We start from the raw sequence: 112,915 nt of genomic DNA on the forward strand, positions 1-112,915 counted from the left end.
CACCTCCAAGGGGCGCTGGTGAAGGTGTTCCGGAAGACCGGCGTCGTTCTCCTCCATCACACACACATACATATATATGTATATATCCAATGGGCTTTTAACCACAGCGGGACATTATTGGTTGGGACATCGATGCCCCCGGTGCTTACGTGGCACTATGTAGAAGGCTTCGATGTCCCTCATCATAGAGGATGGTCTAACATAAATAATAAAAATAGGTGTGTTCATTTAATTGAATTTTAAATATCTGAATTTTAATTTTTTGAACCTAGTTTTGAATTCAAAATTTATGCTCAATTCAAAATCTGATTTAATCCGAATATATCAACAAAATAAATCTATAATATACATAAACGAAGACATAAAAATCCTACGTGTCGCGATTTAGTCGCTTCCCCTTTTTTTGGAGTCACCAGATTTGCTTGATTTTTAAATAGAGGTTTCTCATGTATTTGACCCGAATTCATGAGTATGAGTCTTACCAAACCCAGATATTCCTTAAAAGGGTTATAACATCTCATTAAATTAAAAATTATTCTCACCAAATTGTTGATGTAAAAATCCTATAAAATAGGATATAATAAAAATTAATATCTTATTTATTGTAAAAAAGATATATATATTATTTAAATTAAAAAACTAATTTGATAGTAAAAAAATAAACGGGTCTTGGGTCTCATCAAACCATAAGTTTATTATTAACTTTCATAAATATTATTTATAATTAAAAAACCAGTTTTATAGTTAAAAAAATAAACGGGTCTTGGGTTTCATCAAAACCATATAGCTTTTAAACCGGGTTATAATATCTCATTTATTTGTGAAACAATTTATTATCAAATCATCAGTATATTATTAACTTTCATACAATAAAAAAATATAAATTCAAAAATAAATAAATATTAGAACAAACAATATAAAACAACCCCCGTAATACGGGGAATAAAAACTAATAAAAATATAATTGGACTATGGGCTTGGATTTGATATTAAATTAGTGTCCAATGACTAAATCATTAGAAGCCTGTTTCAGGATTTTGAATGAAATTTAAAATCATAAATTGGTATTTGATTCAAAATTCGATTTGAATCGAATAGGAATTTTCGGAAACCAATTTCGAACCTTCATTTATGAATTTCATTTTATAGGAATACTCTAAGGGGTGTTCGGTTCATGGAATCTTTCTAAAGGAATTGAATTTGGATTTGAAAATGGAGGGGAATCTTGGAAAAATACATGTATTTTGTTGGTAACCTTATTGATTGAGTTAAAATCCCCTACCCTTAGTTAAGACAAACAAACTGTGGCAGATCTAGACTTGAAATATAGGGATAGTGCTAAAAAAATTGTTTTTCTTTTTCATATTTCATACAATGTTAACAAAATAAATATAAAAAACACGACAACAAATGAATTTAAACTAACCAGGTTAACGGACCAACAGTGGCGGATCTAGGTTAGGCTGTAAATTTCTCCTCTTCGGTTTTTGAAAGCTTGAAATCGAGCCATTACATCTTCTTCATTTACTTTATCAAACGTTTCTCTTTCGACCACACAAATTAAATCATTGTTCAAATGCTTATCATCCATTCGATTGTGCAACTTTGTCTTAATAAGCTTCATTTTAGAAAAACATCTTTCAACGGTTACAGTTGCAACCGGTAAAACTAACGCTAGCTTCAATATTCGATAAACCAAAGGAAAAGTTGTATGCTTTCCGGTTTCCACCATTATACGAGCAAGATCACCCATTACACCCAGTTTTGCAAATTTATTATCTTCCTTTAAAGTGTAATTAAAGGTCGTAAGATCACCCGAAATACACCCTTTTTTCTTCATTAGTAAAATCAATCGGATAGATCTATGAAAAAACCACTATCTTCGATATGTCAAACTTAGAAAACGAATCACAATGATTTAACCCGACATGTTTTCTAACAAACTAGTTGAGACCTCATTAAATCTATATCCAAGTTCTTGAATTTGCATATCCACAACCGTATTAAAAACTTCAACCTCAAAATTATGTCGATTAGTAATGACATTCTTTTGGTTTATTTGATTATCATAACTTTTCGTCTTATCTAACTTCTTAATTTTGATTTTTTCACAAAAAGATGTCATTTTTGTCAACATCTTGTCAAATTCGTTTTATCTTAGATTATTCAATGGTAAACTAGTACACAATGGTGGTGTGTTGTGACATGTAGATTGTGTTCACAATATCTAAATATCAAGATCGGTCTTTTTTTTATTGTTAGATAAATTTGGGTTGGGTTTTTGGGTTTGGGCTTTATAATTTAAGTGGACTTTTGTTGGGCTTAAGTATTAAATTGGTTGGACTTAAAATACATACGGGTAACGTTATTTTTTCCAGGGGTAACGAAACACGAAACCGACCAAAATTTTTGTTTTTTACACTGCCGGTGAAATGTTGAGGGGTAACGGAGGCTACCCCTCCTCATAAGGTATATCACGAGTTAAGTCGGGTTGGTTCGAGTAGATTAATTAAAGAGTTACTTTGTTCAGGTAGTTGCATATTTCAGGTCGAAACACGTTTCCATCCGACATGATTTTTGGGCCGGGACGGGTTTCGGGACGGGCCGAAACCCGAACTCGTGTTGAGCTAAAAGCCTGAAACCCATTCTAATACGACCTGAAACACGTTATGATCCGATCGTGTTCCGAATCAAATTAAAAATTCAAACACTATTTTGAACTTTCTTTTTGAAAGTGTAATGATTCTTAAATTCCAATGAACATGATATTTAATTGGAATTAGTTTCAAATTCCAATTTCTTTCATATCCAATATCAAGAGATTTAAATTCCAATTCCTTCAAATTCCTACGAATTAAACACCCTACGCTCTAAATTTGCTCACTTCAATGCACGTTCAATAAAAACTGATAATGTAATAACAATAACAGATGCGATATAACGTAAGAGTCAAATACAAGTAGCGCCGGCCACAATAACGAGAAGACGTTCCATAACTCAAGCTCACACTTTTACAAATTGTCTTTGTAAAAACTTATATCTTCCTGGCCATAAAATCCTTTACTCATGTATTAAACATAATGTTTTTACACATTTGTAAGCATAGAGTTTATTAAAGTATGTTATAAACTAATTAAAATTATAGACCTTCATTACTCGAAAATTCAAAATGCTTCATTTATTTCATGAGAAACGGTACAAACCTTAAAAGTTCTCTTATCAATTGTTGCTTTGATATCACAACTCTTTCAATATTATTATCAGAATTAAAAGCAAAAAATATCGGTGTTGTTCGTATTGTTCGATCTAGTTAATTCCAACATTATCACTAATCGCAAATTATACCTCTAAGTACCAATAATCGGATATATTGGTATATCATGGATGCAGCGGAATACTCGCTTTTACTTATTCAAATATTTGACTTGCAACACATGTTTTCCACATGACTTTCAAATATACCATCCACATTGGATGCCAACTAATCAATTTCCATTTATACATATTCCACATAATTAACTAATTTAATTACCATTCATTTAATTTAATAAATTTTAATCTTAAATGATATAATAGTTAATGCATTTATTAATATTTGTTAATTAGCTCAATTAAACAAATTATGACTTTCTAAAAATTATATTATTAACAAAAATAAATTTATTATTCATGTCTTCTTTGTTTTTATGTTAATTTAAACGGGCGGATCAGACTCATATTTAGTTCAAGTAAATCGTATTTCTTAGTAAAATTAGTTCGGCTCGAAACAGGTTATGAACGGAAAGTGTTTGGGTCGGAACGGATTGTTTTAATAGAATATCAAACTGGTTCGGTCAAAAAATGCGTGTCAAAAAGGGTTATAATTCAAATAAATTCGGATCGAATCATGTTGTTTTAAATCACAATATTTTCCAACATAAAAATAAAATTCATTATTCATGTATTATTTGTTTTATATTAATTTAAATAGGCGGCTCGGTTCATGTTTGGTTCATAACAAGTTTAGAACAATGTGTTTTTTGAGTAAAATAAGTTCAGGCCAAAACAAGTTGTTTTAAAAGAATATCAAATTAGTTCGGGTCAAAATGAAAGGGTAAAAAAGAGTTATGATCAGAATAGTTTTGAGTCGAAACGGGTTATTTTAAATGATAATATTTTCTAACTTAAAAGTCGAATTCATTTTTCATATTGGTTCAAAACAAGTTTGTTGAAACAACCGGTACTTTCAAATCCGTTGGAAACTTTCTCCATTGAATTATTTTCTTTATGAACAATTAATTTATGTTTTAATTCTTCGTCACTATTATATTTAGTGTAAAATATAATTTCATTTATGAGAATTGTTAGACCTTACTACATTGTTTGGTATTATGGATTGTCTTTAAAAGATTATTATTGTTTCATATGCTATTACATATATATACTTTATGTTTGATTTCACATATAACTTGTATCGAATATATAAACAAATTTTATTGACATTATATTATTTTTCAGTCTGTGTAATACACAGGTAACTAATCTAGTTAAGTACTAATAAAATTAATCATCGAATTTCATTCCAAATAAGTTATCAATTCATAAGGTATTGATTTAATGAATTAACTACATGACTAACATAAAACGGATTAACAGTTGTGAAATCATATTGCTGTTACAACATAGGCTTCAGTTGGGAAATAAAATACTTACTAAATTACGTTATATCATATTATTATTATTTACGCTGGAAGTTTTATTCATCTCTTTATGTTTAATGGAGAAGTAATCATGCATTTACTCTCCTACACAATTTAACTATGGGTGTTGCTAAACATATCCCCCTTACTCCATTTTTACTAAATATACTCTCCCCTGAACTTATTACATAAATTACAATTAGCTCTTGACATCATTTATATACATATTAGTCCCTACAACATTACTTTCATTTAATAACCTTCACTACATATATCAAATTAAAAACTATCAAGTATTACTATTAATTTATTTTTTTAATATTAATATTTTTAATATTAATATTATAAATATTTATAATATCTTTTTTTAATTTTAATAGTATATATATTTATAATATCCTTATTTTACCACTTTATATTTTACAAAATAAACCAAAAACCCTAAACCCGAAACCCTAAACCCGAAACCGAACCCTAAACCCGAAACCGAACCTAAACCCTAAACCGAACCCTAAACCCTAAAACCGAAACCCTAAACCCGAAACCGAACCCTAAACCCGAAACCGAACCCTAAACGGTAAACCCGAACCCCAAAAACCAAAACCCAAAACCCTAAACTCGAAATCATAAAAAGAAAACACAACTTGTAAAAAAAATAATATTAAATCCTTACTTTTGTGCTAATTTGGTAATTATATGATTTCAAGGGTTAATATGAAAGTTGGTTTTTTCAAGAGGAGGGGGGTTATGACAAGCAACCTGGGGGGTACATTTAGCCTAACCCTTTAACTAAATATTTAATTATCAATTTTCTTATAACTGAAATTTAATTCGTTAAACCCCATTAATTAACCATTTGCATTAATATTCTCATAGTATATATATTTGTTTAACTATCAACATTTTAGAATAAGCTTTACAACACCTTTTCTTGAATTGATTATTTCTAACTTGGTTATTTTTTAAATAGATAGAAAATAAGCTGCAATTAAGTAAGAAACACGCACCAAATACACAACAATATACAACGATGAAGTTTGGTTCATGTAGTGACATCTTTACGATCATTTTTGTTCTTCTTTTGTTTTCCTTACTATTTTCTCCAGTTTTCTCCTCGAAGAACTTTCGAGAAGAAAACGGAACTTCCATAGAAGGCAACAAGTTGAAGAATATGAAGTCTATTAATGCTCGTCTTAGAAAGATCAACAAGCCTTTTGTTAAATCAATTAAGGTAGCTCTTATACTCCATTTGGTGTTTTGATGGTTTATTCTTGTTCTTATTACTATTTCTATTTGTACTATATACAATAATTTCTTTTTTTTTGGTAGAGTCCAGATGGTGATATAATAGATTGCATGTTATTTCATCTTCAACCATCTTTTGATATTCCCGAATTAAGAGGAAAATTGCCATTGGTATGTTTACGTTATATATACACATGAATAGTGGTTTTGAGGGGTTTTAGCTTTATACAATATTTTAATTTCTTTACTTGTTTGAAAATAAAATTATATAAAACAGACTCCACCAGAGTTACCGAAAGGGCATGATGATGCAGGAAATAGCCAAGAACTCAAGCAATTGTGGAATTCGAATGGTGAATCATGCCCAAATGGAACCATTCCGATTAGAAGAACAACTGCTAGTGACATTATTTCGAATTCTAAATTTGGAAAGAAATATAGTAGAAAAGACATCCCATCTTCACCAGTCCATGAGGTATACACTTTTTATTTATGCTATCATTATACTAAAGCAATTATTGTGTTGAAGATTACTAAAAGGATTATATAACCAACCTGAACATTACACATGTATTTATTTGTGTTGTAAATGTGTTTTAATCAAGTGTAAATGGGTTATAACTTATACATGCCATACAAGGGTTGAGACATGTCGAAAAGAGGTTGGTGGATGTAGCTTATAAATTATATATATACAACTCAACTTGAATACGACTCGTTTATTAATGGACAACTCAGAATTTTTAATATTTTAGAATGCTCGATGAAACTTACGACCATATCTTATGTTGCAGCATGCATTTGGGTATGTAAATAATGGAAAATTTTATGGAGCGAAGGCGCTTTTAAATATATGGAAACCCATTGTTATTGGAGATGATTTTAGCCTTTCACAAATATGGGTTTTAGGTGATGTTCCAAATCGTCCTGTCAACTCTGTTGAGGCTGGTTGGCAGGTAATTTACTAGTTTGAGTCTCGTATATTATACGGGTAGTTCATGAAAATTTAATATTTAACAGAACACGCATGAATACGCCGTAACTAATAATGGGAGTGTTATTGTTTGTATTTTAATATCTTCTTTGTTTTGACAGGCTTACCCAAGTCATAACCGTGATAGTCTTCCAAGATTATTTACTTACTGGACTGTAAGTTATATGTTTTTTAATTATCACTTTCTATTCATATTTAGTTGTCATATGGTTTTGGTTGTTTCAAAAAATTAAACATTTTGTTTTTGAACAAATTATTTGGTATTCTGTTATTACTTATGTTAAAATAGATAAAAAAAATTATTTATTTGTATTTATTGAACAAAACAATTCATTTATTTGTCACATATATTGCTACTTATGGCTTAATCTACAGCCTAATGGGTACTGGTCCGGTTGCTACAACTTGGATTGTCCAGGATTTGTCCACACCAGTACAAGGATATCTCTAGGAGCTGCTATAGATCCAGTATCAACATATAACGGTCAACAATACGATGTTGCTTTTATGATATGGAAGGTAAATTTTTAATAAAACAAATACATAATATTGTAACCAGATTATGTTAATGACAAAAACATATAGTTGTAGTTTATGTTTTAATGTTGAGCTTTGCAGGACCCAAAAAGCTCAAACTGGTGGTTGAAGGTGGGAAATGAAGTAATTGGATATTGGCCGGCAAGTTTATTCACAGATCTTCGAGGTCATGCAACGACGATTGAATATGGTGGAGAAGTGTTTTCGACGAACTTGGGTGGGCATACATCAACTCAAATGGGTAGTGGCCACTTCCCTAATGAAGGGTACAAAAAAGCAGCGTATGCTAGGAACTTGGAAGTGATTAACTACTATAACCAGTTAGTTGATGCTTCTAATTTGAAAACATCAGCCGAGAAACCCAATTGTTATGATGTTCAAAGTGGGTTCAATAATGTATGGCGTAATTATATATTTTTTGGAGGATCTGGACATAGTCCAAATTGCCCTTAAGAAAATATATGTAGATCTTGAGCATCCATCATTTCTTTCTTACAATTAAATAAAATACATTTCTCCTCTAATTTATTGGTTAGTTGCTTAGCTTCTTTTTTATTGTTTGATCAAAGTTTTTGTTAATTAGACTTGTATTAAAATTAACAGATCCGAAATGGTATAATTCAAGTTTCCGAAATGGTATTAAATTTATTATATTATTAAACTTAATAATATAATAACTTATATTAAAATTAATATATCAAAGTTTCACTCATTTTCATCAAGTTTTACACAGAAATGGTATGACAGATAAGTTTAGATCTTAATAATACCAATAGAAATGGTATTCTAGATCCGGAATTGGGAAATAAGATGAAAACGAGTGAAACCGAACAAACTGAATCAAAAAACATAACTTCGATGATTAACCTATGATAATACAATAATGATCCTGCATTCTATTATATTACAACTAGAGAAAACGGTTCAAACAACGCGTGCCTGATGAGCGTGGAATACTTGTACTATAGTTAATTTTATCATGTTTTATCAAGGGTTTAAACTTATAGAAAATGATTTTTACGTTAGACTAAGTCACTAAACACACACAATAAGGCAGGTGGCCCTGTCAGGCAGTAGTATAGCTTATGTAACAACCGAGTATCGAACATAAAGGACAAGACTTCCTTTACTCAATTTTTAGTTACTAAATAGTCACTTCAATTTTCTTTTTAAGATGAGGTACATTTGAGTGAAATAGAAAAGTAAATAGCTAATTAAATGTAAATGACAGAAAAGTACATAATAGTAATTGTTGTAGATAGAGAATATATGATCGACACGGTATCGCTTTAGGAATCAAATTAGCTTGGTACAAGTTAATGTTAAGTTATTAGTTTGTTGGTGTCTGAGTGAGCCCTTTGTTTCCCGTGTCCTTGTCTAGTAGTCCGGTACACCAAAGTCCAAGTTACAAAATTAAAGATTTGTTATAATGTTAAGGTCACCACATGCCCCTATGCTATCTCCGAATCATGGACAAGCTTAGATCTACGACCCCGAACATGTAGAAGTTGTATCATTGATATGAGGAGGTGGCCTTCCTGGGTCGGGCGTGACCCACTCGTTGGGGCATTTTCTTTTCTTGTTAAGGTGATTGATCTTTATTAAATGTGTGGAAATATAGTAACGGAAATGGTATAAAGTCGTACCCATATGTAGCGCTCGAAAAGAAATTGGTTTTTGACTATTCAATTTAATTTAAAGGTAGTAGAATGAGTTATCTTACACAAATTAGATGCTAACATTTAGAGCTAAAAAGTGGCTATTTTAGGCATTCTGCGTTCTGAATACATTCTGTTTTCGAAGTTTCAACATGCATTTTTTATTTTACAAAGGAAATGAATGAAGGCAACTTGGTAGGGAGCATCATGTTAGAATCAACAACAAATATGACCATTTTGAGTTTGTCTAAGGGCTAATTTTTAATTTTATTAGACATATGTTTTTATTAAACACGATTCTAACCTAGGGACTAATACCCCAATCATCCTATTAAAAATGTCATGGTTTAAAAATCACAAACTTTAAAGTAGATTGAATGTTTACTTTTGTGCTTACCAAATGATAATATCAACGTTTTGAAACCTGGCCCGGCCCGGCCGGTCAGACCGGTCCGACCGGGACCCGGGACTGAGACTGGTCCGGGTCGTAGTATACAACCCGTTTTCTAATGGACCGGCCGGGTCTCGCGGGCGCCGGTTGGACCGGACCCGGTGACCCGACGGTTGGCCTGGCAGGTTTGTTATTTTTCTTTTTTTTCTTTGTTTAATCAGAATATAATCACCATATCACTCCGTAACCCACCGTGCCGCCGCCGCTCCAAATCACCAAACACACAAACTTCGATCTCGTCTTGTCCCAAATCACAGAAGGTAAAAAATGAAGAAAAAGAAGAAGAAGAAGAAGCAGAAGAAGAAGAAGAAGAAGAAGAGGAGGAGGAGGAGGAGGAGGGAGGAGGCGGATGAAGATGGGAGATAAATGAGGTAACATGGTCTGGATTTAGGTTAAAAACAAAGAAGTTTATTTTTTTTTCCTTTTCACCTTTTCTTTAATACAAATTATATTATTCATCTTTAATATTATAGTTTTAGCAAAATAGCCCTAGACTTTTACATACTAGTGCATTAGAAATCGTATATAGCTAACTACTTTTATAAGATATATAAGTATATATTATTTATATTAATTATGACGTCATCCGGGTCAAACACCAGTCCGCCCTCCCGGGTCGGTCCGACCTTTGACCCGGTAAGGCGTCCGGGTCGATGTCCGAGCTGAGTCTGAAAACATTGGATAATATTGCCCTTCAAAATTGGGTCAATTAATATTGTTTATTAATATTAGTTGTGTGTGTTAAGGGTAAACTTGAAAATTAACTAATAAATTTTGAAAGTAAACATTTGTAATGCGACGTCGACAAACAAAAAAAAATCTGAACACTTACAATGAGACGGTAGGAAGAGAAAAATAAACAAATAAATAATTAAAAAGTGGACGGAGGATAAGCCACGACAAGAGAGTTCATCATACTCATTTCAAGTACACACGTGGCAAATTATTCAACCACAACACTCCCCGGCCCACCATCCTTTTTCCCTTTTAAATGCAACGATCACAACACCACTTCACTATCCAAGTTTTGTTTTTTACATGCAATCTTTACAAACTTCGTTACAATATAGGTTTTAATCATGGGAAGAGCTCCATGCTGTGAGAAAATCGGGTTGCGAAGAGGCCGGTGGACCGCAGAAGAAGACGCGATACTGTCTAACTACATTCTTGTCCATGGTGAAGGTTCTTGGAGATCATTGCCAAAAAATGCAGGTAATATTTGAATTAGTATTTTTTTTCTATGGCTTTTATATAAGTTTTGACATTAGTTGACTAGTTGATGTGTTGAACATATATAGGGTTGCTAAGGTGCGGGAAAAGTTGCAGGTTGAGATGGAATAAACTACTTAAGATCTGATTTAAAGAGAGGAAATATATCTGGTGAGGAAGAAGATCTCATTATTAAGTTGCATGCCACCCTTGGTAACAGGTTTTTCTCATTTTCTTGAAAATTTATTTTACATAATTATATGCAAATGTTTACATCGTGTTATAGTCTTATAGATATATGAGATATAAGGTATAGGTCTTTTACAGACATAGATGGTTTTTAGTAGAGTTTGAATCAAATATAGATAAAAATAACGTGCTAATTGTGATAATCAAGTATAGTAATTATATATACAAGTAGAGTAATTATGTAATTACTATGTAATTACATAAGAACTCTACTTGTATATATAGTACTCTACTTTATTTTCATAATTAACACGTTAATTTTCTCCTATAAAAGTATTTAGTTACAGATATAGGTGGTTTATAAAAGTATTTAGGAGTAGCTTAGTTGACGTTAAAAGTATAAAGTTTTTTTGTCTTTTAGTATTAACGTGGTTAAATTTGGTGTTAATGTCTTTTTCTTTTTGTTGTAGGTGGTCTTTGATAGCCGGACATCTGGCCGGAAGAACAGACAACGAAATAAAAAACTACTGGAACTCTCATTTGAGTCGCAAAATCGACCCTTCCTCCCCAAAAGTTCCCACCAAACGCCGCATGAAGAGCAAGAAACCTCGTAGAAAAACCTCTACAATACCATTGCCTGCTGAGAAACAAAATAGCATGATTAATGTTCCCTCGATTGGTGGAGACGGAGGAGGTGGAGAAAGCATGCATGATTCTTCTACTTCCGGTGGGGAGATTAAAGATATCGATGAAAGTCTGCTAATGGATCCAATTACTGGGGTGTTGCCTTTAACTAATAATGATCAGGAAGATGTGATCATTAATAATATTCATATCAATTCTTCATGCTCATCAACCAATGATAGTAGCCAAGTAAACCAGGTTGACTGGGGCTGGGAATGGGATTTTGAAGGTGATGATAGCATGGAAGTGTTAGGGGGTGAGGAAGAAGATGATTTCATGTCATGGCCATGGGAGAGTGAAGAAGAAGAACAAGTAGGGGTGGATGTACAGAAGCAAGATGCAATGATTGCATGGCTTCTCTCTTAGTTTTTTTTTTTTTTTTTTTTTTTTTTTTGTTATTCAGATTTGTGAGGTTAAATTTGTTCACTATACATTCATTGTCCCATTGATTATCATAAATTTGAGTTACAAGTAATATATTATTTGGTTGTTTGATAATGAATATTGTATCAGGTTACATTATTATGTAATTATTTGGTTATATTATTCCAAACCTGTTTTCATTTATATATGAAACACGTTTTTATTATCGGGGTATATTAGGCATCTAATATGACAGTACTTATAATAGCCGGAATGACTATCGAGTTATAATATACATTTAGTGTTGAAAATAGTGAAAGTGGAGTTTTTAGTTGGTGAAAATATGATCTTATTATACTGGCTAGCTGTGAACATAAATAATTATATGTAATTATTATTTTCTTGGTTTGTGTTATCCTTGATGAGAACTTTGCTTTGCAATGAAGCAAAAGCATATCCAATACGAAGCTAAAATAAATTATTAAAATCAATTTTCAAAGTTGTGTTTGAAATGAAAAAGATGCATGTGAAAATACTCAAATAGGCAAGAATAACAGGAGCTAGAAAGGTAGAAACTTAAAGTGGTACTACATAAATTTCATACCACTTTAAATAAAAGGATTCAACTATAATAAAGACACAGGTAAGTGGTATTTGAGTATGAAAACTTCCTTTCATGCATATTGTATAAAATGAATAAGGGGAGTCAAAAGAATAGTGAGCCAAGGAAATATTTTGCTTACTCTACTTCGATTGTTCAATCTTAGGAAACAATCGTGTTTTTAAAGTGAAGACACGCAATATGATATAAACAACTATTGTTGATATCAATTCTTGTCATTGCAATTGTCAAACACACATTAATCATTTACTTTACTTCCTATCATCATCCGCTGCTGCCGATCTAGAGTTCTGATAGAAATGTGCAGAGCTAGTTGCGGTTAGGTTAAAGAAGAGGGCATGCATTAGATATTGGTTGTATCATGCATTAGAGCTAGTTGTGTTTTATATTAATTAATAAAAGAGAATGGCAAAGGAAATTAATTTATTAGTTATTAATGGTTTCGTTATTTTAGTCATTCGGAAGCAGCCTCTCTATCCCTATGGGGTAGAGGTAACGCTGTCTACATCTTACCCTCCTCAGACTCTACCATAGCTTTGCTATTGGTGGGATATACTGAGTACGATGATGATGATGATGTGTTTAAAAGGAAGTAAGAAAGATGAACAGGGTCTTTTTTAGAACCACCGACTTTGCTAATGTTTTATATTAATTAATAAAAAAGAATGGCAAAGGAAATTAGTTTATTAGTTATTAATGGTTTCGTTATTTTAGTCATACACAAATATAGAACTCCAAAAGATCAGTCTAGGACTACTTGTCTCGTTTCATTTCCTTTTGCTGTTAAAGGACAAAATATGTACCTTTTTATGACACTTTCATCATTTTCCACAGGATTCATATAAAGACATAAAATTCTAAAACAAGACAAACAGTTGCCTTTTAAAAAACAGACTATAGTATACAATTCTAAAGCGTCACTGAGGGCATTATTGTATCAAGACTCAAGAGTGTAAATATTTGTTGTTTTAGAACATTAATATGTTTTTAATCATTATGTTTGGGCAATTATTTTCTTTTCCTATATAGGGTTTTTAATGGTTGTTAATTTAGCGAGGGAGCTCAGTCGAGCCAGCTTAAAGCTTCAACTTAAGCTTGAGCTAGAAAACTCTTACCTTGTATTAGCTCTTTGTAAAAAGCATGAGTCCATTCATTTATTTTTCTAACTTTAAAAAGTTATACATGTCTTATGCATGCATATTTAACAAAATTTTTTTTTTTACTTCTATATATGATTAGGTAAAAAAAGGGTACTGCTAACGTACCCCACCCCCATCCATTTTTACTAAACATACCCTCTCCTTTAGGTTTTAAATTAATACAATTTAGACATTTTTGTTGTTTTTTTGTCATTTTGCTATCTTTTATAATCATTATTATTTTTATAAAAGTGTTTTTATTCTATTTTTATTTAACAACTTTTTTTTCTACTTATCTTTTTATGTATATTTAAAAACCTTTAATAAAAACATATTTTTTCTTACTTAGAAAAACGTTTTTATTTTCTTATCTAATTAACATTGTTTTTCTTTTTAAAAACTGTTTTTTTTTCTACACTTGTTTTAATCTTTTTGAAGAGCGTTCTTTTTAAATTAAGAGAGTTTATATTCTTTTATTAAAAATCGTATTAGTTTTTATAAATAAAAAGGTTAAATAACATACAACTTAATAAACAAATTTGGCTCTTTTCTCAAGTAACATTAACTCATATATCTAAACCTAACAAAAAAAATCAAATTGTTTTGAATACATTTATAAAAAAAATAAAAAAACTAGCTAGAGAAAACATACAAAACTTTTTAATACATGTAAAAAAAATAGACAAACTTTTAATAAGATCTTAATGAAATAAAATAATAAAATCAATAACAAAAATATAAAAAAATTGTAAAACAAAAATAAAAACTTAACAGTTTTTTATTTGATATTTTGAAAGAATTATAAAATAAAATAAGAGGGACTAGAATGTCAATTATAGATGTTAAGGGTAAATGAAAGTTCAAGGGGGATGTATGATTAGCAAGGTTGGGGGGTACGTTTAGCCTGACACAGAGAGGTTTTTTCCTGAAAAAATTGGGCTTATTTTTAGACATTTAACTTGAGTGAGTGAGTGAACTCTTATCTGGGGTTGAGATCGTATATCCACGAGTTGATTTCAAGCAAGTTTTATCAAACTATTTTCTTACATGTTTCTAGCAACGGGTTGTTTTAACAACCCAATAATCTATCGATGTATGAAAATCACATCCTGCAAGTACTTTTCTACTCTTCAGATACACTTTTTAGTTTATAATTATCAAGGAAGTGCATAAATAATATGTGTAACTATCAAAATGTAGAGAAAAAAGTTATAAAACCTTAATCATATTGTACGTTGGCCGGTCGAACATGCCAATGTGTGTGCTACTGCTTTTAACCACCCTATCTACCAACTTATCTAGTTATCTTCTCAGACCAATTGATTCCAAGACCCATACCCCATAATTGGACGTTATATATGAAGAAAACAAAAGTTTGATGAGTTGTGTACTTGTGTTGAAAACAAAGGTCGTTATGATCTTCGTGGAAGCTAAGGCTAAGCTAGTGGGGGTGAGCTGCGGGTAGAATGCTTAGGTACCCCGGGTAGTCCTTTCCTAATTTCCTTTTTGCGGGTGATGAATTCGGGTACTACCACCCGAGAGAGATTAGTAGAATGTAGCATTTTTTTATCGCCGGGCATTTAAAATTCTTTAGGGTATTGAAAGGAGTGGTAGTCTAGGGTAGTTCATGGTACAACATAGGTGACAATACATGATTACTCGGATCTTAGATTAGTTTAGAATTTTGTAAGGAGCACCCCCACCACCCTTAGAATGTTATTTTTAATTGTTATATTGTAATTGGCCTTCTGGTCGAGTGGCACATGGTGATGGCTATTGAGATTTTATGATCTCTGGTTTGAAACTTGACTTAAGAGAGTTTTCACATAATGATAGGTTTCTTTCTTAATGGTGTTATGTGGTGAGTCAGACTCAAGAGAGTTTTCACACAATAATGAGTTTCTTCCTTGATAGTGTTCTTTAACGAGTTAAACCAGAAATGTCAAAATCAACACAGACGGTTCACATCTGTCTCAAGAAGACTTACTCAGCTATTGAAGGTAATTTCAAACGATGATAAAAAAAAAAGCAGATTGTCAAATGGAATTGTATGTGTGTATATTTATGTTCATTTCATAGCCGACCAACACAATCTTTACTTCTTTAGTCATTACTCATTGTAGGCTAGGGCCAATCCACTTGCCCTTGCATTATCATTTATCACATTAAATGATCCTAATGAGGCAAATATATTCAACAATCTGTCTTTTCTAAAACATGAAAAGACAACGCACATTTAAAAACTTTATAAAAGTGTTAACATCTCAAACTAATGCTAGCTTTATATCTCGTGTATAATCGAGGTTCACTGGTTTTATCATGTTTTGTACTTTATGTCTCGTGTATGATCGAGGTTCACTGATTTTATCATGGTATTGAACTTATCAGGGAAGCGACTTAAATCCCGATCAGTATGGTTACCCACACATTAAATACTGTGTCATGATGAACCCTAGCATTTAGCATGCACAACAGCACAGGACCACTTGGGATTGAATTTATGACTTTAGAATATATACATCGTATGGAATGAAATTAAACAGAGAATGCAAAAGGGCAAGTTGTGCAATTGTGATGTGAACATTACAATTACAAGCGTATATTGTGGATTGAAATGTGATTGTCAAAGATCTGTGCTGGTGTACAAAATAAATGGACCATTCCTAATAAAGGCACCTGAAGGTTTATATATTCTTGTGATCTTTTACTAGCTGGATGCTGATGGCGCGGTATTAAGACACATGTTGGTTTATTTAGGTTATTTCTTATGGTTTAACTAGCAAGCCAAGTTAAAACGTCACATCACTATTATGTACAACGAGTTTTAACCAACTCATCCTTTAACAAGAGTGTTGTGGTTAAGCACACCTATCGCCCCCCACGAAAAAATATCTTGGGTCTGCCACTGAATTGGACATTAAAAAAAAGTGATTGGTTGTTAGTACGGATGGACCCCACCTTTTGAGTGCATTTGGGTAAGGCACGTTGCATACCTTATACGAAACAAATTCTAATGACTATTTAACGAAGTACAAATTTAAAATAAATTAATTGTACGCATCACTTGTTGACAAGAGGGGCTCAGTCTCTTAGAAGACCGCAGTGGGTAAGCCGCTAAGGACTTCGTTCTGTTGGTTACCAGTTATTAAAAATCAAAATATTTTTGAACAAATGTGTATTATACACCTCATAAATTTTATTAATGTTTATTATGGTTATGCTAATATGCTTTAGTTTTAAAGGTCAGATTATTCTACAAAGGGGAACAAAAATGAGAAGGATGAGAATGATTTCTAGCAACACAAAAAAATACCTTAAAAAATTTAAAATAAAAAAATTATAACTCAAAATTTAATAAAAAACGAAAAAAGTAAAAACAAAAATATGTTTCCACTATCTTTCTTGTTCTCATAAAAAAAACACAATGGTAAGTGAATAAAGTTGCTGTGTCTTTTTGTTTATCATTATGTTTTGTATTTATTTTCGTCACTGATTATATCTTTTTCCTTAACATTGTGTCTTTTTTCTTTATATTGTGTTATATTACTCAACATTGTGCTATATTTTGTTTGGCATTGTGTTATATTTTGCGTTCTATTATGTCTTTTTTTAGTTATAATTGTGTCTTTTGTTCATTTTTTGTCATTGGGTCTTTGATATCGACATTGTGTCTTTTGGTTAATTTTTTTAAAAATTTTTTTAACGAGAATGATGGCGGAAACATTTGAGTTTTTTAATTTTTTGTCGTTTTTTATTTATATTTTGAGTTATGGTTTTCTATTATTATTTTTTTAATTTATTTTTAAGAGATTTTTTGTGTGGTCACAAATACTTCTCACACTTCTCATTTTTGTCTCCCTTTGTAATTTAACTTTACCCTTAGTTTTAAATGAAACCATTTATCCTAAAATAACTTGGTAACACTAAAAATTACCAACAAATTTTAATGAATGTACGAAGTTGATTTTACACGGTTGATTTAAAGTTTCAAATCATAATCCAAACCCTTAAATATTAAATATCACATAAATAGACAAACATCAACAAACGAACTTGGAATGTTTTTTATTATCACCGAAGCTCATTTTTTATGGGGGATTTGATGTGTGAGGAATTGAAGTGTATCGTTTGTGAAAGAAATTAAAATTATGTTAATAGTGATTTGAAAAAAAAAAATCTTATTATAAGTCTTATTTTTGTGATTCATGAAAGTATGATATGATAGTAGTTTGATTCTAACTAATTCAAGTTCAAGATGGATTTAACCATTACGTAAACTATAGCGTGTATATAAATGTATTTACACCTCTTTTTTTATTATTTGAAAGCCTAATATCACATTTCCATTTTACGATTATTATTAAATAAATAATTTATTAAAACGTTAAGGGTATGTTTGGCAAAACTAGCTGGTAGCTGTAGCTGGAAGCTGCTAGCTGGTGGCTAGAAGCTGATGCCTGGAAACTGTAGCTGGAAGCTGGTAGCTGTAGCTTTTTAGATATATTTAGATGTTTGGCAGGGTAGCTGGAGCTTTTAATAAAATGTATAAAATTACTAAAATGGGCATAACTATAAACAAAAATAGTAAATGTATTTATTTTGGAATGTTATTTCAGTAAATTAATATACTAAAAGCTTGTAGCTCTTTCTAAACGCTACTAGTAGAAGCTTTAAGCTTTAAGCTTTTTCTCCTGACCTAAAAACTTCCAGCTCCTTGAACCAAACAAGGTTTTTAATTGAGTATGAGCTTTTTCTTAAAAGCTTGAAGCTTGTAGCTCCTAAAAGCTTCTAAAAGCTTCATGCCAAACATACTCTAAAGCTCCGCAAGCTCTTACTTTTGGGCTGCGGTCCACAAAGTTGTGGACGAAGCATTAAGCAGCTACGGGCTGGGCCTGGGGCTGTATTGTCTTGGGCAACCCTTAATTTCGGTAGCCTGTTAAGTTGTACACTACAATACCCATATAGTATAAAAGATATCATTGTAAGGTAAATATTTCATTTAAAATATGACTACTTGAAATTTCCCTTTTGAATTCAAACTTTGAGAAACTATGTTTTGATCTGTGCACTCAACTCCTCAGCCGTCACATTTTTCTTTATCATGTACTCATGGTAGTGTGATGGTTAAGCAAATAGTAAGATCATACAAGAGCATTCTGGTAGATAATTTTTTATTTCTATCCTTCAAATTATATTAAAAATCATTATATAATTACACATTCCTTCTTCTTTTCAATTAAATAATGTATTTTTTATACTTTATTCATTATATTTTTCCTTCACTAATAACTTTCAAAAAAACATTAAAAAAATATAGAAAGTTATGAATGCTCTAAATAGTTGTTTCTCTTATAATATAATAACCAACTTTTAAAAGTGTTGGAGGTTACTTAACTTTTATTTGATGTTTTAATTACATGTATTTTACCAAAACCTTTTTTTAGATTAATAAAAGAAATAACATAAATCAAATGAGAGCGTCGATTTATGTTACGGTTACAACTTCTATTCGTCCAAACCCTAGCATCGTTGAGCCCTACCATCCCTTCTCTTCATCCCTTTGCGATATGCGAGTCAAGAATACATCGATTGATGTCGAATCAAGAATCGTATTAACTAGTGTATATATACCACATTAGAGTGACCATTGTCGGAACTGAGACTTTTTGAGAGGTGGATTTAGCGTTTGAGGCTAACAGAGTGATGAAATGAGAAATAGGGGCTAGATGTCGACGAGAACAAGCGGCATGTGGCCAGCGTAATCGTCGCCGAGTGATCAGCTCCTCCATGTGATGGTAATGGTAGGTGTATATCGTCGTATGAGTCGGATGAGTAGTCATTGGTTCTATGGCACCTATTAGGGTTTTGTTTCAACGATTATTTTTTTATTTAGTATTTAGGTTTTAATTAGGGATTTTTTATTGTCATCCATTTTTAAGTTAATATTTAATGAAAAAAACTTGTATAAAAAGCCATGTATGATAACCTGTCCTTCATGGCAAATATCTAGAAATAGAATTGAAAGAAACTTCAATGACATGACTAGAACAAAACATTATATTATGAATTATCTAATTAAATAATTTTAAAACATGATTATTATTTTACAAAGTTATACGAAAACACACACTATAAAAATGATTTTTCCTAAAATCGTTTATCCTCTCTAGTTAAATTAAATCTTATATGTATGTTAACTACTACACTATATAATATTGCATCATATTACTTATATTAAATGTTTTTTAACATATCACATCAAATTAAATCATATTAAATCATATTGTCATATCACTTTACATTAATTTGATTTATTATAACAAACCATTAATTCTGTTTAATGTATGTATGAATTATTACCCATTATATTTTATATATAAAGTACAATAACATAAACAACACACATGAAACACCTAAAATTAGAGATGAACTCATAAACCAACATTTCTAATTTGACACAAACTCTTAAAAGTTTTAGTTAATATAAAGCACAAAAAAGAAGTAACATGTTTAACAACACACATGGGTGATGGGACACCTAATTTGTTTTTGTGTATGTGGATATGCTTGAACTATCCTACCACCAAAAAAATGTGACTATATCTTTACTAACCTTAAAGATAAATAATAAAATACTAATGGGGAAGGAACCATGAATAATTTTTTTAATATCATATTCTTTAATAATAAAAAAACAAATGTTCTTTTAGAAAGTAGTCCTATTATATGTTTGATTCCATTTGTGGGTTAAAACTTAAAAATATAAAATCCACTCTCATTTCTTCACCAGGGTTTATATGTTCAGTTCCATGCCTTCTTCTTCTTATTATTAACGACTACACTCAAACTTCTTCTCTAAAACAAACAAACAGAAATGAAGTACGTGTTGGTCACCGGAGGCGTGGTTAGTGGCCTCGGCAAAGGCGTAACCGCCAGTAGCATTGGCGTTGTTCTTAAGGCATGCGGCCTTCGTGTCACTTCAATTAAAATCGGTTCGTATCGTATCATATCATTTAAATTAAATTATTATTAAATCATTTGTTGATTTATGTTTTAAGTTTGATCAGTTTTTGAAATGATAACCGTTTATGACAAGTTAATAACCGTTTTGAACCACAACAGTAGTGTGAGGTTTGATGATTATGCCATGGTGATTGATCTCTGTTGTTTACTTTAACTTTAGATTCTCTAAAAGCGGTAGGCGCCGATTAATCGCCAGTCCCCATCCCACTGTTTAATTTTGGGCTAACTGTGTCCGGCCCAAATCAGAATTAATCGGCTTTTTCTGACGAGGTTCTGGCCAAAATCAGCGAGATTCCGGCCAATTTACGGCGAAAATGTGTTTGTGTATGTGTAAAACTGAAACATACTTATAAAATGTGTGCGTGTATATAACAAACTGAAAATTATACATTAAAGTACGATTCGATTAATCCTGATTAATTGCTAGTCCCCACCCCACTGTCCGACTAGGGACTAGCGATCTTTACAACGCTGTCTATATGTGAACCTAATTTTTAGATTGCATAACAATTTTTGTTATTTCAAATAAGGGGCTTTGCATGGATCTAATATTGTATTCGTTCTATTTGGTGTTTGCAGATCCATATTTGAACACGGATGCTGGTACCATGTCTCCGTTTGAACACGGAGAGGTTTTTGTTCTTGATGATGGTGGAGAGGTATAATAGTGTAAATTATTTCACCGGTTTTAAAAACTTTATGTATGTAATTTGTGTATATGATATTAATAGGTCGATCTGGATCTCGGTAACTATGAACGGTTCTTAGATGTGAGACTTACTAGGGATAACAACATAACAACTGGAAAGATCTATCAGGTGCCAAAATTGATGTTTCATGACTGGTGTAATTATATGTTTAATTTGTTTATTAACGGGACTTGTTTTCATCTTATCAGTCGGTTCTTGAGAAGGAGCGAAAAGGGGATTACCTTGGAAAGACGGTCCAGGTGGTCCCGCATATAACAGATGCGATTAAGGATTGGATCGAGTCGGTTTCTGCTATCCCGGTTGATGGCAAAGAGGGGCCTGCAGATGTTTGTGTGATAGAATTAGGAGGAACAGTTGGTAATACTTGTTTTTAAACGTAACTTAATTTATGAAATCTTCTTAAAGTTTATAAGTTGTTTATAATGTTTTTAATCATTGTTAGGTGACATTGAGTCTATGCCGTTTATAGAGGCTTTGCGACAGTTATTTTTCTCAAAAGGACCAGATAATTTCTGCCTGATTCATGTTAGCCTTGTACCTGTACTTGGTGTTGTTGGGGAACAGGTAATACATGACGGTTTCTGAGTTCGATTTAGATTAATTTATATGTATGGAAAAGTTAAAATGTTATGTTATTATGATTAGACATTAGTTAAGACTTAACACATGTGTTCAATTGATGCTTGTTTCTTTTTTGTTTCAGAAAACAAAACCTACACAACATAGTGTTCGAGAACTGCGAGCGTTAGGCCTAACACCTCACTTTTTAGCTTGTCGGTCTGCTCAGGTTGACTGTTTTGACTCACTTTGACCAACATGTTTACCTATCACGCGTGTTTCATATAACCATATTTAATACAACTTATAACTTACATAAAAACCTCTCATTTTGCCTTGCAGCCATTATTGGAAAATACAAAGCAGAAACTCTCACAATTCTGCCATGTGCCTGTAAGTTGATGTTTTCACCGTTTTGTAATATTTTTATCAAACTATCGACTAATCGATTATATTTGTTTTCTTATGTTGTTTCATGATTTGTTTTGTAAACAGGGTGCTAACATTCTCAATATACATGATGTTCCAAACATATGGCACGTGCCTCTTTTACTTCGTGTATGTAAACTTAATAACACCTTTTTATATTTCTTTGATATCTTTTGCATCATTTATAAATTTTTAATAACTTTGTTGTAGAACCAAAATGCTCACGAGGCTATCCTAAAACAGCTAGCACTAGTTAGGTGAGCTTTCTATATGTACTTATTTTCACTGCATGTTAAAAGTGAAAATATTATGATTCTGATAGTATTGTGTTTTTCAGTGTAGCCAAACCTCCAAATTTACAAGAGTGGCCTACCAGGGCTGAAACTTTTGACAGTCTTACCAATTCTGTTAGTTTTTATAATTTTAATTTGTCCCAGTCATTCTCTTCTTTTAATGTTTATTTTAGTGTCTGATATAATATTATTCTTTACAGGTCAAGATTGCAATGGTGGGAAAATATGTTGGTCTAACTGACTCTTATTTGTCTGTTATTAAGGTATGACTGGTGTATTTTAACTCCATGTGTATTTGTTTTGATTTATTATATAATCACATGGTTTGAGTACATCATATCACTATCAGGCTTGTGAAAGACCCGAACAAACACGAATTGAAGATTTTCGAGTTCGTTCTTTAAGAATGTTCGTTTATGTTTGTTCGTTAATAGGATAAACAAATAGTTCATGAACATAGATAAACAAACATAATTGAGCTAACAACAATTAAAAGTAAACATGAAAATTAATCTGTTTGGCTAGAAAAATAATAACTAAACTAAATTGTAACCGGAAATATTATAATTTGATAAAATAGACTGAGTTGTAAATGTAATAGGCCTAAATTTATAAATGAATATATAAGCGAACGAACTTAAACAAATGTAAACTACCAAAGATAAACAAATAAATATGAACAAACATAAAAGAATGTTCACATACATAAATGAACAACGTGACATGTGTTCATGTTCGTTTGTTTAACCAAATGACAAAAAAACATTGCTCATATTCATTTGTTTATTAAATAAACAAACATAAACGATCTTCCCGCTGAACATTTCACTGAACATGCGGTTCGTTTACAGTCCTAATCAGTAATCACTATTAACAATCATTCCAGTCTCAAAGGTGTGACCTTTGCATTGTTCATGAAAAATGCAACCCTTTCCTTAAAAGTAAGATTTACAAATTTACCGGTTTACCCTTCAACTGTGGACTTCATATTGCAGGCTCTTCTTCATGCCTGCATTGCATGCTCATTAAAACCATCAATTGAATGGATTGCAGCTTCTGATCTTGAAGATGAAAGTGCCAAATCGGTATGACACCCACTATTATTTATCCAATTATAATTCAAATATTTACTTTTTAACTATTTTTTAATTTTGCAGACACCAGCAGCTCATTCAAAGGCCTGGGAGACACTAAGGGTATATTTTCATATATCTGCGTGACTGTTTAAAATAATGTCCCAATATGAGTTGTTATTATTAATTGTGAAACTAAATATTAATACTTCCAGAATTCAGCATGCGTTTTGGTTCCTGGTGGATTTGGTGACCGTGGTGTGAATGGGATGATATTTGCTGCTAAATATGCCCGAGAAAATAAAGTGCCATATCTTGGAATTTGTTTAGGCATGCAGATATCTGTTATTGAGATCTCTAGATCGGTATGTCACTTTATTAATAGTCGATAATTATCAATTTTAATAATATTGTTTATTCCTGATATAAACAAATTTGTTCAGATCTTGGGCTGGAAAGGGGCAAACAGTACTGAATTTGATGAGCACGCACCAAATCCTGTTGTGATATTCATGCCAGAGGTATTTATATATTCTGCTTCATGTATTTATTTTAAAACAACCTTTAGTTTTGAAACTATGTACTTAATTTTTTCTTTTACATTTATATTCAGGGTTCAAGAACACACATGGGGAACACAATGAGACTCGGTTCTAGAAGAACTTTACTGCAGACTGCTGACTGTATCACTGCAAAACTGTATGAAATTTAAAACTCAACTATTTAATTGCATGAAGTCATATAACATCTTGTAATCACATAATTTATCATGTTTGTTTTCTTGGCAGGTATCACAATCCAGAGTATGTGGATGAGCGACATCGTCATCGATACGAGGTTTATAAAGGAATCTGGTTAACAAAATAAAGTTAAAATAAAATAAGACGTTTGATAAGTTTTCGATTGTGATGTAGGTGAATCCTGAGGTTGTCGGAGATTTGGAGAAGACCGGTTTAAGATTTGTGGGGAAGGATGAAAGTGGTCAACGAATGGAGGTTTGTTTATAATTAACCCTTGACCTTTACCTATATAAAATTATAGTTAACAATTATTACTATTATTGGAATGCAGATTTTAGAGCTTCAAAACCATCCATTTTATGTGGGAGCGCAGTTTCATCCTGAATATAAATCGGGTCCTGGAAGGCCTTCGGCACTATTTTTAGGTATCTGCAGTCGGTTATGAAGTTTGTTTTACAATTACATTTTGTGTGAAACTGAAAGTAACTGTATCTGTGTACAGGTCTTATATTAGCAGCAACGGGGCAGTTGGAAGCGTATGTTAAGTCGCATCAGAATGGATCTGTTTAGTTACCTCCAAGACCTCGTGTTTTAGTTGATGATTAGTGAACAAGGTTATGAAAATTAGGGAGTCTTTTAACTTTAGGTGCAGTAAGTGGAACCTGAATAGATGCTTTATGTGGAATTTGAATGTTAGTGTTGGAAAATGCATGGTACTTTGTGTTTTTGTTTTGATATAATTTCTATATTGTTATTACAACACACCTATAACCGAGTCATTTGTTAGCTTGTTTAAAAACAATGTTTTGACATACGATTAGAATGAAACACACGTCGTCAAAGCAAGAGAGGATGGAAATCCGAGGCTGAATGAAGTGGTAACCGGGCCTGACTCGATTCCCATCGATATGGCGTCCCAAGTTACAACCTCGTTAGTTGCCGGAACTTCATTGGATGTTCGTATGAGTTCCAATTCTATGGCTACCTGTTTCATTTTCGGCCTTTTTCTCCCATCCAAGTTCAAGCATCGAATCCCAAGCTCTGCAAAACGCTTGATTTGATCTTCCCCAGCCTCTATCTTTACCCGATGATCAATGATCTCCAACAACCGATTCTCCTCCATTGCCGACAAAAAATATGTTGCCAAACTACATTTTTCACCATCGTCAACTGATGTAATTGGTTTTCGTCCGGTTAATAGCTCTACAAGAACCACTCCAAAGCTGTAAACATCACTCTTGTCAGTCAACTGGCCTGACTGAAAGTATTCCGGATCTAAATATCCGAATGTGCCTTGTACTTTTGTGGTGAGATGAGTTTGATCATCACTAATTGTTCTTGAAGTCCCAAAATCTGCAATTTTGGCTCTATATTTTTCATCCAAGAGTATATTTTTAGACTTAATATCTCGATGATATACCGGCATTCCAGCAGAAGAATGAAGGTACGAAAGTGCCCCACTGATTTCTTTAGCGATTCGTAGACGGATTTCCCATGTTAGAGGGAAATAATCACTTTGATCATCATGAATATAATCATAAAGAGTTCCATTGGGGATGAACTCATAAACCAATAAAGGTACCTCTGTCTCCAAGCAACAACCATGTAACTTAACCACATTTTATGGTTAATTTGTGATAAAATAACAACCTCGTTGATAAAATGTTCGGTTTCTTTATGATATTTGATTTTTGACTTCTTGATGGCCACGATCTTTCCATCGGTCAACATTCCTTTGTACACGGTTCCTTGCCCCCCTTGACCCAAGATTCGGTTCTCATTGAAGTAATCGGTAGCTTTCTCGAGTTCTTTTGAGGTGAAGAGTTTAGTTTTCTCGATGTTACTGTTTTCACCTGATGATATCTGTTGTTTCAACAGTAAACTGCCGTTTCTTTTGAAGTAAACATCCTTGAGAATATCTTTCTTCCTCCTCTTCATCACTTTATACACCCACCATGCAACAAATAGTAACAGCAAAACTCCCAAACCACTAAAACATCCTACATTTTTACCACAGAAGATCAGTCTGCATTATATACATAAAGAAGCGAAACGCATATGTGTGTGTGGGTTTTATGGGCGAGGGTACGTATTTGCATCTATTTACGAACACAAGTTTTTGGCGGCCATAACAACACCATGTAAATTGGGATAACAACACCTTACTTTCCCTACCCAAAATATCATTCTAGACTCGCATTGACAAATAAACATTACCGTGTAAATCTATTAGCCGTATACCAACACCCAGTGACAGATCTAGAAGAAAAATTCAGGGGTATCCAAAAAGAACTTTTTGGACCTAAGGGTATCATAATATTTGCTCATGTTTATCCGATACGTGAGCCATAGAATAAAAAATGTTGCACAAATTTTGCAATGCCCTATGAAAGTTGAGGGGTATCCCAGGCACCCCCGTAATACCCCTAGTTCCGCCCCTGCCAACATTGTTTTAGAAAGACAATTTATTTGTAATGTATATGGTCATACCTATTAGTATTGTCTTAATTTTATTGTTTTCTTGAATTTTCAAGCATGAATTTCCTCAGAGTAAGTACCCATTTGGGCACGAACATTAGTAACTTCCCGGCGTGTTTGTACAGTAAAATTCACAATCGTTTGTTGAAGAGCTGGCACATTCATTGACGTCTGAAAAACCAAATTGGAACATAAGTTAGTAATATACATGTTTCTACAAAAAGAAGGTATATTGGTTTATATTAGTCCCAACTATCTCCTTTTGGTCGTTGTTGGTCCCAACTAATGAATTGGCTGCTGACGGTCCAAACTTTTAACGTATTTGTTTCAAACGGTTCGCGACTAACAGAATCCTAACAACGTTAGTTGCATGTCACCGGAAAAAAACGTTTTTGGTTTGAAAAATCAATTTTTTTTTCAATTAAACACCACCCGAACATCGCCACCACCACCAATTGACTCACCACCAGCCGTTTTCTAGGATGGTTCTAGGGTTCCGGCGACCTCAATAATTAGGGTTTTCACAAGAAAAAAGGTTCCTAAAGGTCCGATACAAAGTTACAAAGATGTTAGGGACAAAAATATTGAGTTTTCCGGGAAAAATGTGAGCTTTCCGGCCAAAAACGTTTTTCCGCGATCTGCAACTAACGGCGTTAGGATTCTGTTAGTCGCAGACCGTTGGGAACAAATACGTTAAAAGTTGGGACCGTCAGCAACCAATTTGTTAGTTGGGACCGACAATGACCAAAAGACAATAGTTTGGATTAATAAAAACCAATACACCCCAAAAAGAATATGAATGTTCAAGAGGCTCTAATGTAAATAATAAAAGCTTGTGATACATGTTATTAGAGATTTACCTTGACAACCGCCTCGCAGGTATGGGTTTCCTTGATACCCTTGGAAACAAGAGCATAAACTTCGATTCTAACAAAAAGCGCTATTATCACAAACAGTCGTATTACTCATCGAAACCAACGTTTCAAATGCATCGCAGTCACCAGATAATCTCCAATCTAGCACCGCAGGAACACTGGGCATGTTTTGCACCTCATATATGTTTGTCAAGTTAGCAAACCAATCAACATCCACCATAAAAGCATACTTGCACCCTCTTTGATCATCTCTAGACTCTATGCTACCTAAAGAAGCATTAATAAACTTAAGTGAAGGCGGTATGTTTGTCTGGCAACACAAGATACCGAAGCAGGTATTATCCGGTTCAGTAATATTGCAAAGCGATATGCAGCCTCCAATTACGGTTGTCAGTCGGCTGATTAACGCAAGATTGTTGCAACCGATGGCTGTGAATCTAGTGGAGGTAGACGAGTATGTGAACGGTGTATTGGTGAAGTTCACATCCAGATGGTCTGTCCTACCGGAACAGTTATACGTTAGCAACGGATTATTGACATGCGCTGTGCCTTCTAATGAGATTTCCAATACCTCAAGATTGTTGTTGGTGATGAAGGGTCTTGGAGGGTTGAAACTTGTGTTGCAAGTAATGGAAAAGGTATCATGTGCTGAACAGTTGGGTGTGATTCCAAATGGGTATGGGATCATGACACTGCCACATCTTTCTTGGCATCCAGGCAAAGGTTGCGACGATGTTTCAGTTAAACAACAGGCTTTGAAGATGAACAATAGTAATAAGTTTCTAGTAAACATCTCAAGAACATAAACAATAATTGGATAGATGTTGTGTACTTGTGTTCTTGATCTTAAATCTGTTCTTGAATAATCAAAGGTTGCAGGGGTTGATCTGTTGTTCTAAGTGTTTGGCATTTCATGCTAATTTCAATTTTTTGACTTGTTCAACATTAGTACTAAATAGACTAACAATTTGGATATATTGAGAAGAATTCTATTTTCTAAACAAATTTCCAGAATAAGCTACACAAACACACTATTAGAGAATATTATAGAATATGTTATTAGAGTTTTAATATCACAGTGTTATCATAATTAGAAGATTGTATTTGATTATGTTTCATTGTATTTATCTCATTGTACTCGTATACAGTTGATAAATAATACATTACATCTTACGGGTTTTCATTATTCTATACACACGACGACAAGTCATTACAAGACATTTAGGGCCTTGTGCATATTTATTCCTGATATACATTGGTGGGTCTTACCATGTGTTTGTGAGTCGCTTATGTTACATAAAGCCATATCAGGTCATAACAACTAATATTACATGTTCACATCTTACAAAAAAAATATTGCATTAATTTCTAGATATTACAAATACAAATTGCATTCACATTTCGGGATGCTTCACAATTCACATAAACCACGTTACAATTCAATCTCTAACAAACAAATTACATTTCAGAAATTACACATAAACTACATTACAATTGCATATCTTACAAATAAACCACATTACAATTCCTCATTAAAAAGAGTTACATCTACACGACTCATCTGGCTCGATGGCTAGACGTGGACAACACGAAAAAAAGAACCATCTTTAGACGTGTGCCCACGTGTGCCTAAGGTAGACTCGCGCAACACACAAAAAACATTCAAATAAACTACATTTACATGTGTGTCCATGGCAGACAATGCACGCACGGGAAACCAACTTCGATGTCAGTTTGCCTTTAATCGCAAGAGTGGAGTGATCCAACAGGCTTATCACTTCGATACCTCGCAAAGCTAGCTAGCCTGATGTTATTCTTTTGGTGTTATGTTGCCTTTGAAGCTTAAGCTGCTCATAAAAGTTGTCTATAAACTCTTGAGCCCTAAGATCGATTTCCATTTCATGTTCCTCACATGTTTCCTCATCATCATCATATTCTTCGCCATTTCCGATCAAGAAACTATTTCTTGCTTCATAACACGAGTACCGATCACTCTCATCATCAAAATCAAACATATCCTTACAATCAACATGCGGATTAATACAAGGAATGTGAGGCAACCGAAACCTCATGGAGTTGGGCCTATGCATCCTAACATGAATAATAGGCGTCGCATCAAACGATAGCTGCCGGTCACCATACTGTAATGCACCATTGCCCTTTTCGGATTGACCAAGAGCCTTGAGATAATGAGACAAGTCTAGCATAAACCTTTTCTTGATCACTCCACCTTTTCTAGCCCATAACAAGGCTAACCGTAATATCCGCCACGCTCTTCGGCTCATATCCGATCTTGATCTGGTTTTCATGTCTTTTGTTGGAAGATATATAGAAGTTGGTAGTGGCTGTTTTTAAGGAGATGAGTGGCTGTATTGATGATGGGTTAATGAAAAAGGGGTTCAATATATATATAGTTAAGATAGCTTATATTATTATTATTATTTAAAAATGTGAATATAATATGATACGCGTTTATTTGAAATGTGTAGGAAAGTGGGAGAAAACGATAAGTGAAGAGAGTGTGGGACCTAGGAGCTTGTCGGGTATACGGCTATTTGTTTTTGAATGGTTCAACAACAATGTAAGGTGGAATTTGTGAGTTTATATTTAGTTACTCATTATTATTTTTATGAATTGTTCAACGAATGCAAGGTGAAATCTCTGAGCTTAGATTTAATTTTAACTCACTTTCGAGTTAAATCGTTAAACAAGTTTAGCACAACAGGCCAACTTTATGTTAAACTGCTAACCACATTTAACAAAACAGGTCATGTTTGAGTCGTCATCTTGTATATTTGTTCAGTTACCCCTATAATTATGTGTGGGGAGTTTGCAAATTATAGGGTGAGGTTATGAGTGATTGTGAGTGTAAATTATAGGGTGGAGAGAGAAATGTAATGATTTTTTGTAAATTTGGGGAAACATTTGGGGAACAATGTTTGCCCCTATTTATTTTTTAATATTTGTTGGATTGGTTGTGAGTAGAGGAGAGAGAAAACTGTAATGATAAAAGTATAAAAAATATTATTTAATTAAACAGAAGAGAGAAATGTAGTGTTTTTTAGTGTAATTATAGAGAGAGAGATGGGGGATGGGATGAGAATGCTCTTACGTGGAATTATTAAAATCTAGTTTATCTAATAATAATAGTAATAATAATTAAGTGATTTATGAAGGTGATAAAAATGTAAATTCGCTCTTTAAAAGCCTAATAATGCCACCTTAAAAACCTTGAAAATAAAGGTGAAAAATTTGGAATTCAAGGTAGGAGAGATGTTAGATATTGTTGTTTAGTGCAGAAAACCACGTGAAACCAGTCAGGAAAAAGCATTCTGCAGGCGAATATTGCAACTACTATTTCTTTGTTCAATATGCAACAAAAGTTAACCAACTTGGTACCACACTATTTGTAGAAAGTATCGTATTACCTTATATTTTGTCCTCTCTTTGTTTATATCTACACTGTGCAAGCATTAGACACGCGAATGAGCCGGTTAAGGTTAACGGATCAAAACATGTATTAGTTTTATACAAACTAACGTTTACAGTAAGATCACACTCAAGAACTTGTTTGTTAAATATGATTAAAATTGATATTCAAGTAACCCTTTTTTTTAACAAAAGGATTTAGTATTTTGTATTAAAGATACATTCTTGGATAACTTAAAACCCACTTCCTATTCCCGCTAGATTTTTTATTTTTTTTTTAAATGACAAATGTTACTCGTAAAATATTTTATCGCAATAATTCTATTACATGCCCATGTTTGAACCTGATACCTCCCCTCTAAGAGGCACGTGCCTCTATCAAGCGGACTAGGCCCACAATTGTCGCGACCTCTTAGATGAGCGTTTATGAGGACTGTACATTTGTGGAACGTTTGTAACAATAACATAACACAAATTTGTTTATGTGGTTGTATATTGCAAGCCTTACAGGAATCTTTTGAGATATTTATTGGGTTAATCTTATTTTCAGTCAAAATTTGAGTTTTCTTTTTGTTAGTTGTCAAAATACTAGTAAATCTATTTTTGTTGTGTTTCTTTGGATGCAAATTTTAATTGTTTAGCATATTTATATATCACCTATGTAATTGTAATTCTGATCACCTCCAGAGTAATAAGATTGTCTCACTAGTTACAGTTGTTGATATAGGCCGGTTTAGACAAGTCCACGTAAATCTCTTGTCTCTTGAAGTTTTGTTTGTGTTCGTGTATCTCTTTTTTTCTATTTGCACTTTTCGTTAACCTTGTTGCCTTCAACAGCCTTCCGTTGTTGGTCAACACCAATCAACAATTGTCCGATCAACGTTAGGTTGGTAAAGTAGAAATTATCTACAGCAGCAGTGCTACTGAAATTTCATTTTTCTCTTTTCTTTGGACACCCGTGATACTCACCTTGTCCTTAACTATATTTGATCTATTGCATCAATCAATAATGTATAATTACTTGCCCACAACGAGTTAATACTTCACATAAGGTCACTCATCCTGAAATATCTCTTGCTTAAGCATGCTTACCTATGAATTAATACTCGCATTAACAACATCCAAAATATGTTGATGTATTACTTAGGGCTCGGGGTGGCCCAGCCCCCCCCCCCCTTTCGCACATTAGTGTAAATGTATCCGCTTTTGGCCGAAAAATTTTATTCTTGGTGTAAATTTAACTGTTTTCGGCCAAAAATTTGAGCCCGGCACCCCCTCGTTTGTGAAATTTTTAAAAAAATTTTGAGTCCAGCCCTCTCGTCGTCTTAGTCCAAGCTTCACCAATCTTAGGATTAAGTATCTTATTTAACCATGTTTAATTGCGGAATTATCCTCCCATCCACAACCAATACAACTAAAATGTGCTGATGGTATTTGACCTTAGTCATTCTTATGATCCAACATTTCTTTTGTAGACGTATGAAATGAGATTTATGTATAGGTTGAGTGAGATTAGCAATGTGATCATACAAATACGTCCTCGATTTACAAATGTAGTATAAAAAACCCATAGGACAGTGAACAAGAAGAAACTATTGCTTTCGTTCCACACATGTTCTAACTCTACCCATCTAACACACCATTTTGGTTCATGCCAATGGCGAGTTTGCTTGTGCTTGGATACATCTGACCAGTTAGACTCAAAATACAACCGAAATCAACCTATAGGTCATGTATGCAAACAAAATTTTATAGCTTCATGAATGAAGATGGCCTAATTAGTTTAATATGCTGGTATGGAGGAACAATAAAAAAAACTTCAAAAGAAACATGCAAAAGAAAGTGTGATGATGGTGGCAACGGATACAATGGTGGTAGCAATCGAAGATGGTGTTTTATGGCGCTACAGGTGCAAGCGCAACGATGCCAGTGAAAGAGGTAGTAATTATAATGGTGGTGGTGTATAGTTGGTGGACACAAACAATAATCCTAACACACTAAGTTTACAAAGAAATTAAAAAAATTGTCTTCAACATATATTATTGATTTGAACTATTATCACCAAAATTTGGTATACACAAATCATAACCAAAACCCTAAATCCATTCTACTTACCAAAACAATACACTCAAGTAGCAGGGTTGTAGTAATCGGAAGTCGCTAGTTGAACGGTGGGATAGGGACTAACAACTTATCAAAAGATTAATCGGGTCTTAGTCGAAATTTTTTTACAATCATGCACTATCAAAATCCAAGCATTCAAACCAATTAATAATTAATCAACTAATTCAACAAAACAAAAGCACAACAACAAAACACACCATTACCATTACCGATACCAATACAAATCAAATCCCATGAATGAAATCGGAGCACTTGGATTTAATCCAACGAATGCCATTCCTAAAGGAAGCCTTAACACGACCTTCAATGGTGTACACTTTATACTTAGCAATCCTCTTCTTCCGCTTACTCTCCGGATCACTAAACCCTCCCCACGGCTTCGACGACGACGTGGACGTCCTCGCCGGAGGATAATCAACTCCGGCGGCGTATATTTGGTTACCACCCTTGCCGCTAACAATCTCCAGGCGGCGGTCGATCTGGTAGTGGAAATTGGGTGGTGGTGGGTGATTGTAGGCTCCGTCCATATGGAATTAAAATTAATTAAGGATTTGGATCCCTAAAAAATGATAATAATAAGAGGCATTTGGTTATGTAAAGATTCTTTGGGAGTGTACTCGATGATGAGTATATATTTTTTAATTCCTGGATTTATTCAACCCGGATTTGGGGCAGGCACGTAGTAGTATGTTAATAAATTGGATATGGCTCAGTGGTAGAGCACTCACTTTACCAGTGAGAGGTAGGGGTTTCAAACCTCATTACCACCAATTTATATGGGAGATATGAGGGGGTTAGAGTCCTGATCTCACCCGGTTTTACCCGCTCCTCGCTGTCGTGCCATTTGTCGGGCGTGGGGGTCGGGTTTTATCTGGTGAATTCCTCAATAGGTGGACCGCTAGGAGCTCCGTCCGTCCGGAATAGTGGCCGGATCGGGCTACCTTTAGCCAATGGGGCCGCGTACAGAGTACCCGGCGTTACTTAGTTGGTCGTTCAAAAAAAAAAGTAGTAGTATGTTAAATTATTTATTAATTAATTTATGATGTATTGTGTTAGGAGAATGACATCGGATTCCCGTCTATCTTGGCCCCTGCCCCAAATTTATTCTTGTTTTTCTCGATTATTTGAAACATTAACGGATTACTGGTTCATCTGATATTATTTATTTTACCTGATATTATTTATTTTACCATTAGATCAAGCGTAGTGGAGCTTCTTCGGAGGCTTCTGGCCTATAACGCCGGGGGCTCACCGCCCTTGGCGTTTTGGGTTATTTTTTAGGCGTTTTGTATATAACGCTGGTGGAATGCTGTAACATCCTGAATATTATAATGATAAATAAAGAAAGTTACGTTTAGTGATTTCGCGTTATTAATTAAGTAATATCGAGTAAAGAACGGATCATGGACTTAGATTAATTAAGGTGGGTTAAATGGGAATGGGCCTTAGGTCCATGGGCTTTAAGGGATATAAATATCCCCTAAACCAACCTAAAACCCTAAACCCTCATTCATTTCCATCTTATTCTCTACACACTCAAAACACACACACACCCTACACCACCATAAACCTTACGACCGAGAGGGAAGAGGGAAAACGAGATCGAGCGAACATCCGTTTGTGGTAGATCTTTGCTATACGAGCCATACACAAAGATCTAGAGTCCATAAGCAAGCTAACCGATACCGAAAGGTAAGCCGTTTTACTTTAAAGTTTACGTTTTTAGTAACGTTTAACCTTGAAACTTAGAACGGGTATAGATCGGATACAAATGAAACGTAAAGTTGTGAACTTGATGCTAAAACGAACTCGTTAGACCTGCAAACATGTGCGGCTTGTGTAAAATGAACCCTAGATCTAGTAGTAAACGTTTAAGCCTTAAAGATTCATGCTTTATGCTGTTACGTGTTAAGTGTTATCCGAAAATGAACATAAGAATGTTTACGGGTTTGGTTAAACTCGCATTCAAGGCTTTCGTGATGAAACGATGATGATTATGGGGTTTGGGGACGAACAGTTGGGCGCAGCTGGATAACTTCGCCTAAGGCCAAGTTCGCTGTCAAGGTTAACTTCGCCTAAGGCCAAGTTCGCCAAGCCTAACTTCGCATGGCTTAAAGTTCGCCATCAGCTAAGTTCGCCCTATATGTTCGCTTCCTAGTTAACTTCGCTGGATACATAAGTTCGCTGCTATATAACTTCGCCCAAAGCTAAGTTCGCTTAAGGTTTAACTTCGCCTAAAGTTAAGTTCGCTTAGAAAATAAATTAAAAACCTAATGGAAAATGTGTTAAGACAGTTAATGTAAATAAAATTTTTCCAAGCTGACCTGGCAGCTAGACCCCAGCCAGGGGCTCTGCCCCTTGGACCCTGCTAGGGGCTGCCGCCCCTAGACCCTGCTGCCAGGGGCGCTGCCCCCGGACTCCCGTTCGTTGTGGGTTATATAAAGATAGAAATACAACATGAGTAGTAGTAGTAGTTAATTGATACATGTAAATATTATACAGTTAGCCGTGCACAGCTCAAGAAGGGAATAACGATTAACGGAGAGCGTAACAGGATTCAGGTGAGTTTCTAGCCCCACTTCTGTGTTATGTTTTCGGGGCTGTGTGCATACTCGATATGTTTGTTAATACACTTATCCTAAGTGATAAGTGTATGCCTTATATGAATGATGTGAAATGTATGAATGATTGCTTGTTAGTACGTGAACGATATTCGGATATTGCACGTACTGTCAGGTTGTAGTGTTACGTATAAGGTAAGTATAATGTATTTGCTTATATGTATAAATGCGATAAAGTTAACAAACGAAGGAAAGGCATGGTTATATGGTAACGAAGAGGGACCAGACCCTAATAATATCTGTGATGTTAGGGACCAGACCCTAATAATATCTGTGATGTTAGGGACCAGACCCTAATAATATCTGTGATGTTAGGGACCAGACCCTTATAATATCTGTGATGTTAGGGACCAGACCCTTATAATATCTGTGAGGTTATAGGGCGAAAGACTCTTTAAAACGTATGATTATGTATGTAAAAAAAGTATGAAGGTAAGAATGAAAGTATATGCATTTATGTGTGTATGAAAGAAAGTTAAGAGGTTAAGTATGAAATGTAAGAAGGTATTGTATGATTATGTGATTAACTAGAACTCACTCAGCGTAGCTGACTTTTAGTGTGCACGCAGGTGAGTAGAATGAGGCAGGTAGCTTGAGGAGGACACATGACAGAGTTGGACGAAGCTGGCATCTGAAGATTTTGCTATGATGTTTTATTTTAAAAGACTATGTTTTGTTTTTAAATGACTATGAATGCTCGATAAGACAAGAATTATGGTTATGGAATGTAATGGTTTGAATGTTTTTAATGTTCCGCGAATGTTTTAATTAACTCTGATATTTAGAACTGCGTTTATGAGTAAATCCAACACGAAAGTAGGGCTACCGGTAACGGGGCCTTACAAATGCACGAGAATTAAAATAAATAAATAAACAAAGTTATGGAGGCTTTATGACTACACTATGTTTTTTGTAAAAAATCATAACTCTGACTGGGCGTTACGTGACGCATAACGCCCAGGGGAGGGGCTTTATGACTACACATGGTCTTAGATCATTCTCAGCATATTCCCTATATTTGTGTGAGAGGGTTTTGTAAATTATATGGTATGGTTACGAGTGGTTGTGAGTAGAGGAAAGAGAAAATGTTATATGGGAAAGTTAAATTTGGGGTTTCACTATTCATACCGTATAATATTTTAATATATTCTAAAAGTGGGTGTGAGTGAAAGAGAGAAAAGATAATGATAAAGGTATAAAAGTATTATTTAATTAAACAGGAGAGAGAAAATACAATAACTTTTAGTGTAATTTTATGATATATATTGATATATGGTAGGGAATGGGCTTAGAATGCTCTTATGAGGTTATCCGTGAGAAAATCCATTGATCGAACTTTAATTTAAGACATTCTCTTAATTAAATTAAGTCTTTAAGTGTCTCATCTTAACCACTTGACTTATGAATGATTGTTTAAAATGTATTCTTCTTAACACAAATAATAGAAACAAAACAAATATGAAGACTTGTGAAATTGTATTTATCAATTATTATTGGTGATATTCGTGTTCTAGTGATAGGAGACTTGAGTTTTTTAAGTAGAGACTCAAGTTCAATTTCCATTTGTGTGACTTTGGTAGATTAAGACAATGAAATATTTGAGATATTCCTTGTGCAAGGTTGTAAATTCGAATCCCGAGCCCACTTGGGTTTTAGTCCCACCGTGGGTTGCACAAGAGAGTTCTGCTCTTATGGTAGCACAACGACTATCAAGTGGCAGCCAGCGGTATGGTTTTCCGGGGGAACGGCCAAGCCTAACTCTGAAGCCAGTATGAACCCGGTTAAAACTACATCGTCTGTTCATAGTAGGGTTGCCCTACTGGAGCTCTTCAATTTAGGAAGTGTGGTGACCTAAACACAATAAAATCACCATTCCAAAAAACAATTTATTATTCGTGATGCATCAGGATGAGCGGCCGACCATACATAGTTATAGAAGAGAACATGTGAACAGGTTTATAAATTAGAACTGGATTTTATGTCAAGTCGAACTATTACGAAGCCAGTTTGGTGTAACTGGCCACGGTTTCAAGCCACCGTGGGTTTGATTTTGGTTGAGAACTACTTTATCGAACCCGGTTAAAACCGAATAAAAAACTTGCTTTAGAAGCGAACTGGTCCTTTCCACTTGGAAACTGGGTTCAATAGTATCTCGGTTCGTGCAAACTAGTTTTGGCTATTTATTATCAACATTGTTAGTTACGTACAAACCGGATTTAAGCAATAGCAGTTCAAGCCCAAGAAATTTATTCCTTTATGAACCCACAAGACCCTAGCCCAGCCCAAGATGCAAGGTAGGTCAAAGTATCAAAATCTAATGTAATACTTCAATAATAAAGAAAAAAAATTTATTTGAAGAATTCTAAATTTCAACATTTTGATATTGGTTTGTCTAATATTTTAGGTGTAAGTAATTTGATCGTGAAACAAGAAAATTGGTAGCATGTTAGCCTTATGGGTCGGATTTGCGCATTGTGATCGCGTAGTAGTTTTCGTAACATCTGTTGAGAAACTCTGATTTCTCTACATAAATAGTATTAATATTATTATTATTGTTATTATTATTATTTGTATTATTATTATTATTATTATTACTACTATTAAATTCTGATTTCCTTTGTATTGCTTCATACATATGTACTTTAGAGCTGGGGGTCTCTTTGGAAGCCATCTCTTTATCCATGTGGATAGAGGTATGGTGTGCCTACATCCCACCCTTCCCAGACCCTACTTATAGCTATGCTATTGGTGAGATTTCACTTGGTATGATTGATTGATATATTGATATGTTGAGAAACTCTACTTTTTGTAAAAGTTATATACAATCAACCACAATTCTGGAGTGTATAGCTTGTTAGAACCTTATATAAGTCTACTTGGTCCAGTTTTTAACATAATTAAAAACTAAATTGTGACTAGAGTTGGATAATGCACAAATTTAAAGAAGTGGGTAGGTGTAATGAGAAACTAAGTCATTAAATTGACTAAATTGACTTATAGTGGGTTTTTTACTTTTTATATAGCATGTTTTGAATGTCGATAATTGGTTAAAGTGGATTAATAACAGTAGACAACTTTTTTTAATAATAATTAAAGTATTAAATTGTTTGATTATGATTTGTAAAGGATTTTTATATAACTTTTTGTTTTGAATGTCGATAATTGGTTAAAGCGGATTATAATAACAGTAGACAATTTTTAGTAATAATTAAAGTGTTTGATTATGATTTGTAAAGTAAATGAAAGTTTAAGTCTAGCAGGCTTGAATTTTGTGAATTGATTATTAATCTTATTAATCATTGGTCAACAATAATTTTAAAATGGTTAATACTTATATATACAAGTTGTGGAAGTGAAAAGAAATAGATCACTTATTTTGAGGTATTAAAATGACAAACGTGTCAAACATGTTTGAGTTATATGATTTGCTATAGCTGATTCAAAAGTAACTTGATTTTAATTATGTGATTAAACTGAGAGATTACTACATGTGTTTTAGTGATCAATTCGGTGAACATCGATCTTATGACCAAGGCTGGAGAGTATCATACTAAGCATCATGTGTTACGGCTTGGTCCTGAAGGTGGGGGCGGTTTTTCCACTCCTACTGCTATACCAACGGATCACTTTTTATCCCGTTTCTCCACCTTGCTCGTCAGACTTCCTTCTTTGTTGGTTTAACAATTTGGTGAATGACATCGCCAAGCATATCATGATTCCATCTCTCTATGTCATCTCACCCATCCTGCATCACCTCCGAATGGATTATGCATTGCAATCAAATCTTTAAATTGAAACGGATGTTAACTGTATGTAACTAAACACACAATTAGTATATCCATAGGCAAAAGTTCACCCACACTCGGGGTCGCAAACAGCGCTTGTGGCACGGGCCTCATAGGCTAAACTTACCGTCAGAAGGGTCACTATGGTAAAACATCTGGCTTATGCACGACAACATGTCACGAATGTGATTTAAACTCGCACCCTTTTCTAGAGAAAGTCACCGTGATACCGCCAGTCAGGCGCTAGACCATGCTTCTTTGGTTAACACAAAGTAAATGAATTTGGAATGCTGAATGACCAATAGGAATAAATGGGATGATTAAATTCTCAAGTGGACGAAATTGTGATGTTAATCCTTAAGATGAAATGGGATATTTAAAATCGTAAGTTGAACCATTGGGACGTATAAGATGATTAAAATGTACTTGTGGATGATAGTGGAAGAATTGGGATGTTTAAATCTTAAATGGTTATTGTAGCAACTTAGATTTCCTAAATTGTTATTATAACATATAATTCGTCGGTTCGGAACCCTTTTTCCCCATGTTGATGTGCGGGCATAAAATCAATCATGTAAAATGAGTGCGCAATTATTTTAAATTCTAAACCCAAGAACATTCTGACCGCATCATGACTGCAAGATAAGTTGCTACAACAAAAAACAAACCATCGTCGCAACCTAAACAAACCAATCTCAAAAGGTGGCATCACAAATGTTGCACAAACAAACAAGGTGTGGGATAGTAGGATATTGCAAAATTCCTTGCTTGTTAACATTTTGCACCTGCCTTTTAAACCGGACCACATTACCCTTTGCTCCAAATCCTGACGTGCAACAAAATGTTTGACCACTTCACAAATATATTGTTCACTTCACTTTTCTTGAACATTCTCTACAACAGAAATGATCTTTTTAACCTTTTCTTTTGAATTACAAGAATCTCACGTGTAAATCTATCCTTTCGATGTCATGTCCAAGGTCAATCATCGACCGCCTTAAGAGCCTTAACACTGTAACCCACTGATCATGGAAACCGAATAAAATCCGTTAACCCTTGCCTCCTATCGAGTTCAAACCCGGGATTAAAAACCCTGATCCGTCCCTTTACTTAGATATATTTCGAACCGACCCAAATAAAAATTTATATTTGTGTCTCTACTTAAGGAGGATAGACTCCTACCACTAGTCCTAGTTTAACTACTCAGCATTTTAGGAACTTACTCATTTTATATATTCATTCATTAATAATTTGTCTTATAAAAATTCTTCACGGATAAGACCATATGTTTAATCCAATTTAGTAATCTTTATTGATCCTTGAAAGTTCTGGACACATCAACCAAGTTCCCTTCAACATGACACCACTTCACCTTTTCTGCCACGTCAACCCTAAATCTAGACACCTCCCGAAACTCCCTGCCACGTGTCCACTCCTCTTTCTCCTACCTGTTTTCTTAAACCTCAAAAGCCTACAAATACTCACAACAAAACCACCATTTTCCGCACAACAAAACATGGCTTCGAAATCTTTAGCAAGAGATCATGAAGTTCCAGACGAAGAAGACTCAAGAATTGACCCGGGTGAATCCGAAGACCCGAAACCAGATAAAACCAATATCCCCACAAAAGAAAACAATCATTACATGCATCCCAAATCACCACAATCAAACCTATCATCTTCTAAGCTACAAACACCCGGTATCAACACACCAATCGATCCACACGTCCAACAGAAGCGTAGGAAATCAACGAAACCCGACGATTTAACATGTGCGGGGCTAGACGGGTCTCCGTGGCCCGAGGAAGAGACCGCGAGCCGAGAAGAGCAACAAGAGGATGATAAGGAGTTTTTTAAGGGGCATAAGGCGTCCCGTTGTCGAAGATTGAGGTCGGTGATACGAGAAAGCCGCTTGCTAAAGTGATGGAAGGGACATCGGATGGGTATTTTGGTGGTGAGAAAGTGATGTCGTGGAGACCCGAGCAGCTAGATACGGCGGAGGAGGCGTTATTGAGGGCGATGCGGATGTTTCGAGAGGCTGCGGCTAGGGGAGTACCGGAGTATCCGCATTCGAGGAGGTTGAGAGAGTTGAGGGGAGAGGATTGGTGATGGCAGGAGGTTTAGTAGTTTGTTTTGATGCTGCTTACTTGATCTCCATACTTAATTATAGTCTTGTTATTAACTATAGTCAAATAATGATTATGTACCGGGCTGTAAATTTGATTTACTATGTTTTCCTCTTAAGTGATACGAACCTAATCTTTAATGGTCCAAACAAAATAGATAGAAATCAGGTTAGACACAGAATTTTGGAGGAGAATTAAATAGATAGAACCAGATTAGAAATCATAAAACTTTCGAAGATAAGAAAATCATAAAATCATAGATTTTTGAAAGAGATCTTGGTTGTTAAATCATTTTCATTCAATTCATAATCTTAACACATTAGAACTCTTGGCTTATATAGCTAAGATATATAACCGATCCACTATTTAATAAACTACCCAATACAAAGATACTAAGCTGATAATTATCAAACTACCCACTACAAATATACTAAGCATAAAAGAAAATAGAAAAGTTGCATAGCATTGAGTTGCAGCTATGGAAACTTGGGTGTGGTGCGAGATCGTGGCACACAACACTCAGCCATAAAATTAAAGAGTGGCATACAGCACTAAGCCATAAAATTAAAGAGTAGAGGATTTTAAAGTTATATATTAAGCTGTTAATTAGGTGATTTTTGTTTACTTATAAGATGAAATAAGAAAATCATGTGAGTTACGAGTTCGATCAAGCTGCTATTAAAATATTTGGTACCTCATGGGGCACCTCTTTAAACTTTAAAGCTCTTCTCCTTGAGGGGGGGGGTCCTATGTTGCACGGGAACCGGGCACGGGTACGGGAGACGATAAAACTCAAAAATAGTAGATTTTATCAAAAATCTTCCCGGGCACGGGTACGGGAGACGATAAAACTCAAAAATAGTAGATTTTATCAAAAATAGTGGATCGGTTAGTGGTAAGCTCATAAGTTACTATTGATAATAAAACTCAAAAATAGTGGATCGGTTAGTGGTAAGCTCATAAGTTACTATTGATAATTTGAAAATAAATGTGTCTGATAATCAGTATGTGTTAAGAGCATCTTCAGTGGCAGCTGATGTCCTTGTTTCAAACAGTCACTTTAGCATGATACATCAGACTTCAAACCAACATTCAAACACTTTTATTTATCCTCTAGTGAGCGTTATATTCTTCGTTTCAAACCGCCAGCTCATCATCCAATTCATCTACTTTTTCCTTTATTTAATCTATATCAATTTTTGTTTTATATAAACATGTTGTACCTAATAAAATAAAAGGCGAGACTCATATATATATATATATATCATACTTAATTATTATTATCTTATATATTAACTAAAACAATAAAACACACAAAAATTAATTAAAGAACAATTATTACTAAATAAAAGTATATCTTCATAATAAATTTAGAACTTTAGAAAAAGCACCTAAGATAAAAGTTAAATAGAAAAAAAAAACACGTAAACACGTAATATACGTTTACTCTTGCTCCTTAATTGACCAAAAGTTTAGGAAACCAATACGGGATGGAAAACCAATGTGTCTAAAGTGTATAATAAAGTCGGTACTCAATTCTTTGCCCCTTTATTACTTCTCAATTTTCCAGGCGCCTTTACAAGTTATCAAGAGCCTGGAAAGGATTCGTAGGACGTTTTTTTGGGTGGTAACATCGATGCGGATAAATTGAGTTGGATTGCTTGGGAAAACGTTATTGCCCCAACGGAGTATGGCGGAGAAGGTCTTGGTTCACTTAGAGACGCTAATCTTAGTCTCCTTTCAAAATGGCGGTGGAGGTTCAAAGTTGACGACTCCGGTATGTGGCGGAAGGTTATTTGGGCAGTTCATGGGGGATCTAGAGCCTGGAATAATATTCCAGCAAAGGTGTCTATTAGCGGTCCGTGGAAACAAATCGCTGCTGTCCCAGGGATCCTCGAGAGCTTAAATGTCGATACCCGTCTTTGGTTCAAAGGGAGAGTTGGGTGCGGCTCTAGTATAATGTTCTGGTTGGATTATTGGATTGGTGATGAATTATTATCCACATCGTTCCCTGCCTTATTCGCACTGGAAAGAAACCAGCGCTGCACTGTCGCAGACCGGGTCTGGATGGGCCCTGCGGGTGTGGGCTTTTCGTGGAACTGGAAGCGGGTTGGGTTGTCCGATGATGACGCTGCTGAATTGAGTGAAATGTTGGTTTTTCTAGGGGATGTGACGCTGAATGAGTCAAAGGATAGATGGGTTTTCACTCCTAATGGGTTGTGCGGCTTCTCTGTAGGTACAGTCAAATTACTGATCTCCGAAATTAGACAGTACCAGCTGCAGTCACGTTTCGTATGGTCTAGATGGGTTCCAAAAAAGGTTTGCGTAGTGGCGTGGCGAGCGAACCTCGATCGACTTCCTACGGCGGCTGCACTACAAAGGCGAAGTATACCTATTGTGAAATCTGTGTAACTTCTGTCATTTGCAAATGGAATGTACTGAACATGTCTTCACGGGCTGTCCGTTTGTTTCTGAAGTGTGGCAACAGGTTTGGAGGTGGTGCAATATACAGGCTCAAGTTATTTTCCATGTCAGTGACTTGTTGGGGATTCATAAGTCAGCCATGTCAGGACAACGACAAAGAGAGACTTTGTACGCGGTGGTTTTAACTACCTTCTGGAGCGTTTGGCGGGCCAGAAACGAGGTTGTTTTCAATCACAAAGAGCCTTCGGTTCAGGCGATCGTAGAAGAGGTAAAGGTTATGAGCTTCTTGTGGATTCGAAATCGGGCGACTATGGGAAACATGATATGGGAAGCTTGGCGGAGATTCGACACGTGCAAGATGGACAGATCGGGTGTACGGCCTTAGTGCAGGTTTTCTGTTTTGTATTGCCTCTTTGTGGGGCTGTTCGTTGATGTTTGTATATGTACTCGGTTGATGTCTTCTCGGTTGTATAATCTTGTTTGCTAGCGTCTTGCTAGTATGTAGAGAATAAAAGTTTGATTGGCCGTTCAAAAAAAAAGCTTCTTTAGAGTTTAGTAATTTATAAATCCAAGAAAATGGTTAAAAGCTTTAGGAAACCCATAAGGCTATGTGTAGTGGAGGGGCTACAATTGGGGGCGAATTGTGACACGTGGGGCCCAGTTAGCATGGAGTGGAAATTTGTTTTTGGGGTGTAATGGTGTAAGGGCTACAAGTTGGGCCAACAATGTGTTTTTTTATTATTTTCTTTTTATAATTAAACTAATTAAATAAAAACCAATTTATTTAAATAATTAAATTAAAATGCATTAAAATTAAAAAGAAATACAAAAAAAACATAACTAAAAATATTAAAAAACATAACTAAAGAAAAAAAACATAACTAAAAAATAAACTAATATCCGTAATATTCGCGCATTTTTTCACGTCGGCGTTGCATCAATAATTCGGCATCCTCGTGAAACCCCTCCACTTTGAGGGATTCGTAGTCGTCTTTCATTTGTTTTAATTCGAATGTCTGGTTCAGCTTTTCTTGTTGTTTGTTGGATGCTCGAATGTCGGCTCCAATTACGGTGGCATTTGTTTCCAAACGACCGAGCAACTCGTTTATTTCAACGGGCTCCGTATTGAATCGTGTTGACGACGAACCTTCCCCCTTATTTTTCCTCGATCTCCCGCGTGGTCGAGGCAACTCCTCTATCTCATCTTCGTCGGGTATATTCAAATCATCGGCTAAATTGACCGTGTCGTCGAGGAAGAAGCTACGAGCATCGAAGGGTGTGTTTGGTGTGCTCGGATTTGTCGATGACGATGTCTTCGACCTTTCTGAAGGCCGGGATGAGCCGGCTCGTCGGGCGGCCGGAACAGTTGGTACCACATTCCATTTCGAGCAACGACGTAGCTTTTCCCAAGAACTCAAATACTTGAACGGTTTCCCGGGCCGCTCAACAGTGTGACCCTGAGCTCGAAAGTCGCTCAAGGCTTGACCTATAATGCCGACGTCGTTATTTCCGCTACGCCAGTCGGACCCCTTCAACTGGTTAATTATCCTGGCAAATTTTTGACAATCGGCGTTAAGTCCCTTCCAGTGGGCTTGAACCGCTTCTTTTTCCCGGTAGTCTTCGGGTTTACCGGTTATCGCGAGCCAAGCTTCAAATACTTTCTTTCAAAACACCCCGGTGGCTTGAAAGTTAGCTATAAATTAAATTTATTTGTAACAATTAGTATATATTTTAATAAACACTAAATACATTTTTAATAAATACTTAATATTAAAAAACTTACCGACGTCGGGATCCTCCGACATGTTAATCCAAGCCCTTACTAGGGCCACCTCCTCCTCCTCGTTTCAATGCTTGTATGGATCACGTTGCGCCATCGTCTCCCCTGGTTGTTTTTTTTTGTGTTTACGGGTCGGCTTTTTGCTTGAACCGGAGGCCCGTGACGTTTGCGTATCCGGTACCGACTCCGGTGGTGTAGACCCGAACGCCGGCATTGTGTTTTGGGGGCTGAGAAAGTTGGCGTACATGTTTAGGTTGGGGTCGGAAAGTTGATACGGATAGCTCGGTTGGTTCGGTTGGCTCGGTTGGTTCCATTGTAAGTTCGGTTGGTTCGGTTGGCTTGATTGCGAACCATACGTTTGACCAAAACCAGGGAATTGGTAGTTCGGTTGGTTCGGTTGGCTCGATTGCGAACCATACGTTTGACCAAAAAGAGGGAATTGGTAGTTCGGTTGGTTCGGTTGGCTCGATTGCGAACCATACGCTTGACCGAAAGGAGGGAGTTGGTAGTTCGGTTGGTTCGGGTTGTTTCTAGGATTCATTTTGTTTATTTTTTGTAAGAAATTGGGTATGATTTGTATATAAAATGGAGAAGAAGGGTGTATGTTTATATATACATATATTGTTTAATTTTTTTATTTTTTTTTAAATTTGACCGTTTCACAACGGTCATTTGATTAAATTATTATTATTTTCTTTTTAAACGGGTGACAAATATACCTCGCTCCCGCCCATTTTCGCTCAATTATCGCCGGGGGGGGGGGGGGTGTTCCACAAAAAAATCGCCCCTTTTCGCCTACAATTCCCGCCCACTACACTTAGCCTAACGGAACTGAAAACCAAATTGGTTATTTGGTTAGTTGGTTACTACTAAATTTAAATTGAACAACCAATGAAGAATTCAATTGTGTGTTTCAGCTACAGTATAATTCGGTTTTTAATTTAATCGACTTCTGAATAAATAATTAACTCCCCCAAGGTAAGAACTTGAGCATCTATTGTGGAGCAGTTTGGAGTTCTAACCCCGACAACACTCGATTTACTATGAGATATGTGATTTATATCTGTTTTGATCGTGGGACCGGTCAATAAGGGACGCCAAATGATGCCGCAGGCCATTTTCAAGTGATCTCGTGGAAAGTCTTTTGACTTAGTAGAGCTAGGAATAAAAACATTGTACCCGTCAACACATATGTTTTGACTTGTTCAACCAAAGCCATCGTTTTATATTCTCTAATTCCTTACCTACTGAGATGTGACCTTATCAATTAAAAAAATGTTTATCAAACATTATAGAATATTTAACAAAGAGTAGCATTTGCGTTGAAATATATAAGACAAACAAACGATAAGCTCCACCATTTGTTCTTTACAAATTGTGAAAAAAGTATTTTTAAACGTCTTTGTCATAACATTATTATTTATGATTTGCTCAATCGACTAAATAGCTCTACGATCCTATACACAAGGCGGAACTAGTGTTCAAAGAGGGGGGGGGGGGATACATTTATTAATTTATCAAACCTAATTTTATAATTGAGTTATATCAAGATTATCTTAAGACATATTAACCTGTTCATATAAACTAGTGCTAATCATTTATAGTGCATTATTAATTGCTTACCCCGTGAAGTCAAGCTCGATCAATTTTGACTTCACTCAACTTGATCAAGAAAACTATATAGTATTACATAAAAGATATATACATGTATTGATGATTTTAATATTACCAGACTATTTTATATAAATGAAAAATCACAATTAAAATTGGTATAAACTGAGGTGTAGAGTACACACTTATTCAAGACTATTTTAACCTTGTTGCCGAGAAACATTTGACTTCAATATCATGAGGGGGCTCGACAGGGATTGCCTTTGGCCGGTTAGGGGCAAACACCCGAGCATGTAAACTAAAAGTAGGTAGTGCCTTTGAAAGTCAATAGTGAAACTGAATTATGTAGTGACTTTCGCTATCCGGCAGGTGTTGGGTTTGCTATTTAGGGTAAATTTAACGATTTATAAGGCCTAAATCAAAATGAGTTTTGTAACCCTTTCATGACAATTGTAAAAAGAAAAAACAAACAAACTTAGAATAACCAGTCTTGAACTCATGATCAGTACTATATCTAAGCAACACACAAGTTTGTCACCAAATCATTACATAATATTGAGTTTACTTTGCATATTATAATATATCTATATTTAATATTATTATTATTATTTGGAGGTCTTAATTAAGTGCGGTCTGGTTTTGCTGACCCTGTTGCCATCGAAGTACAGTTACCGATACTATCACAACGGCTAAGTGGCTAACCCCTTAACTAAAAACAATGATTCTGTAATATTGTGTGCGTTTCATTCCAACCTTTGTTGTTGGTTCGACACATAAGAAAATCAAATGACCTAATTTTGATATAGAATTTTATTCGAATTTAAACATGTCATAACTTCTCGTTGTTGATCTATAAAATATTCGTTTCCAATGGAGATAGATATGTATGAACAAATGAAAGCTGGTAAGGTGATGTGACGTTGCAACTTCGGTTGTTGATAATAAATGCATGTTGTAATATATTGGTAGCATGGTAATGATGGTCACGACGTAACGTTGATATCAACTGCCAACTAAAAATAAAGCTTTGAAAAAAGAGGAAAACGAAACATGACTTAATAGTTGGTATATATATTTATATAGCTATCCCCACCGACACAGGTCCCAAGTCTTATCTGTTTACAACTCATATATTTATATGTTGTATAATTAAAGCTTATACATTGACGCACGGTTACAGAGTCGCGCCTAGAAGTCGAGTACATGATGAGTAATTCCTCTTTAGTTCGAGTACTCGCAACTTCTTAGTTAAGCGACCTGACAAAATCTAGCGATGTTTGCAACTATGCATAGACGATTCAAAACATATTTGATTGTGTTACATAGCATTAATTGATACCATTTAATCAAATTTACAAATAGGTTGTTTGATAGTTTCTTATTAATTTAATTAGCAGACTACATCTTAATCATTAAAGGTAAAGCGTGTCTGGTTTACTTACCAGACAACTCTTAATGTATATGTTTTAAAAACATGTTGCCTCTAATCGATTGCCAAACAACCCCTAAATTTAATACAACTAAAGAAAATACTATTGCGAAAAACACAAAAGTTTAACGTCAAAATATCAAAATAAACTGCTTTTATTCGTATCAAAGAAAAGATCCTTAATTATACAAATCTAATAATCTACGAAAGACAAATTTCTTTTACTTCTTGTAATTTTAACTCACGTGTAATTTTAACTCACGGCCATTGTAAGTGTTTAAGAGACTTCGTCTCTGCTAAAACCATTTTACCGGATCATCGTAGCAGGCTGGACCTCAAGTGCTTTCAATTCCGCCTGCCGCATCACCAACGAGTTATACATCTGAACTATCACCTTCTCATCATACTCCTTCACGGGTCTCATCCCAAACTCGCGGATCCCTCCGCCACCGTACCCGCCTATCGCTCCGCCTCTTACAACGGGCGAACTCGCCACCCGCATCATCATCCTCACGTAAGCATCTTGAACTCTTTCAATTATCTTCTTTGGGTTAAACCTCAACTTTATCTTTAACCTGCGTGGCATCCGTATCTTCCATGACCATTTCCGCTTTGATCGAAACTCGTCGGTGGCGTCGAGGCGGCCGTAGCCTCTCCTCCGCCAGTATCTTTTCAAACCTCCCATGTTTTTATTTTTTTTTGGAATGGAAATGAAGTGTGAGAGGAAGGTGGATATAGGTGAAGTCAAGTGTTTGTTTAATTAATGGTAATTTGACTTTAGCGTAATCGAACTCTCACCAACCCTATATTCTTTTGGTTTATTATTTTTAACACCTTGCATGTATTCTATATATATTTTCTCTTCCCGAGCGACATTTGAACGTATCTTGGTTTATATATTTTGTTTATTATTTCCGAACATATATTATATGGTAGATTGGTAGGTCGAAAGCATAATCATTATTAATACACCAACCAATTTGAGTTACTCCGTATATGTTAGATTAAAAGAGTATAATATATATATATTTTTTATTATAAATATCTGAGAATGGGAGTGTAAGAACTTTTTAAGTTTAAAATCGAGTTTTACAACATTGGATACATTCACTATGACTAATAAAATATTTTTTATAGGTAAAGTTATCTTTTATAAACACTTATAATTAATATATACATTATTTGTTAATACATATTTAATTCACTACACTAATAATATAAAATAATGACATTTAAAAATAATAATAATAATAATAATAATACTCATCTATATATAATATGTGTTTAAGGCAAGTCATTTTAAAGGTCGGGTTAGATTTAACTATTACGAGGACAAGTCAGGTTAAAGGTCAGATTAGATTATGCATTTAACTATTGTGAATGTCACAACCCACACTTAGGGCCTAGACGTGTGACCAATAGTTGGTACCTGTTTTGAAAATATATCAGAGTTACGGTTATTTAGCGGAAACCTTTATTTTAAAAATAAAGTATTAATTTATCTTTTTGAAACATTTTGTTCATTTATAAACCTTTAAATAAAATATTAACTTATTTGAAAGATTTCTCGGATAATAATTATCCGAGACATTGATTTATAAACCTTAGTTGAATTTCACAAATAAATATCGTTTGCAATATTTTAATGATTTAAAACTGAGATATCTCTACCTTGTGAGCATCTATCTTCTTGGATGACTATAATTCCTTGCTATTTGTGCTAACTTTATTTCCTGAAATGTTGGGGGAAAAATACGTCAGCGATATGCTGGTGAATCGTTGACTCTAAAAACATTTTATAAACAGTTTTTTGACTGACAATATAGTTTTCGTGAAACAACCTCAGCAGAAACGTCTCTTATTTCTGAGATTGTGCCACTGCCATACACACACAATTACGGTTCTCCGGGAACTGGCGACCATTGGGAACTGACGCCCATTGGGAACTGATGCCCATTGGAGAACTTTTATTATGACCTCTATTCTGCGGCCATGTAGCCTTGACTGATAGACTAGGTTGATTATGTTTGGATCCAGACACATGTGTACTCAGTTTGAGTTGCTTTTATTTTCTATCTTGTATTTTAATAGGGATCACGTAATCCCATAAATCTTTATTTGACTATCTTTGTTTAAGATAAACAACCCGTTTATCTTGACTGAAAAAGGTTTAACGTATTCACTTGTGACTGTCTGTTCTGAATGATGTGGTGATCTCGTTTGAAAACCGTTGTGAATGAATGATTGATTGATTGATTGATTGATTGGTTGGTTGACCTATAATAAAATAGGTTTATGTAAGTACATGGATCGTCTCTTAATCCGGCTACAGACCTTTAGTCTGGGTTTGATAGCTTAAACCTTGATTTGAATGAAATATTTTTTATATGAAATCTTTCTCTTTATTTGCTAACCATGCACTATGTTTCTTCTTCAAGAAGAAATGTCTATGATGTGTTTCTTCTTCAAGAAGAAACGTCATTTGTCTATAATTTTTGTATACAAAATCTTATGTTTCTTAATTATGAAGAAACACTATTTTAACTATAACCTTTATATTTAAATTTTTACTTTTCATAATATTTCAACTATACCTTTTGTAGGGAAAACTTATCTTTCTTACTCTTGAAGAAACATTATTTTAACTATATCCCCATGTATATAAATACTTATATTTCTTAACCATAAAAAAGTTATGTTTTAGTTATAACAATTGTTTATATAAAATTTTGTATTTCTTTAACTATAAAGAAATCTTATTTTATTATTATCTTTTAATTTGATCAAGATCTAGGCTATACCCCTGACTAGGGTCTAAGCCTTGAGATAATAATATTTTATTTGGACAGAACTCCTACCTTGCTTATTTTGTTATTTTATAGATTATTGGGCAGCACTTCGACGCTTGCACGTACTTTGAGAATCTTGATCAACAACTCCTCGGCACGCAAATCGAGGCAACGTTCGGGGTCGCGGGGTCGTGCACGTACTTTGAGGCAGAATGTCAGGTCGTCTCGCCTAGGCACGGGTTACGAGATCGTCACGCGTTACGAGGTGCGCCAGTCGTCGGGATTGTCGGTGTTTTGGACAAAAATCTACTAAGGATCAAGTATCCAAATCTGTTATGTGAGGTAAGGTGCTAGCTCGATAATGACAAGTGTATAAGCTTAATATTGGTGAACACAATGATTTGATCACGAGGGAAAAAGCCCTTAATCACGATAGTCTTACTTCGGTCAAAACTTATCAAGGTAATCGTTGGTAAAATAACTCCGGTCAAGGATTAATAAGATAATCTTTGGTCGGATTACTTTAGTCAATGATCAACAAGGTAACCTTTGGTCGGTGAGTATATGATTATCGTGGTCTCCAGCACAAAAAACCCCCGGACGGTGAAAACTATCACCGTCGAGTTTATTAATAATCGAAAAGTGGTTACAAATGCTTTTGGAGTATATGATCGAGGTTACAATGTAAGCTAGTGTGTATAGAGAATTATTGAATCTGCTCTAGTGTGTGAATACAAGTGTGTCTTATCTAGTCTATCATTACTCGTTTAAATAATAACCTAATAATAACAATATCTCCTAATTAGACGGAAGTCTTCCACTAGCCGCTCCATGACTTTGACCACGTGCGAATACTCGTTCAATAGCGAGGAAAGCGGAAGAACCAGTCGTTCAGCCGTTGGTGATATTTAAACTTCGATCTTCTAGAGAGTTCGTCCATAATCAGCTATGTTGAATTAGGATCCTATATCCATATTCCAGCTATAGGATGTTCCACGAGGATAATCGATGCAAATGCGTCTTCAAGTTGATACACCTATCTAACACATCACCATACTAAATGCAATCGTTAGTAAATAAATAATACCGAGGATCGTCGATCCTTTATATCCCGAAGTATATTTTAAGGATAAACTATCTATAAGACAGTCTAGGATAAAGGATCCTCATATAAAAATCGTGGCCTAACAATTGCCCCAAAATGGCGGGTGACAGTGGAGCATAGCTGTCATTTTGAAATTCAAAATCACTGTGTAACCTGCACGATGGAACGGTTTTGCCAGAAAATTTACCATTTAGCCCTCAAGGTTAATTATAACCGTCTATATATTCCGCCCTATATCTTTGATTATAAACACCTTCATTCGACGAATCAGGTATTCTTCTAACCTTTGTTTCTTATTTTCTTTAATCATGTCTGCCGCTTCTTCTTCTTCTTCTTCGGCCCCTTCTAAGCCTTCCGAGCACTCATCCGGTGGTTCCGAACTGGTCGAAATGGAACCACAAGGTTTGCTTTCCAACCCATCTTCTGAAATTTGTAAGCTCACGGATCCCGAGGTCGATAGTTTTCACACATTGTTTCCTCCAGACGCCCTGTTCCGACCCTTCGAATCCAGCATTAGGTGCGATACCTATTCCAAAGTCTGGGTCTGCTTTCCGGCAACTCCCTTTCTTATCGGCTACAAATACCCCTTTCTGCCTTTTACCCAAAGTTTTTTCGATTCTACCAGCATATCTTATATTCAAGTCATGCCGATGATCTGGAGAGTCCTCATTACCATCGAAAGAATCATCAAGGAGGAAAAAATCGATTTTGGCCTTCCGGAGTTGTCGTATCTGTATACCCTCACTACCTTCGGTTCTGCCCGTTTTATCTTCAAATCCAAGCCCCGACAGCCCCATCCAATCTCCAAAGCCACGCTAAATGATTCTGTGTGGAAGAATCAATTTTTCTTTGTTAAACGTGACTCGATACCAGGGGGACTGATCTTCCTTCAACGTGGGTCCTTAAGGAGTAGTAGGATCCCGGATCCTTATTCTTCAATCTCTATCCTTACACTTTTTGTGTTTTCTGTAGTTGAGAACTTCGCTTCGCTGTGCAAATTACCTGGAGCAGAAGAAAAAGCAAAACGGTTCCTGGATCTGGATACAACGGTTAGAACCTTTCAAGCTCGTTTTGTTGAAGGCTTTTGCGATATCCCCTCAAGTTCAAGCATGTCAAGTAAGTTAATAATTTTAACGTAATTAAAATAAAACAGAATACTTATCTGTCGATTTTTCTTCCACAGGCACCAAGAAATCTGGAAAGTCTGCACTCAAGTTTTCTCTTGACGACATCGATTGCATGGTTACCTCTCCTGCTGTCAAGAAGGAAGCTTCAAAGGCTGGCACCAGTGAGCCCAAGACCGCCACTACCAGGGCCAAATCTGCAGCTTCCAAGAGGAAGATATCCTCTGATCCCGAGACCAATTGCGACTTTGTCTGTTCCGTAAGTATACCGTATTTTCTGCTTTGGTGATTTAGGATCCAGTATTGTTCCAATATTGACATGGAGTTTATTGGTAGGTTGTGGTCGCTATGAGGGATTATTATGAGAAGACTATCATTCAGATGAGTGAGAAGATGGCAGGGTTAGGAAAGGCTGCGGTTGCTAAGGATAAGGCTTTGATCCAACTCAAGAAACAATTGGAGAATCAAATATCCTTAGCTGAAGCCCAACGTCAAGAGGCAGTGGAGCAGGCAACTGATGAAGTCAAAGTGTGGGCTGCTAGGTCAATCTTCCAAGCGTGGATCAAGATGGCGACGGAGGCCGGTGATCCCGCATTCGACAAGTCGGCTTGGGACGTTGAGAAATGGAAGGCTGCTCTTGACGACCTTGGTGGTGAGGACGACAAGGAGATGCTTGAGAACACCGAGGCCGGGACCAGTGGCGTTAAGGAGGCGGTTGAAGCTAGCAAGGGAGGAGATGATGCTGCGGTTGATGATGCAGCTTGAGTGGGCGATGAAGGATATTAAATACAAGGCCCGAGCCCACTTTTTATTTGGTGTTGATGTTTTTATGAACAAGTATTATGCACTGTAATGAACAATAGTATTTAGGATAAAGGATCTATGATCCTTAAGACAATTGACGGGGGTGACAAAGGTGGAGGGATCCTCTGTTTGTGGGGATGAAGCCTTTGTTGCCCCTACTTTTAATTTCCTGCACTTTATGAACTGTTAGTAACTCTTACTTAACCCAGATGGATGGTCCATCTTTTCGTATGGTGAAGTCCGGGTTAGGTAATTTTGGATAAGTCCTTGGGGCTTACTCTAGTTAATATATAAATCTTTTGACTATCTATTTGTTTATTTACTTTCAAACACTTGTTAAATATAAGTTTAGCATTATTGATAATTTGGAAAATAAATTTAAGTAAAAGACGTATTGGATAAAAGATCCTTAAGAAAATCTTTTAGGATAAAATATCCTCAAAAAATAAATAGTAGGAAATCATATCTTTAATAATTGATAAAAATTTCATAAGAGAATTCTTTCAAAGGGCAAATTCTATGATAAAGTATCCTTAAAACAGGTTAACCAATTATAAAACAATTTTAAAGGAATAGCCTCATAAATTGATATGTTTAAAATTATTGAAATAAATATAACACAAAGGTTAATTAACAGAAATCATACCAGAAGGTCTAAATAGACCTAAGTTACCAGAAATGTTGAATTCTCAATGATACTTGAAGGGATAGTTTTAGGATCCAGGATCCTTATGTGTCTGATCTTCGTAGACAACTTAGTGATTCTGTTGCAAATATTTCATAATGTTAACTGGGATCAAACCCATTAAGCTGGAGACAAGCCCAAATAATAAACTGGGGACAAGCCCAACAAACATTCTGGGGACAAGCCCAATAACAATCTGGGGATAAGCCCAACAAATATTCTGGGGACAAGCCCTATAATAACCTGGGGACAAGCCCAATAATAATCTGGGGACAAGCCCAATAATAATCTGGTGTTAAACTGGTGACAAGGCCCTTGAGAAAAGGTGAAAACCCCTAAAACCTTAGAAATAATACTGGCGACAAGGCCCTTGGGAAGAGGTGAAAACCTCTAAAACCTTAGGAAATGGTACGTCTACCATATATCGTAGGATCCTCCATATAGCCGAAAGCAACGAAATTGTCAGCCACTAAGTGTGTACTGGTCCCGCTGCCCTGGACCATACGTTGGATAACGTGCGCTCTAGGCGAGAGTGTAGAAACTCTATTTATAAGAAAGGTGAAAACCTTTAAACCTTAGAGGACATGACCATCGGGAGTCATATCCAAACGTGGGCTAAGCCGAGAGAGATAGGATAGTACCTTTAATGTAAGGGAGGTGGCCAGCCTCTTAGACATTGAACTTCTTATTGAAATCTGCATGTTACTTAAAAACTTGGAAAAGATATATGTTAAAAATACATTATCCTTAGAATAATAAGAATATAAATGAATAGATAATTAGATAGATATTACCGATTTTAGGATCATTGATTCTCTTAGGATAATATATCCTCTCAGGATATGGGATCCTGATTAGAAAAAATATTTCTTTAGGTGGATAGCATTCCATGCTCTTGGTAGTCTATTGCCTTCCATTGTAAGCAAATGATATGCCCCCTTTCCTACTTCCGACTCAATTTGATAAGCTCCTTCCCATTTTGGTGCTAGCTTCCCATTAACCGGATTTGTTGTGTTTTGGAAGGCTTTCATTAACACTAAATCTCCTTCTTGAAATCTTTTGATTCTGATATTTTTGTTGTATGCCCCAGCTATCATTTGTTGATAAGCTGTCATTCTGATCTTTGCTAGGTCTCTCAATTCTTCTATAGTATCCAAGTCTTTAAGAAGGATTCCTTCGTTGGTTTCAGGATCACGGATGCTGGTTCTTATAGTAGGGACCACCATTTCTGTGGGAATCACTGCTTCTGATCCAAATACCAAAGAGAAGGGTGTTTGGCATGTTGCATTTTTGGGCGTAGTTCTGTCGGCCCAAAGAACATAAGGAAGTTATTCAGCCCATTTTCCCTTTTTGGATCCTAGTTTCTTCTTTAGATTGTTGATGATGATTTTGTTGCTAGACTCAGCTTGGCCATTGGCTTGAGGATGAACTGGAGTGGAAGTAATCATTTTGATGCCCCAACTGTCACAAAAGTTAGTGGTTCTTTTCCCTATAAACTGGGAACCATTGTCTCAAACAATTTCAGAAGGGATACCAAATCTAGTTATAATATTTCGTTTAATAAAAGATATTTCTTCCCTTTCTCGGACTTGTACAAATGCTTCTGCCTCAATCCATTTGGATAAGTAGTCAGTCATGGCAAGCATAAAGACTTTTCCACCGGGTGCTTTTGGTAATTTGCCTACAATATCCATACCCCATTTCATGAAAGGTCATGAGGAAGATATAGGATATAAGGCTCTGCTGGCTGATGAAGGATGTTTGCATGTCTTTGACAAGCATCACATTTCCTTGAATACTCCACTGCATCCTTCTTCATTGTTGGCCAGAAGTATCCGGTTCTAAGTATTCTAGAAAATAATGCTCTTCCACCTGTGTGATTGTCGCAATCTCCTTCATGAAAATCTTTGAGTACTTCTTTGATCTCAGGATCCTCAATGCATCTCAAATATGGACATGCAAGAGATTTTCTATATAGTATATCATTTAATAAAATGTAGTGTGATACCTTGAGTTTGAAGGATCTGGGATTCTCTGTTGTTGGAATTTCTCCTGTTTGTATGTACTTTTTGATCGGGAGGATCCAGGATCCTTGATTGTCCGAGGATAATGGATCCCAAAGCACAATCTGCTTATCATTTGTTATTTACCCAACTTCTTGCTCTCCTATTACTGGCGAGAGTATGTGGATTATTGGGATTTTCAAATCCTCAGGAATCTTCAGAGATGAGGCTAAGTTTGCCAAGGCATCTGTCCCAGCGTTTTCTTTCCTCGGTACCTGTGTAATACTAAATATTTCGAAGGATTTCGATAATTCCTTCACAATATCTAAATATTTCATTAATTTCTCACCTTTAACAGCATACGAGCCATTAAAGTGGTTAGTTATCAATAAAGAATCTACATAAACTTGAAGATACCTGATATCCTTGCTTTTGGCTAATTACATACCTGCGATCAGAGCCTCATACTCTGCTTCATTGTTTGTTGCTTGGAACTCACAAGATATGGATTAGGGTATTATGTCCCTCTGTGGCGATTTCAGTAGGATCCTTAATCCTGTTCCTCTTACGTTGGATGCTCCATCTGTGAAGAGTATCCAAGGATCCTTGGTCTTTTCCAGTTGTTGGACCTCCAAGTCAGCTTCTCTTTGTAGATCACTAGTGAAATCAGCCACAAAGTCCGCTAGCGCTTGAGACTTGATTGCTGTTCTCGGCTCATATTGGATATCATATGCACTTAATTTTACAGCCCACTTAGCCATTCTACCTGACAATTCTGGTTTTCTAAGAACATTCTTTACAGGATAGTTAGTTCTCAAAACAATAGGATGAGTTTCAAAATAATGTCTCAGTTTAGTAGAGGCCATAATAAGTGCAAGAATTAGTTTTTCTAAATGAGAATACCTGGACTCCGCATCTAGAAGGCTTTTACTTACATAGTATACAGGATGTTGTTCACCTTCATGATCCTTTACTAAGACTGCACTCACTGCATTCCCTGAGACTGAAAGATATAAATACAAGGATTCTCCATCCACAGGCTTCATTAGGGCTGGAGCTGAGGATAAGTAATCCTTCAGTGCTGTAAGTGCAGCTTCATGCTTTGCAGTCCACTCGAATTTCTTGTTCTTTCTAAGAATATCATAGAAGTCTTGGCACTTCTCGGAGGATCTTGAGATGAATCTATTCAAGGCCGCTATTCTTCCGGTGAGTCTCTGGACGTCTTTGGCATTTGCAGGAGATTTGAGATTGACAATGGCTTCGATTTGCTCCGGACTTGCTTCAATTCCTCTCTTTGTGACCATATATCCCAGAAACTTTCCAGCCTTAACACCGAAGTGACATTTGGATGGATTTAGTTTCATGTTTGTAAGGCCCCGAACCCGGTAGCCTTACTTTAGCGTCGGATTTACTCATAAACACAGTTCTTACAATCAGAGTTAATTAAAACTTTCGCGGAAACGTTTACTTGAAGCATTCGTTACAAAACATTCAATCTCTTCTCTGATACTATAAAACAAATCATTATATTTAAAACATCTTTTCTTCCCTCTTAAGATGCCAGCCGTTCAATCCATGCCATGTGCCATCCTCATGCTAGTTCTTTGGTCTGATCACCTGCGTACATACTAAAAGTCAGCTACGCTGAGTGAGTTCTAGTTAATCAAGCAACTTATCATACAACCACTACATGCATCATATACGTATCCGCAGACACGTAGTCCACTATCTAACCTGCTTACATTACCATTTAGCCTCTTATTTACGCCTACCACTTTGCCACCTTGCCACTTTAATAACGTATAACGTTATGCCACTTTGCCACTTTAATAACGTATAACGTTATGCCACTTTGCCACTTTAATAACGTAAAACGTTATGCCACTTTGCCACTTTAATAACGTATAACGTTATGCCACTTTGCCACTTTAATAACGTATAACGTTATGCCACTTTGCCACTTTAATAACGTAAAACGTTATGCCACTTTGCCACTTTAATAACGTATAACGTTATGCCACTTTGCCACTTTAATAACGTAAAACGTTATGCCACTTTGCCACTTTAATAACGAAGGCACGTATAGGCTTACCCTACCACGTACTATCGTTATGCCACTAACACTCTTACTAGACTCTTGCCACTTCTAACACGCTCTACATCTACTTGTCTACAACACGCTTCATATCATTTACATAATAAGCAAGTCACATCAACAATCATACACACATAATAACGATGGCACGTACAGGCTTTCCCTATCACACGCTCACGTTATGCCACTAACACCCTTACTAGACTCTTGCCACTTCTAACACACTCTACCTCTACCTGCCTATATCACACTTCATATCAGTTCAGTATTTACGTAATAAACAAGTCACATCATAACATTCATACACACTATCAACCACTTGGAATTTACTATCCTTGGCGATACGTGCAATATCCGAAGATCGTTCACGTACCGACAAGCATTATAAAATATATACCTCGTATAACATCTATAGCATACACTTACCACTTAAGGTAAGTGTATTCACACTTCACATCGAGTATGCACACAGCCCCGAAAACATAACAAGGAAATGGGGCTAGAAACTCACCTGAACTCTGCTTCTTCCTCCGATAGTTGTAAATCCCTTCTTTAACTGAGCTCGGCTGACTGTATAAGTTACACGTATCAATACTCGCCTGATTTTAATCTGGTGGCCTAGTATTAGATTACTTTTACTTATCGTTTTAATTTATTTTCTAATCGAACTTGACTCTAGGCGAAGTTAAACCTTAGGCGAACTTAGCTTTAGGCGAAGTTGTCATCAGGCGAACTTAGCTTTAGGCGAAGTTGTCATCAGGCGAACTTAGCTTTTAGGCGAAGTTGTCATCAGGCGAACTTAGCTTTTAGGCGAAGTTGTCATCAGGCGAACTTAGCTTTTAGGCGAAGTTGTCATCAGGCGAACTTAGCTTTTAGGCGAAGTTGTCATCAGGTGAACTTCGCTTTTAGGCGAAGTTGTCATCAGGCGAACTTAGCTTTGCAGGCGAAGTTCATCAGGCGAACTTAGCTTGCAGGCGAAGTTGTCGGCTGCAGCTACTGTTCGTCCTTAATCATCTTCGTTTCTTAACCAAATAACTCGATTTAGGTATCCACGGAATCGTCTGACCAGCGCCTACAAACCCCAACCATCAAATCGGCCTAACATCGATGTTTAAGGGGTGCGATTTAGGCATATAGGTTACGGGTTCTTTTATCAATCGATTAACCCATCAAATCTTAACCATTTTCAATAAGTTTAGCTTTGTAGGATTCGTTTTTACCATACAAACACCGATCTATCATTTCTATACTAATCCAAACCTAAACGAACATGTTCTCGATATAAACGTACCGTAAATGAGTGGAACTACGAACACGAGCTGGTCTTGTTGCTTTGGTTCGTCACGACGATCTAGCACCAACGAGCTCGGGTCCTTGCCTTTGGATCTTGGTTCGGGTTGTGTGTTTTGGAGTGTGTAGAGATTAGGATGGATAAATGGATGGAATGGAAAGGATTGGGGTTTAAGGGGGTATTTATACTCCCTTAAGCCCATAGACCGAAGGCCCATATTTCCTTTTGGTCCATATCTAATCCCATCTAATTATCCTACTAAGTCTTCATATTTTGCTATTATTATCGTTCCACTAACTCGTTTATTTCACCCGACAAAATAATATATTAAATATTACTTTAGAAATTTCGGGATGTTACAATGTTATAGTGGTCAAGGATATTGAATGCTTCCTCGAGGTCTCTAAGGTGATCCTCAGCTTTCTTTGACTTCACTGCCATATCATCTATGTATACTTCCATAGTCTTACCCAACTGATCCTTGAACATCATGTTGACTAATCTTTGGTATGTTGCCCCTGCATTTCTTAGTCCAAACGGCATAGCAGTATAACAATATATGCCGGTTGGAGTCATGAATGTTGTATCTTCTTGATTCGATGGTTCCATCTGAATTTGTTGGAATCCAGAGGAAGCATCCATAAAGGTAAGCATTTCATGTCCAGCCGTTGCATCCACCATGGCATCTATATGTGGTAATGGGAAATGATCCTTGGGGCATGCCTTGTTTAAATCGGTAAAATCGACACACACCCTCCACTTTCCATTCTTTTTTTAAACAACGACCACATTAGCTAGCCATCGAGGATATTGAACCTCTCTGATCATACCGGCCTTAAGAAGTTTATCAACTTCTTCTTGTATGATCTTGTTCCTCTCAGGAGCGAATTTCCTTCGCTTCTGGTGGCCGGGTTATACAGATAAATCAAGGTCGAGTTTATGAGTGATTACCTCTTTTGAAATACCTGTCATATCCGAGTGCTTGAAGGCAAAAGTGGATCTTCTTCGCAATAAGAAGGATACTATATCCTCCTCGATCTTACTGGGGATATTGGGTCCTATGAACACCTTTATTTCTGAATCTTTGGGGTCCAATGATACTTCTTTAAGGTCTTTCTCCCAGGCCTCCAGCACGTTCTTAGGATGTTGCTGTAATTGCTACGCTATGGTTGGCTTGGCTGTTGGCTTTATTGATGATGAATAGTAGTTTCTGGCCTCCGCTTGATCACCCACTATCTTCACGACTCCCCAAGGGGTAGGTAGCTTGATACATTGGTGATATGTTGAGGCTACTGCTTTCATTCCATGGAGCCAGGGCCTACCTAAAATAACATTGCAACACGAGAGGTTATCTATAACACAAAATTTTTGATATGAATTTAACCCTTCGATATAGATTGGTAAGCTGATGTCCTCCAATGTCTTTTTAATTTCGCCACTGAAGCCGACCAGCACCGACGTTCCAGGAACGATTTCTGAATCCGGGATGTTCATCTTCTTCAGGACATCATGTTGGATAATGTTGACCGAGCTGCCACCGTCCACTAGGATCCTGCGCACATAATGGTCAGAGATAAATAAAGTAATAATCAAACCGTCGTGATGAGGATCCTGGATGTTCAGCTTGTCTTCCTCATCGAAGAAGATTCTTCTGTCTGTTGTTAATGTTGTTGACACTATCGGATGATCCCCGTTATCCATCTTGATCTCCTTGGCAAGTCTTTTTGCTGCGGAAAAAGAAGTTCCACATATGTCTAATCCTCCAGAGATGAAACTGACTGCTTGCGTATCCAGCTTGTCCTGATGAGGATCCCGGATCCTTGATTTGAAAAATATTCTTTGATCAGTCATTCGAGTAGTGGGGATGAGCGGTCTTCTTTCATCATCCAACTCGAACTTCTCTACGGAATTTTCTTTGATTGTACAAGAATCTTGGAATAGCTCGTAGTCTCTGGAGACGAAGTTGATCACATGAGCATCTGGTGGTGGTGGTGTTGCTTTCTGTGGAAGATCTTCAGGATCCTGGATCTTGGATTTCTTTCTTCCCAAGAGTTCTTTAAAGTGACATTTGATCAAAAGGTACCCAATTTCTTTCCTTAAGGAGATACATTCGTCTGTTGCATGGCCAAAATCTTCGTGAAAGGCGCACCACTTAGATTTGTCTTTGAAGCCGACGACCTTTTCATTCTTTCGGGGCCACCTTGCTTTTTCTCCCAGATCCTTCATGGCACAAATCAAGCCATGAGTATCTACAGAGAAACAATAGTCAGAGATGCAAGGATAGTCTTCGTTGTCTTCTCCTTCTTCAACTGCCCACACGTTCTGATTGTTGAACTTGGCATACGGCTTCGCATTGTTGTTCCTATTCCAGGATCCTTTATTCTTCTCGGGAGTTTCTTGTTTCGTTTGTCCACCGAGACGATCCTGGATCTTTTTATCTTTCTCTAGGCGGATGTATCTCAAAGCCCTGCTTCTGACTTCATCTAATGTCCTGCATGGAGTCATCACTAAATTATCATAAAAAGGGGAGCTCTTTTGAATTCCCATCTTGAATGCTTCAACAGCAGTAGTCATATGAAGGTTTGGGATTTCTAGAGCTTCCTTTCCGAACCTCGTAACGAAATTTCTAAGGGATTCATCACTGGTTTGGATAACACGATACAAATCACTGGTCAACCTCTCAAATTTCCGACTACAGGAAAATTGAGTGTTAAACAAATTAACTAAATGAGAGAAAGATGTAACCGAGAAAGGGGGAAGACTTAGCAGCCATTTTAGTGCAGCTCCCGTTAATGTGGCTCCAAATCCTTTACAAAGGCAAGCCTCTTTGAGTTTCTCAGGTACAAGATTAATTTCCATTCTCTCCCGATATTGGTCAACATGTTCCTCAGGATCAGTGCTCCCATCATACGTCTTCATGTTGGGAGTTTGAAACCGCTTTGGAATTTCAGCATCACATATGGGTGGAGCGAATCTTGACAATTTGTGACTCCCCTCCGGTATTTCAGGAATTGGACGTATCACTCCTGGGACACTGGATATCATATCCTTTAACTTCTGTAATTCCCTGGCCATGGCCTGGTTGATACCTGAATCCTGCATGGGAACATGGTTAGTATCTAAAGATATAGGATCGTACCAGTTACCTCTCTGCTGGGTGGAATTTGGTATTCCAGACGAGTATATGGGATAAGAGGAGTCAGCAATCGGAGTAGGCCCTCCAGAAGCTATGGTCTGCATGGGGATTATATCTCCTTCATGGACTTCGGAGGATCGTTGCTGTTGTACTTCTGAGGATCCTTTATTCTGAAAGAAGGATCCTTGCTGAGGATAAGTCCCAGCAGATCCCGGCGGAAAGAAGGTTGACTCTCGTTGATAATATGAGGATCCTTGGCTTTGCTGACCGATGGATCCTTGATGGAAGTTAGATGACATTGGCTGATCTAAGGAGAATCCTTGAGCTTGTTGACTCATAGGCCTCTGTTGAAGGATAGAGGATCCTGGCTGAAAGAGTGAGGATCCTTGAGCTTGGTGACCCGTGAACCCTTGTTGAAGGATAGAGGATCCTGGCTGAAAGAGTGAGGATCCTTGAGCTTGGTGACCCGTGAACCCTTGTTGAAGGATAGAGGATCCTGACTGAAACATTGAGGATCCTTGAGTCTGTCGACCCATAGACCCTGGTTGGAGGATGGATGATCCTTGCGAAAACTGCGCCATGGATTCAGGACTGCTGAAATCCAACATCCTGGGCATCAAGGGGGTGAGATCCTCTGCTGGCCTCTTGTTCTTCTTGAGATCCTCAATATCACGTAGGATCTTCTGATTAGTCTTGTTCTGATGCTCCATGTATGCTTTGACCTGCGAAAACATAGATGAAACATCACTGTTAGTACTAACCACCGGGGCAGCAGCAGCAGTTTTTGAGCTCTGGAAGACTGGTAGTTGCTTCTTGCTTCCAGCAGCAGCAGCCCTTGGTGCTCCCGTGATTGGCGGAGGCAGTGGTGGCAAAGTTCTCGATGAGAGAGGGGCCAGGCATGGTTGATGAAGAAGAGGATGATTGAGAGGCCATTGATGATGATATGGGTATGAAAGGTTGAATATTGATAAGGCGTTTTCTGGATTATAGCACCAATTGCCCCACGGTGGGCGCCAAATTGTTTTGGACAAAAATCTACTAAGGATCAAGTATCCAAATCTGTTATGTGAGGTAAGGTGCTAGCTCAATAATGACAAGTGTATAAGCTTAATATTGGTGAACACAATGATTTGATCACGAGGGAAAAAACCCTTAATCACGATAGTCTTACTTCGGTCAAAACTTATCAAGGTAATCGTTGGTAAAATAACTCCGGTCAAGGATTAATAAGATAATCTTTGGTCGGATTACTTTAGTCAATGATCAACAAGGTAACATTTGGTCGGTGAGTATATGATTATCGTGGTCTCCGGCACAAAAACCCCCCGGACGGTGAAAACTATCACCGTCGAGTTTATTAATAATCGAAAAGTGGTTACAAATGCTTTTGGAGTATATGATCGAGGTTACAATGTAAGCTAGTGCGTAGAGAGAATTATTGAATCTGCTCTAGTGTGTGAATACAAGTGTGTCTTATCTAGTCGATCATTACTCGTTTAAATAGTAACAATATCTCTTAATTAGACGGAAGTCTTCCACTAGCCGCTCCATGACTTTGACCACGTGCGAATACTCGTTCAATAGCGAGGAAAGCGGAAGAACCAGTCGTTCAGCCGTTGGTGATATTTAAACTTCGATCTTCTAGAGAGTTTGTCCATAATCAGCTATGTTGAATTAGGATCCTATATCCATATTCCAGCTATAGGATGTTCCACGAGGATAATCGATGCAAATGCGTCTTCAAGTTGATACACCTATCTAACACATCACCATACTAAATGCAATCGTTAGTAAATAAATAATACCAAGGATCGTCAATCCTTTATATCCTGAAGTATATTTGAAGGATAAACTATCTATAAGACAGTCTAGGATAAAGGATCCTCAGTATAAAAATCGTGGCCTAATAGTCGGTACGAACTTCGAGGTGTCGTCGATACATGGTGCGGATTACGAGGTTATTATTTGTTGGGTCGGGGCACGGAAACCGAGGTAGAGAGAAAATAATTCTAGAGAGAAAGTATTTCTAGAAAGAGAGTGGGGTGGTGTGTGAAGAATGAGCCATGAAACCTCCTATTTATAGTTGAAATCTGGTTCCATCGAGATACGCGATTGAACCTTTCTTTTGGTCATCGCGTATCGTGATGACACGTGTTACTCAGAGTGTGCCACGTGTCGCCACATTGCGGACACGTGTCACTTTCTTAAACACCCTTTGCCATGTGTTGACACGTGGCAGACACGTGTCACTCTCTTAAACACCCTCTGCCACGTGTTAACACGTGGTATACACGTGTCATTTTCTAAGACACCTTCTGCCACGTGTTGACACGTTGCGCACACGTATCACTTTCATATTATCTTAGTCATTGCGTATTGCGATGGCTTAATGTTTTGGGTCGTAGCGTATCGCGACGCCGCCCTTTTGGATTTCTGTAACGTTCCCATCGCGTATCGCGATGTCTTCTTGGCTATGCCCATCGCGTATCGCAATGGGTTAATAAAACAAATTTTTCATTTTTAATCATTTTTCTTCTATTAACTTGTCATATTTGGATCAAAATTTTGAGGATGTTACAACGAACCTGTCGTCAAACGTGGGCCACCACTAGTATTTAATTATTCAACTTTTATTAGTTATTTCTCATACATTTCTTCTCTTCTTTCCGTTATAAGGTTTGATCAATAATTATTTCGTTACATTTTCTTCTAAGTTTTAACATGAATAAATTTGATATATCAAACAAAAAGATATGATGATAGGACCATCCCATCGACTTAAAACTAATGGAATATTGTGCTATCTTTTGGCTGAATATGATGTATGACAATGTTAGTGATCAAGTCCCGTATCGATAATCAAACACGAACTAAACGAATAACTCTCGTTTATATTAATCAGAAAATATCACTCTAAAAACTGATTACAAACCCTCAAACCCTAACTCGGTTTGACTCTTGATGAACCCTAACTCGGTTACACCTCACACCACCCTCTATAATGTTTAACCATAACTCGGTTTATATAGACTAACCTAACTTGGTAGCCAAGACATTACCAATTATAATTACAATAAAATTAGGAAACATACTATAATTATGAAACATAACCAACTATGACCAGCTTGTCAACATTGGTCCCTCAAGTTCACCAACTTGTGACTTGGAGTCCGAAATTACTTCCAATAATCACCCCCTAATTTCTGACTCGAAATAAGTAGATATTTGTCTTTAAACTTGTCTACTTTGACATGTCTGATTTGACCCACGATCTTAACCACCTCAGCTTTCACAACCAACTTGGTCTTTATCATCTCAGTCTTGATCTCCTGGAACCCTCCTTGATCCATGACTGTGTTCTTTCGGCTCTCCCCAACTCGACTAACTCTGTGACCCTGTCCCAGACCATTCACTCGGTCGTATGAACTCGCATAACCACTCCTTTGGCTACGATCCCGATCATCTAATCGAGCGAACAACAATCTTTCTTGATCTTCTTTTGTTCCATAATCAAAGCATGAACACATCGTTTAATACCTTGGTTAAAAAATAACTCATTTAACCCGTATAAAAACACTCCCTGATTTAAAACGAACTTTGAATTGAATCGGCTTGTCCAACCCAAACAAATATGATGTTCCGAACCACTTTTCAAAACCGACCCCGTTTGCTTGAAAATAAACTCTGAATTAAACCGTCTTCTTCAACCCACATAAATAAACCCAATAATAATTGATCAAACTGTCTTGTTAACAAGAAAACACTCAAGCGGTTGAACCAAAAATAAAATAAATAAAACCCCAAAACTTCTCTTTGTTGGGGACTCCGTCACCTGTGCAAACAATTCAAGTATAATGTATGTTGACTTTTGTGACTTGTAATTATTTAATCACAAAGCCAAGATCCACCGAACTAGGAATTCTCAAAACGAATCTAACTGGAGTTTTACAAATTTTGTCGTCGTCAACAACCAGGTGCGCCTCGTTCGGGAAACCAGCTTGTTTCCAAATTAACGCCGCACGGACAACTTACCCCCGATTCGAAAACCCAACTTGGTTCCGATATGCACAATGATAGCTCCTCCTCAAGCAACCACCAACCGCCGATTGACTATACCGTTGATCCGCCTCACCGCCGATCAAAGTTAACTCAATTATCGATTTCTTGAACTTGGCTCTGATACCAATTCAAGTCCCGTATCGATAATCAAACACGAACTAAACGAATAACTCTCGTTTATATTAATAAGAAAATATCACTCTAAAAACTGATTACAAACCCTCAAACCTTAACTCGGTTTGACTCTTGATGAACCCTAACTCGGTTACACCTCACACCACCCTCTATAATGTTTAACCATAACTCGGTTTATATAGACTGACCTAACTTGGTAGCCAAGACATTACCAATTATAATTACAATAAAATTAGGAAACATACTATAATTATGAAACTAACCAACTATGACCAGCTTGTCAACATTGGTCCCTCAAGTTCACCAACTTGTGACTTGGAGTCCGAAATTACTTCCAACAAGTGATGCACTAGGTAGAGGAGTTCCTAGTCATATATCATAATCTTTGACGTCCAAATCCACATAATAGTCATATTAGAATGTTCACTTGACAAGTATGAAATTAGATGATACTATACCCGATTACCCGAAACCACGTACCTATTTACCATAATCATATACCAAAAATTTATAAGTTTTTATATTATTTTGTTTTAACCCCTGTCTATCAATGCTTATATTTAGTTGGTTCATTATACAGAAGATTAGTTTTTCGTTTAAAATATGTATTTGATGAAGTTATTTATAGTTTGCATATTATGAAGTTTACACTTAAAATTATACAAAACTTATAATGGTATTATTTATTTGAGAAATTATATAAAATTTATAATGCATTATTTATTTGTGATGATGTTTACATGCAAATAATGTATCATATTTTAATTTTCAATAGATATTATGAAAAATTAAAGTTGAAAATACCTCTAATGGTATAAAGGAAATGTATTCGAAAATTCCAACGAATATATGTATTTTTTTACAAATCTGTAAAATAACGGATATACCCGATATCGTTGGGTATACTTGGTACCCGACAGTTCCCCGACAAATACCCTATGGATATTGGGTCTGATACCATACAATATTTTACAAATGGGCATGTGTCTGAGATTACAAATACACGGCACATTGTCATCTCTAACCGCCTCGCCATCTCTTTACATTGTCATCTCTAACCGCCTCGCCATCTCTTTGCTCCATTTTTACGTGTCACACTTCATCTTTATTTATGCCCTTATGTATGGGCTTCTCCCCAGTTCACACTAAACCACACACTCACTGGCATTGCATTGAAGAATGGCCCAACAACTGTTACAAAATAAATAGCATTCTTTATGCGCAATTTTTAAAATAAAAAATGAATGTTTGTTGCGAAAGTTTTAATGATTAAAGTGAAAGGTAGAATAGAATGGTTGGTTCATTTGAAAGCAAAGTTTTGAAAAAAGATGTGGTTGTGTGTGTGGATCGACACCAATACATATCCTCAAATGCAATTGTCAACGATCGGCTACTTATTATATCATATCATGGTTCGAATTTATCCACGTAAAGAAGAGAAAAAACGGGCATTGAATTCCATGCCTTTATATCCCTATCTACTATTTAGCTATCCATAAATGTATACATCCATATATCTTTAAATATAAGTTTTTAAACTAATTTGATAAACCCAAAGAAATTTTGTTGGTTTTCGTTTAAGAGCAAATTACCAAAATAGCCCATTTCATGAAAGAGAAAATGCAATTCAACTAATTAAAATATAATAATTAGCCCATTTATTAAAAAAAACAGTTTAATTCACTATTCAACTAATTAAAATATAATTAATTTAAACAGCCTCTCAGTAACCTTACAAAAGAAAATAATCAATTGGTACACACTCAGATAAACTGAGCTTAGAGTTGCTTATGACATAACCTGTTATCCTAGCATGACTCATTGCAGTGTAAATGAGTTAGTGTTGGCATTAAACGGATTCAGGTCATCAATGCGATGGCATGTGTTTAACTCGCCTAATCTACTTATGTTTTTAACTGACCATGTTAAAGTTGTTAATATACCTCAAGTTTAAGACCCGTTATAAAAAAATACATAAATTTAAAATAAAAATAAGTAAATATATCACACTCAAAATTTCCTCCCTTAATGAGCTAACTTAGTTTGTTAAGTGTTTATGAATTGTAAGATTGATAACTTTTATTTTGTTGTGGTAAATTGGTAATCATGTTTTGTTATTTACTTATCATGCTAAGTGGGTCATGTCAACCCAAATATATAATAAGAAATTGTTTCTTTTATAGGTCTCGGGCTTATTTTATTCATTACAGGAGAAAGTCATATGTTAAACATATCGTGTTAGTATACCCGTTTTATTTGTTCTTGACATGTTGAGTACTACACGTATCAAACAAAAACAACAATTTACATAAATGTCACATTTAATTAAACTTATCATGTTTGAGTTTAATAGCCCGTTAAACATTTCATGTTAAACATGACACGTTTTACACAACACAATATGCTTCCAGACTATAAACAAAAGCATGAGAGAAGGTTATTTTCTCTTATTAAATCTTTTAATTTTAATATTTCAATAATAAGGCAGTAACATTGACATTATCATTTTCTATTTTTCAAGTTTTTCTTGATTTTACCACTTACCTTAAAATCATTTAACTTTATAAATGATTTAACTTTATAGTTAAAAGTTTTTCAAGTTTTTCTTCATTTTCTATAAAGTTTTTCTTTATTTAACTTTATAGTTAAAAGATAAGTAAATTAGCCCCCCCCCCCCCCCCCCAAATCAATTGGTGTGGCGGCAAAAATGGTTTAATATCAAAGCGTGGTTCATTACCAAAGATTAAAAGTTTTTAAAACACCAAAAGATTGAAAGATATTGAATTTAAATCCTCATAAATGACAAAATTCGTTGTTAAAAAAAAAGATAAGTAAATTATAGTATATAATATAAAAATGGTTTTGAAATACACGCATGTTTTATTTACATATTCTTTTTTTTTATTACATAATTAATCCTATAACTTTTTGATACGGGTAACCTTTTAAGTTCCATTATGTTACACATACCACCCTTAACTTTTTAATATTTTGCGAACCTATATCACAGCGAATCAAACCAATACCAATCAAGTTTTCATCACGCGAGTATCACATCACGCAGATTAAAGCAACTAGTTTTTATTAAACGTAAATACGTAGAGATGCACAAATCGGGTATTGGCAATACCCGAGTCGGGTTCAGGTCCAAGTATTGTTTTTAAAAACCATACTCTATGCACCAGGTTCGGTCCGAGTATAGAATCAGGTATTCTAAAACCGGTTATTTGAATATCCTATTTTCAAGTATTGAGAAAAACCTTATATTCAAGTTTTTTTGGGTATAGATTGAGTTTTTTAAGAGGTTGCACTTTTTTTGGTATTTTGTGGTATTTTTCAGGTAATTTTAGGTATAGATCAGGTATTGGAAAAACTCTGTTCCGGTTCTCAGGTATCACCGGGTACAAATCAGTCCGGTTTTGGTAAATGCATATTCTATCCATACCCTACGGATCGGTTCAGATAGTAAAAATCCGGGTATAAAAAAAAGGGATGCGGGTATTTTTCCGAGTTTGGTTTTTTTTTTTCACCTCTTTAGTTACATAACTAATCTAAACCTTTGATTGGTCTCCCAAGTAGCCCAATAAGTATTCAATTAATCTTGGGGCCCGCCCAAACACAACCAACCAGACACCTATTCCTCTTTCATGGCGTTTTCCTCCTTATCTTCTTTTCTTCTCTAGTCGTATTTGCATCGCGATCATCGATTCTTCTTCTTCTTCTTCATATTATTATTATTTCATCATAAACCCTAACAATCAAAATCCTTTAGTTTTGGCTGGCAATGCGACCTTTGTTATTATTATCCTTCATTGTCGTCTTCTTCTCCACAGAGGACTCATTCAATAATCAATCTTTATCTTTCAGCTATGGCCGCCGATGCGTACAATCCTACTTCCTTTCCGATTCTCTGTAATGCCGCTGCTGGTGCTTCCGCTGGTTTGTTTTTTACGTTTTTTTAATTATTTTATTGTTTTTTTTAATTTACGGTTTAAAGGCTAGGGTTGCGGATTGTGTTTTGGTTTAGTTTCTAAGTGTTGTAGAAATCGTTAGGCGCGGTGTCGTATGGACTAGCGATTGATTGGAATTTATATTTGATTTTTTAAATATATAAACAAGGTTGTAGTAGTAGCTAGTCACTAGTCGGGCAGTGGGGTGGGGAATAACAATTAATCGAGATTAATTAGATCAGACTTTAATGTATACTTTTCAGTTTTATATACACACACGCATATTTATATCTAATTTCAATTTTATATATACACGTACACATTTAGGCCGGAAATTGGTTAGGATATCGTTGGAAACCGCCGAGTATGGCCGAAATCTTGCCAGAAACCGCCGATTTTGGCCCGCACCTTGCCAGAAAATGCCAGACAAGTCAGATTAATCTTGATTTTTGCCGGATTTGACTGTTGGTTGATTAGCCCAAATTTAATCAATGGGGCGGGGACTCGGGATTAATTGGCGCCTTGTCGGTACTTTTACAACCATGTATACATGTGTGTGTGTGTGTATTCCATATTCTATATACAATTTTTTTAATTTTGACTGATTTAACCAAACAGTGACGGCCACTGGTCGGTGGGGTACCGATAACAATTAATTGGGGATTAATCGGCGTTTAGTCGGGACTTTTAAAATCGTTTGTTGTTGATTATTGAATTGTGTATGACTGTGATACTGTATGTGCAGGAGTTATTGCAGCTACATTTGTGTGTCCTTTAGATGTGATCAAAACCAGGTTTCAGGTTCATGGACTTCCGCAGCTTAATGGTGGAGTTGTGAGAGGTATCTAGGGTTTGGGACTGTGATAGTTTTTCTAGATTCAGTGATGTTGTATGAAAACTGTATAATATTAGAGATTTGTGTGTTTGTGTAGTTAAGTTTCTGATTCTGTTTGTTTGTTTTTTTGGAATATTTGGATCAGGTAGTCTTATAATAGGTAGCTTAGAACAGATTTTTCGCAAGGAAGGGACACGTGGGTTGTACCGTGGGCTTTCGCCCACTATTCTTGCCTTGCTTCCAAACTGGGCGGTGAGTTGTGCCGTCTTATTTTATAAAGTAGTTTTGTATTCATGATTCTGTAAGGGCTTGTTATTTTATTTGGTTAGGACATAGGCTATACTGGGTGTAATATAGTGAATAACTGAAGAAGTGTATACTGGTTTTGATGATTTGATATTAATATATCTTTTTTAGAGGAGGGAATTTAGAATTGGTTATTAAAATTGTTTACCTTCTTAGTTGTTGCTATCTGAAATAAGCAATTTGGAAGAATGAATTTTATGCTGCTTATTCGATACAGCTAATTTCTCTAGTAAACAAACAGATATTCAGTTTGGATAAGCAACCCCAGACACCATCGGTGCAGTTTATTGCTGTATCAAAACATATTAAGTGAATAAACAGTTTGGAATAAGCAATTTCATACTGCTTATTCCAAACAACTAATTTCAGCTTATTGTTGTATAAAAACGTATTGGATAAGCAATGAAAAAACAGAAAAGGGAGGGGGGGGGGTGTTAGATAGGGTGATGACCTGGATTTTTTTTTGTTGAATATGCATTCTTGTGTGACAACTAACAGCAAGATTTTATAATATAGTTCAAAATTAGCTATTAGCTGTATTGTTTTCTTATTAATTTGCTTCGTTTATGTATATAACTGAGTTTTACATTTTCAAGTTTCAACCTTGCTTTATGTAGGCATGTAGCTACTATTGTCCTACTATGGTTAAGATTTCTGTCCCCAACAAAATATAAAGTTTATAAATGGTGCGAGTGTTCTTAACTTTAATAATTTTAAATGGCACTTCTGTGATCATGTAAATGCTACAGTTGTTTTCTTTATATTTTACTTCTATGCGTTTAGCTATTTTTATTGACAAGTTTTCATGTAAAATAATTTTTTCATCTAGCGATTTTTGTTTTCATGATTAAAATGGAACTCAGTACATATAAGCTCTATGCAAACAATCGACTCCCTACGATAGAAAGCTGCCATGCTCTTATGAAGGAATCTTCTAAGCCTTTTTAGCAAGCATCTTGGAATCTATGCTAACCATGAATCTTCATAATATGGCATTTCTGTACATATAGACAGATGTAAAGTATTATTTCTTCACCATCAGCTAAGAAGTGGTATTTATGCATCACTATAATATTATAATGGTAGAATATTGTGTCTAGTTGAACTATGATACTGTTTTCAATAAACTGAGTGATTAAACAAACAACCAGTTTCTTCTTAGGAGTTTATAATAGAAAACAAGGTTATAAAATCCTTAGCAGTGCAACAATTTTGAGGGCATTGACTCAAAGATCTATATACACCAAGGCTTTCTAGTGTTCTTCATTTTGGATATATAGCAATGAATGCTTTTAATAAATACTTTATTGCATCGTTGGTTCTCACTTTCCAGTTTCCAAAACAGTTTTTATATACAAAACTTCTTTTGTGTAACGTATTGCTAGTTGGAGGTTCTGCTGGTGGTTTTCTTTTAAGTGATTTCTGAAGTTCAGTTCTTTAAAAACAAATATTGCAACTTTTGCAGGTTTATTTTACTATATACGAGCAGCTCAAAGGTTTGCTTGGCTCTGGTTAGTTTCTGTCCTTTGAATAACATATGCATTTATTCCTGAACACTTGTCTTTGTGCTCTTTAATTTCAAGTGATTAATGTTGTGTTAGTTATTTTGCAATTTTAGATGGACTTCACGGCCTATCTTTCGGTGCCAACATGTTAGCTGCTTCCGGAGCCGGAGCTGCAACAACCATTGTAACAAATCCTTTGTGGGTTGTGAAGACAAGGCTACAAGTATGTTTGGAACTTTGGATAATATGTGTTTGGTTTCATGGTACGCGTTCTAAATTAGGCATCATATATTGGTTGTTATTGTGCAGACCCAAGGAATGGGAACAGGCCTAATGCCATATAGGGGTACACTATCTGCTTTGAGAAAAATTGCGCATGAAGAGGGCATTCGTGGCTTATACAGGTATGAATTATTACTTAACTATTGTTTTTTCTTGTAAAAGCCCCTTAACAATTTTTTGCTGATAATAGTCATAATACTAACATACTTTCTGTTTTGATCTTGTAAAAGTCCCTTAGCAACTTTTTGCACATAAAAAACCAATGTATCTTGGTTTTTTTTCGGTAAAAGTCCCTTAACACTACTATACGCATAAATAACCAACGTAGTTTTTGTTTTTTTAATCATAAAAGTTTCATAACATGTTAAATTTGAAAACAAAAGTCTCTTAATTATGATTGGATGAAATCGTGAAAACATTATTTAACAAATTACATTACAATGGGGATAAAAATAATTTGTTTTTTAAACTTTTTGACGATTTTAAATTTTTACAAGCTATTTTATATGTTTTTGTTTCAATAATTTTAGTTACGCCATCCATGCTCGTGTATTTTTGTTATATTGTTTTTGAAAGATAATTTGTTATCAACTTATAGAATTATAAAATGGAAAAGAAAAGACGAACATTGAACGGACTTTGCCTTACCATGTGTTAAATTTAAAACATCAATTAATCTCAATTCTTTTCTCACATTGTATATGTAAGTAAAAGATTCATAATTTTGTTCAAATTTAACATGTGTGAGGACTTTAATGTGTAAAAAAATGTTAAGGGGCTTTTATGAGAGAAAGAACCTTTGTTTTTTGGGACTTTTAGGAGAAAATACAGAAAGTATGTTGGTTTTTAATAGTATTAAATTAATTTACCCTTTGTGTCTTTACATATCGTATTACGTGGACAGTGGTCTAGTACCTGCACTAGTGGGCATTAGTCATGTTGCAATTCAATTTCCAGCCTATGAGAAGATCAAACTCTATTTGGCTAGTAGAGGTACAAGCAAAATTAAAATCTTTTTCAACATTATAAACAATAACATGTGTTTTACTTTTTAAATAATTACAGATGGCACCACAACTGATAAACTTGGTGCTCGTGATGTTGCTGTTGCTTCTTCAGTTTCAAAAATATTTGCATCCACATTAACGTATCCACACGAGGTATGAATGTATGATATAACTATAGTTATATATCATCACTGTTTTGATGATTCTTTATAAATATTAATATAAGAATGTTTGACCAGGTTGTTAGGTCAAGGCTGCAAGAACAAGGGCACCATTCTGAAAAGAGATACGCGGGAATGATGGACTGCATAAGGAAAGTATTTGAAAAAGAAGGGTTTCGTGGGTTTTATCGTGGTTGTGCTACAAACTTATTGAGGACAACCCCTGCTGCGGTTATAACATTTACAAGCTTTGAAATGATTCACCGGTTTCTTGTCACTTTATTCCCTTCTGACCCTCATCCTCACACATTATCAAGATAATCTACATTGTTGGTTACAATGGTATTTTTTAAATCTACACATTTGTATAATTACAAGATTTTTATTCTTGGGTAGTGTATACCATAAATAGTAAGCAAATTCAAGATTTTGGATGTTGAGGTTTTTTGTTAAGTATAAGAATCTGTTACTTGGAAACTCACACGACCCACCAATACCCAATTTTATGACGGGATCGGGTAACCGCAACTTGTGTTGGGCAAGTTTGGTCAAAGTGTGTGTTAGAATAGGTTAATAAAGTGTTGATGTACTTGAAAGTAGAAAGTAGGGACCAAGAGGTCAATTATCAATAGCTAGTGTTGATGAAATTAGAGACAAATAGTACAAAGTGTCTTTGATCAAGTAAAATACCAACAAGGTTTATGTGGTACTTGACCATGGACCATGGTCTATGGACCATATCATCTTGACCTCTGTTTTAGCATTTACATCCTAATGCCACATTACTTAGCCTCAAGTCTTGAAGCTTAATAAAATGGTACAATAAAAAAAAACAAAATAAAAAAACCTATAGTAAAGTTTATGATGCAACTTTGCACATGAAAATTCATCATGTGGAACAATAAAGTTAGAGAAAAATGGAAGAGGAATGATTGGATATTATTATCGGTGGGAAGGTGTGATTATGTGACACACATCATCATGTTTAGATTAATCACAACTCACCAAACCATACACCACACACCAAAAAGAAAGAAAAAGAAGTGTGCCTTGCTTTCATGATATCTTTGCCAATTGCCACCCTTGGCTTTGGGCCCTCACTCACCACCACCATTTGGTTCTTTCCAACTTTATGTATGCACATAAAGAATTAAACAACTTTTTAGCCTTATTAATTATCAAATGGCCAATGTGTTACTTTTATTAACTTCTTGGATTCATGACAATGTATTGTTGCTTTTATTCAATAGTGACATGAATAGTATGGGATTAGGGAATAAGGTAAAAGGTTTAAGTTAATAAGTAGGATACTATGATTAAGGTGCTGTTTGTTTTTGAAGACAAAAGCTGTCTGCAATCTGATTTCATCTGATTTCATGTCTGCAAATGAAGATGTGGTCTGAAGGTCTGCAATCTGAAAATATAATACTGTTTGTTTTATAAACTGGATATCGTCTGCATAAGCTGAATATTAGCTACATATCACAGTAAGTCATTTAACGTCTGTAGATTAGTAAAATAGTTGGTGGTGGGCGGTGGACGGTGGTGGTGGACGATGGGTAGTGGTAATGATGGACAGTGATGGTGGTGGGTGGTGGACGGTGTTTGTGGCGGATGGTAGGTGGTGGCGGGCGGTGGGTGGTGGTGGTGATGGACGGTGATGGTGGTGGGTGGTCGACGGTGTTGGTGGCGGATGGTAGGTGGTGGTGGCAGACAATGGTTAGTGGTAATGGACAACGGTTGTGGGCGACGGGTGGGTGGTGGTGGTGGGTGGCGGATGGTAGGTGGTGGTGGCGGACGGTGGGTGGTGGTAGTGGACGATGGTTGTAGCCAACGGGTGGGTGGTGGTGGTGGTGGTGGTGGACAGTGAGTGGTGGTGGTGATGGACGGTGGTGGTGGCGGACGATTGGTGGTGGTGGTGGTGGCGGCGGCGGATGATGGGTGGTGGTGTTAGATATTGGGTGTTGGTAGGATGTTAAAAAGTGTGAAGATGTGTGAAGAAGTTAAACAACAGCTTCTTTTTTAAGACCATAAAAGCAGTTTGTAGATCTTATTTAAAAAAAAAACAAACAGTCTTCAGAAGCTTATGTCTGCGCGCCCGCAGACATAAGCTTCCTGCAGATGTTATAAGCAAAAACAAACACCACTTAAATGTCTAGCCTTTTGATTAGTTAAGTAGATTATTGGTAATTGGTATTAGCTTTCTAAGTGACCAAAAGGAAATGCATATTGTTTAACCTATGGCCAACTCAAAAAAGGATTGCTATGATTATGGTAACTACAAGGGTTTCAAATGCTTTAATAAATCATTAATCTGATTGGAAATTACATATTACTTTTTTTCTGTCTTTGAAAGTCAATATCCATATAGTTTTTTATCTACAAATTCAAGACTTTTTTAATATGTAATTATTAAGAAAGGAGCATTGGTATTGTATTGAAAAGTTAACAATCCATCATAGTTCTCTTATTTATAAATTAAAAAATGAAAAAAAATACAAAAGGTTTAATGTTGGGGGAAAAAAAGAAATTAAAGATATTGTGAAAATCCGATAATAATAATAATAATAATATTATTATTGACCAAAATTTTAATAAATATCATTTATCAGATTTTGGATAATACTATGTTTATGGTGCCATTAGGCATCCACCCAAAACAAGAAGACACATTAATGTGACAAATATCTCCTTTTTGAAATAGAGAAACCTAAAACCACCACAACCAAACCTACACCCATAGTCCATATCATATCCCAAGTGGTGTTAGGTTTGCTCATATAGTATTAATCTTAACTAGGTTTGTTTTCAACTACCATTAGTTGCTTGAAAATGATGTTTTGCCTTCTTTCACTCAAAACTCCAACTAATTCCTTTCTTATTTTCTATTTAAATCTAGAACTTAAATATATTACCAAGAGTAATAGTTTTAATTCTCTCTTATGGTAAAATAAAATGAATGAAAAAATTCATATAATTGATTGAAATAACAGAAAGGAGGTAAGTACATATGAAAATAGGTAATTATAAAAATATAAACATCACATAATGAAATTTTATAGTCATTCACAAAGAAGTAAAAAAAAATGCTTGGAATTTTAAAGGCCAAGAATAGTGTTATTCTCAAAGGAGGCAAAAGCTTCATATAATTTTTATGAGGAAGCATGAGGACATGGAGAGTAAACAAGAAGCAATGTTGCATGTTATCACAAGTAGTTAGGCACACCATCAACCAGTTTTTGTCATTTCACATCAAATGTCATCAATCATTATATAATATATAGAAACAAAAGCATGAATATTAACAGAAATCACAAAATCAAGTGTAGAAAACAATATGCAAAATCGAAATCAAGTCGACATGCTCATGTCGAGTATTTAGATATCCTACGAATTGTAGTTGTCGGATCTATTAAGTTGATGTGATACTTAATTTTGGTTTCTTGTTTAGTTTGTTTGAAAAGATAAAAATTTATATTTGTTACACTTTAATAAAAGTGATGAAAAACAGCATGTTATGATAACATAGGAGTAATATAGAAGGTGGTCCTAGGATTCCAAGAGCACCCAACCTGTAAAGATAAAAACATATAGGTAATTGATGCTTCTCCCACTTTCACTTTCGGTTTCCCATCTAAAGAAAAGAAAATAAATACCATGTAATCCAAAACTATAATACAATATATGATCATACATACATATATTCAGTAAAATGTCACATTTCTTTACCAACCCTAATATAATTACACAACATATTATACGTAATTATCTATAACACAACATGTCAAAGTTTATTTTGGAAAGACACATTTTTAAATACATAGCAATGATAACGGAAGTAGATAAAAAAAATAACTATGACGGACCGATGGCTACTCCGTTTTATGCTCTTTTAGTTATAGTACACGCCTACTTAATAACAAAATTACCACCGCTTCATTTAATCATTTACTTTTCCTTAAACGAGGGTCCAATTCACTACTCACGCTAAATTTTCCTTTTACTTTCATCTATGCCATGTGCATGTAAAAGGGAATTACACAAAATACTAAAGGATACAAGAACACCCAAAATAAAAATAATTATTCATTATTTTCGGTCTTAAAAGAACTTACAATAAAAATAAAAGAATGTTATAGAAGTGAATTATATATTGTTAGTTTTCTTTTGTAAATTACAAAAAAAAAAAAAGAAAAAGAAAAATGAACAACTTTCGTTTACATGTATACCATACAAATCTGTAAGTCATGTGTAGGTTATATTATCTACTTATGTGTAGTAAACGGTTAAAAAACATAAGAACGAAATAAGTTGATGTCTTTTATGTACATCATACATACTACATAGTACATATATTCATAGTTACACAATATACATTCTAGCTTGTAAGAATGTAAGGTACAAAATTAAAATATGAGCCATTGACTAAGGTGCTGTTTGTTTTTCAGAGGTAAAATGTCAGAAGACTGCGAAACCACATCTGCCAACATCTGTAGCAGAAGAGGTGGACCAAAACTCTGCAGTCTGCAACAAGAAGACTGTTTGTTTTTTAACATCTGCAGACTGCTAAAATAAGCTGAAATTTAAATAAACTGAAATATAAATAAAAAATAGGTAAACACAAAAAACAGTAGTTATCCATCAGTAAATTAGTTTCAGTTTAGGATTCTAAAAACAAATTCCATTTCAGCTTTGCAATTAACAACTGACAACCAATATAAAAAGCTTATAACAAGCATTCACCTAATTCTACTATGGATGTACTTAGCAAAACGATCCAAATCCCTGCGAAAGAGAACAAATTAAGCCCTAGGTTACTAATAAACACCAAAACAAAAACAACTACTCCATATCTTGTATAAATTTATAAACTATTATGTTTAATTTCTAAAATCTCTATCTTAATTCGGAAACAGGAGTATGACATAATAAAAGCGCCATAAATACGAATCGAACGGTGTAATTAGTAATTAATAATTAATTACCAGCTGACGGCATTGGTAAGTGCAAAGCATCTGATCGGAGTGTTGATGAGAAGGTTCAGGCTCCGGCAGGTCCTCGAAGATGAGCAGACGGCTATCGGAGTTAGGGCTGTCGGTGGCTTCAGGCCGTCGTTTCTTCGGTAAAGGTGTTCTCACAATCATGATTATGAACCCTAGATTCGAATGTGAATGTGTGATTAACAGATTAACATATCCCGGAGCAGCGGCGGCAGCGTGGTTAATGGAGCGGCGGTGTGGAGGAAGCCGGATGGGGCGTGGATGAAGCCGGCGTGGCGTGTGGAGGAAGCCGGCGGTGTGGAGGAAGCCGGCGTGGCGTGTGGAGCTCCCGGATGGGGCAGTGGAGAGGAGTTTAGGGTTAGGAGGAGATGATGATCGATGAAATAAAATGGTAGAAGAGGTTAGAAGTAATAATCCCAACACTTCTGGGAGAAGAGGGCGCGCAGACGTTTTTTAATGAAACGTCTTCGAAAAACAAACACACTGCAGAGCCCAACGTCTGCGCGCCCTCTTCTCAGTGCAGACAAAAGAGGTGGAGAAGTGCTTCTAAGGAAAAACAAACAGCACCTAAAAGTCCAATGCATAACATTCTTTGTTTGTGGACGTAGATTCAACCACGTAAATCATTATTATTTAATCATGCACTTTACACTTTCATTATATAAAAAAATATAGTCCCAAAACAAGTTATAAGATATTATATCTACACAAACAATTAAAACCTTTAAGCTAAGTAACAAATATTTAACTACTACTACTACTAGTATTAATACTAGTAGTACATGAACAGTAGTATAAAATAAGGAAGCAAACAAAAGCAAAGCAAAAGATGGCGAATGTTATAGCTCCTCTGCATTAAGAAGCAAGCAACCGCTTCTTCACCCCAATATTATCTATCTTTTGAGCAGTTATTATTCTCATCATATTAATAATTTATGATGGCGGATGATAGTACATTATCGTTCTCAATGGCTTCTGTGGTTGAAGACGTTCTTAACCGCTCTCAATCTCTTGATTTAGACTCACGCAGAGCACAGGAAGCCGGTACGGACTACTTCCTTAATGTTTATCGTGTAATTAAGTATGAATTTGTAATGTGCTTGTGTTTATGCGTAATTCTTAGCTTTAATTATATCGGATCTGAGTCCACGGGCGTGGTTTATCTTTATATATTGTAACAGTATTGACTGATTACTATTTTCTGGAAACATTAAGTTAACTTGTGGATTTTTGGCAGAATTCTGGAGACTAGTTTTATTATTATTATTATTATTATTATTATTATTATTGTTGTTGTTGTTGTTGTTGTTGTTGTTGTTGTTGCTCTGAGTGTGGCAGAGTACTGAAATATAATATTTAGAGTTTCAGTATCGAGTTTACGGTTCGGTTTATCTCTATATATTTGTAACCTATTTGACGTATAAATTATTTTTTGGAAACATCAAGTTAGCTTGTGGATTTATGGCAGAATTTTGAGATTAGTTATTACTATTATTGTTATTATTATTTATTGTTTTTTCTTTTATGTTTTTTTATTAATAATTGTTTTCTAGTCTGAGCGTCGGATTATTTAGCACTCGGCGGAGGACTGGAATGTAGTATTTATGGTTTTGGTATCGAGTCCACGGGCCCGGTTTATATTAATCTTTTACCATCTTACATGAAATTTTGAAATGTGTGTAGCAATAAGAAGATATGAAGGTGCAGCATGGTTGAGAAAAATGGTAGGAGTAGTTGGAGCAAAGGATTTGCCTGCAGAGCCATCAGAGGAGGAATTTAGGCTCGGTTTAAGGAGTGGATTAATTTTATGTAATGTGATTAATAAAGTTCATCCAGGAGCTGTGTCTAAGGTCATCAGTTACTCACATTGGTTAATTATTAGTTGGTTTTATTTAATTTTTTTTATTAATTTAGTTTTTGATTTGATCAGGTGGTTGAAAGTTCATGTGATTCGGCTGCTGGACCAGACGGAGCTGCGTTATCTGCCTATCAGTATTTCGAGAATGCTAGGAACTTTTTGGTGGCGGTTGAACAGATGGGGCTGCCTACCTTCGAAGCATCTGATTTGGAACAAGTGAGTGTTTAATTATTGTGATAATATGGGATTATTGTGGTCATGAACATGGAAAATGATGATACTATTTCGAAATGTCAGGGCGGAAAATCTTCAAGAATTGTGAATTGTGTGTTGGCACTTAAATCCTACTTTGAGTGGAAACAAACTGGTGGTCACGGGACTTGGAAATTTGGGGGAACTGTGAAACCGGGCACGCCTAGCAAAAACCTTGCTCGCAAAAACTCAGACCCGTTCACTAACTCTTTGTCGAGGATGAATTTGCAATCTCAAGAAGCTGATAATAACAAAATGGTAGGTAACTTTTTGCATCAGTAAAATGAATCATATTACTCACTTTTTACAGAATTATTTAGTGGAGGATACTTAAGTCTTAACAATTCTTACCTTTTTGCATTTTGTTGCATTAAATGCTTGAAATATGGTAATATTTTGTATTAGATTGTCACAAAACAACATATTTTAGTTAAGAAATGGTAAAGCTTGTTGTAACAATTTGTTAAAAAAGTGAACACTACATAGCATTTTCTTGATACTTGCAATGTTCTTCTATGCAGCAAAATTCATCCTTAAGTACACTCGTTCGTGCAGTTTTGATGGATAAAAAACCTGACGAAGTTCCCATTGTAAGTGCAACCAATGGTTCCAGTGAATTTGTGTATAACATTAACTAATTATTTCAGAAACATTGTCCTTTATCTTTCTTCTTTAGTTTGATAATACACCATTTGATGTTTTGATGGCATTTCTGTTTGTGCAGCTTCTAGAATCCTTGCTAAGTAAGGTCATGGAAGAGTTTCAATATCGTATAGCAAGTCAAGTCGAATCGGTAATCTGTTTAATCATGTATAAACTTCCAAATAGTTTGGCACCATAGTTACTTATCATTTTGATTATTTTGTTCTACAGCAAAAGCCTGTTCCCAAAGATTCTCCTACTTTAAACGGAAACCGAACTTTTTTGAAACATATATCTTGTGATGTTAAGGTAGCTTTGTTTGTTCATGATTTTTGTTTTTCACCAAGTGAACAACTTTAACACTATTTCATATGCAAGCACTAACATGTTACATTTTCTTTTATATCTTTAAAGGTAGAAGACAGAAATTCTGCAATTGTAGTAAAAGATAAAATCTCTCATAAGAACGCCATTCATGAGGAAGAAATTGAAAGAAAACACAAAATACATCAAATGGCTTTTGATGCACAACAAGAAGATATCAAGGTATGTTCCATTATTTTATAAAATGCATGCTCCTTATGTAGTAGTTATGTTAATTAACTGGCTTTTCAGGCATTAAAGCAAACTCTGTCAACCACAAAAGCCGGGATGCAGTTTATGCAAAAGAAATTCCATGAAGAAATTCAGAACCTCGGTAAGTTTTAGAGTAATATTTCTTTTGTATTTTTATTTTAATCCTTCTCCCAGTTAGTCATTTTCTAAAATTTAAAACTAATTCTTTCCCTTTGTTCTGTTTGTAGGTCACCACATTCTCGGTCTAGCTCATGCAGCTTCAGGATATCATAGAGTTCTAGAGGAAAACCGAAAGCTATACAATCAAGTACAAGATCTTAAAGGTGTCTTATAAGCTTCCAGAAGTCTCATCACCTTGTTTCTAATTCAATGCGCTGCAATCTCTCACGTTTGTATTCTCATAACAGGAAACATTAGAGTTTATTGTCGGGTGAGACCGTTCTTGGGACGACAGTCCAACGCTACGAACACCGTGGATTGCATTGAAGAAGGAACAATTACCATTAACACCCCGCCAAAGTATGGAAAAGGACGAAGACCATTTAATTTCAACAAAGTTTTCGGACCCTCAGCAACACAGGGTTGGCGTTTCTTCTCATTTATACAATTTACATTATTAATCGGTTATTATATATTTCTATGAATCAATAATCATATGTTGTGCATACTTGTGTGAATGTTAGAGGAAGTATTTGAAGATACCCGACCCCTAATTCGATCAGTTCTTGATGGTTACAATGTTTGTATATTTGCATATGGTCAGACTGGATCTGGGAAAACACACACAATGGTAACTTACTTTTACATTTTGGTATATAAACTAGAATATATTATGTACATCAACCAACTATTAACACATGTTTTTTTTATACAGAGTGGACCGAAAGATCTTACTGAGAATAATCAAGGAGTTAATTATAGGGCGTTGAGCGATTTGTTTCTTCTAGCAGAGCAGAGAAAGGGGACTGTTCAATATGATGTTTCTGTTCAAATGATTGAAATATACAATGAGCAAGTGCGGGACCTCCTCGCTACTGATGGTTTAACTAAAAGATATCCTTTTTATTATTATTAAAAATAAAGCAACAAATTTTACTTTACTCTTACTTTTTTATTCTTAATGTAATACAGTATAATTTAGATTTCCTTAATCTGTTATTACATTAGAGATACGTAACAACTCACAGAACGGGTTTAACGTTCCAGAAGCTAACTTGGTCCATGTTTCATCCACATATGATGTTATTGATCTCATGAATTTAGGCCAAAGAAACCGGGCCGTGGGTGCAACTGCTCTCAATGACCGTAGTTCTCGCTCTCACAGGTTACCTTAAATCAATACTTTAGAAACTTTATAAAGTTAGCACACTGATCGACTATTTGACCGTTTAAATTTGAATAAATGCAGTTGCTTGACTGTACATGTGCAAGGGAGGGATTTGACATCAGGAGGTGTTCTTCGTGGCTGTATGCATTTAGTTGATCTTGCAGGAAGTGAACGGGTGGATAAATCTGAAGTAACTGGAGATAGATTAAAAGAAGCCCAGCATATTAATAAATCTTTATCGGCTTTAGGAGATGTCATAGCATCACTTGCTCAAAAGAATGCACATGTGCCTTATAGAAACAGTAAACTCACACAATTACTCCAAGATTCACTAGGTAAGCAAATGCAACTGTAACATTGTATACACGCATATTCGATATACTTTTTGTGAATTAAAGACTTAATGTTGGTTGGTGTTGTACTGTGTTAGGTGGGCAAGCAAAGACACTTATGTTTGTTCACATAAGCCCAGAGTTGGATGCTGTTGGAGAAACACTTAGTACACTTAAGTTTGCTGAACGGGTTGCTACCGTTGAACTTGGTGCTGCACGAGTTAATAAGGACAGTCCTGATGTCAAAGATCTCAAAGAACAGGTCCCAAAATACCCATTTACTGGCCACGTTTATTGAAAATTATTGTGTTTTTAGAAGTTGATTAAAGTTATAAATCATATTTGCTTTCTCAGATTGCCAATTTAAAGGCAGCTTTAGCACGGAAAGAAGGCGAAAATGAAAGTGTTCAGGTTCGAAGGAAACTGGCAGCAGAAATAGGCAACATTGAGGTAACTTGCCTCCCCCCCCCCCCCCCCCCCCACCCCCCACAGACACACACCTAAAAATAATTAATAAAAGAAAGAACATTTTCACAAGTATCAATATGTTATTGTTTAAAGTGGTGTGCATGAAACTGAAATAACCGAGCCCAACTCAAAAAATGACGGTTAGGTTTTATGTTCTCGTAAAAACCGAACTTCCGGTTCGGTTTCTGTTTTGCATGTAATTAAAATCCAAAAAACCGAACATAATTTATGGACTTCATTTTTGGTTCTGAATATCAAGTAATTTATAAGAATTTTATAAACAGTGTTACCCAAATTTATAATAATCAATTAATTATTATTTAACAAAAATATTTAACTGGAAGGTTTAGACCCAAATTATTCTTTTCGGCCAGTTTATTTTCGGCTTAAAAATTACAAGCCCAAATGGTAAAACCGAACTGAACCCAAACCAAAAAGACTGAAAGTAGATTGTTTTCATAAACTCAAACCCGAATTTTTGGTTTTTGGTCAGTTTGAGTCCAAAACTGTTTCATAAAAAAATTAGTAAGAACATGGTAAAATGCCTTTTAAACTACTTTTGCCACATCTAGAGTTCCAAAATTACATAAATTAAACTACTTAAATATATTTTAGTAAATTCAAGACATTTTATCTTGTTACACTTCTTCAGCAAGCTTATGACCAGAATTGGCATAAATGAAATGATATTGAATTATTGATTATCTTGTTACACTTCTTCAGCAAGCTTATGACCAGAATTGGCATAAATGAAATGATATTGAATTATTGATATATAGATGTCCGCAAAGTAATCTTTTACATTAGTATGCATGCATTTTCTCAGTTATCCACTGTTTCTAACATATGAAAACAACATTTTTATTTATGTTACAGGCAAGAAAAAAGTACAGGTCAAGGCAAAAGACACAAAGTATTGATTTAGATGATCTGTTAGGAAACTCGCCGCCAGTAAGCAGCCCAGGTGAGACGTACGCTGAAGACGATAGAGAAACCGGGTCGGGTGACTGGGTGGATAAGGTGATGGTAAACAAACAAGACGGATCACGTGGCACAGTTGGATGTTGGGAACCAGAAAATCCTAGACTGTCAGACTCCTTTTTCCAAAAGTATCTTCCCGAACAAGCTTATAACATGTTTCCAAGTGGCAACGGGTTTGATGTTGCTACAACCGATGATCTCGATGAACTTGATGCTGCCACTAGTGACTCGTCTGAGCCGGATTTACTCTGGCAGTTTAATCACTCAAAACTTTCAAGTTTGACCAATGGCGGCATTTCAAAAGTCAGTAACTTAAATGCAAAGTCGATAAGGAGCCCAGAACTAAGGTAGTAACTCTGAACTCCATATCATATCATATCTTATCATACTGTATATCATATAAAAAAATCTTAACATATTTGTTTGACTCATTGTAGTAGAACTATGATTCCGAATCTTGCACCTTCGCCTTCAAGGAAAATGAAAAATGTGCCCCCGCAGCGAGGCGGGAGGCCTGTGGCCTCTGGGGAAGTTAAAAGGAAAACTGGGAACAGGAAGTAATAAGATCTTCTTTTGGTTTTCTTGTTTTCATTTATTTGATCTTATCTTATTTTATATATAGAGAGTGAGAGTGATGAGAGGATTTACATACATATTATGTTTTTCTTTTTCTTCTTTTCTTTTTTATTTTGGCTTTTTGTTAATATCTGAATTAATTGTTTATTTAACATATAATATATATATATATGTGTAAATTCATCAAAATGATTTTTGTTGCTTTCATCTTACATATTTGACATAAAGTTGCTTGCATCTCACATATTTTGACATAAAGTACAGCTCCATAAATTTATTTTTTTTCAATTTTTTTACGAGAAATTTGCGATTTGCCTCCCTGGTTTATATCGTCGCTGGATGGGTTAACCACTGAAAACGAAATTACGAATGTTCTGCCACTGTGAAATTTTGGCGGGGCAGTCTGTGCCCTTCCGTCAGTTGACCAAGTGTTGACCTGTTAAAAATGTTGAAATTACGTTTTTACCCCTAAGCCTTTAATTCATTTTAAAATTAATTATCCAAAACCATGTAAATGTCGGGATTCGAACCCGAGACCTCCGGTTTAACAACTCACCAAAACTAACAGTTGAACTAAGTTAATGTTTGGTATAACTATACAACATAACTATAAATTATCACTTTTATCACTTCATCTTCTCCAATTATAATTAGGGTTCCTAATGTTTTATCCGTGACCCATTTACCCATCCATCTTCATCTTCATCATCACATTTCTGAGATGAACCCTAAAATCTAACCCATAATTCATCCATCTTCATCATCATTTTTATCTTCACCAATTCACCCAAACCAACCTATCTTCACCAGTTATCTAACCCAAAAATCAAAGCATACAACCACTACCGCCACATCATATGTTAAAATTAAGGCTGAATCGAACATCATTGATTATACTAACAATAATATGAAGGTTTAAACTCAATGAATATATTGGATATGTTGCCGGAATCCATGGCGGCGGCGTGATGGCCGGAAAAACGTGATGACCGGAATCCATGGCGGCGGCAATTGCCGTGGCGGCGGCGTGGTGCCGGAGGTTAGGGATTTTGATCGGAATGATTTATGGGTGTGGTGGTTGAATTATTGAAGCGATTGGTGGTGGGATTTGAGAGATTTGAGGTTTGAGTGATAAAATCTAGGGTTTGAGGATTTGAGAGATTCGATTACTTGTTATAAAACTGATGATGAAGATGATGATATTAAGAGGGATTGCTTTGTGATGGGTTTGAGTATTTGAGGTTAATGATGATGAAGAATAGATGATGAAGATGCACTGCTGATGTTGTTGTTGTTAATATGCTGCTGCTGCTGTTGTTGTGAAGATTATGATATTATATGATAATGATAATATAACATATTTATTAATACTATTAGTATATGTTAATGTAATGTAGCTGCTGTGCTACGACTTTTATTTTTATTATTATTATTATTATTATTATTATTATTTATTAAAAGAAGTTTACTAAAATGCCCTTAATATGTTGGTATTATTACTAAAATACCAACAGTCAACTGACGGCAGGAGTCAGAAGAACCCGCCGAAGAAACATAGTGGCGCAAAGTTCGCAAATTCTTTTTCAGTGGCTATTCCATCCAATGACGATATAAACCAGGGAGGCAAATTGCAGATTTCTCTAATACTTTATAAAAGTTATTATATATAACACAAATCGAGCTACATCTGGATAATGGATAAGCGAGCAACAAGCTGCGCTGCTATCTACTTTTGAATCGCAAAGCCTATTCCACTAAATATAAATCTTTGGTTCCTCGGGCTCTGCGAGTCATTGTGGACCACCTTCTGCATCCGCTCCAAGAAGCGAACCGCCTCGAGAGCTAGGATCCAAATGTGTCGAAGGCAAATAGAATGAACATGTGTTGATTCTCCAAACACCTTCTTGAGCTATTATTTTGACACGTATATAGTTTGGAATATGATATGACCGATGTAACAATTTGTAAAGAAAATTTGGAATATGATGTGACAGTTTAGAATTGTATGGAAAGTTTGGAATATGATGTGACAACTTATAATCAGATATGATGTGACGGCCGATGTACCAATTTATAAAGATAGTTTGAAATATAATGTGACAATTGATGTGATAGTTTATGAAAAAACTTTGGAATATGATGGGGGTAGTCAATTTGATGGGCTGTGAAGGTTTAAAACCGATTTTCTTTTCTTGTTTGTACCACCAACCAAATTCTTTTTATTAAAAGAGAAGACGGGCCAAACAAGAAGCTTACCACGCGAGCCACAACCAAAACAAAACGCCGTGCACTAAAATGTCTCCAATCCTCCCAAGAAAAATCTAAAAAATTAGATTATTAACTCAAAGAAAACAGCAATGTTTAATATCCCAATGAAGGTTCAAAATGACCGGCTTTCCTTCTAACACCAATTTATTCCTCGCCTTGCCTTTCACACGCCACCAAACCATGATGAGAATAAGAGCATTGACACCTTTGTAGACGCTCTTGCTCAAATTTGTTACTTGTGATGCTATTTAAATTAACTTTTAAAAGCCAATCAGACGAACGGCTTTGGCCCATACATTTTAGTATTTGGTTGATACAACACTAATTGGAAGACTAGTTTGATGTTATGTGGTTCGCTTGAGAGTTCAAAAGAAAAAAAAGAAGTAACGTTTGACACATACAATAGTCATTTTATTATTAAAACCAAGTAAGATTACAAAATGTAGCTAGACATAAATTCATAATATCACCATACTATCTACTACCTAGCTAGTCATGGATGATGGAGTGTATTAGAATCGAAGCCTCATCCGTAGCCGGAGCTCTATCCTCTGTTAATTTCCCACACAAACAAACACATAATATTCTTTTAGTTACACTTTAAATATAAAGAAATAAAATTATACAAAATGTAAAATAAGGGAAGATTAACATACAAACTACACTATGCGAATCAAGTAGCGTAATTATATATGCAAATAATGATGCTACACTATAATTACATTATCATGTATATATAATTACCCTACTTGATTCTTACAGCTAGCACATTAATTTAATTTATATTTGATTTAACCACATTTGAAATAATGTGACTAACCTGAAAGTGTTCTCGGCAACCGTGCCACAATGCTATCGATAATGTTCTTATCTTTCTCATCCTCCACCACTTCTGCACTGTCACCTTTCCTGTCATCTTTATCTTTATCTTTTTCTTTACTGTTGATTGTACATTTTTCTTCTTTGATTTTCTCGAATTCGGCTTCGGGTTTATGATCACTAGGTTTAGGGCTATTAACCAAATTGGTAATGAGTTGATTAAACAAGCTAGGAGTAGTAGCTTCCTTCTCTTCTTCATATTTAACTCCATTAATCATTTCATCACCATTATACTCTTCTAACACAACCACCCCACTTGCTCTTTTTTCAAGTCTTCCAACAACACCCTTCTCATCATTATCATCTTCTCTTCCTCTCTTGTTACTAATCTTCTCTTCAATCAAATTTCCTTCCATCTTAGATTCTTAGTTGTGGTACCTTAAAATTAAAACTGAGTATGTGATAAGGTCAGAATAACGTTGTCTTAGTTATATTATGAAGATCTGTGCTTGGTGACACGTGCTCTGCACCCAACCACTTTCCTACACGTGGTATCTTCATAAATTGTCGGTTCTTTGAATGGATAAAAAGCTTTAAAAGGATCACATATTTTGTCTCCTACTTAATTTAATATACTCGTTAAAAGTATTATAAACCAACCGACCTTTCAGCAGGATTCTTTTGAAAATATGTTTCACTGAAGATATTATTCGGTGTTTTTTTAATTCATGTTGCTAAGGTTGTAACTTGTAAGCGAACCGGACGTCCGTCGAACGTCCAGCGTAAACGTGTTTACGAAAAGTTCATTTATGTTAAGTCATTTAATGAAGAACCGGACATGAACAAAAAAAATTCATTCGGTACGCATAACGAATGATTCATATAGGCCACATTTGATAGTGTTTGTGAATGTTTGATAATGTATTCGTTTACATCCCAGATTACATCCATTTAGATTCGTCCAGTTAGGTTTGGTTATTTCCGTCCGTCGGCTAATGTGTGTATTAATATTTAGTAATTAATATTGTTTATTTATTTGTTTTTCTACCCTCGTATATAAACCATATTAAACGATAAAACCCTAAATCTACCATACGCCGCTACCACCATTCCACCATAAGTCTCGCCTTCCTCCACCACGGCTCCAGTATCCGACCTCCTCCGGTGTCCATTAGTGCACGTTTGTCTATTAGTGTCTGTGAGCATCCGTTTACAATATTAACGAGCGAACACGAATAAACTCAATATCTTAATGAACAGAGATTGACATTAATTTTCATTCAGCAGAGTGCTCGTGAATCGTCCGTTTATCCGACAAAATCTTAACAATCGAACATGGACAATATCTCATCATTTTCGGTTCGTTTACAGTCCTACATGTTGCCAAAGTTGCACATCTTCTCATAAATTAAAACTATTACTTGTTTTTTTTTTAATTCCTTAAGATATTGTCATTTTCTATAGTAAACAAACATATTTAGTGGCGAAGCTTGAAGAAAAACACCGGGGGTATCGAACTCAATACATATAAAAAAAGATCATAAACAAGGGTGTCAAAAATTTTGGATAAAAATAGGTAAAGATACATTACGTATAAATTTTTTATTTTTATATCACAAAAACAGATAAATTTACAATATTTAGTAACAAAAGAGGGATTTTTTTTTTTCAGGGAGGGTGGGGGTGTTAGGGGCTTAGTAACCTTTGCCCATGATAAAATTTCGTAACTAGTTTAGTTAAATGACAAAATAACGTTTGGTTCATCACACATGATAACCAATGTGTCTAAAGAAACGAGAACGATTTAATTAAATTTTAAATCAAAACACAGATAAAAATATTCTAGGAAGGCTCCTTTTATCATAAATAATTACTATTCTTATTAAATTTAACTAAATTGTTTATCTTGAGAACGTAACTCAAATTGAAACTTAGAGGAGTGTTTTTATGGTTATCTAGCTTACTGAAACGTTTTAACTTAAATTTTTTAAAAACTCTAATTAAGTATTTAATAGGAATATTAACCTTGTCTTTGAAATATCAATAGAATTTCAGAGTCACATTGCTACAAATCCGAGCAACGGCCAGAAAAACCGACATCAAAAGATAAAAACTTCTCGCTTCACCATTGACTCGAATATCGTAGCCATCTATACAAATCATGACTATATATCATAAACAAAACCATTTATACCATCCTACTATCAAGAGGCACAATTTTTTTGCCATTTGTTTATTTTTTTCTAACTATAACACCACAGTGTGCTAGAATCCTTTTAGGTAACGGGGTAAGGATGCAGTCTTTTTGTAGCCTTTGCTGGATGAATATCTATGTGTGATAAGCTCACCGCTGCCATGATGGGTTGCGACATTTGGACTGTTGCAGTGTCCTAGCCTCACAAGAAAAGTGACCATTGTTCCCTTACCCAACCCTTCACTCTCAACCCATATATGACCACCCATCAGATTCACAAACCTGAAATTACATCTCTCTAAATATGAGAAAGTAAATATATACCAAAACAAAGTTCAAGGAAGCGATGTTTTCGTGCGTCCTGTGCATGTTCTTGTTTACGAGCTCTCATAATTAAAATGAAATGTTTGAAAACAGGATTTTAGAAAGGAAAAATCAGTAAGATCCTTTACCCGTAATTTTAACAAAATAAGCTTTACTTTTAACAATTTTCAGTCAACAATTGCTTGAATGGTGTATGGCCCAACAGATTTCAATATTGGTTCATCAATTTTCAATCTTGTTCCAGATACAAATCTGGAGCACCATATTAAATTTGCTACACCGGTGCGTAAGGGTATGCCATGTGGACGCTTCTAGTTGTCTGATACATTTTTTTTTTTGTAAGTTAGAGCAAGAAAATTCAAATGATATTTTTGAAAAAGAATACATCTATTTTGTCAAAATTAATTATCGAACCAGATGATCATTTAAATGATTTTCCCCGTAACCAAAATCTTTTGGTTAAAATATTTTAGTTGGAATATGAATTATTTAAAAATAGGTGATTTTCGGTTTGAAGGCTACACTAAGTGGACCGACGAAGAGCTGGGATCGAAAATGGTGGTAAAAATTGGTCTTACCAGGATTATCATCCCCTTAGTTTATCGAGGCTTTTTTATCCCACGAAGATGTTGGGGATTTCTGCAATCGTATATATCTTAGGAAAATCTGAGAGTCGTGAAACACTTTCAGATCAAAACTATTTGTTGGTTCCCAAAATGTTTTGACCGGATAAAACTCAGATTGAGTGCAAGAATCAGTATGGAGAATGAGAGAGTTTATTGAACCAGAAACAATATCATATGATCAAACTACGTTATATTAGGGTTTGAAAAGGCAGGTATGATGATAACTGCTTTGAAGTTATCATAACAGTTATCTGATTAATAACTGAAAATACGCTCATTTTGATATTAAAATTTGTAAAGAAAATTAATTAATAAATTAATTTTCTGATACGTTTTTAACAAAGATATAGCCCCTTGGACCCTGCCAGGGGTTGCCGCCCCTCGCACCTCGCTACCAGGGGCGCTGCCCCAGACCCCCGCCAAGGGGGTGTTGCCCCCTTGGAACCCCCATGACTTAGGGGTTTCGCCCTAAGTACCAATAGGATTATAAATTATAATAAGATCAAATAAGTATGCATCCCGCACCCGACTTATTTAGATTCGTATTACAATTAACTTGATCAACAAGTTAATCCTTAAATACACTAAAATCACTAACAGAAGATCGGGAATTACAGGGTTTACCCTAGTTTCATATTTAAGTGGTTTTGGGCTTTGAGTTGAAATTACGAAAATGGGATGACACCGTGATGCTTGGAGAAAAACGTGAAAGAAAAAAAGGTGATGTGACGCTGATTTCATGCGAGATAAAATGAGGAAAATGGAGAACCTGAGAGTACCCCTATGCTCTAATAAAGTCATGTACATACCTTTTACATATGGCAAGTCCAAGGCCCGCACCATTGTTTTTAATGGAACCATTTGCAAATTTGGAAAAGATGTGTGGAATATCTTGTTGTGCAATGCCACTACCAGAATCCTTAACCTGCACAAACACTTTAGTACGTCTTGTTTTCTATAGAACATGCATCTTATATTCTCATTAAAACATTGTTTGGATCCTATCAAACATGCTAACCTGTACAAGCAGGTAAAACAAGCCGTCGGTCACGGTAGGGCAGAACTCAGGTGTTCGCCACTCTCTTACAAAGTCAGAACTCAAAATGGAGGCCTCAACCTTTACATGACCTTCGTTAGTGAACTTAACCGCGTTACCGGCAACATTCAATATGGTTTGCATAAGCCGTTTTTTATCACCAATCCCATATGTAGGTAAATTCAGATCAAAGTTTAAGGTTATTGATATGTTTTTCACACATACAACAGGGTGTATTAATATAATCACCTGCAACAACACAAAATTATGATTTACATATGTTAAAAAACTTAAAAGTTATAGGTGTCCACGAAACCGAAGTAACTCGGTAATTGGAATAACTGATGTAACCGAAGCAAATAAAAAACCTATGGTTAGTTTTATGTTTTCTAAAAACTGGTTTTTCGATTTGGTTTTGATTTTGCTAATAATCACACATTAACCGGAATAACCGAACCTAACCTAACTGAAAAAAAAAATTAAGCAAATTATAAAAAAAAAAATAAGTAAATTATGTTGCACACAAAAAATAGGTTCAAAAAAATAAATAAAGCTTAAGTTTCAAAAGTATATTAATTATTAGTTTGGTCCATCATCTTTTTTCAGACCAAATGGTAAAACCAAGAAACCGAAGCCGATTGTGAAAACCAATAATCCATAAACAAAAACCGAATGGTTTTCAAAACCCAAAAACCTAATTTTCTGTTTTTGGTTCGTTTGTGACCCAAACCAACGCTATTAAATGCGTTTTGAGGGTAATAAAACATGAAATACATGAAAAGTGGCGATAATATCTACCTCACTGAACAATTCATGGATGTCAAAGATTTCATTTTCCAAGTGAAGGGTACCATCTTCCAGCCTAGAAAGCTCAACAACATCATTTATAAGTGCCGCAAGAAGGTTACTACTTCTAAGCACTGTCTCGGTCATGGCTCGTTGTTCTGGAGTAAGTTCGGTTTCAAGCAGATGAGACGACAACATCATAACCGCATGCATAGGTGTTTTCATTTCGTTATTCATGACACCAAGAAAGTCATTCCGAGCACGAACAACCATCTCAGCTTCTTGTCGGGCCAACTCCAAAGCCACATTCTGTTGCATCAATTGATCTCGCGCTCTCATAGACTCTTCAACAATTGCAGCATGAGACAAAGCCACGGCAACCTATAGAATAATGAAAACCCAGTAAGATACGAATTCGTGTTTTATTTATTTGTAGACTACTTAAAAAGAAAACTTAATAAAATCATATCTTCTCACTATTGTATAATTATATAGGGTTTGGATCAAATACAAATGATTTTTATCGTGAAAACTGTACAAATAACAAGAGTAATTATATTAACACTAGAGTAATTATTATTACTTTAAAACTTTTGAACAAGAGTAATTAATTATTATTACACTATATTATTTTTTATAACATGATTACTATCGTTCAAAACCGTAATTACTCTAGTTATTTATATATTTAATATGTTAATTTTATATGTACCGGATCTCACCCCTAGTTATATAATTATATAACAGTAAGCTCTTAACTAATATATTCTCTCTAATACAACCTGGTCCGCAACAGCCTCCACAAGCTCCAACTCATGATCGCGCCATTTCCTTAAACCATTCACCGGCAAAACCAAAACCATGATTGCGAAACTATCTCCAACGCGATCAACCCAGTCATCGATTTCAAATTCCGGGAGAATCAAGAGAGGGACACGAATAACAACCGCTTCAGGCACCATGTATCGGTCCAAGCCAGATGTAACCCGGGCCAAGGGGCTCAAACCATGAACTCTCACTGGGCCCGGGCTACTCAACACCCGAGTCACTTCACTCAAACTCATGGGAACCGTAGACCCCACCGGTATCAAATTATGCAAAGAGTGAGACACATGAAACACCATACCCTTTGGCATCCACAATGCACATTCGTTAAGATCCAATGTCTTACCTAACTCGATCATCGTGGTTTTCAATATAGTATCGCGATCAAGCGTGCTTCGGATTTCATGTGTCAGCATTCGAACATGTCTCCCGGCTTCTTCCTTTTTGATCATCAACCCCATTTCTTTATCAAGATCTTCTGCTCGTTTCCTCAAAAACCGCTCTCGTTTCTTCACGTTGAGCAGCTCGGGTATGATATGAACGAGCATTAAAGCCGTGATGCATGAAACGAAAGCTGTGGACAATTTAGCTACGGTCATAACCATGACAACGGTTCTTGAGTGTGGGGAAAACATCCATAGGTTTATGAAATGTGTCGAACCGCAGAGAACGATGAATGCACCGAACTGCACGAGGACCCATCGGTACGGGAAGTAAGCAGATTTCTGGACGAAGTAGATAAGTTCTAATGGGATTGAGAAATAAGCAAGTGAGATGAAGAAATCGGATATGTATTGATATTTGACCAGGATATGATCATCAGCTGGCCAATGGGTCTCATAGCAATAACAAGAATCCATGAAAGATTTTAGTTTAGAAGCTGGTGATGTAAATTAATATAGAAAAAAGAAGAAAAGAGGTTTAAGGTCTCGCAAAGACAGATAAATGATCATGTCATTCACGAAAAAGTGGCACATTGATCTCTGTCAGACTGCACGGGTTCATCTTAGGAAAAAAGAGAGTTTGCCTCATTTGCTATCATTTTGGGTCCTACCTTTTGATTTTCTATATTTTTCATATCATAAAATATACATATTTGGTAAATGAAATTTGATTTAATAAATTAATGATAGAAATTAGTTAAAAAAAAATTGTGTTGTTAAATTGTCACCATGAGAGTTTTTTTTTTTTTTTTAAATGTGTAAGTTAAGAATTGATAAACAATTATTGACAAACCAAAGAAAACTTTTATTCAATCAAAACTTAGAAAGATTATTGAAACACTCGAAAACCATAGAGTTAGTACTAACACTTCGTTGAGACTTGTGTCAAATAAACAGTCTATACAGTGAACTAAAATATGTATAGATATGTGAGATACAAACCTTGTGAGATACAAACATGATGATCGAGATGATTCACTAGAAATATATCTTAGGCTAAACGAGAGAAGCGTAAACTAATTACGTTTCAAGAGAGTGTTTCGAAGTGAAGCGGAAAGGGAGGGGGGGGGGGGCGATAGAGAGAAAAACAATCAACTAAGATGACACGCGTATTTTCAGCTCCAATCTCTAGCTCCCATTACAAATGTTAAAATATCAAATGACCTCCTCAATTGTTATGCACAAAACAAAAGAATCAAATAGCTTACATTCACATTTACTATTTTTTTTCACTCTTTTTATCATTATTATAATAAACGAAAGGCAGTATTTTAACACCCCTTCAAAATGACAAACAAATCTTTCAATCTAAATTTTCACACACAAATTTATGTTAAATGTACCTCCTTCTCTACTTAACATACCCTCTCCCTTGAACTTTCATTTTCTTTATGAATTTTATTTGACGTATTAATTCCCTGTAACCTTTTATTGCATTTTATGGTGTCCATTACAAATATTAATTAAAAACTATAAAGTATTTTTATTTTATTTTTTTATCTCCTCTTTAACTTTCATTTTATTATAAGAATTTTATTTTACATATTACTTTCATATAACATTTTTTATATTTTATGGTATCTCTTTAAAATATTAAATTGAAAATTATAAAGTTTTTTTTCTCACTTTTTTGTGTTTATTATCCTTGATCATAATAATAATAATATTTATTATTATCATTATCGATGTATTATGATATTTATAAAACAACATATTATAAATATATTGATACTATTAAACTTAAATAAAGATATTATATATATTTACAATATTAATACTAAAAAATAAATTAATAGTGATACTTGATAGTTTTAAGTGAAAAAAATATTATATGGGCTAATATGTATATGAATAATGTTAAAAGCTAATAGTAATTGATCTAATAAGTTAATGGGGATGTATGTTCAGTAAAAATTGTATAAAGAGAGACACGCTTAGCACCACCCATAAGAGAAACACAAACCTTTTGTAATGATAAGTTGATAACTACAATTTTTTCTTCCAATATCAATTATACCCTTTGGTTACTTTGATCGCTAATTGTATCAACACCCACACACAACATTTCATCTCTGGTGGAGTGGTTATGCTAATGATGGATAAGTGTGCCTACCCTCTTTGAGGGATCAGGTTCGAATCTTGAAGCCCCCGAGTTTTCTATTACAGTGTATTTACTTCAGAGAGACTTCTCTTGTGGAGGGTACAACATCTGTTTAATAACAGGTGGCTGGAAATTTTCTCGGGGAACGCCAAGCCAAACTCGAATGCCAGCATGGGCCTGATTAAGACAACATAGTCTGACCTGAGTAGGATAGTGGGGCTCCTCAGTGAGAAATTGCAGTCTAACTTAACAATGAAATTCGTCGTTAAAAAAATCAACACCCACACACATTTGGTATTTTTGCTAGATTAAAAATATATTTCCTTTTCTTTTCTAGATTTTTTTTCTATATTGAAAACAAGTGTGGTTTTCTTTTCTAGGATTCTTCCATTTGACAAGTTTCAAGATTTTTTTAAAATTCAACACCTTACTTTACAAAGTTTGTTTATTAGCCCATAATTTTTATATAATCAATTTATTAACAAACCTTATAAAATATGACAACTAGTATATCATATCATATGTATATGCGCTATACTCAACATTTAGTTCATTTAATTTTGACAAAATCATAAATCTTTATTGATATTTCCAAATAATTATTTAAATATTAAACAAAAACTTGAGATGTTAATGTTGACAACTTCACATGATTTTCAATTGGAAAATATATATGGGTTTCAAAAACTTGTCACGAAAATAATTTATGACTCTTACAATGTCTGATATCGCATGCATGGTGCATTGTTTGAGTTGGTTTATGCACAATAGTCTAAACTTGCACTTTATGTGTTTCGGTGAGGTTGTTGATGCATTTTGAAAACATCCCGGTATATTTTTTCTCAAAAATTATTTGTTGAGCTAACTGGTTATTCGGATTCTGATTGGGGAAGTGATTGGTTATCATAAGATGTGTCACTAGTTTTTGTTCTTTTTTTGGAGGAAAGGGGGGGGGGGGATATATTGATTATTTTAAAAGGCATGAAGCTACTAAAGTAGAGTATTGAGCAAATTACATGACGACTTGTGAAATTGTTGAATTTTGTAAATCACGGTTGATCTTAATATTCAACCTTCTTTACCAGTAAAGCTATTATGTGACAATAATGCTTGCAATTCGCATTGTTGCATATCATGTCTTTTATAAGAACAAAGCATTTTAAAATAGACTTACATTTTTATATTGAATATTGTAGCGGATATTATTAAGGTGTTTAAGATTGATATTGAAAACAGCTTGTGAATGTCATTACAAAACGTTTGTGTTACTTTTGACATAAATTTTGGTGTGATAAATAATATATGATGGATATGTTTGCCATTTGAAATGAAGGGGTGTTGAAATATCTACAATTCCTAATTTAATAACAAACATGTATATAAGCTATTTGTAGTTATGTTTAGCATTTGGTTCTTTTGTATTTGTGCTTAATAATGTTTGAGGGGGTCATTTGATATTTTAACAAATGTAAGGACTACATGGAAGTTGTTGGAAAGCCGGAGGTCGAAGATGGAAATATGAAGGCGTATAAGATGATTGTCTGTCACTCTTCGCTTATTCGCACCGCTTAACTTCGAGACACTCTCTCGAAATCCTTGTTTACAATTCTCTCATTTAGCTGAAGATTTTCCGTTGATTCATCTTAATCATGAGGTTTGTATCTTACATGTCTGTAATTTTGTTTGTTACATATATCATGTCCACTTTATAACAAGTTTTTGCAAGTAATTGTTGTTCTAGGGTTTTTTTTACGTTTTTTGATAATCGGTCCTTTCAATCGGATAACTGCTATCTTTTCTTTGATTTATCAAAAGTCTTTTATCAAATCTACACAAATCTTCAAAATCCCCTCATTTGTAAAACAAATTAATTATGGCAATTTAACATGACACAAAAAAGATAAATATATAAAAAACCCCAATTTTATTATTTTTTTAATTTATATGTTCTCTATAAGATAATGAAAATATTGAAAAAAGAAAATGATAGGGCCCAAAATGATAGCAAATGAGGAAAACTCTTTTTTTCCTAAATAAACCCGTGCGGGGACAGAGATTGGGTCAACTTTTCGTGAATAATATAATCTCTATATATTGGCAAAACCATAAGTCAACTTTTTTATTTCTTTTCTAAATAACACTACTATAGGGAGCTCATGTGATACCTTAAAAATAACAAAAACATAAGAGTTAAATTTAACGATAAACATGATAACATCCATTATGAATTTATAAGATATAAATATTAATAAACAAAATTTTATAATTCATAAATCTTTAAGAACCTATTTAGATGCAACATTGGATTATGACTTAAATGTTTTATATTTGCTAGTAGGGGTGTTCAAAAGTTGATTCAAATTCGAAACTTTCGAAATTCGATTTGATTCGTATTCGATTATTAACGATCGAATTCTTTTTAAAAAATTCGAATTCGATTCATATTCGAGTATAGTAATCGAATACGAATTTATGATTTATTATTCGATTCGATTCGAAATTCGAATTCAAATATATATATAATTTTTTTGTTTGGGCCAAATACATACATAATAAACATTCATTACAAAATATTTAAAACCCAATAGCACATATTAGTTTTTCTTATCCCATACTATTTGTCTTTTAATTTTAAACTGATTATCACATGGTATTTAGCTAGTTTAAACTAATATTTATGTGTTTTACAATTATGATATTGGTTTTGAAATTTTTACATAGGTGAACTTGAATCAAATTGAATTTATTCGAATTCGGTTCGTATTTGATTCGAATTCTAGCTCTAAATACGAGTCGAATCGAATTTCGAATATGGCATATAATACGAATACAAATTCGAATCGAATAATTCAACTTTTATTCGAATACGAATACTGGCAATAAAATAAATTATTCGAATTATTCGATTCGATTAACTTAAAAATTCGTTATTCGATTCGATGAACACCCCTATATGCTAGTACTAATTATAAGTGAAATTACAGTATATCATTTATAAATCAAGAAATCCAACACAATTACCACTTAAATGAAGTTGGTAAGCATCTTTAGTTTGAAACATGAGAGTAGGGGTGTTCAGTATTAGAATCGGACTCGAATAACTTGAAATTCGTTTCGAATCGTATTCGAATTTGAAGGTTCGAATTCGATTTTCAATCATTCTAATTCGATTCAGTTCGAATTCGATTTTAGAAATCGAATACGAATTTATGATTTTAAATTCGATTCGATTCGAAATTCAAATTCAAATTCAAATTATATATTTTATCTTTGTTATATATATACATACCATATAAATCTTTTGAATTATATAGAATAAATATTGAAAGTTAATCACTTTGGTCAATAAATAATGTAACTGGACAATAATAATTTGAATATTTGGGATGTCATAACTTTAAATGATATATTTATTTTATGTGCTTGTACTTTTTGTTGTTAAAAAACTCAAATTTGTAGTGGTTTTGAAACTGAAATAGATTTTTTAACTGAATTTGAATCGAATCGAATCGATTCGAATTCAAACTTCATTCTAGAATCGAATTTCGAATTAGCTTTTCTGAAATCGAATCAAATTGAATTTGTCGAATCTATTTCGAATTCTAATCGAATTCGAATCCAGCTTCAAAATTTCAAAATTCGAATATATTCAAATATTCGAAATTCGATTCGTTGAACACCCCTACATGAGAGGTAGTCTCATGTTTAAAAGAAGAGATGATAAAATAGGAAACTGCTCACGTAGCATCTACGTCTTACAGGTTGCTAAAAGCGTTCATGGATGCTTGTTATTTGTTGGTGACCCAATGGCCAGCTGCTGATACCCTGACCAAATATCAATACATATCTGATTTCTTCATCTCACTTGCCTATTTCTTAATCCCATTGGAACTTGTATACTTCGTCCTGAAATCGGCTTACTTCCCATACCGATGGATCCTCGTACAGTTTGGTGCGTTGATCGTTCTTTGCGGTTCGACACATTTCATAAACCTATGGACGTTTTCCGAACACTCAAAGACAGTAGCCATGGTTCTGACTGTGGCTAAATTCATGACAGCTTTAATTTCATGCATCACAGCTTTAATGCTTGTTCGTATCATACCCAAGTTGCTCAACGTGAAGGATGAAACTGGTAGGCGTGTTCGAAAGCTGACACGTAAAATCCAAAGGACACTTGATCGCGATACCATATTGAAAATTGCGATGATTGAGTTAGGTAAAATGTTTGATCTTAGTGAATGTGTATTGTGGATGCCAAATGGTAATCATGTAATGGAGGTATCTCACTCTTTGCATGGTTTGATACCGGTGGGGTCTACGATTCCCAAGAATTCGAGAGAAGTGCGTCAGGTGTTTAATAGCCCTGGCGCACTGAGAGTTGATGGTTTGAGCTCGTTTTGTCCGTGGGCTAGATCTGGCAGAGTGGTTGTTGTTCGCATACCTCTCCGAAAGCTCTTTCTTTTTGACCCTGATAATTGGGTTCATTTCTGCTATGCGATCATGGTTTTAGTTCTTCCGGTGAATGGTTTAAGGAAATGGCGCGATCATGAGCTGGAGCTTGTGGAGGAGGTTGTGGACCAGGTTGTGTTTATTGTTATATAATACACTATATCTTACAGGGTTTTCATATTATGTACATGTTGTATTAGAGATAATACATTAGTATGGGTTTTATTGTTTTAAGATTATATCATAATAAGAATATATTTAATAAGGTTTCCTTTGTGAATAGTCTATTAATAATACACAATATCTTATGGGGTTTTCATTATTCTGCAGGTCGACGTGGCTCTGTCACATGCTGCAATTGTAGAAGAGTCTATGTGGGATTGTGAGGAGTTGACAGAGCAGAATGTGGCTTTGGAGTTGGCCCTACGGGACATGGAGGTGGCACTCGCGGCTCAGAATGACTATTTTCGTGTCATGAATCTTGAAATGAGATGGCCTACGCAGACGGGTATGGCGTTAACGTTTCTTCAATTTAGAACTGAGCTTAGCCCGGAACAAAGAACCATGGCCGACATGGTTCTTAGAAGTAGTAACCTTCTTGCACAACTTACAAATATTGTTGAGCTTTCTAGGCTGGAATATGGTACCCAGCTCTTGGAATCAGAAGTCTTTGACATCCGTGAATTGTTTCGTGAGGTACTGTCTCTAATCAAATTTTCATTACTTCTAATAGGCATGTGAATGGGCCGGTTTGGGGCTCAAACAAATTATAAGTTCGTTAACATACGCAAATCCTGATTTCGCGTTGTCGCAGGTTGTTGATTTAATACACCCTGTCGTGCGGGTGAGAAGCATATCGATGTCAGTGACCATTGATCCGAATTTACCCAAGTATGTGATTGGTGATAGAAAATGGCTTATGCGAACCATAATGAATGTTGTTGGTAACGCGCTTAAGTTCACCAACGAAGGTTATGTCAAGATTGAGGCCTCCATTCTGAGATCTGAGTTAGTAAGAGGGTGGCAAACGCGTGAGTTTCATCCTATGGTAACCAACGGCTTGTTTTACCTACTTGTAAAGGTCAGCATACCCTATAATATAAGTTGATAGGATCGGAGCAATGTTTTTCATGAGAATATAGGACATGCTAGAAAAAAACGTACTAAATTGTTTGTGCAGGTTGAGGATTCTGGTATTGGCATTGCACATGAAGAGTTTCCCTACATTTTTACCAAATACTTACACCTTGGAAATGATTGCTTGATAAACAATGGTGCCGGCCTTGGACTTGCCGTCTGTAGAACGTATGATATTCCTTTTCTTTCTTTTTTTTTTACTTCCGAACTTGAACCCAGAACCTCCGGTGTTTAAAACACTCTTGTCACTGGGCCACCAACCCAGAATACTATACGAGTTTCCTAAAAGGGAAAATCACAAAATGACCATTTTGAACAATAAGGTTGACAAAATAGACTTGAATTCTTTATTTAATAAAGCTATCATATAACTCTTCGGTTTTTGTTAACAAAACATGTTTCGGCTATCTTGACTTCTTCATGAGACACGGTAGATTGAAATCTATCGAACCGAAGAAAAAAAAATATAAGCAAAGATAGCTTAATAGGTCATAGGTCTCACCAATACACCACTAACCACAATGTAACAGTTGCTTTAAAATATTTTACTATCTCATGCTCAGAGAAATATGATTTCAGGTTTGTTAATATGATGGGAGGTCATATCTGGGCGGAAAGTGAAGGTCCGGGAAGGGGGACAACGGTCACCTTCTTCATGAGCTTGGGACACTGCGCCACACAAAATCACCCAACACATAGTCAGTGAGCTTGCTATCGAAATGTTAAAGGGATAGTTGTTCTTGGGTAGTAGGATGTTAAGAATGGTTTGGTTTTGTTCCTGATGGTTATGGCTGGTAAAAATAAATGCTTTAAAGACTTATATTATAACTTTATATGGTATGTTTTCTATAGAAAACTTTTGGTTATAGTTGATTTCATAGAAAGCTCAAACAAAACCAAAATACTAGTGCAAAAGCAAATAGTATAACCAACATCAAACAAGCAAATGAGTAATTAAGTATCAACATAAGTTAATTAAAAACTGTTTTATAAAAAACGACGAATAACGAGCATGTCAAAAAACTAAACTGCATTGACTAAATAAACATCAACATATTCTTCACCTCCCAACATACAAACCTCACTTCTTAGATTTCTTTGTTGCTCTGTCAATAACACAAACATGTCACAAAACCATTCCTCCAACACTAAAAGCATCAAAAACAAACGTTAAGACTTTAAAATCAACACTCACTGTGCCGGCTGTGACGCAGCTGCTGCTGCCGCCATCGGGGCTGCTGCCGGAGCTCTCTCTTGTGGGCCCTACATAAAATCAAAAGCAAGTGTCACATAATGACAAATAGTTAAAAAAACATGCTCGGATTACGTTGTAAAACTTTATATTACCTGAGCCAAACGTTCTTCTCTTCGTGCTAACTTCCTTTCACGGCTAGCCTTGTTTTTGGCTCGCTTGGCTTCAAACTGGTCAGAAAGTGTCTTTTCACGGGCCTTCTCAGCCTTTGACTTGTGAATGCTTTCCATGAGCACACGCTTATTTTTAAAAACGTTACCCTTAACCTTCATGTACATATCATGATACATATGCTTGTCGATCTTTTTGGCCTCACGATACTTACAAAGCAACCGCCTCAACACCCGCATTCTCCTCATCCATAATATCTTTGTTGGCAACCTTGCCTCTCGTGTACCCTTACGTTTACCTAAATTTCATCAAATAAAACTATTGTTAAATCAACAATCAACGAAACTAAAATCATTTCTTATAAATATTAAATTTTGTTTTTGTACAATATGAATAAATAATAAAAACGGTGAAATACCATATCCTGAGTGACGCCCCTTTCTTTTGGCTTCCTTCATGCGACGGGCACGGGATCGTGAATGAATCTTGGTGGGCTTCCTAATGATAAATCCATCTTTGACCAACTTCCGGATGTTTTGACCTGATATTATCAAACAGAAACCAGAAAAAACTAATAAAAAATGAATAAAAAGTTATGACTCTAGAGGGTGTTTGGGATTTCTTATTTTACCTAGTTATGACTTATTTAAGTCATAAGTTACAAAGTTGTAACTTATTACTTATACACTCACAAAAACTAACTTTAACGAACACCTTATAACCTATAATAAGTTACAAGAAGGTAAAATAAGAAGTACCAAACAAATGGATATGAAATTAAGAGTTTAATAAAAGCATAAACTGTCATTTTTTACCAAAGAAAAACAATTTCAGCATTTAAAAACACTAATTTATTAATCAAAATATCTAGTTTTAGTATTTCATCTTTATATTTTAACTGCAGTAACCTAATATAATCAAATTCAATCACATCAGAAGTTATTATTTAACTCAAAATGAAACTCAAAACTCAAAAAACCATAACAATAAAATTAAACCACAGATACACAAAATTATCATAATCTAATATTCAATCCAGCTTAACATAACCTTTCAGAGCTAAATTAAAAAGAAACAAGGTTAAGTATGAACATACGTGAATTAGCCATTGAAATCTCATTGCCTTCATTAGGATCTAACCAAACCTTGCCTCTGCCGCACTTGAGGACACTGGCAGCAAGCCTCTTGTAGCTTAAGCGACACCATTTTCTTAAAGTAAAACCCACACCACGCAGGGTTAGATTATGGTGGCGTTGACACTGATAAGTTTTTATATCATTACACTTTTTTTTCTCTAGGGTTTGCATATGGGTCTGGACGTGCTTTTTATGGGCTTCTGATTTTTTATTTTAGGCCCGAGATAACTAACAACCTAATGGGCCGTTTTGTACCATTTGTAAATTGTAATGTTTTAATAACCGGTTTATACTCGTACCGGATTTGGCTAAAATATGGTACAACCGGGTCATAGATGTGTACCAAACTGGTTTTTTTCCAAACCGAACTAGTTTATAGACCAAATCGGTTTGGTTAAAGGCTGGTCAAAACCGGTTTGACTCAAACCGGTTCGTTTATAAACCGGTTTAGAAGCAAAATAGGTCAGCCTGGTCCAGGTCGGTTCGGTTTAGAACCGGTTCTCCTCAAACCGGTTTAGTTGTTCAAAAGGAGAACATGTACCAAAACCGGCGGTTTGGGTCGGTTCATGAACCAGTTTTGGTGAACCAGGTTTCTTATCAAACCTGTTCGTGTCAGTTTCTCATGAACCTGTCCCAAACCGGTTTTTTTGTACACCTTAAATCGGGAGGTTCAACTTGAATGGTATTATTGTAATTTCATATAAATGTAATTTCAACTCAAAAAATAATCCAAAACAATATTATTCCCTAATAATAAAAAAAAATAATACAAAAACACTCGATTTTCAACAAATCCTTTTTAAAAATAAAAATATGCATCAAGTTCATAATCAACGTTCTCAGTTTACCATTTTTAAAAAGTGGTTTTTTTAAATAGGATTAAAATAATCTCACATTTAATGAGTTGGCCAATTATAATCCCACATGAGTTATTTCTCTCTGCAGTCCCACATTTTCCATGTTTTTTTGTTTTATGATCCCCCGTTAAAAATAATTAACGGAGTTAACTTTTTGCTAATGTGGCTATATGAGTTGGCATTTAAAAATCCAACGTGGCTTTTTTCTTTCTTTCTAAGTTTATTACGTGGCATCCCTCGCCCATATAACCCCAAACTACATATTGGAGCCCTAATTGCCCTGTCGGAGTAGCTACAACACCACCTAACTCGGTGCTTTGTGTTTGCCGCCTGTTTCTCTGTCCACGACCACATATCACCACCAATCTACACACCAAGACTCCCTATCTAACGGATGGAAATCTAAACCTATGTCATCTGAGAGCACCATCTGTGACCAGAATCACGACCACAAGTCCGACCACCACCTCTGAATCGTCGGTTCTGCAATTGATGTTGTGTTCAGTAGGAAATTGGCAGACGGGTGACAATTGGAGGTTGAAGGGGAGTCTCGACATCGTGGTTCGGCCGGAAATTGAGAGCCGGTTCCTCTTTCTAGAAATTTGAATTCAAGAGATGGGCTATGGTTTGTAAGGGTATAAGTAAAAGAGATGAATATTCTGCTAAGTTTTTTGATGGTTATAATCGTTTAGGTCTGAAATTAGAGCTTTGATTTATGGATGGGAGGAGGTGGAGGTGTTGCTAGTATGATGACTGACGGTGAAGGGAAATAATGAGAATGGATTTAATATTAACCCTAGAAAGAAAAAAAAGTCACGTTGGATTTTTAAATGTCAACTCATATAGCCACATCATCAAAAAGTTAACCTCGTTAATTATTTTTAACGGTGAATCATAAAACAAAAACATGGAAAAGATGGGACTGCCATAGGGAAATAACGCAGGTGAGATTATTATTGGCCAACTCATTAAATGTGAGATTATTTTAATCCAATATTCCTTAAAAATATGGTCCGCAAAATATCAAAAAATCTCGTGGATTTAAAACCGTTTTGCCGGTTCAAACCAGTATATTAGAAAAAGGACTCGGTTCAATGTATTAGAAAACCGCACAAAGATATCAGGCTCATAATACCAGTTTGCTGTGCGAAACCCGATCATTCCGGTACAAGTGTTTAACGGGCCGGTACGAACCGGTTAAAACATTGACAGTTTGTACGGTTGTACTAGAAGCAGGTGACCACGTTATAGCCATTAGTCAAATATAGAGTCGTGCTTACAAGTTATCCACTATCTCCACAATCAATTATATATTTTAAACAATTCATTAAAGAATATTATATTATAGAAAACATATGTATAAATAGAGTGACAAGGTAAGGCTTCTATAACACAACTGATATTGTTGCTTATTTAGAAATCTCCATCTATAACCATAAAGATGGAATCAAGTGCTAAGCGATTCGCTTTGATTGTTGTTTTGTTGTCGGTGATTGTTGTGTTTGCCTCGGCTGATAGTAGTTACGGGGAATCGAAGCCAGTAGGATACGTTCCCCAAAAACCCGTTACCCCAAAAGAACAAACTGGTTATGAGAAACCCAATCCCAAGTTGCCAACAAAGCCCGTGATACCAAAAGCGGAACATGTGATTTACAAGAAGGTCGATCCTAAGGTACCAACAAAACCCGTGATACCAAAAGAGGAACATGGGGCCTACGAGAAGCCCAAGCCAAAGGTACCAACAAAGCCCTTGGTACCAAAAGAGGAGCACGGCGCCTATGAAGAGACGGGTCCTAAGTTACCAACAAAGCCCGTGATACCCAAACCGGACCATGAAAGTTATGAGAAAAACTATCCTAAGGTACCAACGATCAAAAAGCCGGTTTTACCCAAGCTGCCAGAGCACCCGAAGAACATAGCCGTTCAAGGTCTTATTTATTGTAAACATGGTTCCAAACTCCTCCCACTTCAAGGTAAGTTTTATGTAATACTAGTTTATATAAAATCATATTATAAATATACATATATTAGTTTATATATAAATTCATATTGTGAATATGTATATTTGACACACTAAAGTAGTAAAGTATTAAAAACTTACAGGAGCGATTGCCAGAGTGACTTGCTTGGCAGTGCACAAGAACGGATATGAATCCGCCCCATTTTCTTTCTTGAGTTGTCCAGCAAACGAAAAGGGTTTCTTCTTGGCCAAAATACCATCATCAAAGCTTGTAAAAGACGATTTATGGGAGATCACCGAGTGCAAGGCATTCCTTGAAAACTCGCCATGGACGAGCTGCAAGGTTCCAGAAGATACCAACGGAGGAATAACTGGTGCTCGTGTTACATTTTCTCGTCATCTCAATAACAATGGATATTGTTTGTCATCGGTAGGACCATTTATATACAATCCCGGCCATGAGTTGCTACCCAAAGAAGGTTACTAGTCTCGTCGATTAATTCTATCATCATCCAACGAAGTCTTATCTTTCTTTTTTTTTATCTTTTTGCTATTTTACGATCGCAATCCTGTGTGATTATTCATTTCTTCATGCATGTTGTTATTCTTTTGTGCTGAATTGATATTGATGGAAATGACATATTTATTTGTTAAATATTTCATCGTAAAAACTCATATAACCATGCTGACAGATTATTAAAACTACGATAAGAAAAGGCTAAAGTATTTGTTGTGATGGGCTAAAAGTTAAACAATCACATTTAGTCATTTAGCCGGAAACGTCCTAGGCTAAAGTATTTGTCATTGCATATCTTTCAAAACTGCCTATTAGAAGTGTTTACATTTCTCGGTACCGACTTGCCAGATTTGGAGTCACCCCTTGATAAAACCATAGCGGGACAAACCAGTGGTCCAAGATTATAAGCGAGACGATATGCCGAAACATATTACATGGGCTTTAATTAACTAGCCAAGTTTATAATCATTTGCTTATCATTGTTTTTCTTTAACACTGCTAGTTTAATAAAAAAAAAAAAAAAAAAAAAACTTAATAGATTATAAATTAGTTAAAAACAAGTTACAATTCGGGTAGAAATACTTTTTAAAACTCTACAAAATAAAGTTATAAGACCTGAGTAGTAATAAAGCCCCATCTTCAGGCGTTACGCGTCACGTGGCGCCAAGTCAGAGTTATGGTTTTTTATAAAAAAAGGTTGTAGTCATAATGCCCCACCAATGGGCGTTATGCGACATGTGGCGCCCAGTCACGTTGACATTTTTTGCACCCACCACCGTATCCAACTATTCTGGCCACCATGAAACCCACCGGATTCAATTATTCCGGCCACCATAAAACACATAGTTTAATTAAAAAAAAAAAAGAAATTAAAAAAAGCATAAAACCCACACAGTCTCTTCAATCTTCACACACACACACAGTCTCTTCATAACCACTTCATGGCAACGGAGAAGAATTCTGGCCGACAGAGATTCTCCAATTTGAACATGGTGTCGGATCCATGTTCATTATTCCGGCCACCATTGCCGACAGGGATCATGAAATCCACCGTCGGTATTCCGGCCACCATGAAATCCACCATGAAATCCACCGGATCCATTTTCCGGCCACCATGAAAACCACCGGATCCATTATTCCCACCACCGGATCCATCACTCCGGCCACCAACGAAGAAGAATTTGTTTTTTTTTAATTTCCGTGCCTTCCATCGCGTAATCTATAAAACGCAGGAAAAAAATAAACCAAAACGCCGAGAGGAGGGGGGTGTGCCCCTGGCGTTATACACCAAAACGCGACAATCAACGTTGGACTATAGATAGTCTAATATTTATAAAATAATAAAACATAGAATAAAACAAAAAAGATGAACAACTTTTCACAATATGAGTGACTTAAAAGATAAAATAATCATTTGACTATTTGAGACTTAAAAGTAGTTACCTACAAAGTGATGGTCTCCACCTTTAATTATCTTCCCCGTCTTAAAAATAAACCCCTAGTCCATCT

At 35.3% G+C, this 112,915-nt stretch overlaps 12 protein-coding genes and 2 pseudogenes across 12 annotated transcripts; 8 read left to right on the forward strand and 6 right to left on the reverse strand.

Annotated features, from left to right (window-relative positions):
- The first annotated feature begins 5,709 nt into the window (after nucleotides 1–5,709).
- Nucleotides 5,710–7,930, forward strand: LOC143532359 (protein neprosin-like). The gene is made up of 7 exons (XM_077027427.1): nucleotides 5,710–5,910; nucleotides 6,009–6,095; nucleotides 6,202–6,399; nucleotides 6,719–6,880; nucleotides 7,020–7,073; nucleotides 7,294–7,437; nucleotides 7,537–7,930. The coding sequence occupies exons 1-7, from the start codon at nucleotides 5,710–5,712 to the stop codon at nucleotides 7,906–7,908; spliced, it is 1,218 nt and encodes a 405-aa protein (XP_076883542.1). The 3' UTR covers nucleotides 7,909–7,930.
- A 2,642-nt stretch (nucleotides 7,931–10,572) lies between these two features.
- LOC143532391 (transcription factor MYB123-like) lies at nucleotides 10,573–12,143 on the forward strand (annotated as a pseudogene).
- Nucleotides 12,144–20,595: 8,452 nt separating this feature from the next.
- LOC143532405 (uncharacterized) lies at nucleotides 20,596–25,358 on the forward strand. The gene is made up of 20 exons (XM_077027466.1): nucleotides 20,596–20,762; nucleotides 21,373–21,452; nucleotides 21,525–21,611; nucleotides 21,692–21,860; nucleotides 21,946–22,067; nucleotides 22,207–22,290; nucleotides 22,404–22,454; nucleotides 22,557–22,619; nucleotides 22,701–22,747; nucleotides 22,828–22,897; nucleotides 22,984–23,046; nucleotides 23,779–23,868; nucleotides 23,941–23,979; nucleotides 24,072–24,221; nucleotides 24,300–24,377; nucleotides 24,470–24,555; nucleotides 24,645–24,693; nucleotides 24,771–24,851; nucleotides 24,928–25,021; nucleotides 25,099–25,358. Exons 1-20 carry the CDS (start codon nucleotides 20,645–20,647, stop codon nucleotides 25,164–25,166), a joined length of 1,689 nt encoding a protein of 562 aa, XP_076883581.1. The 5' UTR covers nucleotides 20,596–20,644; the 3' UTR covers nucleotides 25,167–25,358.
- LOC143532360 (wall-associated receptor kinase-like 3) lies at nucleotides 25,097–30,258 on the reverse strand (annotated as a pseudogene).
- Nucleotides 30,259–33,726: 3,468 nt separating this feature from the next.
- Nucleotides 33,727–34,029, reverse strand: LOC143532361 (uncharacterized). The gene has a single exon (XM_077027428.1). The coding sequence runs from the start codon at nucleotides 34,027–34,029 to the stop codon at nucleotides 33,727–33,729; it is 303 nt and encodes a 100-aa protein (XP_076883543.1).
- Nucleotides 34,030–44,462: 10,433 nt separating this feature from the next.
- Nucleotides 44,463–44,843, forward strand: LOC143532362 (uncharacterized). Its single transcript, XM_077027429.1, has one exon. The coding sequence runs from the start codon at nucleotides 44,463–44,465 to the stop codon at nucleotides 44,841–44,843; it is 381 nt and encodes a 126-aa protein (XP_076883544.1).
- A 4,742-nt stretch (nucleotides 44,844–49,585) lies between these two features.
- On the reverse strand, nucleotides 49,586–49,963 carry LOC143532363 (uncharacterized). The gene has a single exon (XM_077027430.1). The coding sequence runs from the start codon at nucleotides 49,961–49,963 to the stop codon at nucleotides 49,586–49,588; it is 378 nt and encodes a 125-aa protein (XP_076883545.1).
- Nucleotides 49,964–72,294: 22,331 nt separating this feature from the next.
- LOC143532406 (nicotinamide adenine dinucleotide transporter 1, chloroplastic-like) lies at nucleotides 72,295–77,499 on the forward strand. Its single transcript, XM_077027467.1, has 9 exons — nucleotides 72,295–72,443; nucleotides 73,200–73,295; nucleotides 73,435–73,541; nucleotides 75,061–75,106; nucleotides 75,214–75,323; nucleotides 75,410–75,504; nucleotides 76,287–76,375; nucleotides 76,448–76,542; nucleotides 76,629–77,499. The coding sequence occupies exons 1-9, from the start codon at nucleotides 72,374–72,376 to the stop codon at nucleotides 76,869–76,871; spliced, it is 951 nt and encodes a 316-aa protein (XP_076883582.1). The 5' UTR covers nucleotides 72,295–72,373; the 3' UTR covers nucleotides 76,872–77,499.
- A 4,898-nt stretch (nucleotides 77,500–82,397) lies between these two features.
- LOC143532407 (kinesin-like protein KIN-14I) lies at nucleotides 82,398–88,714 on the forward strand. The gene is made up of 19 exons (XM_077027468.1): nucleotides 82,398–82,594; nucleotides 83,234–83,400; nucleotides 83,481–83,624; nucleotides 83,706–83,918; nucleotides 84,182–84,250; nucleotides 84,385–84,453; nucleotides 84,534–84,611; nucleotides 84,717–84,848; nucleotides 84,918–84,999; nucleotides 85,106–85,201; nucleotides 85,286–85,459; nucleotides 85,562–85,668; nucleotides 85,753–85,931; nucleotides 86,041–86,202; nucleotides 86,287–86,540; nucleotides 86,636–86,799; nucleotides 86,892–86,987; nucleotides 87,882–88,333; nucleotides 88,424–88,714. Exons 1-19 carry the CDS (start codon nucleotides 82,486–82,488, stop codon nucleotides 88,545–88,547), a joined length of 2,871 nt encoding a protein of 956 aa, XP_076883583.1. The 5' UTR covers nucleotides 82,398–82,485; the 3' UTR covers nucleotides 88,548–88,714.
- Nucleotides 88,715–91,125: 2,411 nt separating this feature from the next.
- On the reverse strand, nucleotides 91,126–92,269 carry LOC143532392 (uncharacterized). Its single transcript, XM_077027455.1, has 2 exons — nucleotides 91,651–92,269; nucleotides 91,126–91,381 (listed from the first exon to the last, which is right to left on the reverse strand). Exons 1-2 carry the CDS (start codon nucleotides 92,063–92,065, stop codon nucleotides 91,320–91,322), a joined length of 477 nt encoding a protein of 158 aa, XP_076883570.1. The 5' UTR covers nucleotides 92,066–92,269; the 3' UTR covers nucleotides 91,126–91,319.
- A 1,454-nt stretch (nucleotides 92,270–93,723) lies between these two features.
- LOC143532408 (ethylene response sensor 1-like) lies at nucleotides 93,724–98,537 on the reverse strand. The gene is made up of 5 exons (XM_077027469.1): nucleotides 97,398–98,537; nucleotides 96,628–96,996; nucleotides 95,812–96,078; nucleotides 95,603–95,718; nucleotides 93,724–94,125 (listed from the first exon to the last, which is right to left on the reverse strand). Exons 1-5 carry the CDS (start codon nucleotides 98,298–98,300, stop codon nucleotides 93,915–93,917), a joined length of 1,866 nt encoding a protein of 621 aa, XP_076883584.1. The 5' UTR covers nucleotides 98,301–98,537; the 3' UTR covers nucleotides 93,724–93,914.
- A 2,671-nt stretch (nucleotides 98,538–101,208) lies between these two features.
- Nucleotides 101,209–106,279, forward strand: LOC143532364 (putative ethylene response sensor 1). The gene is made up of 6 exons (XM_077027432.1): nucleotides 101,209–101,638; nucleotides 103,746–104,568; nucleotides 104,767–105,132; nucleotides 105,251–105,517; nucleotides 105,617–105,741; nucleotides 106,153–106,279. Exons 1-6 carry the CDS (start codon nucleotides 101,634–101,636, stop codon nucleotides 106,277–106,279), a joined length of 1,713 nt encoding a protein of 570 aa, XP_076883547.1. The 5' UTR covers nucleotides 101,209–101,633.
- A 219-nt stretch (nucleotides 106,280–106,498) lies between these two features.
- On the reverse strand, nucleotides 106,499–108,176 carry LOC143532393 (large ribosomal subunit protein eL19x-like). The gene is made up of 5 exons (XM_077027456.1): nucleotides 108,033–108,176; nucleotides 107,355–107,477; nucleotides 106,921–107,234; nucleotides 106,769–106,836; nucleotides 106,499–106,679 (listed from the first exon to the last, which is right to left on the reverse strand). Exons 1-5 carry the CDS (start codon nucleotides 108,043–108,045, stop codon nucleotides 106,655–106,657), a joined length of 543 nt encoding a protein of 180 aa, XP_076883571.1. The 5' UTR covers nucleotides 108,046–108,176; the 3' UTR covers nucleotides 106,499–106,654.
- A 1,961-nt stretch (nucleotides 108,177–110,137) lies between these two features.
- Nucleotides 110,138–111,535, forward strand: LOC143532394 (uncharacterized). The gene is made up of 2 exons (XM_077027457.1): nucleotides 110,138–110,902; nucleotides 111,033–111,535. Exons 1-2 carry the CDS (start codon nucleotides 110,371–110,373, stop codon nucleotides 111,374–111,376), a joined length of 876 nt encoding a protein of 291 aa, XP_076883572.1. The 5' UTR covers nucleotides 110,138–110,370; the 3' UTR covers nucleotides 111,377–111,535.
- Nucleotides 111,536–112,915: the final 1,380 nt, after the last annotated feature.

The sequence above is a fragment of the Bidens hawaiensis genome, unplaced genomic scaffold, assembly GCF_021521415.1.
Source record: "Bidens hawaiensis isolate Kalapana, Puna unplaced genomic scaffold, B.hawaiensis_p1.1 tig00009444_1, whole genome shotgun sequence".
In the NCBI taxonomy this organism is placed as follows: Eukaryota; Viridiplantae; Streptophyta; class Magnoliopsida; order Asterales; family Asteraceae; genus Bidens; species Bidens hawaiensis.

What these genes read in the sequence shown, in the direction of transcription:
- LOC143532359 (XM_077027427.1), top strand. Translation starts at nt 5,710, where the DNA reads ATGAAGTTTGGTTCATGTAGTGACATCTTTACGATCATTTTTGTTCTT. An exon ending in TAAGAGGAAAATTGCCATTG is followed by an intron (nt 6,096 to 6,201) that starts GTATGTTTACGT and finishes TATATAAAACAG; the next exon opens with ACTCCACCAGAGTTACCGAA. An exon ending in CATCTTCACCAGTCCATGAG is followed by an intron (nt 6,400 to 6,718) that starts GTATACACTTTT and finishes CTTATGTTGCAG; the next exon opens with CATGCATTTGGGTATGTAAA.
- LOC143532405 (XM_077027466.1), top strand. Translation starts at nt 20,645, where the DNA reads ATGAAGTACGTGTTGGTCACCGGAGGCGTGGTTAGTGGCCTCGGCAAA. An exon ending in TAGCTTGTCGGTCTGCTCAG is followed by an intron (nt 22,291 to 22,403) that starts GTTGACTGTTTT and finishes TTTGCCTTGCAG; the next exon opens with CCATTATTGGAAAATACAAA. An exon ending in CTTATTTGTCTGTTATTAAG is followed by an intron (nt 23,047 to 23,778) that starts GTATGACTGGTG and finishes TTCATATTGCAG; the next exon opens with GCTCTTCTTCATGCCTGCAT.
- LOC143532361 (XM_077027428.1), bottom strand. Translation starts at nt 34,029, where the DNA reads ATGGACGGAGCCTACAATCACCCACCACCACCCAATTTCCACTACCAG.
- LOC143532362 (XM_077027429.1), top strand. Translation starts at nt 44,463, where the DNA reads ATGGAATGTACTGAACATGTCTTCACGGGCTGTCCGTTTGTTTCTGAA.
- LOC143532363 (XM_077027430.1), bottom strand. Translation starts at nt 49,963, where the DNA reads ATGGGAGGTTTGAAAAGATACTGGCGGAGGAGAGGCTACGGCCGCCTC.
- LOC143532406 (XM_077027467.1), top strand. Translation starts at nt 72,374, where the DNA reads ATGGCCGCCGATGCGTACAATCCTACTTCCTTTCCGATTCTCTGTAAT. An exon ending in GGCATTCGTGGCTTATACAG is followed by an intron (nt 75,505 to 76,286) that starts GTATGAATTATT and finishes TTACGTGGACAG; the next exon opens with TGGTCTAGTACCTGCACTAG. An exon ending in CATTAACGTATCCACACGAG is followed by an intron (nt 76,543 to 76,628) that starts GTATGAATGTAT and finishes ATGTTTGACCAG; the next exon opens with GTTGTTAGGTCAAGGCTGCA.
- LOC143532407 (XM_077027468.1), top strand. Translation starts at nt 82,486, where the DNA reads ATGATGGCGGATGATAGTACATTATCGTTCTCAATGGCTTCTGTGGTT. An exon ending in CACAACAAGAAGATATCAAG is followed by an intron (nt 84,849 to 84,917) that starts GTATGTTCCATT and finishes CTGGCTTTTCAG; the next exon opens with GCATTAAAGCAAACTCTGTC. An exon ending in TCAAGTACAAGATCTTAAAG is followed by an intron (nt 85,202 to 85,285) that starts GTGTCTTATAAG and finishes TTCTCATAACAG; the next exon opens with GAAACATTAGAGTTTATTGT.
- LOC143532392 (XM_077027455.1), bottom strand. Translation starts at nt 92,065, where the DNA reads ATGGAAGGAAATTTGATTGAAGAGAAGATTAGTAACAAGAGAGGAAGA. An exon ending in GTTGCCGAGAACACTTTCAG is followed by an intron (nt 91,382 to 91,650) that starts GTTAGTCACATT and finishes GGAAATTAACAG; the next exon opens with AGGATAGAGCTCCGGCTACG.
- LOC143532408 (XM_077027469.1), bottom strand. Translation starts at nt 98,300, where the DNA reads ATGGATTCTTGTTATTGCTATGAGACCCATTGGCCAGCTGATGATCAT. An exon ending in TGGAGGCTGTTGCGGACCAG is followed by an intron (nt 96,997 to 97,397) that starts GTTGTATTAGAG and finishes ATTATTCTATAG; the next exon opens with GTTGCCGTGGCTTTGTCTCA. An exon ending in TCCATGAATTGTTCAGTGAG is followed by an intron (nt 96,079 to 96,627) that starts GTAGATATTATC and finishes GTGTTGTTGCAG; the next exon opens with GTGATTATATTAATACACCC.
- LOC143532364 (XM_077027432.1), top strand. An exon ending in TGTTTTACCTACTTGTAAAG is followed by an intron (nt 105,518 to 105,616) that starts GTCAGCATACCC and finishes TTGTTTGTGCAG; the next exon opens with GTTGAGGATTCTGGTATTGG. An exon ending in GGACTTGCCGTCTGTAGAAC is followed by an intron (nt 105,742 to 106,152) that starts GTATGATATTCC and finishes ATATGATTTCAG; the next exon opens with GTTTGTTAATATGATGGGAG.
- LOC143532393 (XM_077027456.1), bottom strand. An exon ending in GAGAAGAACGTTTGGCTCAG is followed by an intron (nt 106,837 to 106,920) that starts GTAATATAAAGT and finishes GATTTTATGTAG; the next exon opens with GGCCCACAAGAGAGAGCTCC. An exon ending in GCTGCGTCACAGCCGGCACA is followed by an intron (nt 106,680 to 106,768) that starts GTGAGTGTTGAT and finishes TGTTATTGACAG; the next exon opens with AGCAACAAAGAAATCTAAGA.
- LOC143532394 (XM_077027457.1), top strand. Translation starts at nt 110,371, where the DNA reads ATGGAATCAAGTGCTAAGCGATTCGCTTTGATTGTTGTTTTGTTGTCG. An exon ending in CAAACTCCTCCCACTTCAAG is followed by an intron (nt 110,903 to 111,032) that starts GTAAGTTTTATG and finishes AAAAACTTACAG; the next exon opens with GAGCGATTGCCAGAGTGACT.